General features: G+C 35.1%; 10 protein-coding genes, 3 long non-coding RNA genes and 2 pseudogenes across 31 annotated transcripts; 6 read left to right on the forward strand and 9 right to left on the reverse strand.

Moving 5' to 3' along the window:
• Nucleotides 1–13,000: 13,000 nt before the first annotated feature.
• Nucleotides 13,001–14,866, reverse strand: LOC147500106 (phospholipase A1-Igamma1, chloroplastic pseudogene; annotated as a pseudogene). The gene has a single exon (XR_015196194.1). The product of XR_015196194.1 is annotated as a phospholipase A1-Igamma1, chloroplastic pseudogene (transcript).
• A 2,414-nt stretch (nucleotides 14,867–17,280) lies between these two features.
• On the reverse strand, nucleotides 17,281–44,101 carry LOC147500107 (elongation factor 1-alpha). 2 transcript variants are annotated; one of them, XM_086561816.1, is made up of 3 exons: nucleotides 43,960–44,101; nucleotides 18,520–18,994; nucleotides 17,281–18,424 (listed from the first exon to the last, which is right to left on the reverse strand). In XM_086561816.1, exons 2-3 carry the CDS (start codon nucleotides 18,979–18,981, stop codon nucleotides 17,543–17,545), a joined length of 1,344 nt encoding a protein of 447 aa, XP_086417942.1. In that variant the 5' UTR covers nucleotides 18,982–18,994; nucleotides 43,960–44,101; the 3' UTR covers nucleotides 17,281–17,542. The 2 variants fall into 2 exon arrangements, with proteins under 2 accessions (XP_086417942.1, XP_086417943.1); XM_086561817.1 differs by lacking the exon at nucleotides 43,960–44,101 and adding an exon at nucleotides 19,892–20,031.
• Nucleotides 21,474–23,035, reverse strand: LOC147500108 (elongation factor Tu C-terminal domain-containing protein). Of its 3 annotated transcripts, none has more exons than XM_086561813.1 (2): nucleotides 22,678–23,035; nucleotides 21,474–21,684 (listed from the first exon to the last, which is right to left on the reverse strand). In XM_086561813.1, exon 1 carries the CDS (start codon nucleotides 23,033–23,035, stop codon nucleotides 22,694–22,696), a length of 342 nt encoding a protein of 113 aa, XP_086417939.1. In that variant the 3' UTR covers nucleotides 21,474–21,684; nucleotides 22,678–22,693. The 3 variants fall into 3 exon arrangements, with proteins under 3 accessions (XP_086417939.1, XP_086417941.1, XP_086417940.1); XM_086561815.1 differs by lacking the exon at nucleotides 21,474–21,684 and adding an exon at nucleotides 21,796–22,040; XM_086561814.1 differs by lacking the exon at nucleotides 21,474–21,684 and adding an exon at nucleotides 21,796–22,105.
• LOC147500109 (elongation factor 1-alpha-like) lies at nucleotides 23,079–25,315 on the reverse strand (annotated as a pseudogene). Its single transcript, XR_015196200.1, has 3 exons — nucleotides 25,186–25,315; nucleotides 23,672–24,146; nucleotides 23,079–23,574 (listed from the first exon to the last, which is right to left on the reverse strand). The product of XR_015196200.1 is annotated as an elongation factor 1-alpha-like (transcript).
• LOC147500110 (uncharacterized) lies at nucleotides 34,051–34,560 on the forward strand. Its single transcript, XM_086563601.1, has one exon. The coding sequence runs from the start codon at nucleotides 34,051–34,053 to the stop codon at nucleotides 34,558–34,560; it is 510 nt and encodes a 169-aa protein (XP_086419727.1).
• Nucleotides 44,102–46,364: 2,263 nt separating the features above from the next.
• LOC147500111 (elongation factor 1-alpha) lies at nucleotides 46,365–49,384 on the reverse strand. The gene is made up of 3 exons (XM_086561818.1): nucleotides 49,249–49,384; nucleotides 47,734–48,208; nucleotides 46,365–47,636 (listed from the first exon to the last, which is right to left on the reverse strand). The coding sequence occupies exons 2-3, from the start codon at nucleotides 48,193–48,195 to the stop codon at nucleotides 46,755–46,757; spliced, it is 1,344 nt and encodes a 447-aa protein (XP_086417944.1). The 5' UTR covers nucleotides 48,196–48,208; nucleotides 49,249–49,384; the 3' UTR covers nucleotides 46,365–46,754.
• Nucleotides 49,385–57,264: 7,880 nt separating this feature from the next.
• Nucleotides 57,265–59,743, forward strand: LOC147500112 (uncharacterized). The gene is made up of 4 exons (XM_086563602.1): nucleotides 57,265–57,874; nucleotides 58,129–58,304; nucleotides 58,778–59,575; nucleotides 59,669–59,743. Exons 1-4 carry the CDS (start codon nucleotides 57,265–57,267, stop codon nucleotides 59,741–59,743), a joined length of 1,659 nt encoding a protein of 552 aa, XP_086419728.1.
• Nucleotides 59,744–61,954: 2,211 nt separating this feature from the next.
• LOC147500113 (outer envelope protein 80, chloroplastic-like) lies at nucleotides 61,955–63,923 on the forward strand. The gene is made up of 5 exons (XM_086559269.1): nucleotides 61,955–62,085; nucleotides 63,074–63,144; nucleotides 63,275–63,353; nucleotides 63,466–63,581; nucleotides 63,687–63,923. The coding sequence occupies exons 1-5, from the start codon at nucleotides 61,999–62,001 to the stop codon at nucleotides 63,799–63,801; spliced, it is 468 nt and encodes a 155-aa protein (XP_086415395.1). The 5' UTR covers nucleotides 61,955–61,998; the 3' UTR covers nucleotides 63,802–63,923.
• A 2,260-nt stretch (nucleotides 63,924–66,183) lies between these two features.
• On the forward strand, nucleotides 66,184–71,602 carry LOC147500114 (uncharacterized). The gene is made up of 4 exons (XM_086563603.1): nucleotides 66,184–66,634; nucleotides 69,585–70,275; nucleotides 70,549–70,627; nucleotides 71,096–71,602. Exons 1-4 carry the CDS (start codon nucleotides 66,184–66,186, stop codon nucleotides 71,600–71,602), a joined length of 1,728 nt encoding a protein of 575 aa, XP_086419729.1.
• A 6,433-nt stretch (nucleotides 71,603–78,035) lies between these two features.
• On the reverse strand, nucleotides 78,036–84,948 carry LOC147500115 (uncharacterized). Of its 2 annotated transcripts, none has more exons than XR_015194606.1 (4): nucleotides 83,261–84,948; nucleotides 83,135–83,186; nucleotides 82,915–82,999; nucleotides 78,036–78,342 (listed from the first exon to the last, which is right to left on the reverse strand). It is a non-coding gene; the product is annotated as an uncharacterized LOC147500115 (long non-coding RNA). The 2 variants fall into 2 exon arrangements; XR_015194607.1 differs by having other exon boundaries at nucleotides 83,093–83,186.
• Nucleotides 84,949–84,993: 45 nt separating this feature from the next.
• Nucleotides 84,994–86,097, reverse strand: LOC147500116 (ribonuclease TUDOR 1-like). Of its 2 annotated transcripts, XM_086559271.1 has the most exons (4): nucleotides 85,986–86,097; nucleotides 85,498–85,875; nucleotides 85,158–85,237; nucleotides 84,994–85,070 (listed from the first exon to the last, which is right to left on the reverse strand). In XM_086559271.1, the coding sequence occupies exons 1-2, from the start codon at nucleotides 86,070–86,072 to the stop codon at nucleotides 85,561–85,563; spliced, it is 402 nt and encodes a 133-aa protein (XP_086415397.1). In that variant the 5' UTR covers nucleotides 86,073–86,097; the 3' UTR covers nucleotides 84,994–85,070; nucleotides 85,158–85,237; nucleotides 85,498–85,560. The 2 variants fall into 2 exon arrangements, with proteins under 2 accessions (XP_086415397.1, XP_086415396.1); XM_086559270.1 differs by having other exon boundaries at nucleotides 85,158–85,875.
• Nucleotides 86,098–92,673: 6,576 nt separating this feature from the next.
• On the forward strand, nucleotides 92,674–93,127 carry LOC147500117 (uncharacterized). The gene is made up of 3 exons (XR_015196536.1): nucleotides 92,674–92,796; nucleotides 92,888–92,947; nucleotides 93,031–93,127. It is a non-coding gene; the product is annotated as an uncharacterized LOC147500117 (long non-coding RNA).
• Nucleotides 93,128–99,843: 6,716 nt separating this feature from the next.
• Nucleotides 99,844–101,950, reverse strand: LOC147500118 (uncharacterized). The gene is made up of 3 exons (XR_015194608.1): nucleotides 101,836–101,950; nucleotides 101,626–101,733; nucleotides 99,844–100,003 (listed from the first exon to the last, which is right to left on the reverse strand). It is a non-coding gene; the product is annotated as an uncharacterized LOC147500118 (long non-coding RNA).
• Nucleotides 101,951–107,347: 5,397 nt separating this feature from the next.
• Nucleotides 107,348–113,508, forward strand: LOC147500119 (uncharacterized). 12 transcript variants are annotated; one of them, XM_086561821.1, is made up of 8 exons: nucleotides 107,375–109,585; nucleotides 109,666–109,740; nucleotides 110,032–110,136; nucleotides 110,381–110,527; nucleotides 111,184–111,227; nucleotides 111,359–111,554; nucleotides 111,718–111,915; nucleotides 112,714–113,508. In XM_086561821.1, exons 6-8 carry the CDS (start codon nucleotides 111,444–111,446, stop codon nucleotides 112,807–112,809), a joined length of 405 nt encoding a protein of 134 aa, XP_086417947.1. In that variant the 5' UTR covers nucleotides 107,375–109,585; nucleotides 109,666–109,740; nucleotides 110,032–110,136; nucleotides 110,381–110,527; nucleotides 111,184–111,227; nucleotides 111,359–111,443; the 3' UTR covers nucleotides 112,810–113,508. The 12 variants fall into 12 exon arrangements, with proteins under 12 accessions (XP_086417956.1, XP_086417955.1, XP_086417947.1 ...); XM_086561820.1 differs by having other exon boundaries at nucleotides 109,676–109,740; XM_086561830.1 differs by having other exon boundaries at nucleotides 107,348–109,740; nucleotides 111,184–111,217; nucleotides 112,691–113,508.
• Nucleotides 113,509–122,355: 8,847 nt separating this feature from the next.
• Nucleotides 122,356–123,588, reverse strand: LOC147500120 (cucumber peeling cupredoxin-like). Its single transcript, XM_086561831.1, has 2 exons — nucleotides 123,194–123,588; nucleotides 122,356–123,055 (listed from the first exon to the last, which is right to left on the reverse strand). The coding sequence occupies exons 1-2, from the start codon at nucleotides 123,378–123,380 to the stop codon at nucleotides 122,616–122,618; spliced, it is 627 nt and encodes a 208-aa protein (XP_086417957.1). The 5' UTR covers nucleotides 123,381–123,588; the 3' UTR covers nucleotides 122,356–122,615.
• Nucleotides 123,589–128,217: the final 4,629 nt, after the last annotated feature.

Raw genomic sequence — 128,217 nt, forward strand, 5'->3', positions numbered from 1 at the left:
CTCATAAGGAACGAACAATGACTGGAGGTTTTAGATTTTAGGAAGGAGTGAGTTGAAACACGTCTTCCTGAGCTGTTGCTAACTCGAGCAGGGAAGCTAGGATAACGTGTGAATATTCCAGCAGCCAGGTCACCTGAGAGAATTGAGAGAGGTTGTTCGTGCTAACACGTTCCTTAATTAGGCAACCTCAATTTTTTTTTTTCAAGTTTCCTAGGCACTGATGGAATAGGATGATGATTTATGATGGTGTATTATGCGGGGTGTTATTAAGATGATTTAGATGAAATTTTTAATTACTATGATTTTTTATTTTTTTATTTATTTTTTATATTTTTTATTTTTTAATTTACGTAATTAGTGTATTATGGAGACATGATTAGGAAATATGCAATTAAAAACGATAGATGCCAAAATAGAAACTAACTAACATATACTAGTTTACGCAGAAAGTCTACTCATGCAAATCTATATGACCTATACGTGCAACTATATGTAAGTTATACGTGAGCTAGGGAAATGTCGAGAATGAACTCATGCAATTGAATACCGCGTACGTGAATTGATGTAACATACACATACAAAAAATATTGTAAGCAGGTGGTTTGACGCTACGCATATATCAAAATATATTCGAATCATATTAATTGTGTTACGTGAATATGTAATGACGAACCACCTTTTACATGCACGAGTTCTCATGCCAACATACAAATATACGAGGTAAAACAGGTTATAGCGAATAATATCCTCGACAAAGTTTGACGAAGTTTAAGAGTTTGAAACCCGGGGCGTCCCGCCGATTCCTTTGTATAGCGATCGACTACTCCCCGAAGCTTATGCTTACTAGAAAAAACAGGACCAAAGAGCCCAAAAGAGTAATCGAAAAGGAAAGTGGCATGTACCGAAAACCGGAGTGTTGATACTACACAGGTTAGTCTCAAGATGCTACTAATTCAGTCTCGTCCCGAGACTCTTTTGTCCAATTCAATACTTCAAATTCCTACGAGTACTTAGACTGTGCTAATGAAAATAAACAAACTTGGTTCACGATATTTGTTAGTAGAAAAAAGTTAAGGTAAACCGTTAAAGTAACTTCGTTAGTATTGTAAATGTAAATGAAAATTAAAAAGATGAGGAGGTAGGGGAGGGTTTTATGGATGTATTCCGGTTATTACGTTAAGTCCGAGTCCTTCGTCTGTGCGCCATTTGATAAAACGCTCTTTATACGAGTTTATTGGTTTTCGCCATTACTTATTTTCTTAAGTCCGGTCTCTACACCAAAGTCCGAAGTCCAAAGACCCAAGTCCAAAGTCCAAATTCCAATGTCTCAGATAGTTATACGTTTTAGTCAAGTTACCTTACTCACGTGGGTTTGGTAGGATAGGTCGAGTAAGGGATCGCCCAAACCTTAGGGGCTCGGATAGGTTCACAACCGAATTTACAACTTTTGGTGAGTAGGATTTTTAGGTTTCTTTTTAGTTGGTTTTAATTAAATTAACGGTAATGCAAATAATATAAATTACTACGGCGATTATATGTAGGTAAACAAAAATAGAGAAACAGGGAGAGAGTTAATCATGTTCATGCAAGAATCATTTTTTAACAGTTTATATTACCAAGTCACTACATCTCTACTTCGTCTCGTTTTCGGAGACGACGTCGAGTATTGATCCCAAGTGCATGCCCACATCTCTAGGTCGCATTTCACTAGCATAAGGAGTTTCAATAATACCTTATCTCTGGTATATTATTTCAGCTCCTGGCTCGATTTCACATCAGCTGGACGAATTGGAGAGCTGTTTGACACCGTGAGTGCCAGCGAGACTATCCTGGAGCATCATCAGTCCAACTTTGTACAGTCTCAGTCATTTTGGGACCGGATGTCAATTCTATGCCTAATTCCTAAGTAGTGATTCTAGAATATTAACGAGTCAATCCGGATTTTCACACGAGCAGCATAACCCTCCCCCTGAGGGGGGGATTAGCTCTTGGTCATAGAAGGAATAATAAAACTTGTTGTATACATTAAGTAAATAAATGCAGGACAGAAATTAAACTAGAAAAGAAATGACTGTTATTAAGGGTAAAATAACTTACAGTATTTAAGCTGCTGGAATGGAAATGGCAGAATGTAAGTACTGAAGGAAAAATCTAACTAAGCGGAAGCTAAAGCATTAATATCTTTGGCGGGTAATAATAAAGGCCCCTCATATATATATAGGCTGGAGACTGAAGACCCATTTAATTGAGTTTTGTTCGGTAGCTAATTGATTTCTTCAAAACTTTGATCTGTTTTAATATTTTGTCTTTTTGCTGATTTAAGGTTTTGTTTGTTAGCTCATTTCAATTCAAACCACCTGGTTTGAATTGGTACGTGTCTTCTCTCTTGCCAGGTGGTATCAAATTGAAACCATCATTTGCCACCGCCTATCTTCTGACTCATCATGCCTTCCGGGCCCAGAAAGTGGATCCACCTAGTGTGTCCAATGGGTGCCGCTGCCGATTTTGGCGTTTTACGACTTTTGTCCTTGCGAGACTGAAGTTCGCCGCCTCTCGCGCTATGGCAGTTTCACTAGCCAACGTCGGCATCTAGATTTATCCAATTTGAGCTTCGAAAGTTTGCTGCTTCTTTATATGTAGACCCGCTCTGCCCTGGTTTTGTTCTTTTGGAAACTTCGGCTCTAGTCAGGCTTTGTTGGGCTTCACGGGGATTGAGTGGGAAACTCTAAATATTCCCCAGATTCTCAGACTTGGCAGCTTCACTAGCCAACGTCGGCATCTAGATTTATCCGATTTGAGCTTGGAAGTTTGTCGCTTTTTATATGTGGACCCGCTCGCACTAGTTTTGTTCTTTTGGAAACTTCGGCTTTAGTCGGGCTTTGTTGGGCTTCACGGGGTCGAGTGGGAAACTTCAATTATTCCCCGTATTCCGCATTTTCCGATGCATGTTTTATCACTATATTTATTTTAATTTCGAATCCCGCGCAAAAGTAACGAAAATATAATTATTACATGATTATTAAACACATAATCACCAAAATGCTATGTCTCGGGGTTTAATATTACAGTTTTGGGTGCTTATTAACTATGTTATTTCTGGTAAATTTTCAAATTATCTAGCTAATGAAGACAGGTTTATTTCCTTAGTCTATGGTCATCCTCTTGCACATAAACGTAGAACTGTCTGGAATCATATTAAAATTGTTTCAGCTTATTGTAATGGTCCATGGCTTATCTGGGGGGGGGATTTCAATGCTATTTTAAGCTCTGATGAAAAGTTAGGAGGAGCTTCAGTCAACATTAGAGCTCTAAAGGATTTCTAGGACTTATCTTCTGACTTAAACCTTATTGATCTTGGCTAATGTACAATCGTAACAATCGTAAAGGGGAAGCCAACATTAAAGAGAGATTGGATAGGGCTCTAGCTAATGTACAATGGTTTAATCTCTTCCCTAATGCATCCCTTAATCACCTCCCAAATGCTGCTTCTGACCATCTTATTCTTCAATTACAACTCCTTAAAAAATCCCAAAACAAGAGAAAACCCTTCAGATTCCAAGAAATGTGGTTAAGATAATCAGATTGTAAAAACGTGGTTGAAGATGCTTGGAATTTAGATTGCTTTGGTTCCCCATCTTTCATTCTTAACACCAAACTTCAAAACACCCAAAAAGATTTAGCTACCTGGAACAAAAAATCTTTTGGCAACATCTTCCATAATATCAGAATATGTGAATCAAAACTTGCATCTCTAAATGATCTTCTCCCAACCAGAGCCAATACAATGTCCATTATGAGCTTGAGAGCTACTTTGGAAGAATTACTTTTGAGGGAAGAGAAATATTGGAGACAGAATTCTAGAAATACCATAATCAAATGTGGGGATAAGATCAAATTCGAAGTTTTTTTCATACTTATGCATCTTACAGAAGGCGAAAGAACAATATAGATAGGCTTCTCCTCCCTAATGGCTCATGGACTGCTGATGCAAAGGTCATAGAGGAACATATAAATTTTTACTATTCTGATCTCTTTACTTCTATGGATACTGAGTACAATCATGATGTTTTATCCCTTTTTGAACCATGTATTTCTGATTCTGACAATGCATCCCTTATTGCTATCCCATCCCCATCTGAAGTCTTTAAGGTTATGAAGAAAATGAGCAGTTTAAAGTCACCTGGTCCAGATGGTTTCCAGCCTCTCTTCTATAAAAGATTATGGAATGTTATAGGGAAAGAAATCATTGAAGTAGTGCAAGATTTTTTCAGAACAGGCCACTTTGGCTCAACCCTCAATAAAACTTTCATTTCTCTAATCCCAAAAATCTCAAACCCTTCGAAGATCCAACAATATCGACCTATAAGCCTTTGCAATGTAACTTATAAGATCATCTCAAAAATCTTGGCTAACAGGCTCAAAACTTTACTTCTCAAGTTCATCTCACCTCATTAAGGTGCATTTGCTCCTAATAGAGCAATTGGGGATAATGTCGGAGTAATCCATGAAGTGATGCATAAGCTGAAATCTATAAAAAGCGAAGAAGAATTTTGTGCTTTAAAATTAGACATGGCTAAGGCCTATGACAGAGTGGAGTGGCTTTTCATTGCACAAATCTTCAAAAGTCTAGGCTTCTCTAAGAAATGGACAACCTTAATCATCTTCTGCATTTCCAATATTCTTCTTAATGGCATTCCCTTAAAAACCATCAAACCTACCAGAGGTATAAGGCAAGGTGACCCACTGTCACCATACCTCTTCATTCTCATTGTTGAAGCCCTATCAAGAATGTTTCTTAAGGCTGAAATCTCTAAATCTATTTCCAGTTTGAAAGTGGCTAGAGGCACACCAAGGATTTCACATATGATGTATGCAGATGACTTAATTGTCTTCTGTAGGGCTACTATAGCATATGTAAGGAAGATTGATGAGATTCTCGAGCTTTTACTATCGCATCGACCAACTTATAAATTATGACAAATCCACAATCACTTTCAGCCCAAATATTCATTTAACCCGCCAGAAACAAAAATGTAGACATCCCGAAAGTTAAACCTATGAAATCTAAAGATTTTTATCTTGGCTCCCCTCTTGAGTTTTCTAGAGCCAAAACCCAAGATTTTTCATTCTTGATAGAGAATGTTACCAAAAGCCATTAAAGGTTGGCAAGCCCGAGATCCTATCTCAAGTTGGCGAGAACCACTTTAGTGAAATCAATACTCCAAGCAATCCCTATATATACCATGTCATCCTTTGCAGTTCCTATTGGAGTGTTAGATAAAATGGATGGTATTTGTAGAGACTTATGGTGGAAAGACTCTCCCAACAAGAAAGGCTATCCATACATGCAAGTGGAAAAAGATGTGCAGAAAAAAGATTGAAGGTGGTCTAGGCTTAAGATCTTTCAGGCACATGAATCTAGCCATGCTAACCAAACTGCTTTGGAAGATTATAAGTGAAGAAGAGAGCATATGGACTAAAGTCATGAGGGCAAAGTATGGTAGATATCTAAAAGGAAATCTGAAGGAAACTGCTATCCCACAAGAAGCATCTTTCATGTTTAGAAGCATCATGAAGGCAGGAGAAGTGGTGGATAGAGGAAAAATGTGGAATATTGGGAAGGGAGATAAGGTTGATTTCTAGAAGGATCATTGGGTGCCTTTTATGGGGAATTGCAAACCTTTGGAACAATGGATTGATAATCCTAATCTGAACATACAGAGAGTGGCTGAGGCCATTATACCAAATGAGGGCTGGAACTTAGAAATTCTGAATACCCTACCTCCACCCATTAAAGAAGCAATCCTAGCAATCCATATCAGACCAAATTGTCCAGACAAACTTGTATGGAGATATACACAAAAAGGAAACTTCACATCCAAATCTGCTTATCACCTAGCCCATTCATTACAAGAAAAGGGGGGAGAAAACTCAGACTCTTCACTCAGACAAATTTACAAAAAGATTTGGAGACTTCCTGTCCCCCATAGAGTTCAGCTTTTCTTATGGAAAATGATCCACAACATACTTCCCACAGGCCGGGGAAGTATTGACTAGACATCACCTGAATATAAACCCCATGTGTTGTTTTTGTGATAGCACCTCAGAGGAGTTAATTCACACTTTCTTTACATGTGAGTGGACCAGAAGTCTTTGGTTTTACGATCCCAAATGAATCTCGAGCACGTGATGACCCCAATCTTAACATAGAGATGTGGCACCTCCTCCTTATGAAATTGGAAACAGTTGGATCCAAAGCGGTGATCAATCTTGCTTAGTTATTTCATTGCCATGCTTGATGTGATATGGCAAGTTAGAAATAAATGGAGGTTTGAAAATACTACTAGTACCCATGAGTCTATACTTGCTCAAGTTGCAGCTCTTTCTAAAACTTGGCAGACAGCTTTTTCAGAGGAGGATCCAATTTCCACTATGCCTTTGCATGTTAATGTTATCAAGGATGTTGCCTGGATCAACCCTCCACCTGGATGGGTTAAAATTAATTTTGATGCAGCTTTTGTCAACACTGGAACATATGCTACACTAGCTGTGGTTGGCAGGGATCATGAAAGAAGGATCTTAGGAGGATGCTCAAAGAAAATGAAGGCCACAACCTCTGCAGAAGCTGAGCTCCTGGCTGCAGAACTTGCAGTGGATTTTGCTCTTTTGCAGCAATGGAAAGATATTATTTTTGAAGGAGATGCAATGGAAGTGGTTGAAGCCTGCAAACATGGAGCTAACAGTGCACCTTTGAGATGGAGGACAATGCTGTTAAATATGTTTTGTAATCTTAACTCTCTACACTCTTTTTCTTTCAGACATACTCCTAGAGCGTGCAATTTGTTAGCTCATAAGCTTGTGGCATGGGCTACAAAAAGAGGTCCTGTCGAACTCCTCATGTATTGTAATGACTTCTTATATTTTATTATGAATGAATGAATTAGAAGCCTGTGTCTCTCTAACACAGGTCTTTCCTATAAAAAAAAAGACATTCGGTGAATAAGTTAACCCAGATAACCCGTTAGTATACCCAATTAGTTCTATGGTCTAATGGGCCGGGTCATCAACCAGTGACTTGTACGACCTGTTTTAAGATACTAGAAATTGCCCGTTGTAGTGCCAGGTTTTATTCTGTTCGAACCATTTACCAATTTGGATAAAGATTAGATAAGAAAAGTTTGATTAAAGGGCACTAAAATGCATCATAGTTTACTGCATTCATAAATCATAGACTAAGACAACAATTTGTAAAAAAAAAAGCCTTCCTTTTCAATCAAATAATAAGAAAGAAATACAAAGATGAAAATTAGTGAAACTCGATCAAATAATAATAAAGAAATTATTTAGTGGATCAATCTAGAACTTTTTTTTTTTTATCGAAAGAATGTTACTCTACATCTATAATTTTACTTCTCGGATCTAAAATTAGTCATATGGTGGTTCGTTACTTTATACAATAATAGAGGTCTACTAATAGAAGTCATATCCGCAGTAAAATTAATAGGTTTCAAAAACATCCAATTTTAAAGTATGTGGTTACAACGTATTAAGATCAAAATAAACACGAATTGAATGGGACAATCTACTTGGCAATTACAATGAGTACTAATCACAAATCAATTACTACAATGAATAGTTTATATGCAACTTAAAGAATAATTGGCAACTCACAGGTGAATCTTTCTATAGTACTATGTACAGAGATGAATATGTTTACAACCCAATTCAGTCTTCATAAATTCATGAACAGAAAAGCAAAAGAAAAATTCCTGATTTTGCAAGAACTTAGTCCAAAACTTGTCTTTATGCATTTTTGAGAACTGGCTTTGAAGTACACTTAGTAGAGCTTCTTCAAGAGTCATATGTGCAGTTTAAAGTTCTCATTTTATGAGTTGAACTCCTATGAAATTAAATCGAGAGACAGAGAAAAAATGTCGATTAAGAGTTAGGAAGAAATGTGTATGCCTAGACTATAGAGCATACTGTTCTAAGGGATTATATATATTATAGTAAGCTATTCCAATGGCAATCCACTTGTCTAATCTAAAACCATTATTGCACAATGGGCGAAAATGCTCATCTACGATTTCAAGAGGGCTACATCAGACATTTTTTTAAGTAGGTTCCCAAAATTAATTAAAAGTAAGGACAGTATTTTAATTATTTACAATTCAGTCCTTACTAAAAATTATACCAAACGTTGGATTTTCTCCAGATTGGTTATATGTTTTCGAGATCCATAAAATTACGAGAAAACAATTACACGCCCATCAAAATTATGATTCGTGATATATCTACGGAACATTAAAACACACAAAATGATTCAAAACCCCCGTCAGCCTCAAACTAAGAATCCTCAAAAGCGAAAAACCTTCGGCAGAAAATAGAAAACCCTTCCCATCGCCTCAAACTCTGAATCCTTAAAAACAAAAACCTTCAACCGGAAAATAGAAAACCAACCCAAAACTTTTTCTTCTAATTCTTAAGTTTATGATCCGAGCTATCAACATTCATATCTTTTGGAGTTGGTGCAGGACAATCATGCACTTCTTCATTTTGAGCTTTGTTCAAATTTCCCTTGGTATTCTCTATTGGAGTGTCAAGAAAATCATCATGTGGATCAATACCCCTGCTTCTTGACGTGAACCGATTTCTCGCCAGCATGGGGTTGATCGTTTAGTGCCAATAAGTGGCTCAACTTTTATAGTAATAGCAGATTTGAGAGGATGAGAATTGTAGCAGAAGGGGATTTGATACTTGAGTTTCCACTTAACCTGGATTCTGGGCCGTCGTTGGTTTTATCCAGTAAACTGCTGCCATCTGTTTCATTCGATCATCTTAAACGCAATGCCAGAGGTTTGAGGATCTTCATGTTTAGGATCTGTAAGGTTAAAAAGAAAGATTATTGTGATGTTATTGATACAAATCATAACATATTTATAAATGCTACATGGTTTGATAATTTTTCTGCTCTTATCATATGGTGATCATGTGGTATATATAGGCTAAGGTGGAGATTGTTGTCAGAGAAGGTGATCAAGATGGTTGAACTATTAAGCTACAATTAGCTTAGGTTAGCGATCTGATTTGGTTCTAGGTCTCCATGATCAAAGTTTTTTACATAGGTAAGTCAATTTGGATTTTGTCAATCGATATACAAATGTTTTCTCGAAGTTCATTTTTGAGTTTGTTAAATGAATCATCACTAATTAGGACATTTTAATGTTTGATTTAGTATGTTCCCTTTTTTTTTCCACGATTACAATTTCTATTGATTCGTGACCAAAGCCTTTTAATGCTTCGAGCTGAGCATTATTGGTTCTTATTGAATGTGATGTGAAACCTATATATAGGAAGGAGAAGGGTATCGAAGTCAAGTCAATCGATATTACTAAGAGGATGTGCACAACTGCACATGCATGTCACTAATGGTTAGACCCATTAATTTAGGATCTTCACAGAAAAAATATGCATTTGTTAATTCTAATTTATGAGAGAATTACCAATAACATTAGTGAAAATCGTTTATGAAACTAGGCTTTTATTTTTATTCTTCAATTTATTCTTTGCAAAAGCAAACACCATTTCTATTTTGTTCCCAAATTAAGTTGATCAGAGTATGTGCATTTTAATAGAATGTTACATCTGTCAACTGTTATAGCCTATAGCAGAATATATGATATCTGAGAGCAGTATTTTTAGTTTTGTCCAGGATGGCCATGGCCCACGGCAGCATTAGAGACAGCCTAAATTGCAGAGTTCTTGCTATTAAGCAGCCCCCGAAGCATGTGAAATAATAACAAGTACTTATATTTATAGATTTTTTGTATTTAAGAACTAAACAAGTATACTTTTTTTTTCTTTTTACTTTACTTATTCATGATTTATCTGTTATTAGGCTTCATTGTTTTTGCATTTATGGGTATCAATTAATGGCCCCCCTTTGATATGAACAAAAAGGGATTAACGATTATGAGACATTTAAAGTAAGGTTTGTGCTCAATCAGTTACGTGCAATTAGTTGGGTCACCTTGAATTACTCTTAAAAAAATGGATTGTGTATTTAAGTCTAACTTTTCCTATGATGTAAATGTGTATTGTTACAAATCATCTGTATATAGTTATGCCTATTCCCTTTGCCTTTTGTTGTTGGAGGAAGGGGACAGGGAAGCAGATTAGTAGGTGAATGCTAATAACTTAATAAGCAAAAAATGTGGAGAAACACAGATACATCAAAATGCATAGTTCGTTGATTAACAAAGTCAATTAAGTTAAGATTGTTGTCCTAAAATTTATATGATGTAGTGACTTTTGGTGTATCTGAATGCAGATTTCGGTGTCTGTACTTCAAGCTATGCCACTATGAGAGGCTTCTCTCCAATCACTACGCCTATGAAACAAGTCGTCTACAACTGTGGGCATGTTGGAAGGAAAATGTCTAGCCATACCTATGATGTTGTGTCGCGGTTACCATCTAAATCTCACAGATTCTCTATTCGTACAAGGGAGTTTCAACTTAGAAATGTTGCCTTGACCATCTCTAGGAGATCTTTCAATATATCTGCCACTGGATACCAAGTATTCCAGCAATGTTTCTCCAAACAAAGAAGTAACTCTTCATATATGATGAAAAACATAGTATGTCCAATAAGACACCGAGCGAGACATCTTGGAAGTTCTTTGCCATGCCAAAGTACGAGGTTGAGGCTTTCATCGCCAAATAAAGATATGGTTAGTAGAGTTAGGTGGAATACAGCATCTTGGCTACAAGGAAGTGCTTCTTTAGGCTTATTTTTGGGGTTGTCAATTTGTTTTTCAAGTTCTAAGCCAGCATTTTGTGAGGCAAACAGTGGGAAGACCAGTGATAACTGTGATCATGATTCATCATCAGTTGGTTCTGTCCATGGGAAGAAAGTTCACACTAATTATTCCATAACTAGTGAGCAGTAACTTATGTTTTGATGGGTGAATCTGTGTTGTCTATACCCCATTCTACAGTCATGCAACTTTCTTTAGTTGAAACTGACTGTTTGAGGTGGTTCATTTCCGTCAAATGTTCTCTTAATTCATTGCTTCTATCTTGCAAGAATACCAGGAGATGGGAGATGCAACCATTTGGGCTAAAATTAGTAACCTTCTTTTGATGGAGCAATAACTCTTGGTTTTTATATACTATTGTAATTTGAAAATCAACCGTAGTTAGTTTGATTTTTCGGTATTAGTACCAGGGTTAAGACTGTTAATAAAATGACACAACAGGTGATAAATAAGTCCAGGTTTTTTTTCTTTTGAATCAGGAGCTAACTACTAAGTTGTACAATGAGAGACAATGGTTTCAAATGTAATGTATGAAGATATAGGGCAGGTTCATATAGGCAAGATTTTGAAAGTTATTGAGGTACGTACATAAAGTCTTAATATTTTGGATGGATATGAGATTAATCTTCCTTTTTTTTTTCTTTTTTTAATGTATATGATGTTGACTGTGTGAGTTATTTTGATTTTAGGGGGTATTACATGTGCATAAGTGTGTAGAATTGTCAAGCCCGTAAACAAATTGAAAGAGCTTGAGATAAAGCTACAACGTTGATCATCACATACAAAGGAGAGCACCATCATCCTAACGCATTCAAAGAAACAGTAAGTCTCTAACATATTTGAATTGTCTTAATATGCTTATTAATTTTATATGATAGTTAAAAAATTTCATCTTCATTTGATCATGTTGAAATTTTAACCTAGCTTGATAAAATTTAGAATATGCTTCATATATTCAATTTCTTATCTATCAATGTATAAAGGTTGATTTCTTAGCTTGCTTTGGAGTGATGATTCAATTCATGCCTTGAAGCCAACAGTTGGTACTCAACCTCCTACTCTTTTGTTATGGTTGGTGCATGAATGTAGCAAGCTATTGAACTTGGAGTCAGATTAGCAAAATAGTCGTGGGAAGCTATAGATTTATGTTACAGTACGTGCTTAGCTCAGTGAATTTGAGTTGTTGGTTAAGGAAGCTATTTGAATATTCGATTGAGAAACAAAATGGATGATAAAGATGCATATATATTTTTTTCATCTTATTTTTTTGGTTTTTTTTTTAAAGTTTAGTGTATTGAATGGATTTTTTCAAATACTTTTTATCCTGTGGTTTAGTAGACATATAGGTTTGGTTACAAAAAGAAAAGAGAAAAGAAGACAGGAGCTATACTGAAGAACAAAGATGAGTATAAATTGCGCTTCTTAAACGGTACGATCAAGTGCTAGAAAGGGACATTTCCTAAGCCTAATTTCTAAGTTATAATTACTGTAGGGTTGTTTACTAAGAGATGACGATAGCATTGCAGGTCCTAATGGATTGAATGTCAAGTATTGAGATGGTGCATACAATGATACCACTCTAAAGAAAAATCTGAAGGCAAAAAATGAAACATAACCATGAATATGTAATGATGCAGACATGATTTATCATTGCTGATTGCTGATGCATTTTATTATTGTTACCATACAATACTTTTAATAAATTATGTTGTTATTATATTTAACCTGTATGCTTACATTTGAATGGGTACAATACATTACTATAATATCGAGCTACACTAAACTGCACAGACGGGTCTTTAGATTTTCAGTATTAATAGCAAGTCATGGTAATACAATAGGCTTATTAAATATTCTCAAGGTCAGATTAACATAGAATGAGATATGCATAACATGTGCCACTTCATTCAGCCTGCAATCAGCCTAATTATGTTACTATTACAGGAGTCCAAGCATTGCAGGACTTCAAGGTATATATATTTGTATCCATTGACATGTATATTTATTTGTATTTTGTATCCATTGACATGCATATTTATTTGTATCAATGAGATTTCTGACTAAAGATGCGAAGGTATTTACTGTAAATGCTAGTATTTATAATGAATACCTAAATTAGTTTAGATATGATCTCAAGTGGTTAGAAGATTATAATCAACACCAACGTACAGCTCACAACTCAGAGTCTAAACAATATGAATAAAACTTTAACATAGCTAGTTACAATAATTATGTACAAAATACTCCTACATTAATGAGATTAATCTATTAATTAGCTCCTTAATTGTACTGACTTCAATTCATACAGTACTTCACCCAAAGCATGGCATTGCTTCTTCACTATGATATCAATGATACTACTAGCCTAGTCTGGCCTGTAATTCAATCTTTCTAACCTTTTCATTTTATTTATTAATCAATTATCCTTTAGCAAAAAAAATTCTTCACTATGATATGCAGGTATATCTTCAAGATTTCTACTGGGCTTCACCCATCTACCATGAGAGTTTCGCACAAGTCCTTTATGTTCTAATTGGTACCAGCGTTCTGGTATTCTCAACTCATCTCTTAACATACCACAGGCCTTGTTCACTAGCGCAACGTCCCTTCTTGCATTAGTTCTAAATTTCGACTTCGTACTTGTGTGACCATCAGTAAGATGAAGGTAAGTTTCTAGCAAATGGAATCCTAACGGATTGAATCCACGTTTAAGATAGGGAGATGAATTAATATCAAGTTTCAATTCAGCTCCCACATGTGTGTAGACCCAATCGAGTTCCCCAGTGATCTCTTCAAATTTCTCAAGACCTTCATTAAACATAACGCCAGGCATCCTGGGGACTACATCTTGTTTCACCACAACGCGCAAAGTTTTCACTCCCATTTGATCCAGCTCGTCTCTGAAGGCAGCATTCCCAACCCGGGGTGCACCAAATGAGATAACATTGATGGGAAGATCTGGTATGGAAGTTGCTGCTTCATAGGCATTTAGAAGAGCTAAAGCACCCCCAAGGCTATGTCCTGTGATCGTGAGACTCACTTCCTCACCCCTGTTTCTATATAGGTTAACCAGCCTTATCACTTCTTGCATCACTTGCTCTGATGCACTTGACTTGTTATACCTAGTGAACTCACTTTTACAGGTGTAAAGGTGATGGAAGCCATGTTCAACCTTCACCTCTCCATCCCCAAGTGGCTCCAAGTTTCTTTCTAGATCCTTAAACCACTCTGATGGCGCTACAGTGCCACGCCATGACACAACAATATCCCTTCGACCGATCCTATGAGACTCCTCGTCATCACTAACTGCGACAAATCCCATCCAGTTGGAGTCTTTGCTCCATGTATCGACTAGATGTGACCTTTCAAGCCAATTAGGAACATCAACATGAGACATAGCATAGATGTACTTGCTCACATTGTAACCAGTATTACCAAGGCCTACTTTATCAAAGAAGCTGTGACGGTTGAACCTACAGCTCCCACAATACTCAGAGAAGGAATCGAAATCGAATGCGTCATAGGTTGCTTGAGCAAATTCACCATATTTAATGATCTCTCGCCGAAGCCATGGATGAAGAGGGTCTAAAAGGGTATCAAAATCCGTTACACCATGGATTTCACGCCATTTTGTTGATATTTTCTCCTTGGGGGATGAAATAGGAGTTGCCTCATTGGCCTTGTGAAGCATATTCCAAGTTGTATATTCCAGTGGCTTAGCTTGAGGGGTTTCAATATGGAGCTGAACAAAGTTAGTGAGTGACTGGGCTAGACGAACCGCACGGTTTTGCATTTCATGTTGATGTTGCTGGACGGAAAAATTGTGTTGGGCATGGATCAAACTTCTCTTCTTGCAGTGACTGGATGATAAGGAAATTTTTTGCTGAATGTTTGATGTCATTGACTTCATTTTAAACTTTTTGTATCAGGAAAATTATTATGTTTTGATGATCAAGCTCCAATTAGAGTTGCAGATTAGCTTGGGACTAAACTTAAGGCTTTCTAATCTAGGAGACTGGATGAGATGAGAGAAACAGGTTGAGAGAAAGGATATGAGGAAACATTTAGTATATATAGGAGCTCGTGAGAAACAAGTTGAAATAGTTTATGTTGCAAAAGATAGTTTGGAAGTCTTTATACACGTTTTGTTCGTGAAATGCGATACATAGAAAACATAAAGATTTGAAACTACTGTGTTAACCCATAATCATGATTAAACTACGGAAATATCATAGTCAATATATAAGCAGCTTCCTGGTTGCAAGTTTTTCATAACACGTGTTTGGACATTTGCTGAATTTTTTTATTTCAACAGAGATACGACTTTTGACTTCTGTTTTTAAGCTTAAAATGCTCCGTCTTACCAATCTTCACTCGCGTGACGAAACCATCTACAATTGAAATTTGGATTGGATAACTCTTTACAATGTTTTATAGGCACTCGGCAATTTTGAGAAATCAAACATTCTTGATTTCCACAGTAGAATCAAATTTAGGCCGAGCTACACTTATTTTCAAATGTTACTTTTTGTTGCTCAAAGAGTCGAATGTGGATTTTGGAAGAGCGCACTGTCCACAAAGATAACGAGCGAAATTATGTCTGTACTTTCTTCTATGTTGCGTGAGCAAGTTACAGACGTTTCAGTAACACTGGGGGAGGATGGTTTATATTGCATACTGTTTTTCGATGAGGCTACTCTTTGAATAACTGCACCAAAAACAGTGGATTGCAGGTCAATCACTCTGTTGGAAACCGTACAGGAAAAATGATCTACGTGCTAATCCAATTATGAAATCTAGCAATTGTCAAACTTGAATAATTAAACGTGTTCGCTTCAATACAGCCAACCTGTAAACCTTTGTAGCCAGAACATAGCAACTTCGAGGTAATGTGAAAGGCAGAACCTGTCAATGTCTGAAGTCGGAATCAGCTGGTTTTAAAATAAAGTTGAATTTCTGAACTAATATTTGTTATACACTTATAACACCTAACCGGAGCCCTAATCCTATGTCTTCAAGAAAATTGCCTACTGGTATTATATTATAAATTTATAATATATTGCATACATAATAGTATGATACGCAAAAACTGTGTAGCGATTTGCTACTTCCTTTCAAGGGTCAACCTCTTTCTGGCGAGAATGGAGAACCATGGTGTATTGGTGACACAGCAATACGGCTATATATAACTATATATTAGGTAAACTAATAATAAATGTGGACATGTGGAAGTGAGTCAGTGACATACTGCCATACTGGCATGAACATGAACAAGTGCTCGTCTTTCTGCGTATTATGTTATGTCATGCACTCGATCAACATTCAAGTTGTATTATGTACTGATAATATCATGCACTCATGCTGCAGCAGCATAACGCTAGGGAAGTAAACAAGTAAATTGTTTTGGCAGTCGATCAAATGTCCAAAACATCAACGGTAATAGTTTCTAATTTCTAATTTCTAATTTCTAATTAGAGACTATCATATTTTAAGGGGTTAGGGTAAACGATTAACGAAATTAAAAAAAGGTTAGTGAAAAACGTGATAAGTGATAACTAATTTCCACTTTCAATCATGTTGGCGGACAGCCAACTCTCCATAAAATTGTGCCTACACGATGCTTATTTTCCTGAAACTTCAGCCCAGATGGATCATTGTGAAGAATTACCATTCCCATATTCCATTTTCTAACATCTCTCGCATTCTGACATCAAACCAGTTGATGCTAAGTCACAAAAACAATATAAATAAACAAATAAAACTTATAGATGGTTGGGTGCTTTACACCAACACAACCACACAACCATATGAAAGTAATGAAACCAGGTCATCATCATGATACTCTACAGTTGCACATACTGCTAGTAATAGAAATATTAATTTTTGGATCACAGCACAGACCTAAAAAAAGAGTTCGAACCACAATAACAATTTCTTACAGTACAGGAATGCATGTAACTTTTTTGACACTAAGATGCGATCACAAGAACACCCTGCCAATTTGAAAAGCAAATGTAAGATTGCCAAAATTAACCAAGGGGGTTTCAAAAGGAGAAAAAAATATCTACTATGTTCGCCAGTGAAAAACATGCAAACACGTACACTAGGCCAAAAACTGTGTCGACTAAGATCAAACAGGCTACAGACTTGGTAGCTTAAGCAGTGAAATTAGGTACTAGCCATCTCACTTTCTGATCCGCCAATAAAGAGCTCCAAAAAATACTTTTATATTCTAAAACAAAAATATACTGTCAGAAGCATAATAATTTAGTTTACAATGAAGTGTTCTGAAAAGTTTAATAAAATATAAAACATGCAAGCGCATCCAGATGGGAAAGGAGAGATGAAAATCGACACTAAAGAAAGCATGAAGTAGATTATAATCTCGTAAACAAACTAAACCATCAGACATACTGGACAGTAACACAAAATCTAGAAACTACTGGGGCAGAATAATAGATGTTTTATCAACTACTGAAATTCCACCATTAAACAGATTTAAATGAGGGAACCAAAATTCTTAAAGCACAAACGATACTACATAATAGTACCACCGCCTATCAAGCACCCAATTCTGGGAATAGTTGCTTGAGATAGGAAAAGGTAAATGGCCAAAGCCACTGCAAACAACTAAACAATCAACAACTCTAGTAGCAAGTACAACATCTTCAAAATACTGACAAGAATAGCTAACAAAAACAACCTCACCACAGAAGAGATTGGATCATTTCTTCTTGGCTGCAGACTTTGTGACCTTGGCTCCAGATGGATCTTTCTTCTCAACACTCTTGATGACTCCCACAGCAACAGTCTGGCGCATGTCCCTCACAGCAAAACGACCAAGTGGTGGGTATTCAGAGAAAGTCTCCACAACCATGGGCTTTGACGGAATCATCTTCACATATCCTGCATCACCATTCTTCAGAAACTTTGGCTCCTTCTCAATCTCCTTTCCAGATCGCCTGTCAATCTTTGTGAGAATCTCGCCAAACTTGACGGCAATGTGAGAAGTGTGACAGTCCAGCACTGGAGCATAACCATTGCCAATCTGACCAGGATGATTCATGATGATGACCTGGGAAGTGAAGTTCGCAGCTTCCTTGGCAGGGTCATCCTTGGAGTTGGAGGCAACAAACCCACGCTTGAGATCCTTGACAGCAACATTCTTCACATTAAAACCAACATTGTCACCGGGTAGCGCTTCCTGAAGAGCCTCATGGTGCATTTCCACTGACTTAACTTCAGTGGTCAATCCAGTAGGGCCAAAGGTGATAACCATACCAGGTTTGATCAAACCAGTCTCAACACGACCGACTGGCACAGTTCCAATACCACCAATCTTGTAGACATCCTGAAGTGGGAGACGTAGAGGCTTGTCTGTAGGTCTCTTGGGTTCTGAGATCAAGTCCAGTGCCTCGAGGAGGGTTGGGCCCTTGTACCAATCAAGGTTGGTAGACCTTTCAATCATGTTGTCACCCTCAAAACCAGAGATGGGAACGAAGGGTATTTTATCAGGGTTGTACCCAACCTTCTTCAGGTAGGAAGAGACTTCCTTGATAATTTCCTCATACCTAGCCTTAGAATACTTTGGAGTAGTGGCATCCATCTACACACAAAAAATTCGTTTAGAAATCTGTTAAATATACCAAGCTTCATAAAGATATTTACATAAACATAAACACTTTAATAAATCTGTTATACCTTGTTACAACAGCAAATCATCTGCTTCACTCCCAGAGTGAAGGCAAGTAGAGCGTGCTCACGTGTCTGACCATCCTTGGATATACCAGCTTCAAAACCTCCAGTGGTTGAGTCAATAATGAGGACAGCACAATCAGCCTGTGAAGTACCAGTAATCATGTTCTTGATGAAATCACGATGGCCTGGAGCATCAATAACAGTGCAGTAGTACTTGGTGGTCTCAAACTTCCATAGTGCGATATCAATGGTGATGCCACGTTCCCTCTCGGCCTTGAGCTTGTCCAGAACCCAGGCATACTTGAATGACCTTTTGTTCATCTCAGCCGCTTCTTTCTCGAACCTCTCGATCACACGCTTGTCAATACCTCCAAGCTTATAGATCAAATGTCCGGTAGTGGTCGACTTTCCAGAGTCGACATGACCAATGACCACAATATTGATATGAAACTTCTCTTTACCCATGACGATAGAAGTCCTAAACCAAAAATACAAACAAATTTCAAATTAGACAGGGCCAACAGAATTTTGAGATGATGCACGAAAATTTATATCCACAAATGTAAGAAATGTACTAAATAAACCAAATAAACAGTGAACACAGAGGAAAATGAAGACGGTACAAGTTATGACATCGTAATTAGTTATAAGTACATAAAATCAATACAATACTGATGGATAATAGTGTTTGTATCAAGAACTGAGGGTGCTTGCAAACATGTTGACAAAACAGACACAGTTTCATATTTAGCAGAAATATAATAAGTGTGATTCAAATAAAGAACTACAATTGAATCACTTTTTCATCATCCAGAATAAGCCTGCCTAACTATATACAGTCTAAATTACAAAACAATCATCATTTTGAGCTACATAACCATACAAATTCAACATCACAAAGGCACAAATCCATTAAAATTTCTATCATAACCTAGTAAAACTTGCAACATTTGGAAAACTGAATTTTTCATTAAATCTTTTAAAACCTTACCATGTTTACAAATATCCAAACCCCAGTGAAGCCAAATATATCAAAATAACATTTGACACCATACAACAAAGAGACCACCCACACTACTAATAATCAAATTGTTGATAAAAATTGAATCCCTCTTTCATAATTGAACTGATTTATTCATATAATTACAATTATTATAATAACTAACAATTACAACCACAACATCAATCCATACATACGATACTTATAACATATACACAGTAATTTAAATTCAGCTAAAGAACTAAACATAACATCATATAGAACTTAAACAAATAGATCTAAGCTTAATAAGCAAAAAAACATATACAAACTAAACATCTGAAAACAAACAACATAGCTAGTTAAGATGAATTGAACAAGTAAAGATGATTTCACCTTGGAAAAAAAAAAAATCACTCGAACCCGCCGAGCGAAGAAGAAGAAATGGATGAGAGCTGAAAATGAAAAGAGGTTTTAGGACAGTGTTTGAAGCTTTCCTTTTATAGCTGAGTAAGTATGTAGACCTAATGGATTTTTACGTAAATGTCCCTACGTTGACGACCTAAAAGAATATTCCACGGCTTAGATTTATTTTTTGTGGTCCTTCTTTCGGTTTGTGCTACGTGTACTTTTTCACTAATGTGACGGGTGGGGAAGGATAATCATATACGTGGAAGTTTGTGGAGATGGAGTACAGATAAATTATATGCACCGTGAAAGTATATTATCTTTCATCCTTCAACTAAAACAACTTCTTACCACCGTTTTTAAGTTAGGTGCCGGCGGGTAATGAGTGGCTAATTAGGAAATTTGATTTTTTAGATGCGTGGAAATCAAGCTACAGCTAATTGTTGTCTGAATAGGTGTGCTTATATGGGCTGGGCTAGGCGACTGTATCCGTTCATATAATAAGTTAGACTAGAGCATCTACAACTACGATGCAGCCCAAAATTGATACCTATCTTCAACACTGATGGATGAGCACCAAATGTGTAAGGCTCATTATGAAGACTTTGGAGTTTGGAGCTGCAAGCTTTGGCTTGAGATTGGCATGATGTAGAACTTTTTTATTAAGATTCAAATTCTCAAACACCACCATGAGCTCTCAGATTGTTAAATGAACTCTCAACAGGCCCGCTCACAAACAAGAAATCTACTTTTCATCAGACCATTGCTCATCCTACTAATACTTGCTAAAAGTAGACCGGTGTCCACCAAGATTTGCTTTAAGATGGGTTGATATGCTTGCTTGGGCGCTAAAACGGATTAATGGCAATCTCATACTTGTGGTACGTCATTATTGATAGGAAGAGTTGCTGCTGTCATGATTTTAAACTCTAGCAGTAAACAAATGAGCAAGAGCAGAGCATTTCAGTGTCCCAATAATGCATATTAATAGATTTGCTATGAATACCCATCTTATCTTAGAAGGTGTTTTTACAGGTAAATAGGTAATCCAACTTCAATCCGAGTGGAACTACCTTCGAATGGATGAATTTGCAACTTCAGCTTTCAATTATTTAATTATCATGCTGTGGCATCGGGGTTCTAAGTGTTTTTATCACCTCAAGCACTGAGATATTCCCAATCACACGATAACACACATTCTTGGATTCCATCAGTTCCACACCAATGTGATTATCATCCTAGATTTTTTTTTTTTTTTGTTTTTTCGTGAAGTTAAACTAGTTGGGGATTATAGCCTCCCCTGCTTCCATTAATATAAAGATTCATAGTACACTTTTCCTTCCCTCTCCTCAATTATCATCCTAGTTGGTCCATGATATACATGCAAAAAATCCGTCCTGAAAAACTAGGCGACAATGACATTTGGAAATGCCTATATTTCTAACGGTCCAACCAGGCAGTTGCCTCACCATGCAGTGGTCTCACCAGAACTTGACAGTCAAATCTTTATGACCACAGTACCATAAGCAGTAAAATATGAATTCCAACCATGCCAACAAATGAAAAAGACTTCTAAAAAGCTATATTTCAAGATATGCCCATATCAAGTAGCTAAAATGCCTTCCGAAATGTTTATGACGGTAACATCTACCACAAGCAGGCAGGCGATTGGGCTCTATCCAAACTCAAATTTACAATGAAAACATCACGCAGAATCAGCCACAGAAAACAACAGCAGATTTAGCATTTAATACAGGCAATCCTCCCAAAAGTTAAATTCCCTGCAAGAACCAGTACATAGCTGTTTAGTTATGCACTCTTAATTGAAAATCATTTTCTGACGTCAGCCTTGTATCCCAACAGAGTTCCATAATTTTCGAAACTCTTAAAAGTTATATTAGCAAGAACAAGTATATAGCTGTTTAGTTGCAATACTTACATAGCTGTTTAGTTATGTACACTGTTAATTGAAAATTAGTCAGAGGGGGCATTAATCAACTAGGAAGGCTACCAAAAGGATGGCAACGAAAAGTCTACCAGCTAAAAACCATGCAAAGACTACTACATCTGTCCTAAATCAGCCTTCAAACAATCTCGACCAACAAAAGCCTACAGCTTCAGCGGTTTAAGCTGTTCACTGTCTCATCAGCCAAGATAGAGAGATAGTTTAAATAATTTTTTCAAAACTCGAAACTGAAATACCTGGCCAGAAGCACAAATATTTTTAATAGAAATAGAAATAAAATTATACTAGCTAGTTATGTAAAGTTTCATGGATTTTAAATAAAAAATGTTCCAAAAAAAAAATTAATATCAGAAATTTCAGTAGTGAAGAACATGAAAGCACCCAAATAGTGAACATGAAACCCTTAAGTGAAGAAGGAGAACACAGGCATGACAGACAATAACATCAATACTATATATAGCATGAAAATGTATTATAAACTTGAAACCAAAACTAAACCATCCAGCATGCTGCTCAGTAGCCAGAAACAAGACAACTACTGAGGCAGGATAATAGATGCTTCATTAAAATCCTCAATTCCACAATAAAACAGGTTTAAACGGGAAAAAAAACTCTTAAAACAACAACACAAAAGATTCCATGTAATGGCTGTACCACCGCCTATCAAGCACCCAACTCTGTAAATGGATGCTGAAGAAAGGCAAATGACCATAGCCACTACAAACTTCACCAAAACATTTAACAACTCTACTAGCGAGTTCAAATTCTTTAACATAACAACAATAACAGCTAATGGAAATAACCTCACCACAGAAAACATTGGTTCATTTCTTCTTGGCTGCAGACTTTGTGACCTTGGCTCCAGAAGGATCTTTCTTCTCAACACTCTTGATGACTCCCACAGCAACAGTCTGGCGCATGTCCCTCACAGCAAAACGACCAAGTGGTGGGTATTCAGAGAAAGTTTCCACAACCATGGGCTTTGACGGAATCATCTTCACATATCCTGCATCACCATTCTTCAGAAACTTTGGCTCCTTCTCAATCTCCTTTCCAGATCGCCTGTCAATCTTTGTGAGAATCTCACCAAACTTGACAGCAATGTGAGAAGTGTGACAGTCCAGCACTGGAGCATATCCATTGCCAATCTGACCAGGATGATTCATGATGATGACCTGGGAAGTGAAGTTTGCAGCTTCCTTGGCAGGGTCATCCTTGGAGTTGGAGGCAACAAACCCACGCTTTGAGATCCTTGACAGCAACATTCTTCACATTAAAACCAACATTGTCACCGGTAGCGCTCCTGAAGAGCCTCATGGTGCATTTCCACTGACTTAACTTCAGTGGTCAATCCAGTAGGGCCAAAGGTGATAACCATACCAGGTTTGATCAAACCAGTCTCGACACGACCGACTGGCACAGTTCCAATACCACCAATCTTGTAAACATCCTGAAGTGGGAGACGTAGAGGCTTGTCTGTAGGTCTCTTGGGTTCTGAGATCAAGTCCAGTGCCTCAAGGAGGGTTGGGCCCTTGTACCAATCAAGGTTGGTAGACCTTTCAATCATGTTGTCACCCTCAAAACCAGAGATGGGAACAAAGGGTATTTTATCAGGATTGTACCCAACCTTCTTCAGGTAGGAAGAGACTTCCTTGATAATTTCCTCATACCTAGCCTTAGAATACTTTGGAGTAGTGGCATCCATCTACACACAAAAAATTCGTTTAGAAATCTGTTATAAATATACCAAGCTTAATAAAGATATTTACATAAACATAAACACTTTAATAAAACTGTTATACCTTGTTACAACAGCAAATCATCTGCTTCACTCCCAGAGTGAAGGCAAGTAGAGCATGCTCACGAGTCTGACCATCCTTGGAAATACCAGCTTCAAAACCTCCAGTGGTTGAGTCAATAATGAGGACAGCACAATCAGCCTGTGAAGTACCAGTAATCATGTTCTTGATGAAATCACGATGGCCTGGAGCATCAATAACAGTGCAGTAGTACTTGGTGGTCTCAAACTTCCATAGCGCGATATCAATGGTGATACCACGTTCCCTCTCGGCCTTGAGCTTGTCCAGAACCCAGGCATACTTGAATGACCTTTTGTTCATCTCAGCAGCTTCTTTCTCGAACCTCTCGATCACACGCTTGTCAATACCTCCAAGCTTATAGATCAAATGTCCAGTAGTTGTCGACTTTCCAGAGTCGACATGACCAATGACCACAATGTTGATATGAAACTTCTCTTTACCCATGATGATAAGAGTCCTAAAAGACGCATAGAGAAAAGTTAAAATAAGACAAGAACAACACAATTTTAATAGAATGCATCTAAATTTTGCCTCCATAGCAAAAAACAATAAGGGAGAAAGGAAGAATCCACAGATAAGACATACTCATCAATAAATGTAGTTTTGTATCAAAAAGATGTGCATAACCTAATCGGCAGAAAACCTAAAAACAGTAAGTATCGAAAGCAGATTTATAATAACCTAGATTTAACAGAGAATCAGTTGACCTGAAGACTAAAGTTTAAATTACAGTCAAACAATCATCGTTTGATCAACGCATACAATACAACATCGCCATCAGGAAAGCACCACTCAATGGAATAAACTATAATTAACTACAATCATAACCATAGCAAAATATACAAGTAATTTCTTTCCATTAAAAAGGTGTAACTCTAATTGAAAAACAAGTTTTTAAAATTTTAGAGTATGTGTTAATTAGTCAAAATAATGTGTCCCACATATTTTAATACTAGTAATAACCAAAATCAGTATAAAATTCATGATGACAAATGGACTGTTTTAATGATTTAACTGTTTTTCTTTCCTGTTTTGGATAATCAAAATAATATTCCATTTGCAGCAATTATTCAACTGCAATTAATTGCTCATCAGAGGACAAACTACGTTCATTAATCATGCAAAATATTTCCTAAACTGATAACTAAATCCAACACAGATCAGATACTAACCTAAATCAATTTTTAGAACTAATGAATTTACTATTAACAACCACAACCAACAAATCAAAGAAAACTGCAAACAAATTAATAACCATGAAAAAGTTAAAGCAGATCTACCATGAATCATCATCACATAACTAGCTAAAAGCTTCACTGTTAACATAGATTTACTTCATCAATAAGACGTCACTTAAACAAATAGATCTAAGCTCAATTAAACAAAAACATGGTGTAATAACTACAAACTAAACATCTGAAAACACAGTGATTCATTTTTCAAACAAACAGACAAGATGAATTGAAATAAGATTGAAGAAGTAAAGATGATTTCACCTTGGAAAAAAGAATCAAGAAAGAATCGCTCGAACACGCCGAGCAAAAGATGAGAAATGAGAGGAGAGCTGAAAATGAAGAGAGGTTTTAAGACAGAGTTTGATGTTTTCATTTTATAGCGGAGGATAACATGTAGACCTAATGGATTTTTACGTAAATGTCCTTCCATAACGACCTAATTGTTTAGAATTCAATACTCCGGGTATTCAAATATTTCTTATGGTCCTGCTTTCGGTTTATCGATACGTGTATTTTTGCGTGGAGTGGAAACTGTTGGGTGTATACGTGGTGCGGGATTGGGAGAAGGAGCTTTGCAAAATATTTATGCACCATAAAGTTATTTTGGTCATGCTCCCGCGGGTAATTATATATGGGAATTGGGAAATCAACTAAGGAGTTGCAGTCAAAAATAGTTAAAAATGATGGTGCGTAAATTTTGGAACTATTATAGACATTTTTAGGCTCTGTTTGGCATCGTGAAATTCTGTAGTATCTGACCATGTTTAGGTTATGTATAATTTGTGGTGGATACCCCAAAAGTAATCAGTCTGGAGACTGTTTGGTCTCTCAGATTTGCCTGGTACTATTCTTTATTTCTTTTTTTTTTTATCAATATTCTAAATTAAATGAAAATAACATCAAATTTTCTAGAAAAAAAATAACCACAAATCAACCAAAAGATAACCTGGATTAGTAATTTCAAAATGACAACCAAACTTCAATTCAACATAATTTCAACATAATCTCCCTATTACTTGAAGTCCAACAAAAAAAATTGATAATTCAAAAGCACTCCACTAGATTGTGAAGATAGAGAGAAGATTGAAAGTATAAAAAGGAGTAAATTGTGAAGATGACTTTTCTTTGAATACCCAAATTCTATTTGTAGGTAAGATTTGGTTTTTTGTTTTTTCAAATACACAAAAGAGAATATGGTGGGAGTTAGAACTTAAAATGGAGGAAGTGACAAATATTTGCGGTGGTCGGTCGAGATCGGAATGGAGACAGTGGAGAAGAAGAAGTCATAGAGTGAGTGAAGAAGAAGGCTTTCTTCTGCAAGTTCTCAGTTTTTTTTTTTTTTTTTTTTTTTTTCACGTGATTAAGTTGAATGAATAGAGTTATCTTACCTTTCCCAAGAGATAACGTAATCCTTGTTATCAGGCCATTTCTGTTCTCCTTATTCATAAGTTGTGCCCCATATTTTGAAAATGGATTAGACCAAACAACTAAAGACCTTATAAGGGGTCTTATACATTATACAGGCTACCCAAACCATACTGCCAAACAGGCCCTTATGGTTTGGTAACTAAACAAAATAGGCATGAAAAAACTAATTGTGTGTTGTACAAGAAATAGACGAAATGATTCTGTAGTTGTGAGATCCCGAAAAGGAAGGGATCAGATTTAAGAGTAGTTCTACTCAGACTCCCTCTATGACTCTTTTGGGCATCAAATCATATTATCTATTTCCAAAATTCAAAATATAAATATAGAAACAAATTAATTATAAATAACTTATCTATATAATAAAACAGTTTGGTTTTTTTATGCTGTTATATCGAGCGGTTGGGGTGAAAGTAGTTTTGGGACGATCCTAAATCTAATCCAGACTACTACTACATAATAAATCTATAGACTCGATCTTAGCTTCAACTACTTATTTTGCATTTGTCGATATTGTTTTAGGTTTATTCAGAGGTGTTATCTCTTATTGAGTCCTGTAGAGTCACGTAGAGTTCAGTTGAAAGTTTTATCTTTTATCTTTTAGTATTAAATTATATCTAATCTAAGTTGATTCCAATTAGAAATTACTACTACTCAAAGATTTTTATCTTTGTTATATCGAGTGGTCGGAGAGAAAGCATTTTTGGGAGTCCTATTTACTTTAAAGATTTTATCTTTTATCTTTTAGTATTAAATTATATCTAATCTAAGTTGATTCCAATTAGGAAACTACTACTACTCAAAGATACTGATTGATCCAACACTATATAAATAGTAAGCCATAATTTTTAACGTATGAATTATTCAACCAGATATTCCTGTAATTTAGGCTAAGTAATTCCGCTATATTGCATCTGGTAATCTTTAGCCATCACATGGCTTCAATATTGTCACACTCCTTTTTTCAATCTTTAGGTGTTTTTGAGTTGTTTCGTATATTCTATGTGCATGCTGCTACTAATTAAGATGGACTTTATTTTATAGCACTTGACGCATAGAATTGCTGAGTAGACTCTCCTGGCTTCAATATTGCAGTTGACTGAATTGATAAAGAAATGATTCGTTAAAGTAGGAGAAGTAAGCAAGGTTGTAAGCAAGGTTCTATGCCAAGATCTCAGCAGGCAATGCATTGGAACTAGGTACTACTCAAACAGACCCTTAAGTCAACCTACTTACTGAGTGTAGAGTGTTTACAAATTGCCACTTTACTAGCAGTAAAAGTTTAAATATAATTATAAATAAATTTTTTTTAGTATAGGTTATTGGGTTCTTCCCTTGCAAAAGGTTCCTTTGTTGTCTTTTAACTTGTATCACTAGATGCGTCAAAACCATGTCATCCCCAAGATAATTAGTTAGCATGATAGTTTTTAAGGTAAATATAAACCAAATATTTTAGAAACACACCAAGGAGTTTCAACATCACCACTTCATAGTAAATATATAGTCGATAGAAACACTCAAATACCTAGAATAAATTTAAGCTCACTAGTCATAGACAAACAAGGGCCAAACTGCAGAAAGGAAGAAGTGTGTGACAAAACTTAGTCAAATGGTATTACGCGTTTTTTTTAACTGTATAGATATATATTAATTAGTGATTGACATGTTCATTGTATAAAACAACAATCATTTCATTTGAGCCTAACAAGTGATTATGGGAAAGCCGAGTAAAAGAAAGGTTAGATGGAGCTAACTATTCTCATTTTCATGCTTAAGACCAGGTACAATTCCTTCAACACAACTAGGTGGACCTGGGTTCACTAGAGTGGTTTTCTGTAATGAGTCTCTTTTACATAAACAACACCCATACAGATATCAAAAACTCTATATCCACCACTAGGTACAACTTTGTAACCTTTCTTCCAAAGGCACTTTTTTGAACGGGTTCGGAAAGAGTTGCCAATCTTTATTTTCTTTTGGCTACAATATTGTCCATCTCGCTTCTTTGGCTCCTTTCTCTCCACTTAAAAAAACGACTCGATGGGGACTCTCGCATTGTTCACCAAGAGAAACTGCGGGGAATCAAACCCGTGAGAGAAGAGTAGCTTGCTCATGTTTGATTAACGTGTATTAGCAAATACCCCAGTTGAAAGAGTTAGACTTTAACCATACATAGTCAGATGGATTACCAGCATTATGTCGCGAGCCTTTCTTTGCCTCTTTTATGTGTAGTTTTGGTAGAAGTTCCAGTGGATCGAAACTCTTTATATTTTAATTATACAAAAGTCGATAACTCGAATTGGAGGTACTGGTGACATGGTTGCATTTTACACGACTCCGAACCTCCCTTAATAGTTGTTCCTGATCATAGGTGTATTTGTCAACTACTTATTTTGCATTTGTCGATATTGTTTTAGGTTTATTCAGAGGTGTTATCTCTTATTGAGTCCTGTAGAGTTCAGTTGAAAGTTGTTCAGTTGACTGGTGGCATGCCTGCTTCTGATTTGGTAGGTTCATCTGTTAAGTTTCTTGTCGATAATAAGAGATGGATTGTTTGGCTGACAATCAAATTTTGTTTTCAGCAAGCAACATTAGCAGGACGGCCTGATATTTTAGTTTCGACACCAGCTTGGCATGCCTGCTTCTGATTTGGTAGGTTTATCTGTTAAGTTTGTTGCTGATAAGAGAGATGGATTGTTTGGTTGACAATCAAATTTTGTTTTTAGCGAGCAACATTAGCGGGACGGCTTGATATTTTAGTTTCGACACCAGCTTGCATTTCAACGTGCATGTCAACAAATGCCCTTTCTACAAAGTCCATTCAGGATTCACTGTCAATCTTAGTTCTAGACGAGGTGTGTCCCTATTTCAATCTATTCATCCTTTTCTTTGTTGTTCTTTTATACTTTATTCACAAAGTTATTGTAGGTCCCAAAAGCAGAATAGGTTCATATAGTATAATCCGTTGGTTGCAACTCCTAAAAGAAGTATAATCATCCAAATTGCGTTTAAGATGTATGATAACTCCTAGGAGACTTTTGTTTCAAACAATGCTCTTTCTTTACCCTTTTAACACACTCCGCTTGACGGCTATACCCTTTTAAGAGTCCTGCTTGATATAAATCTTATCTAAGTTGATTCCAATTAGAACTTGATATTAATCCACATAGATATATATATTATGATATTATCCAAGGCTATATAAATCTTATCTACATAAATCTAATCCAGACTACTACTACATAATAAATCTATAGACGTTGCATCGATCTTAGCTTCAACTACTTGATGAATCAATTTCTTTTAAGAGTCCTGTTTGATATAAATCTTATCTAAGTTGATTCCAATTAGAACTTGATATTAATCCACATAGATATATATATATTATAATATTATCCAAGGTTATATAAATCTTATCTACATAAATCTAATCCATACTACTACTATATAATAAATCTATAGACTTTGCATCGATCTTAGCTTCAACTACTTATTTTGCATTTGTTGATATTGTTTTAGGTTTATTCAGAGGTGTTATCTCTTATTGAGTCCCTCAGAGTTCAGTTGAAAGTTGTTCACTGACCGGTGGCATGCCCGCTTCCGATTTGGTAGGTTCATCCGTTAAGTTTGTTCTTGATAAGAGAGATGGATTGTTTGGTTGCCAATCAAATTTTGTTTTCAGCGAGCAACATTAGCGGGACGGCTTGATATTTTAGTTTCGACACCAGCTTGGCATGCCTGCTTCTGATTTGGTAGGTTCATCTGTTAAGTTTGTTGCTGATAAAAGAGATGGATTGCTTGGTTGACAATCAAATTTTGTTTTCAGCGAGCAACATTAGCGGGACGGCCTAATATTTTAGTTTCGACACCAGCTTGCATTTCAACGTGCATGTCAACAAATGCCCTTTCTACAAAGTCCATTCAGATTCATTTGTCAATCTTAGTTCTAGATGAGGTGTGTCCCTATTTCAATCTATTCATCCTTTTCTCTGTTGTTCTTTTATACTTTATTCACAAAGTTATTGTAGGTCCCAAAAGCCGAATAGGTTCATATAGTATAATCCGTTGGTTGCAACTCCTAAAAGAAGTATAATCATCCAAATTGCGTTTAAGATGTATGATAACTCCTAGGAGACTTTTGTTTCAAACAATGCTCTTTCTTTACCCTTTTAACACACTCCGCTTGACGGCTATACATACTGACCTCTTTCCCCGTGTAAACTTCCAAGTACACCCCTCGGATCATGAGTTGGAACCAAACAAGCAAATAAATGTCAAGAAAAACATACTCGTGGAAGTTCTCTAGAGACGAAGCAATCACATATCCGATTGCAAGAAATACCACAATGAGAACAGGGCCGCCGGTGATCGGAAACACGCTACCTGTACATGGTGGTTAATATAATTTTTAAACCTAACGGTATACAACATAACGATCTACATTTTGTTGTACATCATGTGTAGGGACTTATTGAAAAGTTTAAGGAAAAGAATCTCGGTTATCTTTGGATCGAAGAACATTCACTTATGAGTCCTTCATGCCGACGGTCTTGCCCTTCCTTATAGCTTAAGAAGGTATAAAAAGTGTCGAAACTTTGTTAAGCGTTAACTCCAAAGATGGTTGATAACTTCTACTGTTCTTTGTGTTAGAAACTTAGAATTATGTTTTCAGTCATCAATGAGAAATCAATTTGGGTGCCTAAATTTAATTACTTACATCGACCTCACCATTATCACTTTTGTCCCAGCATATATCATACTCTGTTGTCCCAACATAATAATAACTGCATGAACCAAAAAGTTATGACCTGTCAGATTAGAAAGCCAATGTTGGAGATAATTGTACTGATCTAATACTAGAAAACTCGATTTCCCACGAAGAAAGGAAGCAATCTTTTTAGACTATGCTGTTTTTGTTTCTTTTGTGAGACGAACTTTTTCTATTATTTATCACTTGGATTCCAATGTTGAAGTGTTCTATTGTGTATCTTTTGCGATATATTTCTTTAATTTAGAAAATATTTATTCACATTCTTCATTCCAACAAAATTTAATATTCTTTTTAAGCAACTTAAAAAGTGGCTTACATCGATCTGAATTGAGCGCAACTATTCTTCCAATACGTCTATGCACACTAAAGTATAGTACATGCATATAGCTTTGGTAGAAGTTCTAGTGGGTCGGAACTCTTTATATTTTAATTATACAAAGTCGATAACTCTAATTGGAGGTACTGGTGACATGGTTGCATTTTACACGACTCCGAACCTCCCTTAATAGTTGTTCCTGATCATAGTTGTATTAGGGGTGGGAATTTGGCCCTAACGACCCTAACCCGGCCCTGACCGACCCGACCCTAAGCCCTATAAAGCCCTCACAACTAAAGCCCTCACAGAGTTTAGGGCGGCCGGCGAACGGTCCCTAATGCCTTCTAGGGCGGGCTAGGGCTAAGATTCTAAAACATAGGCCCGACCCTAACCAAGCCCTAACCAAGCCTAACCTACCCCTGTTTCATACTTTCACTATAAATACATACCATAATTGTCCAACTCTTTGTTAAATATTTTCAATTAAAATAACATTGTCCTTTGTAATTTATCACTTACACCCAAGGGTACTTCCAATAACTTGTTTTATATAACAAAAACTTGTCAACTTAGCGACCATGAAGAACAATGAGCACTAGCCTAATAAAAAATAAGACTTTATTCCTTTGATCATCAAGTCAAAGTCCATAACTTATTATTCTCAATTTCTTTTATCACTTATTTCTTATAAATTATATTTTTATTCATATCCAAGCCAAGTCTAAAACTAAAGGTTTCCTTCCACACCATTAAAACAAAATACTGAGCGGACATTTGTAACATAGAAACCAAAAAACACCCTTTGTCAGAAAAATGACATTTGTAATCTCAAACCTTTCTCCATCACTTGTTCAAAAGCCAATATTTTCATTTCCATATACAAAGCTTGAATCACTTTTAAATTAGAAGAAATGTAATATTATATTTGTTTGAATCTATTATAGAAATAATTTATGATATTACAAATAGTTTAACAACTTCCATGACCCTTTAACCAAAACTATTATGTTTCTTCTTTATATCTATTATTTCTTCCTTTAAAATGATAATATAATTATTTGTCTATGTATTTCAATGTTAAATGTAATTTTAGTGAGGTTTGAGTACAAGGAAGAACAAATTCGAACTCTCGATGTACTTGATTCATTAGATTGTGGATGTGTATTTTAAATTTTGGACTTATACGTGAGATTATTACTAGATTGGTTGGACTTTGAGTTTGTAGATTATTGTACATTTTGTAATATAAATGAGTTTTAAAAACTGATGTAGTAAAAAAAAAATATATAGGCCCAGACCCTAAAGCCCGAATCCTAAAGCCCTTAAAGGGCTAGGGGTCGTCGTCGGGCTTGAGGTTTAGACTTGTGACCCGGCCCTATGCTGACTTTAGGGCCGGGCCGACCCGGCCCTAATATCTGAAGGGCTTTATATGTTTAGGGCCGGGCTAGCCGACCCGGCCCATTGCCCACCCCTAAGTTGTATACCACTTTCATTTATTTGCTGCACTTTTCTTATCAATGTTTGATTATCAGCCATGGATAAGGCACCACCTGCAAGTGCATTTGATGTTTTTGTTGTCGACGCACCACCTAAATCTACCAATGAACCTACTGCATCTGCTCAGGTATTTGAAGTTCCTTTTTCATAGTTTGGTTATGTTTGATTCTTACATGATTTCAAACTTTCAAATTTTGTAACAAAGAAAACTCTTTTGTTAATTTGACAACGTTCTCATTTAATTTTTTATGCCGCTTTTCATGTACCTTGCATCATGCAAAGAAAGAGAATTGGATTATATAAATCGAAAGTAATGGAGCATAAACAACGGATTATTGACCATGTGCTTGCTACCCTTGCTAAGGTATGTAACATATATACGTTCATTATATGTGGTGGTTGTTTACTGCCTTCTGATGGTTATGTTTTATCAAATATAAAATGCAGGTTTTGGAAAAACAAGGAAATGAAGGCCATCAAGTCCAATCACCTCCCTCGGCAAAATGAGGTTGTAGTTACTCCTCCACAATCCACTCTTAATGTTAGTCCGACCAATGCTTTTACACCCTCTCAAATTCTCGTATGCCAAGTTGGCCCAACGCAAAAAAAAAAAAAGAGCTCATAAGTGGTAGAAGCAGCAAGCGAACAAGAAGGAACTTAAAAGTAGGCCTTCAAAATATACCTGTGTCCATGTCTTCCCATATGTAAGTTTCATTTCTTTGTGTGTTTTCTATAGCATTGTTTTCAATTAAAAATATTTCCGTTCCTAGCCCATTATGATTTTTTTTCCTACATGTTAGTGATACCCAAAACGAAATGGAAGTGGATGATCTTAGTGTTAGTCCGACCAATGCTTATACACTTTCTCATACTTCTCGACGCAAGTTGGCCCAACGCAATAGAAGAGAAAAAGAGCGCATAAGTGGTAGAATGAACAAGCGAACTAGAAGGAACTTAGAAGCAGACCTTCATAATATTCCAGTATCAATGTCTTCATATATGTAAGTTGAATTTCATTGTGTTTTCTATAACATTGTTTTCAGTAAAAAAAAAAAATTCCATTCCTAACTCATTAGGATTTTTTTTCCTACATGTTAGTGACACCCAAAAAGCGAAAATGGATGTGGATGATTATTTTCAGCCTCTTACAAATGGTGTGTCAATATGGCGTAACCTCGCTAATATGCACAACAATGTCCGCCATTATCTGGGAAAGATGGATGTGGAATGCTCCTTTTGTAAAGCTCTACACTGGAAAGATGAAAGGCTAGCAAATACATCAGTCAAAAGACTTTTTTTTGGGATGTGTTGCAAACAAGGAAAAGTCAGTCTTTCTCTACTTAGTCCATTGCCTCCTGCGATTCAAGATCTATATGATGGTAGTGACGCCAAAGCCAGGTCATTTAGACAACATCTTCGTCAGTATAACTTGGCTAATGCATTTACGAGTCTCGGTTGTCAATCGGATGACCGAATATTTAGCGGTAGCGGTCCTATTCCATTCTCCGTTCATGGTGAATTACGCCATCAAATTGGATCATTACTACCAGAACCTGAGAAAAATCCGATTTATGCTCAACTATATGTTTATGACCCAGCCAGTGCCCTTGATGTGCGTCATCGCTGAAATCCAAAATTGAGACGTGATGTTTTAGATATCATTCAGAGTACACTGTCAGATTGTAATAGATTTGCTGAAAAATTTCGTCAAGCATATGATATATTGAGTGCTTTCATACGGTGAGGAAAATAACGTGGCAGCTTATCTCCATTATAATACATCTACTGACCGACGGCGATACAATCTTCCTTCAGCAAATGAAATTGCAGTTGTTATACCTGGGGATGGAACTAAAATTAGAAGCACAAGGGATATCATTCTTCATTATAGATCAGGCAATGCCCTGAAGCGGATTGATGAATGTAATCCCGCTTTATCTACCCCGCATTATCCTTTGTTTTTCCCTCGAGGTGAGCTTGGATGGTTAACCCGAAATGAAACTTTATGATGTCAATGACGACAATTCGGTATGCGATTAACTTTCGGATGGTGTTCTATGCATATCGTTTGTTCGAACGCGTCATCAATATTCAAAGAATACTCCGTGGTGGAAAATTATTTCGGAGTTTTTGTGTGATGCTTGGGTTTCTACCGAAAGCAAAATCGGCTATACTATCATTATACCCACCAAAAGGATCTTCGTGCTGAAGTGTACATGAGTTTGATATATTTAGCTGAAGGGTACGAATCCCCGAGGTTGGTCAGCGGTTTATTTTGCCATCATCATTCATTGGAAGTCCAAGGTACATGTATGAGATCTTTCAAGACTCGATGGCTATAACACGTTACAATAAGCATCCAGATATATTCCTTACGATGACGGCTAATCCTCACTGGCGAGAAGTGCAAGAAGCCCTTTTGGAGAACCAAAATGTGTTTGATCGACCTGATGTTCTTGCCCGTGTTTTTGAACCGAAGAGAAGAGCTTTAATGAAATTTATCAAGAAGAAAAATGTGTTTGGCCGTGAAGTAGCTCATGTGTACACCATTGAATTTCAGAAGTGTGGCCTCCAGCACGTGCATGCACTCTTTTCCTCAAGCATGAAGATAAAATTAATCACCCGCGACCCAAATTGATCGAATTATATCTGCAGAATTCCCCGACCCGGATAAGGATCCCTTGCTTTTGATACAATAAAGAGTTGTATGATCCATGGACCGTGTGGTGTTAAAAATATGAACTCACCGTGTATGGAAAATGGCAAGTGCACAAAGCATTTTCCACATGAGTTTACGATCGATAACCATACAAAAAAGACGGTTATCCACTTTATATCGCCCTTGACACGAGACATGTCTATATGGTGAAAGACAAAGAGGTTGACAATAGGAACGTTGTCCCATATAATCGACAATTGGTGAGGATGTTTAATTGTCACATTAATGTCGAAGTGTGTGCGGATTGCAATGTGTTAAGTACATCCACAAGTACATCTACAAGGGCATGATGAGAACAACAATGGTATTGGACAAATGAAATGAGATTAAACGATTACATTGATGCGGATATATTGGACCACTAGAAGCAACTTGGCGGCTTGGGTTTTCCTTTCCTTACATGAAGAGTTTCCAACTGTTGTAAGGTTATCTCTTCACTTGCCAGGTATTTAACACTTGATTAAACAATTTTCATCAATATACTATTAAGTAATACTGGAATGCCATACTGTTAAGTTATGATTTGTTGCCAGGTATGCATCATGTTGTGTTCAACCCTAAGGAACCGATGGAGAATATTCTTGAGAGGGCGAAACGACAAAAGTCGAGTCTCACTTCATTCTTCGACTGTTGTGGTTCAAATCTAGATGCTCGGGCCTATACTTACCAAGAATTCCCCGAGCACTTTGTTTGGTACAAAACAGAAAAGGTATGGACTAAAAGAAGCAGTGGTTATGCTATTGGCAGGATGTATTTTGCCAAGCCCAACGAGGGAGAGAGGTTTTACTTGCGTCTACTATTGACCATCGTAAAGGGCCCAACATCATTTGATGATCTTCGCAAATTTGAAGGTATTCCTCATCCAACATTCAAGGCTGCGTGTGTTGCACGTGGACTTCTTGAAGATGATGGAGAGTGGATACATTGTTTAGAAGAAGCGGCGATAATGAATACTGGATATCAGATAAGGAAATTGTTCGGCATTATTACATTTGGAATGCAATCCAAAGGCAACCACATCCGTTGTGGGATAGATTCTCAATAAGTATATGTGACGACCTAGCGCACAAATTACGAACTATCTTCAACATTCCTAATCCATCAAAAGAGCAGGTGACATATATTATATTAATGCCTCCTTCATGTAGCCTATATTATATTATTAATACACAATTTTCCCCGCAGTGACGATTACGGGTTGCATCTATTGGAGCAGCGGTTCCTCATGGAATCTAAAAACAAAACTCTAGAAGACTTTCCCGATGCCCCACCACTCAAAAAATGGAATAAATGGATTGGAAATAGACTAATTTGGGAGCAACGCCAACTCCAGCTTTGATTTACAAGATGAACAAATCAACCGTAACATTGATCGTCTTAACAATGAACAACGCGCCACGTTTGATACCGTGGTTGATTCAATCATGCAAAATGCGAGGGGGAATTTTCTTCTTAAATGGAGCTCGCAGTGCACGGAAAGACATTTGTGTATAATACAATTGCGGCTAAATGTCATCATCTAGGACATATTGTGATTGCGGTTGCCTCTCATCCGTATTAAGGTCGCTTTTATTAGATGGTGGTAGAAACGTACTCATTCAACTTTTTCTATTCATTTTGATGTGTTGGAGAACTCTATGTGCGGCTTCAAAAAGGATTAAGCTCCAAGCGGTTTGTTTAAAGAAACAAAACCGATAATTTGGGATGAAGTCTCGATCAAGATAGGTTTTGTATTGAAGCGAATAACCGTTCACTCCGGGATGTTTGTAACAATGAAAGACCATTTGGTGGAATCACTTTGTTGTTCTAGGCGGTGACTTCCGACAAATTATGCCAGATTAATACCACAAGGTGAACGCGTGAGGATATTGTAGGTGCATCACCGAAAGGTCTTTGCTCTCGAAACACGCCAATGTTTTATCTTTGGTGCAAAATATGAGATTAGATATGGTGACTTGCCGGAGAATGTGTTGTTCTCAATTTCTTGATGGAGGTATTACTTAATTTCTTGAAAAAAATAATATTTTTTGCTGACCATTTTAAATTATACACAATCACTCATCTCATATGCTCTTGAAATTTTCAGGTTGGAATGAAACCAGAAAAAAGTGTTCAATTGCCGCCAGAGATTCAAAATTGTAGCAATCTTCATGACTTGCTAAATAATGTATATCCCGATCTAAGTGAGCAGTATGAAGTTGACCCAAATTATTTGACCGAGCGGACTATCCTTTCAGCACGCAACGATGACGTTAGCACTATAAATGCTACGGCACTAGATATGTTTCCTGGGGAAGAAATTGTTTGCTTAGGTGCTGCAAGTTAGGCGCTGCCAGTGTTGTTGATAGTGGAAACACAAATAGCTATCCGACAGAGTACTTGAACTCACTCGATCCTTCTGGGTTGCCTCCATTCAAGCTTACTCTCAAGAAGGGATGCCCAGTAATGTTGCTGAGAAATATAACGCCAACAGATGGACTTTGTAACGTCACGCGCCTGATGATTGTGTGCACAAAGCCACACGTGGTGCAAGTTCTAATCTTAACTGGAAAAAAAGCAAGGAATGTACGCTTTATCCCGAGAATATCATTAACGCCTTCAACCAATGAAATACCATTTCAAATGACCAGACGACAGTTTCCGATTCGATTGTCGTTTGCAATGACGATAAACAAATCACAAGGGCAAATTAAGAATGCGTTGGTATTGATTTGCGAAACCAGGTATTTAGCCATGGTCAATTATATGTGGCGTTATCAAGATGCACTTCTTCAAAACGAATCAGTGTCATCCTCCTTCCTGATTCTTCAAACCACACAACTAATATCGTGTATCCTGAAGTCCTACTTTAGTTTGAGAGAAGGTGTATTTCGTAACTTTTGAGCTTTGATGTTTATTTCTCAATTTCTTTTTATACATATGGTTAGGAAATAAGGAACCCTTCATTGTATGTGAGGATTTGAATCTATATCAGCTAACAAGGAGTGTGAAGTATTGACTGGTTGTTATGTCATAACATTTTGCTAGATAGAGGAATTTGTTTTTTGGTTTCTAGACAACAATATTTTTAGATAAAAAAAATACAATATTTGATAGGATAATGACTTCTTAAATTTTCTGATAAATGAATGAATTTGATGCATATGTTTATATAACAAAGGTCATCATAATCCAAAACAATCTAAGTAGCATACACCCTCCATAAGCACTCAATATTAATTTTGTAAATAATAGTTATTAGATTTTTGTGTTTTTTTTGCAGCTTTTAATTTAATTACTAAAAAAATGAGTAACGTTGTGACTTGAGTGGCATAGCCACGGGTTAATTTATAGTCTAATTATATAGCTAATAGAAATAGTAGCACATAAATAAAAAAAAACTTATCTATATTTCCACAAACAAATAAATAAAAAATAAATTTTAACACCCAAAAAAAATTGAATTGGGCGCCCAACTAGGAACAAATCATCATATTTTTTGACATTTATATACATCATATATGTGAACCATTTGTTCGAGTCAGTAGATAGAAAATCATTTTAAATAGTAAGTGTCTTCTAGCTTAGTTGATAAAATCTTTGGGTGATGCCCGCCAGCATCAAAGAGTTACTGATCTCATTTAAAACAGGCTTGCCAACCAATTTTTTTTTAAAAAAATTAATATAAACTTAAGTAAATTGATAAAAAGTGAAATTTTGTGGAAAAAAAAAATAGAGGATTGAAAATGGAAGGTGATTTTTTTTTGGGCGCCTAATTTTTTTTATTGTGGGCCTTGTTTTTTTATTTATTTATTTGTGGAAATATAATTTAGTTTTTTGTTAGTTATTTGTTACTATTTTGGGTTTTAGTTATTTAATTTGATACATTATTAGTTGTTTATTTGTTTATATTCTTATTTTTTAGAAAGATAAAAAAATAATTTGGATACCATGTGAGATATGGAGTCCATAGGGAGTTATTAAAAGGAGTCTAAATAGATTTTTTGAATATTTAAAGACGGATAAGATTTTAAGAATTAAGAGCAATAAAATTGAGGGAGCATAGTAGTGTTTTAGATAATTAACTAGATTTTGGACCCGGGCATACGCCCGGGATCTATTAAATATTTTGTGTGCTGAAAAGGCTTTATAAAATGTCTCACACAAATTTTCGAATCAGAATATATTTTTATTGAAAATAAATCGAAATATGTTAATGAGCAGCGATTATGGTGCATAAGTACTTAGAAATTAAGAGATCAAATTGAGATAGTATCTTCACTTTATGGTTTAGGATATTAATCAATAATTTTCAAATAAAATTATCTTAAACTCGATCTAGCTTGTATAATAGTTTTTTTAGATTTATGGTGATTTAGCAGCAAATTTTCGAATCAAAAATATTTTTATTGAAAATAAACCGAAATATGTTAATGAGCAGCGATTATGGTGCATAAGTACTTGGAAACTAAGGGATCAAATTGAGATAGCCGAGCAACGATTATGGTGTATAAGTACTTGGAAACTAAGGGATCAAATTGAGATAGCCTCTTCACTTTGTGGTTTAGGATATTAATCCGTAATTTTCAAATAGAATTATCTTAAACTCGATCTAGCTTGTATAATAGTTTTATTAGATTTATGGTGATTTAACGGTAAATCATCACCGCCACCATTTACTACTAATGTGTACAAATCACTAAAATAGATTGATTGTTTCCATATCCTCAAAGAATATACTACTCCCACTTGAAAAGATTTATCACATGAACGTGTCCTACGAACGGGTACCGTTATATTAAATTATTCTAAAAAATATTAGCAACTATGCATAACTATGAGATATGAAAATTATATTAATTACTCGATTAAATTTCTTGCACCACTCTCTATAAAAAGGAAGCATCAAATTTTGATAAAACTCATCGACTTCTTTTCATTGTTAGTTTTAACAATAGAAGTTTGATTGAAGTTTTTTGAGAATGTCCAATTTGGTGAAGATAATATTGAAGCTACTTGAATAGCAAGGCATTCCCAATCACAATAAAAGAAGTATGATAAACATTACTTAAAATGCAAAACTATATTTGTCGAGACATTTATTCTCCCTACATATAATACAAATATATTTTAGGGTTATTAGTTGAATACATTTGCATCAAGTTTATGATTTTTCATTAATTATTCTTTGAGGTTAGTTTAATGTAATACGTTGCATCCAGTTTCCAAATTCTCATTAATTATTCTTTGAGGTTAGTTCAATGCAGTTGCATCAAGTTTCGATTTCCCATCAATTATTATTTAAGGTTAGTTCAAATTCAATTGCATCCATTTTATGATATCCCGCTACTTATTCATTAAGGTTAATTCAAGATCTGATTGCATCCAGTTTTTATGTTTAGTTAATTAGTATTTGAGATTAGTTTATTGAATTTGCATCCGTGTTCTAATCTCTCGTTAATTACTCTTTGAGGTTAGTTCAATACATCGCATCCAATTTCTGATTTCACATTAATTGTTTTTCTAGGTTAGTTCGATAGTTTACAATTTCTATACAGGTTTGCATATATGTAAGAGTCTGTTTTTAAACTCACTTTCATTTTGGGTTCCTAATTACTCGTAATTACTCATGTGAGAAGGCTAAAAAACCGACATTTATGCTTTGAGTCGGTCAAGATCTTGCATTACATTCGACTTTTCGATTTTCGATTAACTATTTTTTTGAGGATATTTCAATGCATTTGTATCCATTTTCTGATTTCTGTTAGTTAATATCTTATTTTAGTTTAATGCAAATTGCATCTAGTTTTGGATTTTTGTTAATTATTTTTTGAGGTTAGTTCAATGCAGCCAGATCCATTTTCGAATTTATGTTAATTGTTCTTTGAGGTTAGTTCAATGTATTTGCATCAAGTTTTTCGATTTCCCGTTAATTATTTTTTGAGGTTAGTTCAATGCAGTTACATCACATTTATAATTTCCCGATAATTATTCATTTAGGTTAGTTCAGTGTAGTTTCATCCATTTTTCAATATTTCATTAATTAGTCTTTGAGATTAGTTCATTGCATTTCGATCTAGTTTTCAATTTCCCGTTAATAACTCTTTAAGGTTAGTTCAATACATCTGCATCTAGTCTCTGATTATTTATGCTTTAAGGTTAGTTCGATGCAATTATATCTGGTTTCTGATTTCCCGTTAATTATTTTTTGAGATTATTTCAATGCATTTGCATTTAGTTTCCGATTTCCCACCAATTATTCTATGAGGTTAGTTTAATGCAGTTGTATTCGGTTTTTTATTTTATGTTAATTATTTTTTGAGTTTAGTTCAATGTATTTGCATCCGGTTTCGATTTCTCGCCTATTAATTATTATCGAGGTTTGTTTGATGTATTTGCATACCGTTTCCGATTTCCCATTAAATATTTTTCAAGGATTTGTATACAATTTCTAATTTCCCTTTAGTTATTATCTGACATTAGTTTAATGCAATTGCACCCAGTTTTCAATTTCTAGTTAATTACTTTTTTAGTTTAGTTTATTGCATTTGCATAAAGTTTCCAATTTTCCGTTAATTATTCTTTGAGCTCAGTTATGCATTTGAATCCAATTTCCAATTTCCTTTTAATTATCCAATGTGGTGTATAATACCAACTTCTACTGATCCATCTGTAGTGTTCTTGCAAACATGACATAAAAAGTAAATTATGTTTGATTTATTATGTGGGATCATTGAAGATTATCAGTTCCCGATTTCCCATTAATTATTCTTTAAATTATGCATGACTTACTATGTAGAATCTTCAAAGATTATCTACGAACGGGTGTTGTTATATTAATTATTTTGAAAAATATTTGTAAATATGCAAAACTTTTATATATTAATATTATATTAATCACTCAACCAAATTTCTTATAACGTGAAAACCTTATTCTCCATTAAAAAAAAAAAAACTCATGTACCTTTAATAAAATCCTTCAACTTCATTTTGTTGTTTAATAATAGAAGTTTGATTGAAGTTTTGTGAGATTGCCTAATAAGGTGAAGTTCATATATATTGTAGCTACTTGAATAGCAAAAGAGTTCCCAATCATAATGTGTAAAGAGATAAGATAAACATCATTTTAAATGCAAAACTATACTTACCGAGACATTCCCACAACATATAACCCAACTATGTTTTGAGGTTAGTTTAATGTATTTGCATCCGGTTTCGATTTTCCGTTATTTATAGTTTGAGGTTAGTTCAATCTGATTTGCATCAATTTTCAATTCACATTTATTTATTTTTTGAGATCAATTCAATGCACAGCATCCAGTTTTGATTTCTCGTTAATTATTCTTTTAATTAGTTCATACATTTGCATCTAATTTCCAATTCCTGATTAATTATTCTTTGAAATTCGGTTCAATACATTTGCATCCGGTTTGATTTCCCATTAATTATTACGTGAGATTAGTTTAATGCATTTGCATCCGGTTCGATTTCTCGTTTATTATTTGATAAAGTTACATTTGCATCTAGTTTCCGATTTCTCATTAATTATTATTTGAGATTAGTTCAATGAATTTGCATCACGTTTCCTATTTACCATTAATTATTTCTTAGGTTAGTTCAATGCATTTTGCATCGAGTTTATTTTTGAGATTAGTTCGGTGCAGTTCCATCCGGTTTCGATTTCCATTAATTATTTTTTAATATTAATAATAAGTGTGATTCAAATGAAGAACTACAATTGAATCACTTTTTCATCATCCAGAATAAGCCTGCCTAACTATATACAGTCTAAATTACAAAACAATCATCATTTTTGAGCTACATAACCATACAAATTCAACATCACAAAGGCACAAATCCATTAAAATTTCTATCATAACCCTAGTAAAACTTGCAACATTTTGGAAAACTGAATTTTTTCATTAAATCTTTTTAAAACCTTACCATGTTTACAAATATCCAAACTCCAGTGAAGCCAAATATATCAAAATAACATTTGACACCATACAACAAAGAGACCACCCACACTACTAATAATCAAATTGTTGATAAAAATTGAATCTCTCTTTCATAATTGAACTGATTTATTCATATAATTACAATTATTATAATAACTAACAATTACAACCACAACACCAATCCATACATACGATACTTATAACATATACACAGTAATTTAAATTCAGCTAAAGAACTAAACATAACATCATATAGAACTTAAACAAATAGATCTAAGCTTAATAAGCAAAAAAACATATACAAACTAAACATCTGAAAACAAACAACATAGCTAGTTAAGATGAATTGAACAAGTAAAGATGATTTCACCTTGGAAAAAAAAAAGAATCACTCGAACCCGCCGAGCGAAGAAGAAGAAATGGATGAGAGCTGAAAATGAAAAGAGGTTTTAAGACAGTGTTTGAAGCTTTCCTTTATAGCTGAGTAAGTATGTAGACCTAATGGATTTTTTACGTAAATGTCCCTACGTTGACGACCTAAAAAGAATATTCCACGGCTTAGATTTATTTTTTGTGGTCCTTCTTTCGGTTTGTGCTACGTGTACTTTTTCACTAATGTGACGGATGGGGAAGGATAATCATATACGTGGAAGTTTGTGGAGATGGAGTACAGATAAATTATATGCACCGTGAAAGTATATTATCTTTCATCCTTCAACTAAAACAACTTCTTACCACCGTTTTTAAGTTAGGTGCCGGCGGGTAATGAGTGGCTAATTAGGAAATTTGATTTTTTAGATGCGTGGAAATCAAGCTACAGCTAATTGTTGTTTGAATAGGTGTGCTTACATGGGCTGGGCTAGGCGACTGTATCCGTTCATATAATAAGTTAGACTAGAGCATCTACAACTACGATGCAACCCAAAATTGATACCTATCTTCAACACTGATGGATGAGCACCAAATGTGTAAGGCTCATTATGAAGACTTTGGAGTTTGGAGCTGCAAGCTTTGGCTTGAGATTGGCATGATGTAGAACTTTTTTATTAAGATTCAAATTCTCAAACACCACCATGAGCTCTCAGATTGTTAAATGAACTCTCAACAGGCCCGCTCACAAACAAGAAATCTACTTTTCATCAGACCATTGCTCATCCTACTAATACTTGCTAAAAGTAGACCGGTGTCCACCAAGATTCGCTTTAAGATGGGTTGATATGCTTGCTTGGGCGCTAAAATGGATTAATGGCAATCTCATACTTGTGGTACGTCATTATTGATAGGAAGAGTTGCTGCTGTCATGATTTTAAACTCTAGCAGTAAACAAATGAGCAAGAGCAGAGCATTTCAGTGTCCCAATAATGCATATTAATAGATTTGCTATGAATACCCATCTTATCTTAGAAGGTGTTTTTACAGGTAAATAGGTAATCCAACTTCAATCCGAGTGGAACTACCTTCGAATGGATGAATTTGCAACTTCAGCTTTCAATTATTTAATTATCATGCTGTGGCATCGGGGTTCTAAGTGTTTTTATCACCTCAAGCACTGAGATATTCCCAATCACACGATAACACACATTCTTGGATTCCATCAGTTCCACACCAATGTGATTATCATCCTAGATTTTTTTTTTTGTTTTTCGTGAAGTTAAACTAGTTGGGGATTATAGCCTCCCCTGCTTCCATTAATATAAAGATTCATAGTACACTTTTCCTTCCCTCTCCTCAATTATCATCCTAGTTGGTCCATGATATACATGCAAAAAATCCGTCCTGAAAAACTAGGCGACAATGACATTTGGAAATGCCTATATTTCTAACGGTCCAACCAGGCAGTTGCCTCACCATGCAGTGGTCTCACCAGAACTTGACACTCAAATCTTTATGACCACAGTATCATAAGCAGTAAAATATGAATTCCAACCATGCCAACAAATGAAAAAGACTTCTAAAAAGCTATATTTCAAGATATGCCCATATCAAGTAGCTAAAATGCCTTCCGAAATGTTTATGACGGTAACATCTACCACAAGCAGGCAGGCGATTGGGCTCTATCCAAACTCAAATTTACAATGAAAACATCACGCAGAATCAGCCACAGAAAACAACAGCAGATTTAGCATTTAATACAGGCAATCCTCCCAAAAGTTAAATTCCCTGCAAGAACCAGTACATAGCTGTTTAGTTATGCACTCTTAATTGAAAATCATTTTCTGACGTCAGCCTTGTATCCCAACAGAGTTCCATAATTTTCGAAACTCTTAAAAGTTATATTAGCAAGAACAAGTATATAGCTGTTTAGTTGCAATACTTACATAGCTGTTTAGTTATGTACACTGTTAATTGAAAATTAGTCAGGGGGCATTAATCAACTAGGAAGGCTACCAAAAGGATGGCAACGAAAAGTCTACCAGCTAAAAACCATGCAAAGACTACTACATCTGTCCTAAATCAGCCTTCAAACAATCTCGACCAACAAAAGCCTACAGCTTCAGCGGTTTAAGCTGTTCACTGTCTCATCAGCCAAGATGGAGAGATAGTTTAAATAATTTTTTCAAAACTCGAAACTGAAATACCTGGCCAGAAGCACAAATATTTTTAATAGAAATAGAAATAAAATTATACTAGCTAGTTATGTAAAGTTTCATGGATTTTAAATAAAAAAATGTTCCAAAAAAAATTAATATCAGAAATTTCGTAGTGAAGAACATGAAAGCACCCAAATAGTGAACATGAAACCCTTAAGTGAAGAAGGAGAACACAGGCATGACAGACAATAACATCAATACTATATATAGCATGAAAATGTATTATAAACTTGAAACCAAAACTAAACCATCCAGCATGCTGCTCAGTAGCCAGAAACAAGACAACTACTGAGGCAGGATAATAGATGCTTCATTAAAATCCTCAATTCCACAATGAAACAGGTTTAAACGGGAAAAAAAACTCTTAAAACAACAACACAAAAGATTCCATGTAATGGCTGTACCACCGCCTATCAAGCACCCAACTCTGTAAATGGATGCTGAAGAAAGGCAAATGACCATAGCCACTACAAACTTCACCAAAACATTTAACAACTCTACTAGCGAGTTCGAATTCTTTAACATAACAACAATAACAGCTAATGGAAATAACCTCACCACAGAAAACATTGGTTCATTTCTTCTTGGCTGCAGACTTTGTGACCTTGGCTCCAGAAGGATCTTTCTTCTCAACACTCTTGATGACTCCCACAGCAACAGTCTGGCGCATGTCCCTCACAGCAAAACGACCAAGTGGTGGGTATTCAGAGAAAGTCTCCACAACCATGGGCTTTGACGGAATCATCTTCACATATCCTGCATCACCATTCTTCAGAAACTTTGGCTCCTTCTCAATCTCCTTTCCAGATCGCCTGTCAATCTTTGTGAGAATCTCACCAAACTTGACAGCAATGTGAGAAGTGTGACAGTCCAGCACTGGAGCATATCCATTGCCAATCTGACCAGGATGATTCATGATGATGACCTGGGAAGTGAAGTTTGCAGCTTCCTTGGCAGGGTCATCCTTGGAGTTGGAGGCAACAAACCCACGCTTGAGATCCTTGACAGCAACATTCTTCACATTAAAACCAACATTGTCACCGGGTAGCGCTTCCTGAAGAGCCTCATGGTGCATTTCCACTGACTTAACTTCAGTGGTCAATCCAGTAGGGCCAAAGGTGATAACCATACCAGGTTTGATCAAACCAGTCTCGACACGACCGACTGGCACAGTTCCAATACCACCAATCTTGTAAACATCCTGAAGTGGGAGACGTAGAGGCTTGTCTGTAGGTCTCTTGGGTTCTGAGATCAAGTCCAGTGCCTCAAGGAGGGTTGGGCCCTTGTACCAATCAAGGTTGGTAGACCTTTCAATCATGTTGTCACCCTCAAAACCAGAGATGGGAACAAAGGGTATTTTATCAGGATTGTACCCAACCTTCTTCAGGTAGGAAGAGACTTCCTTGATAATTTCCTCATACCTAGCCTTAGAATACTTTGGAGTAGTGGCATCCATCTACACACAAAAAATTCGTTTAGAAATCTGTTATAAATATACCAAACTTAATAAAGATATTTACATAAACATAAACACTTTAATAAAGCTGTTATACCTTGTTACAACAGCAAATCATCTGCTTCACTCCCAGAGTGAAGGCAAGTAGAGCATGCTCACGAGTCTGACCATCCTTGGAAATACCAGCTTCAAAACCTCCAGTGGTTGAGTCAATAATGAGGACAGCACAATCAGCCTGTGAAGTACCAGTAATCATGTTCTTGATGAAATCACGATGGCCTGGAGCATCAATAACAGTGCAGTAGTACTTGGTGGTCTCAAACTTCCATAGCGCGATATCAATGGTGATACCACGTTCCCTCTCGGCCTTGAGCTTGTCCAGAACCCAGGCATACTTGAATGACCTTTTGTTCATCTCAGCAGCTTCTTTCTCGAACCTCTCGATCACACGCTTGTCAATACCTCCAAGCTTATAGATCAAATGTCCAGTAGTTGTCGACTTTCCAGAGTCGACATGACCAATGACCACAATGTTGATATGAAACTTCTCTTTACCCATGATGATAAGAGTCCTAAAAGACGCATAGAGAAAAGTTAAAATAAGACAAGAACAACACAATTTTAATAGAATGCATCTAAATTTTGCCTCCATAGCAAAAAACAATAAGGGAGAAAGGAAAAATCCACAGATAAGACATATTCATCAATAAATGTAGTTTTGTATCAAAAAGATGTGCATAACCTAATCGGCAGAAAACCTAAAAAAAACAGTAAGTATCGAGCAGATTTATAATAACCTAGATTTAACAGAGAATCAGTTGACCTGAAGACTAAAGTTTAAATTACAGTCAAACAATCATCGTTTGATCAACGCATACAATACAACATCGCCATCAGGAAAGCACCACTCAATGGAATAAACTATAATTAACTACAATCATAACCATAGCAAAATATACAAGTAATTTCTTTCCATTAAAAAGGTGTAACTCTAATTGAAAAACAAGTTTTTAAAATTTTAGAGTATGTGTTAATTAGTCAAAATAATGTGTCCCACATATTTTAATACTAGTAATAACCAAAATCAGTATAAAATTCATGATGACAACTGGACTGTTTTAATGAGTTAACTGTTTTTCTTTCCTGTTTTGGATAATCAAAATAATATTCCATTTGCAGCAATTATTCAACTGCAATCAATTGCTCATCAGAGGACAAACTACGTTCATTAATCATGCAAAATATTTCCTAAACTGATAACTAAATCCAACACAGATCAGATACTAACCTAAATCAATTTTTAGAACTAATGAATTTACTATTAACAACCACAACCAACAAATCAAAGAAAACTGCAAACAAATTAACAACCATGAAAAAGTTAAAGCAGATCTACCATGAATCATCATCACATAACTAGCTAAAAGCTTCACTGTTAACATAGATTTACTTCATCAATAAGACGTCACTTAAACAAATAGATCTAAGCTCAATTAAACAAAAAAGTGGTGTAATAACTACAAACTAAACATCTGAAAACACAGTGATTCAATTTTCAAACAAACAAACAAGATGAATTGAAATAAGATTGAAGAAGTAAAGATGATTCCACCTTGGAAAAAAGAATCAAGAAAGAATCGCTCGAACACGCCGAGCAAAAGATGAGAAATGAGAGGAGAGCTGAAAATAAAGAGAGGTTTTAAGACAGAGTTTGATGTTTTCATTTTATAGCGGAGGATAGACTGTAGACCTAATGGATTTTTACGTAAATGTCCTTCCATAACGACCTAATTGTTTAGAATTCAATACTCCGGGTATTCAAATATTTCTTATGGTCCTGCTTTCGGTTTATCGATACGTGTATTTTTGCGTGGAGTGGAAACTGTTGGGTGTATACGTGGTGCGGGATTGGGAGAAGGAGCTTTGCAAAATATTTATGCACCATAAAGTTATTTTGGTCATGCTCCCGCGGGTAATTAACTAATTATATATGGGAATTGGGAAATCAACTAAGGAGTTGCAGTCAAAAATAGTTAAAAATGATGGTGCGTAAATTTTGGAACTATAGACATTTTTTTGGTTTGGTAACTAAACAAAATAGGCATGAAAAAACTAATTGTGTGTTGTACAAGAAATAGACGAAATGATTATGTCATTGTGAGATCCCGAAAAGGAAGGGATCAGATTTAAGAGTAGTTCTACTCAGACTCCCTCTATGACTCTTTTAGACATCAAATCATATTATCTATTTCCAAAATTCAAAATATAAATATATAAACAAATTAATTATAAATAACTTATCTATATAATAAAGCAGTTTAGTTTTTTTATGCTGTTATATCGAGCGGTTGGGGTGAAAGTAGTTTTGGGACGATCCTAAATCTAATCCAGACTACTACTACATAATAAATCTATAGACTCGATCTTAGCTTCAACTACTTATTTTGCATTTGTCGATATTGTTTTAGGTTTATTCAGAGGTGTTATCTCTTATTGAGTCCTGTAGAGTCACGTAGAGTTCAGTTGAAAGTTTTATCTTTTATCTTTTAGTATTAAATTATATCTAATCTAAGTTGATTCCAATTAGAAATTACTACTACTCAAAGATTTTTTATGCTGTTATATCGAGTGGTCGGAGAGAAAGCATTTTTGGGAGTCCTATTTACTTTAAAGATTTTATCTTTTATCTTTTAGTATTAAATTATATCTAATCTAAGTTGATTCCAATTAGGAAACTACTACTACTCAAAGATACTGATTGATCCAACGCTATATAAATAGTAAGCCATAATTTTTAACGTATGAATTATTCAACCAGATATTCCTGTAATTTAGGCTGAGTAATTCCGCTATATTGCATCTGGTAATCTTTAGCCATCACATGGCTTCAATATTGTCACACTCCTTTTTTCAATCTTTAGGTGTTTTTGAGTTGTTTCGTATATTCTATGTGCATGCTGCTACTAATTAAGATGGACTTTATTTTATAGCACTTGACGATAGAATTGCCGAAGTAGACTCTCCCTGGCTTCAATATTGCAGTTGACTGAATTGATAAAGAAAGGATTAAGTTAAAGTAGGAGAAGTAAGCAAGGTTCTATGCCAAGATCTCAGCAGAGGCAATGCATTGGAACTAGGTACTACTCAAACAGACCCTTAAGTCAACCTACTTCTTGAGTGTAGAGAGTGTTTACAAATTGCCACTTTACTAGCAATTAAAAGTTTAAATATAATTATAAATAAATTTTTTTTAGTATAGATTATTGGGTTCTTCCCTTGCAAAAGGTTCCTTTGTTGTGCTTCTTTTAACTTGTATCACTAGATGCGTCAAAACCATGTCATCCCCAAGATAATTAGTTAGCATGATAGTTTTAAAGGTAAATATAAACCAAATATTTTAGAAACACACCAAGGAGTTTCAACATCACCACTTCATAGTAAATATATAGCCGATAGAAACACTCAAATACCTAGAATAAATTTAAGCTCACTAGTCATAGACAAACAAGGGCCAAACTGCAGAAAGGAAGAAGTGTGTGACAGAACTTAGTCAAATGGTATTACGCGTTTTTTTTAACTGTATAGATATATATTAATTAGTGATTGACATGTTCATTGTATAAAACAACAATCATTTCATTTGAGCCTAACAAGTGATTATGGGAAAGCCGAGTAAAAGAAAGGTTAGATGGAGCTAACTATTCTCATTTTCATGCTTAAGACCAGGTACAATTCCTTCAACACAACTAGGTGGACCTGGGTTCACTAGAGTGGTTTTCTGTAATGAGTCTCTTTTACATAAACAACACCCATACAGATATCAAAAAACTCTATATCCACCACTAGGTACAACTTTGTAACCTTTCTTCCAAAGGCACTTTTTGAACAGTTCAGAAGAGTTGCCAATCTTTATTTTCTTTTGGCTACAATATTGTGCATCTCTGCTTCTTTGGCTCCTTTCTCTCCACTTTAAAAACCTGACTCAGTGGGGACTCTGCATTGTTCACCAAGAGAAACTGCAGGAATCAAACCGTGAGAGAAGAGTAGCTTGCTCATGTTTGATTCACGTGCATGTATTAGCAAATACCCCAGTTGAAAGAGTTAGACTTTAACCATACATAGTCAGATGGATTACCAGCATTATGTCGCGAGCCTTTCTTTGCCTCTTTTACGTGTAGTTTTGGTAGAAGTTCCAGTGGATCGAAACTCTTTATATTTTAATTATACAAAAGTCGATAACTCGAATTGGAGGTACTGGTGACATGGTTGCATTTTACACGACTCCGAACCTCCCTTAATAGTTGTTCCTGATCATAGGTGTATTTGTCAACTACTTATTTTGCATTTGTCGATATTGTTTTAGGTTTATTCAGAGGTGTTATCTCTTATTGAGTCCCCGCAGAGTCTGTAGAGTTCGGTTGAAAGTTGTTCATTTTGACCGTGGCATGCCCGCTTCGATTTGGTAGGTTCATCCGTTAAGTTTGTCACGATAAGAGAGATGGATTGTTTGGTGACAATCAAATTTTGTTTTCAAATGAGCAACATTAGCGGACGGCCTCGATATTTTAGTTTCGACACCGACTTGGCATGCCCGCTTTATTTGGTAGGTTTATCTGTTAAGTTTGTTGTCGATAAGAGAGATGGATTGTTTGGTTGACAATCAAATTTTGTTTTCAGCAAGCAACATTAGCAGGACGACCTGATATTTTAGTTTCGACACCAGCTTGCATTTCAACGTGCATGTTAACAAATGCCCTTTCTACAAAGTCCATTCAGGATTCACTGTCAATCTTAGTTCTAGACGAGGTGTGTCCCTATTTCAATCTATTCATCCTTTTCTTTGTTGTTCTTTTATACTTTATTCACAAAGTTATTGTAGGTCCCAAATGCAGAATAGGTTCATATAGTATAATCCGTTGGTTGCAACTCCTAAAAGAAGTATAATCATCCAAATTGCGTTTAAGATGTATATATGATAACTCCTAGGAGACTTTTGTTTCAAACAATGCTCTTTCTTTACCCTTTTAACACACTCCGCTTGACGGCTATACCCTTTTAAGAGTCCTGCTTGATATAAATCTTATCTAAGTTGATTCCAATTAGAACTTGATATTAATCCACATAGATATATATATTATGATATTATCCAAGGCTATATAAATCTTATCTACATAAATCTAATCCAGACTACTACTACATAATAAATCTATAGACTTTGCATCGATCTTAGCTTCAACTACTTGATGAATCAATTTCTTTTAAGAGTCCTGTTTGATATAAATCTTATCTAAGTTGATTCCAATTAGAACTTGATATTAATCCACATAGATATATATATTATGATATTATCCAAGGTTATATAAATCTTATCTACATAAATCTAATCCATACTACTACTACATAATAAATCTATAGACTTTGCATCGATCTTAGCTTCAACTACTTATTTTGCATTTGTCGATATTGTTTTAGGTTTATTCAGAGGTGTTATCTCTTATTGAGTCCCAGAGTTCGGTTGAAAGTTGTTCATTTGACCGGTGGCATGCCCGCTTCTGATTTGGTAGGTTCATCCGTTAACTTTGTTGATGATAAGAGAGATGGATTGTTTGGTTGACAATCAAATTTTGTTTTCAGCCGAGCAACATTAGCGGGCGGCCTTTGATATTTTAGTTTCGACACCGGCTTGGCATGCCCGCCGATTTGGTAGGTTCATCCGTTAAGTTTGTTGCTTGATAAAAGAGATGGATTGCTTGGTTGACAATCAAATTTTGTTTTCAAAGCAACATTAAGCGGACGGCCGATATTTTAGTTTCGACACCAGCTTGCATTTCAACGTGCATGTCAACAAATGCCCTTTCTACAAAGTCCATTCAGATTCACTGTCAATCTTAGTTCTAGACGAGGGTGTGTCCCTATTTCAATCTATTCATCCTTTTCTCTGTTGTTCTTTTATACTTTATTCACAAAGTTATTGTAGGTCCCAAAAGCGAATAGGTTCATATAGTATAATCCGTTGGTTGCAACTCCTAAAAGAAGTATAATCATCCAAATTAAGCGTTTAAGATGTATGATAACCCTAGGAGACTTTTGTTTCAAACAATGCTCTTTCTTTACCCTTTTAACACACTCCCTTTGGTATACATACGGCCTCTTTCCCGTAAACTTCCAAGTACACCCTCGGATCATGAGTTGGAACCAAACAAGCAAATAAATGTCAAGAAAAACATACTGCGTGGAAGTTCTTCGAGACGAAGCAATCACATATCCGATTGCAAGAAATACCACAATGAGAACAGGGCCGGTGATCGGAAACACGCTTCTTGTACATGGTGGTTAATATAATTTTTAAACCTAACGGTATACAACATACCGATCTACATTTTGTTGTACATCATGTGCGGGACTTATTGAAAAGGTTAAGGAAAAGAATACTAGTTATAATTTGGATCGGCAACATTCACTTATGAGTCCTTCATGTTGACGGTCTTGCCCTTCCTTATAGCTTAGAAGGTATAAAAAGTGTCGAAAACTTTGTTAAGCAGCTTAACTCCAAAGATGGTTGATAACTTCTACTTGTTCTTTGTGTTAGAAACTTAGAATTATGTTTTCACCATCAATGAGAAATCAATTTCGGTGCCTAAATATAATTACTTACATCGACCTCACCATTATCACTTTTGTCCCAGCATATATCATACTCTGTTGTCCCAACATAATAATAACTGCATGAACCAAAAAGTTATGACCCGTCAGATTAGAAAGCCAATGTTGGAGATAATTGTACCGATCTAATACTAGAAAACTCGATTTCCCTAAGAAAGGAAGCAATGTTTTTAGACTATGTTGTTTTTTGTTTCTTTTGTGAGATCTAACTTTTCTATTATTTATCACTTGGATTCCAATGTTGAAGTGTTCTATTGTGTATCTTTTGCGATATATTTCTTTAATTTAGAAAATATTTATTCACATTCTTCATTCCAACAAAATTTAATATTCTTTTTAAGCAACTTAAAAAGTGGCTTACATCGATCCGGGGTTCTTGTTGAGAGACCATTCTTCCAATACGTCTATGCACACTAAAGTATAGTACATGCATGTAGCTTTGGTAGAAGTTCCAGTGGATCGGAACTCTTTATATTTTAATTATACAAAGTCGATAACTCTAATTGGAGGTACTGGTGACATGGTTGCATTTTACACGACTCCGAACCTCCCTTAATAGTTGTTCCTGATCATATGTTGTATACCACTTTCATTTATTTGCTGCACTTTTCTTGTCAATGTTTGATTATCAGCCATGGATAAGGCACCACCTGCAAGTGCATTTGATGTTTCTGTTGTCGACACACCACCTAAATCTACCAATGAACCTACTGCATCTGCTCAGGTATTTGAAGTTCCTTTTTCATAGTTTGCTTATGTTTGATTCTTACATGATTTCAAACTTTTAAATTTTGTAACAAAGAAAACTCTTTTGTTAATTTGACAACGTTCTCATTTAATTTTTTATGCCTTTTCATGTACCTTGCATCATGCAAAGAAAGAGAATTGGATTATATAAATCGAGTACGTGAGCATAAACAACGGATTATTGACCATGTGCTTGCTACCCTTGCTAAGGTATGTAACATATATACGTTCATTATATGCGGTCGTTGTTTACTGCCTTCTGATGGTTATGTTTTATCAAATATAAAATGCGTGTTTTGGAAAAACAAGGAAATGAAGGCCATCAAGTCCAATCACCTCCCTCATGCAAAATGAGGTTGTAGTTACTCCTCCACAATCCACTCTTAATGTTAGTCCGACCAATGCTTTTACACCCTCTCAGCCTTCTCGGCGCAAGTTGGCCCAACGCAATAAAAGAGAAAAAGAGCTCATAAGTGGTAGAAGCAGCAAGCGAACAAGAATGAACTTAAAAGTAGGCCTTCAAAATATACATGTGTCCATGTCTTCCCATATGTAAGTTTCATTTCTTTGTGTGTTTTCTATAGCATTGTTTTCAATTAAAAATATTTCCGTTCCTAGCCCATTATGATTTTTTTTCCTACATGTTAGTGATACCCAAAACGAAATGGAAGTGGATGATCTTAGTGTTAGTCCGACCAATGCTTATACACTTTCTCATACTTCTCGACGCAAGTTGGCCCAACGCAATAGAAGAGAAAAAGAGCGCATAAGTGGTAGAATGAACAAGCGAACTAGAAGGAACTTAGAAGCAGACCTTCATAATATTCCAGTATCAATGTCTTCATATATGTAAGTTGAATTTCATTGTGTTTTCTATAACATTGTTTTCAGTAAAAAAAAATTCCATTCCTAACTCATTAGGATTTTTTTTCCTACATGTTAGTGACACCCAAAGCGAAATGGATGTGGATGATTATTTTTAGCCTCTTACAGCTGGTGTCAATATGGCAGAACCTGCTAATATGCACAACAATGTCCGCCATTATCTGGGAAAGATGGATGTGGAATGCTCCTTTTGTAAAGCTCTACACTGGAAAGATGAAAGGCTAGCAAATACATCAGTCAAAAGACCTTTTTTTGGGATGTGTTGCAAACAAGGAAAAGTCAGTCTTTCTCTACTTAGTCCATTGCCTCCTGCGATTCAAGATCTATATGATGGCAAGTGGCGCCAAAGCCAGTCATTTAGACAACATCTTCGTCAAGATAACTTGGCTAATGCATTTACCGGTCTTGGTTGTCAACCGGATAACCGAATATTCAGCGGCCAGCGGTCCTATTCCATTCACCGCTCATGGTGAATTACGCCATCAAATTGGATCATTACTACGTAACATGAGAAAAGATCCGATTTATGCTCAACTATATGTTTATGACCCAAACCCGGTTCCCTTGATGTGCGTCATCGCCGAAATCCAAAATTGAGACGTGATGTTTTAGATATCATTCAGAGTACACTGTCAGATTGTAATAGATTTGCTGAAAAATTTCGTCAAGCATATGATATATTGAGTGCTCGCACAGCTGAGGAAAATAACGTGGCAGCTTATCTCCATTATAATACATCTACTGACCGACGGCGATACAATCTTCCTTCAGCAAATGAAATTGCAGTTGTTATACCTGGGGATGGAACTAAAATTAGAAGCACAAGGGATATCATTCTTCATTATAGATCAGGCAATGCACTGAAGCGGATTGATGAATGTAATCCCGCTTATCTACCCCTGCATTATCCTTTGTTTTTCCCTCGAGGTGAGCTTGGATGGTTAACCGAAATGAAACTTTATGATGTCAATGATGATTGATTTATTCGAGGCGATTAACTCGGATGGTGTTCTATGCATATCGCTTGTTCGAACGTCATAATCAATATTCAAAGAATACTCCGTGGTGGAAAATTATTTCGTGAGTTTTGTGTGATGCTTGGGTTTCTAATCGAGCAAAAATCGGCTATACTATCATTATACCCACCAAAAGGATCTTCGTCTTTGAAGTGTACATGAGTTTGATATTTTAGTGAGGGTACGGATCCCCGAAAGTTGGTCACGGGTTTATTTTGCCATCATCATTCATTGGAAGTCCAAGGTACATGTATGAGATCTTTCAAGACTCGATGGCTATAACACGTTACAATAAGCATCCAGATATATTCCTTACGATGACGGCTAATCCTCACTGGCCAGAAGTGCAAGAAGCCCTTTTGGAGAACCAAAATGTGTTTGATCGACCTGATGTTCTTGCCCGTGTTTTTGAACCGAAGAGAAGAGCTTTAATGAAATTTATCAAGAAGAAAAATGTGTTTGGCCGTGAAGTAGCTCATGTGTACACCATTGAATTTCAGAAGTGTGGCCTCCCACACATGCATGCACTCTTTTTCCTCAAGCATGAAGATAAAATTCGTACCGCAGCCCAAATTGATCGAATTATATCTGCAGAATTTCCCGACCCAGATAAGGATCCCTTGCTCTTTGATACAATAAAGAGTTGTATGATCCATGGACCGTGTGGTGTTAAAAATATGAACTCACCGTGTATGGAAAATGGCAAGTGCACAAAGCATTTTCCACATGAGTTTACAGATGCGACAACCATACAAAAAGACGGTTATCCACTTTATATGCGCCGCAACACGAGACATGTCTATATGGTGAAAGACAAAGAGGTTGACAATAGGAACGTTGTCCCATATAATCCACAATTGGTGAGGATGTTTAATTGTCACATTAATGTCGGCGTGTGGGATTGCAATGTGTTAAGTACATCCACAAGTACATCTACAAGGGCAATGACGAACAACAATGGTGTTGGACGGCGGAAATGAGATTAAACAGCATTGATGCGGATATATTGGACCACCGTATGCTTGGCGGCTATTTGGGTTTTCCTTACATGAAGAGTTTCCAACTGTTGTAAGGTTATCTCTTCACTTGTCAGGTATTTAACACTTGATTAAACAATTTTCATCAATATACTATTAAGTTATACTGGAATGCCATACTGTTAAGTTATGATTTGTTGCCAGGTATGCATCATGTTGTGTTCAACCCTAAGGAACTGATGGAGAATATTCTTGAGAGGGCGAAACGACAAAAGTCGAGTCTCACTTCATTCTTCGACTGTTGTGCTTCAAATCCAGATGCTCGGGCCTATACTTACCAAGAATTCCCCGAGCACTTTGTTTGGTACAAAACAGAAAAGGTATGGACTAAAAGAAGCAGTGGTTATGCTATTGGCAGGATGTATTTTGCCAAGCCCAACGAGGGAGAGAGATTTTTACTTTAAGGTCTACTATTGACCATCGTAAAAGGGCCCAACATCATTTGAGGATCTTCGCGAAATTTGAAGGTATTCCTCATCCAACATTCAAGGTGCGTGTGTTGCACGTGGACTTCTTGAAGATGATGGAGAGTGGATACATTGTTTAGAAGAAGCGCGATAATGAATCTTGGATATCAGCTAAGGAAATTGTTTGGCATTATTCGTTGGAATGCAATCCAAAGACCACATCCGTTGTGGGATAGATTCTCAATAAGTATATGTGACGACCTAGCGCACAAATTACGAACTATCTTCAACATTCCTAATCCATCAAAAGAGCAGGTGACATATATTATATTAATGCCTCCTTCATGTAGCCTATATTATATTATTAATACACAATTTTCCTGCAGGTGACAGATTACGGGTTGCATCTATTGGAGCAGTTCCTCATGGAATCTAAAAACAAAACTCTAGAAGACTTTCCCCCGATGCCCCGACCACTCAAAAAATGGAATAAAGGGATTGGAAATAGACTAATTTGGGAGCAACGCCAACTCCAGTTTGATTTACAAGATGAACAAATCAACCGTAACATTGATCGTCTTAACAATGAACAACGCCATACGTTTGATACCATGGTTGATTCAATCATGCAAAATGCAGGGGGAATTTTCTTCTTAAATGGAGCTGCAGGTACAGGAAAGACATTTATGTATAATACAATTGCAGCTAAATGTCGTCATCTAGGACATATTGTGATTGCAGTTGCCTCATCTGGTATTGCGTCGCTTTTATTAGATGGTGGTAGAACAGCTCATTCAACTTTTTCTATTCATTTTGATGTGTTGGAGAACTCTATGTGCGGCTTCAAAAAGGATTCGCTCCAAGCAGGTTTGTTTAAAGAAACAAAACTGATAATTTGGGATGAAGTCTCGATGCAGCATAGGTTTTGTATTGAAGCAGTCGACCGTTCACTCCGGGATGTTTGTAACAATGAAAGACCATTTGGTGGAATCACTGTTGTTCTAGGCGGTGACTTCCGACAAATTATGCTAGTTGTACCACAAGGTGAACGTGAGGATATTGTAGGTGCATCACTGAGAAGGTCTTTGCTCTGGAAACACGTCAATGTTTTATCTTTGATGCAAAATATGAGATTAGACAGTGACTTGCCAGAGAATGTGTTATTCTCCAATTTCTTGATGGAGGTATTACTTAATTTCTTGAAAAAAATAATATTTTTTGCTGACCATTTTAAATTATACACAATCACTCATCTCATATGCTCTTGAAATTTTCAGGTTGGAATGAAACCAGAAAAAAGTGTTCAATTGCCGCCAGAGTTCAAAATTGTAGCAATCTTCATGACTTGCTAAATAATGTATATCCCGATCTAAGTGAGCAGTATGAAGCTGACCCAAATTATTTGACCGAGCGGACTATCCTTTCAGCACGCAACGATGACGTTAGCACTATAAATGCTACGGCACTAGATATGTTTCCTGGGGAAGAAATTGTTTACTTAGGTGCTGCAAGTTAGGCGCTGCCAATGTTGTTGATAGTGGAAACGCAAATAGCTATCCGACAGAGTACTTGAACTCACTCGATCCTTCTGGGTTGCCTCCATTCAAGCTTACTCTCAAGAAGGGATGCCCAGTAATGTTGCTGAGAAATATAACGCCAACAGATGGACTTTGTAACGGCACACGCCTGATGATTGTGTGCACAAAGCCACACGTGGTGCAAGTTCTAATCTTAATTGGAGAAAAAGCAGGGAATGTACGCTTTATCCCGAGAATATCATTAACGCCTTCAACCAATGAAATACCATTTCAAATGACCGGGGCGACGTTTAGATTCGATTGTCGCTTGCAATGACGATAAACAAATCACAAGGGCAAATCATTTAAAATGCGTTGGTATTGATTTGGGAAACCAGGTATTTAGCCATGGTCAATTATATGTGGCGTTATCAAGATGCACTTCTTCAAAACGAATTAGTGTCATCCTCCTTCCTGATTCTTCAAACCACACAACTAATATCGTGTATCTTGAAGTCCTACTTTAGTTTGAGAGAAGGTGTATTTCGTAACTTTTGAGCTTTGATGTTTATTTCTCAATTTCTTTTTATACATATGGTTAGGAAATAAGGAACCTTTCATTGTATGTGAGGATTTGAATCTAGATCAGCTAACAAGGAGTGTGAAGTATTGACTGGTTGTTATGTCATAACATTTTGCTAGATAGAGGAATTTGTTTTTTGGTTTCTAGACAACAATATTTTTAGATAAAAAAAAATACAATATTTGATAGGATAATGACTTCTTAAATTTTCTGATAAATGAATGAATTTGATGCATATGTTTATATAACAAAGGTCATCATAATCCAAAACAATCTAAGTAGCATACACCCTCCATAAGCACTCAATATTAATTTTGTAAATAATAGTTATTAGATTTTTGTGTTTCTTTTGCAGCTTTTAATTTAATTACTAAAAAAATGAGTAACGTTGTGACTTGAGTGGCATAGCCACGGGTTAATTTATAGTCTAATTATATAGCTAATAGAAATAATAGCACGTAAATAAAAAAAAACTTATCTATATTTCCACAAACAAATAAATAAAAAATAAATTTTAACACCCAAAAAAAATTGAATTGGGCGCCCAACTAGGAACAAATCATCATATTTTTTGACATTTATATACATCATATATGTGAACCATTTGTTCGAGTCAGTAGATAGAAAATCATTTTAAATAGTAAGTGTCTTCTAGCTTAATTGATAAAATCTTTGGGTGATGCCCGCCAGCATCAAAGAGTTACTGATCTCATTTAAAACAGGCTTGCCAACCATTTTAAAAAAAAAAAAAATTAATATAAACTTAAGTAAAGTGATAAAAAGTGAAATTTTGTGGAAAAAAAAAATAGAGGATTGAAAATAGAAGGTGAATTTTTTTTGGGCGCCTAATTTTTTTTATTGTGGGCCTTGTTTTTTTATTTATTTATTTGTGGAAATATAATTTAGTTTTTTGTTAGTTATTTGTTACTATTTTGGGTTTTAGTTATTTAATTTGATACATTATTAGTTGTTTATTTGTTTATATTCTTATTTTTTAGAAAGATAAAAAATAATTTGGATACCATGTGAGATATGGAGTCCATAGGGAGTTATTAAAAGGAGTCTAAATAGATTTTTTGAATATTTAAAGACGGATAAGATTTTAAGAATTAAGAGCAATAAAATTGAGGGAGCATAATAGTGTTTTAGATAATTAATATGTTCATAATTGAATGTTCTATATTTGTTACAACTCTATTTATACCCATTAAAACCCTAAAAATAACATAAAAAATAACTACAAGTCTTATAGATATAAACTAGCTCAGTCTTGAGTCTAGTGCAGCAGTCTTACCATAAGCGGAAGTAATTATGGCACAAGCATAACAAGTAAGAGGCACAAGTAGAAGGTGCACATCGGATCACTTAGTATGAGTTGGTTGTATCGTGTTGGGTTTTGTTTTAGTGTGTTAAAGAACACCATTGCTGTTTGTAATAGGGAGATTGTTTATAGAATTCAAGAACCCCGGGAACTCTTGTTCATGGTAATCAACCCGATGGTAGTAACATGACCATTGGTAGGATAACAGCTGGTATTGAATTCAGTCGACCGATAAGACCAAAGTGGAGTGGAACGGCTGGGATTATTTATCAGGTATGTCATTGATTCTTTAGTATTAAGTATTAATTGTGGTACCTGTTTTAGGCTTTTAGCATCTAAATAATAGGGGTATCTGGAAGATGTGTCTGACATGGTTTGTCATATATCACAATATTCATGTATAGCAAGGATTATAAAAGTTGCCCTGCCATGGCTTGGCACTGGTTCCTGGATCCATGACCAACCTTTGGGTTTCAGTCCCACTTTGTATCCTATTACCTTCACGCAGCATACATTGATATTTAGACTGTCGTTGTTTGAAATAACTTGACAATTGAAAAAAAAAAAAAAAGGGACAATGAATAACTCTTATTCTGTTATCTGCATCCTTGTAATGGTAATGTATTACTATATGTTTTTGGTTTTTCTGATATATTATTTAACTCTTCTAGCATGAATATATCTTTTTGTATTGTAGGTGTAAGTGGGAAGATAGTCATATTCATGTACAATACTAAACACCTTTTAGATGTCTTAGTTTATTTGGATATATGTTTGAATTGATGTATGCATGTTGTTAATGTGATTTTCGTGTTGTGTATCAATTTGTCGTTACATTTCTTGTATGCTTTGCAATTTGCATGAACTTTTAAAATTTTAATGACATTAGATAGTAAGTTTTGTTCGAAAGTCTGGACGAATAGTGGGATACCTGTTCGGGAATTTTGTCTTTAGATGGGAGTCGTTGATGAGCACGGGCTAGTATGCTCTTTTGTTATGTACTGTATTTTTTCTATATTTGCTATTTTCCACTGTTGTAGGGTAGGATATCTCATCCTACACAACTCTAATGTTCTCTCTTGGTAATTTGTAAAATATCTCTACTTTACCGATTGAAAAAGAAAAGAATACATAATAGTATCAGAATTTGACGGACGTGTCAGTGTGCTAATCACTTAGCAGGAGTTTATATATTATCACAATATTGTGGCAGTGTTGCTTGTACACTTTTCGATATATGTTTTAAATTGAAACTTCTCAGCGTGCTGGTGCTCGTGATGAAAGAGGGAATCCTCTTAGAAAGGATTATTACAGCAGCCCACTTACTGCTAGGTATGCGTGCCAAACCTTGCTTGGTTCTACCTCTAGTCTAAAATTCATCTGAATGATTTATTATGCTGGATAGCTTGTTATAGTTTTCATTATAATATCTAATCTCCTTTTAAATTTGTTCCTGATCCAGTGGTAATACACATGATGACATGCTACTCGCCAAACTTGAAAGCATCTACACTGATTCTGGTGACCATGGGTCTTCAATGGTAACTTATTTTTCTTAAACTTCAATTCAAGTTGCTGACATTTGTTTGAATATATAACATATAGCATCAGTGGGATTCTACCATCATCTCATTGGACACTTTGTTATTGCAGTTAGTGTTCAACATGGAACAGGGTCTTCCTGTTATGGCCGAGTGGTTAAGTTTCAACCGAGTTAATGCTCGTGTTAGGAAGGGTGTGGAAGTTGGTCCTGCTCGCTTTCTTTTGAGGTATGATTTCCTTCTGTTTGGGTTAACACGACAGCTTTCAAAGAAAGTAAGCATTTTGTAGATAGGGCCGTAAATGTTACTTATATTGTTTTTCTTGTCGCGTAGTTTATCTGGTGGTCATGTTGTGGGAAGTTTCTCTCCCCATGAAGCATTTGCTATTAGTGGAACTAACAGTGTCAGAGGTTATGAGGAAGGTGCTGTTGGCTCTGGTCGATCGTAGAAGACAGTGGCCGGGCCTGCTACATTGATAGTTCATGATTAACTGTTTTTATTTTTATCAAACTATTAACAACTACAATACAGCATTACCTAGCGTTACCTGCCATTAGCTGCATTACCTACCATTGGTGGCAGAGTATTGACTGACTTTCCTCCACTGAAATATAATTACATCCAAGATCTTAACAAACATGGTGAGGCAAATGAAAAGAAATTGTATATATATATAGAGTTCTAGACTTGTAAAAGAAGTTGTTCATAACGTAGTGATTATAAAAATATAAATCACCTAGCTAAGCAACTTTAAAGGGGAAGAAAGCTTATATCACCAATGTTATTAACCCATAAAATATCTATACCATAGTGGTTATTGGTGGTGTTTGCCCGAGAGATGTCATTTCTAATCTATATAGCAATGTCCTTATTAACCGCACCAAGGCCAAGCGCAGTATGAAATATGAACACCCAAGTTGATGTCCCTGGGATACTCGAAGAGAACTCAAGTACACTATCCCACAGTCCGTCCACGATAGCCATTCTCCATGGTGAGCAATACCAACCCCAGCCATGTATCTAAACTCTGCCTCTCCCTCAACCCATTTCTGCCGCATGAAGTCATTGATCTAAATATTGGAAAAACCAACTCTAAGTAAAGAGAAGAAGAAAAAGTTCATCCAAGAAGCATAGTTGTGAAACATATTTCCGTAGCCTTTTTTGGTCCATCGGCTCATGAGCCATGACTTCTATATATTATTTAAATGTATGTAGAATAATTTTTACAATAAATAAAAATATATGTGAAAATAGATAGGAAAAGGGGGGAGATGGTGGAAGAGGGGACAAAAGGTAAGCGTTTCTTGTTGGCAATACGATGAGTACAATAATGCATTGAGATTTAAAAATCAATCATATTAAGCAATGTGGTATGGTATAAGTGTGACATTGATGATTGAAAATGTAATAAATGTCCTCGAACATGCTCCATTCAAATTACACTTTCGAATTCGTCATAGTAGGTGGCATTCTATCCATCTTGGACACACCACGAAGGTGTGTCCTTCCCCGCATGGGCAAAGAACATCTCACGTGGGAGATCCAAACTCATACCCGTCTTTGACCCTTGCTTGCCAGAGATGAAGTAGAAGTCGAAGGCGGGTCCTGTTGAGTCTTGAAAAACCATTTCCAACTGGTTGTGTTAAGAGATCCATGTTGACTTTGAGAACAATCGGATTTTGGACCCGCCTGTTCCTAGTGTCTTGGAAAATGTACATATCCGAAGCAATTACTATACTCACTTCTCCCCACCCACGCTGAAGTGGCAGTGTACAGATGTGGTAGTGGGCTAGGGTTTCCGCATCCAAGATACTACAAATCTCAAGTATATGGCCATTTGTTATCCAGAGCATTTTCTTTGGCCATTTGAAACCTGGAACACGCTGAAGTGGCTAGTTTCAGTGTTCCAGGAACACGCTGAAGTGGCAGTTCAATCATCTTTTAACACTATGTACATGCATTTTCTTCTGGCAAGCAAGACCCAACCGTCCTCGTTAGACCAGAGGATAAAGCACTCACGCCACAATTCGTGTTCAAAGGAGGAGAGTCTCCTATCATCTAAATTATATATGGTAGCCCTCGCTTCATTCTAGTGTTTGCTGAGCAATACCCTTCTCGCGGAAAGTTCAACAATGCCTCTAGAGTTTTGGGGTGGTGGCATCAAGAAGAAAGGATCAGGTATATGTAGCACACACAATTGGGAAACCATATCAACTCCACCAACTGAAGAGTGTATGTACTGTGGAGCAATTCTTTGGGAAGAAGAAAGAAATAACAAAGGAAAATCATATGTTCCAACATTCTCTATATGTTGTGGAGAAGGAAAAGTTCAACTTCCACTATTTGAGACTGCTCCTGAGTTTCTTAATAAACTCTTAGACTTGCAAGGAGGAATAAGATCTACTAAATTTAGAAGATATATACGGACATACAACTCCATGTTTCAATTTACTTCTGCAGGAGGGAAGATAGATAAGACTATCAATGATGGAGGAGGTCCTTTCGTTTTCAGAATAAGTGGGCAAAATCATCATAAAATTGGGTCTCTTCTTCCATTCGAAAATAAGCCTCCTCAATTTGCCCAGTTATATGTATACGATACTCAAAATGAATTGAAGAATAGGATGCAAATATTCAATGAATATAATGAACTTCCTGATCCTGCAATTGTTGATGGATTGATCAAAATGTTTGATCAACACAATAAAGTTGTACAGTCTTTTAGGATGGCTAGAGACAGATTTAAAGAAGATGAAATGATTGATGTCCGCCTAAGGCTTATTAATTCTCTAAGCAGAGCGATGGAAGACAATACAATCGCTAACCGGCAATGAAGTTCGCGACTTTAATTGAAGGGGATGGATTTAATGTTAATGATTTTAGGGACATAATTGTTGAAACTAGAGGAGGTTTGGAGAGAATAAATGAATTGCATCCTAAATTCATGGCTTTGCAATATCCTTTAATGTTTCCCCGTGGTGAAGATGGCTATAGACCTGGGATTCCTTATAGAAGATTTCCTAATAGTGAGGAAAATGAAAGAGTTTTTAATATAGATGATCATAAAAGAGATACGGTTAGTATGAGACAATATTGGGCTTTTAGACTGCAAAGAAGGACACTAGAAAGTCGCCTACTCTGGATAGGTGGACGTTTACGTCAAACAGTCATTGTTGATGGTTATATATGTATAGAAGATCAAAGAATGTGTTGGTATCGGACACACCAAGAAGAAATTAGGGCTAATTTATACATCAATGTGATAGATGCAGTGGTCGCAGGTATATAAGTAATATTATTTAATTTTCAAATTTTATTTCCATTAGCTTATAATTTGTTTTAATCTATCAATAACCCGCTTTAAAAATAAACACAGTGATACTACAAAAAGATCAATTGGTAAACGCTTGATCCTTCCATCAACATTTACAGAGGCCCTAGATACATAATACGACCTACCAAGATGCTATTGCCATATGTAGATGGGCGGACCACCGATCTTTTTATTATTGTGACTTGCAATCCAAATTGGAATGAAATTCTTAGTTATCTACAAAAAGACCACGGACTATTGCCTAATGATGTTCCCGACGTTGGTGTCGAAAGTATTCAAAATGAAGTTGGAGTGCATTATGAAAAGATTGCATTATGGAAATCATTTCGGCAGAGTCATTACAGGTTATAATCACATACATTTTTTTTTTTTTTTGGTGAACTAGTATTACCCCATTAGATGGGAAATTAGGGTCTCCCCTAAATACACACAAAAAAAATTTGGTCAACCTACTTTGACTTTTTTTTTTGTGTATTTAGGGGAGACCCTAATTTCCCATCTAGTTGGGAATCCTAATTGGCTCATCTAGTGGGGGGGTAATACTAGTTAACCCTTTTTTTTTTTATAGAATAGATAATGTCCAGTAAGACTATAAATTGACGTAGAGGAAAAACCTACAAAATGTGAAACAATAGTTAATAATTTATTCATAAATGTGGAATTCATGTTTGCTATTAACTGTAAAATGTAAATTTATGTGTTTTAACATCCTATATTTAGACAGGGGAGAACACACATACTAACTGTTATTATTTTGAAGTCCGAGCACCAATTGAGCTATGTGTTTTTTTATGGAAAACAGTGCATTGTGGCTAAGATAATATATAGTCAAAGTTGTTAGAAACCGATACGTGAATGAAGAGGAGATGGGAGGAAAAAAGAAGGAAGCTACCTTCACCAAAGTGAAAAAACACACTAATCAAGCTATTATTTTGAAGTCCGAGCACCAAATTTTAGAAGTAAGAAGTCCGAGCACCCACTCGGGGCATAGTTGGTAAATGCTACAAGATTTACGCTAGACCTTCGAGAGATACTCAAGAATAACTCCCCAATGAAATGAAAACTGCCCTCATAGAACTCAAACCACAAAAAAGCGTAACTAGCATCCATCTAACGAAAACTACCCATTTTTTTGTTGTGTCCGTGTCTCATTTACTTAGTTAATGTACTTTAGTACCCTTTTAAATTCAATCTGTTAAGATTGATGCTTACGGTTTGTCTCATTTTCTGAGTGATCCATGATATTAGCTTTTTACGACCACTTAGAGTTTAGAACTCTCTAAATTGAAGCAAAAGAAATCAAGGTTCCTTACTCACGATCTTCGTTGAGTAGAGTTAGAATAAGGATTCGAACTACCTAAAGTATAGAACAACTACAAATTGGATGTTACAAAAAGGGAACTAAGGAGTAAGGGTCTAATATAAATGCTAGATTTTTTTCATTCCTACTTAAACATTAAGAAAACATTAAGTTGAAAACATGCACTTGATACTAAAAATTCAAATTACTAAAAAGAAAGGTGGAGAGTTAATCCTCCTCATGTGAAACTATCATTAGTTGTTTATTTGAAAAAGGTTTTGATTCTTCCTAGACTCATAGACAAGTCCCTAATGGAAAAATAGAGTTGATCCCTAGCATGCATGGCTCACTTAAGAGCTCATACATGCTAGCAAAGTGAAACCAAACAATGACTTATCTCTAAGCTCATTGTTTGATTTCTAACTAGACACTACACCAACTATCATTTTGGGATAGGATGTAGTGTTAGTTGTTCATCCTAAAACCTACCAAACTCACAACCAATGTTTTTCCTCACATGAGTTGGATTAACTCCCCAAAGGGAAGTTAGCTCATGATCCTTGGGACAAGGACTTATGAACTAATGAAAACTCAAAAGAGAAAGAGAGAGAGAGAGAGAAGAAAATCCACAACCAACTCACTTCTATTATTTCTTAGAAGAACAAGTGTTCCTCCATTAAAACTATTACAAGCTTTTTTCAATAAAATCAAAAACTAACTTCTCATTTTCACTAAGGAACTAAAATAATGCCATGTGAGGAAAATAAGTCAAGGGAGTAAATGGAGTATCCCCCACCTTTGTCTAATTTCTTCTCCATTTGAGAGAAATCTCATTTCCTCCCACGTGAATTATCAAACCACATTGATTCATTTTTATCTACCACATTAAAACAAAGTGACACCTTGCCTTTTTCTCACTATTAACACCTAATCTAATTTATTACATGCAAGGTGTCAACTTTGCACCAATAATTTGTTATCTTTGTCTTGACATGCTCCATGATTGGTGACTCATCCAATCTTGTGGCCCCGCATAGTGGGTCCATGTGCAGTCCAGCTGGCATTTTTGGCGGTTTACAACTTCCCCTATCGCCAAGTAGAGTTCATCGCCCTGATTGTCTGAGCAGCTCTCTTGTCGCATTCGGAGTCCTGGTTCAAGAGGTAGGAGCTTTGGAAGTATGATGCTTCTACGTGGATTTGAGAAAATTCATATATACGCCGTTCCTCGTGCTTTATTGCAGGTTTAACCAATATTTCCATGTTTACTGCAAATACCTGCAAAAGTATGAAAACATATTTATTTCATGATTATTAAACACATAATGAACCAAATTTATATGTCTCAATGGGGTTTCATAATACACTTTTGGGTGCTTATCAATCCATCTATTTCACTTCTTAATAGGAAGATATATTTCTTACTTATTGATAAGATCATATACCTTTATAATTATTTAAAGACTGCTACTAAATAAATTTTTCTTTGTTGTGTACAATATTGTATGTTATTGAATTTCAAAAACGAGGACTGCCACATGCTAACATTTTATTGTTTTTACATCCGGAAGATAAATAAATTTTTCTTTTTTGTGTGCAGTATTGTATGTTATTGAATTTCAAAAACGAGGATTGCCACATGCTCACATTTTATTGTTTTTACATCCGGAAGATAAAGCTAAAAGTGCTTCGGATATAGACAAGATGATATCAGCTGAATTGCCAGACAAAGCCAGTGAACCTCTACTGTATGATATTGTAGTCCAAACAATGATTCATGGTCCGTGTGGTGAGAAGAAAAAGGGTTCTCCATGTATGGACACTAAGAAGAAGAAATGTACAAGGAAATTTCCAAAGGATTTTTGCAGTGAAACGACATTTGATGAGAAAGGTTTTGCAGTTTATCGAAGACGAGATAATAAAAGAACTGCAGTGGTGGGCCGTCAAAATCCGGTTGAAATTGACAATCAGTGGGTTGTTCCTTACAACCTTGAACTTACCAAAGAATTTCAGTGTCACATCAATGTTGAACATTGTAACCGTTCACGGATGATTAAGTACTTATTCAAGTGCATTTCAAAAGGGCAAGATCGAGCTACAGGTATTGTTGAAGAAAATAATGTTTATGACCAAGATAACCAGAAGCGGGTCGTACATCAAATTGATGAGATTAAGCACTATCTAGACTTCAGATATGTATCTGCATCAGAAGCAAGTTGGAGGATTTATGAATTTGACATCCAGTACAGAGATCCTTTTGTTGAAAGAATGAGTTTCCATCTTGAAAATCAGTAGAATATTGTTTTTCGTGCAAATGGGGATCCAAATTGAAATTGTTGCAAGTGAAAAAGACAAAAACTATGTTCACCGAGTGGATGTGTATTAATGAAAAAAAGACCCGAAAGTGGAAGACATCTTACATATGTTGACTTCCCTTTACAATTTGTGTGGGACGTAAATGCAAAGGTTTCAATACATTACAATTTCCAAAGAAAAATTTATATTTGAAATTACATATAAAATTTATATTTATTCATAACATACATATTTGTTAATTTTTTCAGAATGGAAAAGAAGAAGCCAAGGATTGAAGATTGGAAGAATATTCTATGCTCACCAACACAAGGGGAAAGATACTATATCGTATGCTTCTAAACATTGTAAAGGGAGCTAGAAATTTTGAAGAAATCGAATCAATAATGGTACTCTCTATGATGATTACAAGTCGACTTTGCCGCGGCGCTTGGTCTTTTACAAGATGACAATGAATGGCATCTTGCCATTAAAGAAGCAGCTGAATGGTCTTCCAGTCCGTCATTACGCCAGTTATTTGTAACACTCTTAGTGTTTTGTGAGTTATCCAATGCTATTGATATGTGGAACTGCCATTGGGAGTTACTATCTGCTGATATCTTAAGGGCTAATCCAAATTTATCTGAATCGGAACTGGAAAGGAAAACACTTCTTGAAGTTGAAATTCTAATGAACGAGAATGGGTGGAGTCTAAAAGATTATAAGTTTGATATCCCAGAAGCAGATGAAGCTGAGAATAGAATGATACAAGAGGAACTAAATTATAATTGCAATTTACTTTCCTCATAGTACTTACAGCTTCATGGTGGATTGAATGTCGAACAAAAAACTGTTTTTGATGCTGTCATTAGCGCTGTTGAAAGTAATGCTGGAAGTCTCTTCTTTGTATATGGAAGTGGAGGAAAAGGAAAAACTTATCTATGGAATACAATAATTGCAAAGTTGCGCTCTGAAAGAAAAATAGTTCTACCTGTAGCATCATCAAGCATAGCATCTCTTTTATTACCAGGTGGTCGAACTGCCCACTCGAGGTTCAAAATTCCCATTCGATCAGATGAATCTACAACTTGCAATGTTACACTAAAGATGCACTTGGCAAAACTCATTCAGAAAACAGATTTGGTCATATGGGACGAAGCACCAATGAGTAAGAAAAATGACTTTGAGTCTGTTGACAAGACATTTAGAGACATAATGTCTGTGATTGATAAAAGCTTGAAAGATAAACCATTTGGCGGGAAAACAGTTGTTTTGGTAGGTGACTTCAGGCAGACGCTTCCAGTTATAGAAAAAGGCTCAAGATAAGCTATTGTATCAGCTTCGATAAACAGATCCTACTTATGGCGTCACTTCAAGGCTTTTCGTCTTTCCATAAACATGCGTTTGAGTAGAATAGATTCTACATCACCAAGTACCCAATCCGATGTAGAATTTAACAATTGGATATTAGCTATTGGTGAAGGAAAACTGCCCGATCAATCATTATGCGAAGGGAAGAACCATCATGGATTGAAATACACAAGATCTAATTATTCGCTTCGATGAGAGATGGGATAGAAGAGATTGTAAATAATGTTTATACTGAGAACTTTCAAGGAACTACAAAGATGTAGAATACTTGAGAAGTCGATGCATTCGACACCTCACGAATGCTTCGCAGATGAGTTAAACAAATACGTTCTCTCATTAATTCCAGGTGAAATACATGAATACTTGAGTGTAGACACATTAAGTGCGGCATCTGATAAAATCGCAGATCAAGACATTTTGTATCCTACAGAGTTCCTTAACACTCTTCAAATATCAGGGATTGCAAATCATCAAATTCAACTAAAAGAGGGAGCTCCTATCATGTTTATTAGAAACATAAACCAGAGTAAGGGACTTTGCAATGGTACTCGGATGAAAGTGACAAAAATAACAGATTATGTCCTAAAAGCAGAAATCATTACTGGAGTACAAAGTGGAGATGAACACACCATTCCTCGGATTGTGATGAAGTCAGAAAATAAAAATTGGCCTTTTGTCTTACGCCGAACGCAGTATCCAATAAAGCTTTGTTATTGTATGACAATAAACAAAAGCCAAGGCCAAACTCTAAGCAGTGTTGGAGTATATCTCAAAAATTCAACATTCTCGCATGGGCAGTTATATGTTGCAGTGTCATGTGTGACTTCACGCTCTGGCTTGAAGATTTTATTAAACGACAGAGAAGACAAATTGCATCAGCATACCAAAAATATTGTCTTCCAAGAAGTTTTCAACAATCTTCCTTGACATTCTCTACTCATCACTGTCATTGTAAGTTTTTTTTTATTTACCTTTCTCTATTATGTTGTTAGCAGGGAGGTGCAGGTGCTTAAGCACTTTGTCCACTTCACCCCTCGGCGCTTAAAAACAAACTTGGTTAGAGTGAACATATCTCATATATCCTTAAATTCTGGATCATGGTTAGTTATAATAGTGCCCTTTTTATTATTCCCTCATCTCATTTTCAATTATCTGCTTTATTTAAATTTTTGTATCGAGTCATTTTGAATGTTCCTATGACACATTTCTTTAACATACTTTTACACCTCTGTTGGTAAACTAATATTATTTCATCTTTATCGAACAATATTCTTTCTTCTAATATATATATTCACTTCCAAGTAAAAATTAGGCCACCTCATTTGAGGCAATCAGGTGTTTGTTTTGTCTTTATTTCCTATCTCTCTACAGTAAAACAAGAAGGTGGAAGCATTAAATCAACTACAATAACTACCACAGCTGAAACTCAAGTAGCAACTCCAAAAGAAGAAACCACTACTTACAATGCAGGAGATGGAGAAGGAATTGCTGATGTTGTTAGTTGCGGTGGTGGAGAAAGTAGGAGAAGATATAGCGGAGTAAGACAAATCCCCTGGGAAAAATTGGTAGCAGAAATAACAACACCTACAGAGTTCTGATATAACTAGAGACTATATTCAGTATTCCCAGTTTCAGCAACCGATTCGAAATATCATATGAATGAGATAAGAAAGCGTCATGATTATACCTCTTTCGGTGGGAGGAGTGTTTTCATAGGAGTGGCACTTTCTGTGTTGCTATCTGTTCTTCTGTTTTGGTTTTGTTGCCTTCGTAGACTATTAGCTTCTAGCTAATTGATGTATCTGTTTGCATCATATCAATAGATTAGAAAAAATTGGATATTATCAATTTATTAAGTTTTATTGGTCGAAAAGATATATATCATTTATGTTTTATTTTCTCCTCATTATGTTGACAATTGCTAAACTCCATATCCTACTTACAACAACTACCCAAAAGTCCAGAACATACAAAAAGCATACCACATTCAACTTACAGACCACACTCACCCCAAAAAATACGATAGCCCTTCTACTTACAGTTCATATAACAAGTACTTGTCATGCTGTCACACCAGAAATACGCTTTTTCAGTTTGACCACATTGTACTTACGATTAAGCCATATAACAAGTACAAGATGCTTGCAACATTTTCCCCGACGCTTGCACCAAAAATAGGATCAACGCAAGAATGAGGAACCCATTAACGTGTCAACAAAAGGCTAGAGTCGCCCGATTGTATCTTACATCTTCCTCCCCGTCACCACCGTGGTGAGTCCAAATATATTCCGCTAAACCATAAGTGGAACACTATATACGCCCATTTGTCAAACCAGATGTAATTAATCACGCTGCCAGGCAAAATTACTATAATTTTTTGTGGCATTTCTTAACGCCCAGGAACTGTTCTTTGCCAACCATGTTCCTTCAGGAACACCCGTACCTCTTCCGAGGACTTGATTTGGTGCGTGTACTATCATATTAGACTCAGGAGTTACTCAGGAGTTTGATATCTCCATAACACTATATGCTCCTTGCCTCTCACTGGGACATTCTTTGTACTGGCAACAGCTGAACTAGAAAAGGCCTGCATCTGCCCAGAATCATAAATCCTGTTCCATTGATGAGCCAATATCTTTTGCATGTGCCAAAGGCAGGTTAACTCGCCTACAAGAATCAGAATTTTGATTCCATGATGATTGGATATCATCCATCTCTCCACCTCTGCCCCACTTTCCTATTTCAAATGAGGAGCTATATGATGTTGTAGGTCTCATATTGTTTGCTGCTCCATTTCCTCTGCCATATCCACTTGCCGCAGGAGAACCATGTAAAGACTGAATCCTCCTACGCAAGTCGGGAGTTCTGTTCCATTGTGATTCCAGAGTCTTTCCTATACCTCTCCCCCACTTACCAATTTCCAATACATTATTCGCTGCTCCAATTCCTCTATGAGAGCGGTTGTGAGTAGAGTGAATTGCTTCTATATTTCCTCTTCCCCTGCCTCTCCAAGCAACACCTGTATCTTTCTTGATTTTGCAAACTGCTGATAGCAGCTGAAGAAGTCCCGAAACCCTATACTGCCTTGGTGTCAGGCTGACGGTGGAATGTTACAAAAACTCAAATATTCAGAGGAAACTTACTGAATACAATCGTATTAAAAATCTTTAACTATGCTCCAATGACTTACAATCCCACATGACTTGATGCATAAGCAGGACATATACCTTCACATAAGCACTTCCAAAGTTTATGGAAAAGTGATTAAGTTATCCATTTTGCTTCTTTATGGTAGTCCCTTTTTAATGTCCACATTTTTTTTTAGTTCCCACTTTTGATTTTCGTTTAAATTATTCTAATATATTGTATGACTTTTCAGTCTTTAATCACAACATGACCAATTTCATTTATAAAATCTTCTCTATTCACATACTCTACTCTAAAGAAAATTTCATTTTTTTGGGATTTAGTAATATGTAATTTATTTTAATCAATTTCTTTAAGTTGGCCCACTTTAAATTCATTCTTAAAGATATATGTCTGCATAAATATTAAGCATCAATATGACTATCACAAGTACAAATGCTATAGAAATATAAAGTTGATCTCAACTCACATAACTTTCTATGAATACATACCTTTGTGTACGCTATATCCTGCTTTTTCACATTAGTGTTAAGAAACAACCTTATCTTGCTTCATTGGTGGTTAAAATTCTTATGTTGAGTAGTTATTACCCTACATAAAAAGATAGTTACAAATATGATACAAATGACACATCAAACAATGGAATTTAGAAACACTGAACAGGACCGACTTTAAGCTTATAAAGAAGACCAGCCTGTCCTTATACAGACAAAAATCTAGACAAAAAGAAGGCCGAAGTAAAGCGAGAAAGTAAACATAAAAAAATTCGAGTTTACCACCACACTAGCTAAAATAGGCCGAGAGAACCCAACACCAAGCCTCTCCGGTTATATGATGCTCGGTAGCTCTTTTATCAAGAAAAATCACCGCACCAGATCGCAATTCCAACCCCGCACTCAACCATGAACCGAGAAAAGAAGTCACCGCTCAATTTTAGCTACAATACAAGCCTCAAGAAGTTATAGGAAAGTAAAGCATCAAACCTATGTTACTCACCCAAAGAAGACTAAATGCCAATAGAGACACAAATGTGATGTAATTTTTCCTCCCAACGCAATTATTCAACCACTGCACAAAACACAGGGATTTTGCATTTTTCATCAAATTCCAACAAGAAAATGATATACATCGGATAGGTGGTAGAGAAAGGCAAGCATAAGAGGTTTTGCCAAATAATAGTCTGATAATTGTATACCATCTCTTAAACACTGAATACCAGAGCATGGACCAAATAAAGAGAGTGAAACTCCACCTCCACCGCCTCAGTTAACTTAACTGCTTGAGCACCTTCATAATTTCCACCAAGTTAATTTTTATTTTTTTGTGGTAAATATCCAAGTGCATTATCTCAACATTTTAACATTGTTCACTTTAGAGATTACTTCCTGTATCTTATTAACCACTCAGAGTCAACTTAATGCCATACATAATATGTGTCTATTTGAGTGTGTGTGTAACAATCTTATTCATTGATTTTGACAAAGGAGATCTTAATTTGACCTGTAGCATTGGTTTTCACCCTACAGGCAGCAAGTTCCAGTAATTAAGGTGATTACATACCCGACAATGATGATCAAATCCATCAACACATTTGTCACAACTTCTGCAATGTTTGCTGAACTTGTGCACCTGCAAAAATAACAAAGTTACTACCATGTATAAATTATATCAATATGGTGTCTACAACCCATCACCGGCAATCTCCAAAATTGACCAACTCTTACGATAAGTTTATAAAGATCAAACACACTGATCAATGGTAAGTATCCTGACCAAATTAGCTTTTGACTCATTTTCAGAGGTCCCCAACTAAGGCAATGAAAGGATTCAAGAAAATGAGTCACGTGACCCCCTCAACTTATAGTCGTGAAGGTAAATTAGTTTTTCTCATATCCCTATGCCCCTTCCCCATGTATAAGCTCAAACTTGAAGACCTTCAAGAACAACTCCCTAAACTCTTGCCAGTGGAGCATTGGCCATGGCCAAAACATTTACTCTGAAGTTGTTTTAATCATGAAGAAACGTGGTTAAAATGTTATGAGCCACAGATTGTTTTGTTAACCGTATTTAGTAAATAATCTCCACGAAAAATAAAAGTACAAAAAGATAGCAAACAAGGTTATCATGGGAAACGGATCTCAAGATCACCTATCCCCTAGCTTTTGAACCCGTTATCCCTCACAGGCTAACATTATTAGAAACTTAGATATATAAGGAAGCGATCACGGAGCACCACATTGTGTGTGTTTCGGTATTGAGGAGGTTGAACTGTAATAAACTTAAGGCAAAAAAACTGAAAGATGCTTTGCACAATTATTTTTTCTCTTATTTTTTTATCCATAAAAAGAATTGAATTGATATATGTCTAAAAACAGTGCAGCAACACCTAAAGAATTAGTAACTAGGACCAGACCCAGACACAAACACTCTTATATGGAAGAACGACCCCCCACCCACAAACCATGCATAAAGCAGCAAAGGAACAACAAGCAAAAAGATAGATAGCTTCAAACATTTTCGTATTTTTTAGGAATTGATACATAGTAATAATAACAAAAAGCACTGTTACATTGGAGCAAAGCGGCAGCGGTACTGTGAAACCAACCACAATTCTCACCGTCCACTGCACAACAGTATCCAAGTGCATTATCTCAACATTTTAACATTGTTCACTTTAGAGATTACTTCATGATTCTTATTATGACTACATTAGGTCTCCCTATCAATTCCAACATACACTACACCATAAAAGGTGTTTACTAACGGTTATATTCGTTATTTATATTTTTATTAACGGTTATATCCGTTAGCTCTGGGGCGTCACTGTCACTTAGGCCAATTTTAGTAACGGATATAACCGTTACTGATTAATAATTTTAGTAACGGTTATATCCGTTACTAAAATTCTTTGTAACAAATAGCCAACTGTTGATGGCCCAATTAAATGTTATTTCTAATGGATATATCCATTAGTAATGGATGTGCTATTTACTAACTATTGTTTGTAATGGAAATAACCGTTAGTAAACTACAGCCACTAAAAAAAAATCCTGGGTCAAATAATGTAACAAATATATCCATTACTAACTTTTAGTCCAAGAAAAAAAAAAATTCTTCCCTGCAAACTTTTAGTCAAATTTTTTCCACCCTGCAAATCTAATTCTTCCACATCTGACTATTCCATCTCATATAAATATCTACACAACAACTCAAACAACAAATGAATAACAAGAAAAACCAATAACCAATTAGACTTTATTGAAATAAAACCACCAATCCAAATCTCAATTTACATAGAAAGAAACAAAGCCTCCAATCCAAATAACAATTTATATTGAAACAAAAACAAAGTCTCACAATGAGTTTTCCTACTTCCTTCCTTGATTCATTTCTACCATATACAGATAGACATATATTGACAAACCTAACAAGCACATGGTTCTCATTGTCTACTTGAACAAAAATGTTTCCTAGCCATAGCACAGAAGCCAGCATAGCAATGTACTCTCTTGATCATCTTTACAAAGTCAAACAGTATCTAACGCCTCCTGATCAAATGAAGGAAACAAAAACCATAAGCTATGTTGCCATTATCTTTAGATATATATTATAGTTGTACCCTCTTGGCTCTATTTTTTGAGCATTCACAGAGTCTCCAATATTTGTTAAATTCTTTGGCTAATTACGAAAAAGTAAGAGACTAATATGGAAAAATTAGATAATTTGAGCACTCACATCGACACCAGTTTTTTCTAAACTCTATTACTAATTACAAAAAAATATAATATATAGAAGGAAACAATCTCATCTAGAATTTCACAAACGAAAAAAAATAGGACACAAAAAAACTAAATTGCTAAAAACAATAGCTTCCACCCTAAAACTCTTACCCAACAAAGAATAGTTTTCACACTAATCTTAGGTGAAATTTAACATAACAAAGTTTCTTTCTAGAAAAAGATAATGAAATATCAAAGGAAAAAATGAATTGAGTTGCTTGAACATTTATTTTCTACATTTGTTAACCTCACATGTGACTGACAAAAATGAAAAAATAAAAGTCAACTAATCATAAAATAAGTAACTGTGTACACTAAAAGCTAAGTGTACACCTAAAACTAAGCGGACAACATGAAACTAAGTGTACACCCAATACTATATGAAACTAAACTCAACGAACAATTAATGGGAAACCGAAAACTGGATGCAAATGCATCGAACTAATCTCAAATAATATTTAATGGAAAATCGAAAACTTGATACAAATGAAAACACTAACTAATCTTAAAAAGTAATTAATGGGAAAATAGACTATGGATACAACTGCATTAAACTAACCTTAAAGAATAATTAACGGGAAATCAAAACTTGGATGCAAATACATCGAATTAACATAAAAAAATAATTGTCGGAAAATCGAAAACTGGTTGGAAATGCATTGAAGTAACCCTCAATGATTAAATTAATGGGAATCGGAAACTAGATGCAACTGCATTGAACTAACATCAAAGAAAAAGTAACTATAAATTGGGAACATGATGCAAATGCGTAGAACTAATCTTAAATAATAATTAATGGAAATCGAAAACCGGATGCAACTGCATTGAACTAATCTCAAAAAATAAACTAGATGCAAATGCATTGAACTAACCTTAAGAAATAATTAACGGAAAATCGAAAACTGGATGCAAATTCATTGAACTAACCTCAAACAATAATTAACGGGAAATCGGAAACTATATGCAAATGCAACCTTATCGAATAATAAACAAAAAATAAAAAACTGGATGCAAATGCATTAAAAAAATCTCAAAGAATAATTAACGGGAAATCAAATATTGGATGCAAATGCATTGAACTGACCTCCAAGAACAATTAATAGGAAATTAGATGTAAATGCATTGAACTAACCTCAAAAAATAAATAAAGGGAAATCGAAAACTAAATGCAACTCCATTGAACTAACATAAAAAAATAAATAACAGAATTGAAAATCAGAAACTGGATGCAAATGCATTGAACTAACCTCAAAACATAGTTGTGTTATATGTTGTGGGAATGTCTCAATAAATATAGTTTTGCATTTAAAATAGTGTTTATCTTATCTATTTTTGTATGATTGGGAACGCCTTGCTATTCAAGTAGCTTCAATGAACTTCGCATTATTAGGCAATCTCACAAAACTTCAATCAAACTTCTATTATTAAACAACAAAATGAAGTTGAAGGGTTTTATCAAGGGCGAGTTCTGTTTTTTTAAATGGATAGCGGGGTTTTCACGTTATAAGAAATTTGGATGAGTGATCAATATAATAGTTATGTATATATAGTTGTATATATTTTTCAGAATAATTAATATAACATCACACATTCGTAGATAATCTTTGAAGATCCTATATAGTGAGTCATGTATAAATTAAAGAATAATTAACGGGAAATCGGGAACTGGATAATTTTTTATGACGATCCCACATAGTAAATGAAACATAATTTATTTTTATGTCCTGTTTGAAGTTGGTATTATACACCACATTGGATAATTAAAAGAAAATCGGAAACTGGATTCAAATACATTGAACTGAGCTTAAAGAGTAATTAATAGGAAATCAGAAACTTTATGCAAATACAATAAACCAAACTCAAAAAGTAATTAACTCAAAATCGAAAACGGATGTACCTCATTAAACTAACGTCGAGAATAACTAGAGAAAATTATAAATTGGATGCAAATCCTTTAAAAATATTTAACGGGAAATTGGAAACGGTATGCAAATACATCAAACAAACTTCAAATAATAATTAATGGAAAATCGGAAACTGGATGCAAATGCATTGAACTAATCTCAACAAATAATTAATAGAAAATCAAAAACTGAATGCAACTACGTTGAACTAACCTCATAGAATAATTGGCGGGAAATCGGAAATTAGATGCAAATGCATTAATCATTGAAATAACCTTAAAGAATAGTTAACAAAAAATCAGAAACCGGATGTAATTGCATCGAACTAACCTCAAAGCATAAATAATCAAAAACTAGATGCAGATATATTGAACTAACCTCAAAGAGTTATTAACGGGAAGTCATAAACTGTATGCAAATATAATAAACTAATCTCAAAGACTAATTAACGAAACATCGAAAAATAGATGCAACTGTACTGAACTAATCTCAATAAATAATTAATGGAAAATCATAAATTTGATGCAACTACATTGAACCTAAAAAAATAATTAACGGGAAATAAAAACTTGATGCAAATGCATTGAACTAACCTCAAAGAACAATTAACTAGAAATCGAAAATTGGATGCAACTACATTGAGCTAACCTCAAAAAATAATTAACGAAAAATCAGAAACTGGATGCAACTACATTAAACTAAAATAAGAGATTAACTAATGGTAAATCATAAATTGGATGCAATATCTTGAAGAATATTTAACGGAAAATCAGAAATTTGATACAAATGTATTGAAATAACTTCAAAGAATAATTAACAAGAAATCAGAAATCAGATGGGTCAAACTAACTTCAAAGCATAAATAACCATAAATTTGAAGCTAGATGCAAATGCATTGAACATCGAAACTAACCTCTAAAAATAATTAACTGGAAATCAGAAATTGGATGTAGATGTATTGAACTAATCTGAAAGAGTAATTAACGAGAAATTAGAACCTGGATGGAAATGCAATGAACTAATCTAAAAAACTAATTAACGAAATATCAAAAATTGGATGCAACTGCACTAAATTAACCTTAATGAATAACTAACGAGAATTCATAAACTTGATGCAACTGCACTAAATTAACCTCAAAGAATAATTAACGAAAAATCAGAAACTTGATGCAATTGCATTGAACTAACCTCAAAGAATAATTAATCGAAACCGGAAACTAGATGTAATAACTACATTGAACTAACCTCAATGAATAATTAATAGAAAATTGAAAACTTGATGTAAATGCATTGAACTAACCTCAAAACATAGTTCTATTATTTGTAGGGGGAATATAATGTCTCGACAAGTATAGTTTTGCATTTTAAATTGTGTTTATCATAATTCTTTTATTATGATTGAGAGTGTCTTGCTATTCAAGTAGTTTCAATATCATCTTCGCCACATTGAACATTCTCATCAAACTTCAATTATTAAACCTAACAACTAAAAGAAGTTGATAGGTTTTATCAAGGTTTGGTGTTTCTTTTTATTGAGAGTGGTACAAGAAATTTGAATGAGTGATTAATATAATTTTCATATACATCTCATAGCTCTGCATAATTGCTAATATTTTTTAAAATAATTTAATATAACGACACCTCGTTCGTAGGACGGGTTCGAAAACTAGTTAATAACTAATAGCAAAAGAGCTATAAACCTAATAATAGATATAAGTAGTATTAGTATACTTTACAAGTATAATGTTTAACTTTGAGTTACCACATAAGCAGATGGAATCATTCAGTCAAGTGGCCTATGTTTCTGTAAGAATATTTTTGTCTTCCTTTAGTTGGAGCTTTTGCCAAATGGACCCATTGACTTGATCCTATAATCTTCACTTTGAAATTGAAGAAAAAACAACCAAAAATAGTAGTTGTAAACCAACCAAAAATAGTGCATACCCTTCAAAAATAATATTGTTGCCTTGGTCAAGTATGTTGGGGTTCAAGATTTAAAAGGTGGGCAGACCTGAATAACATAGAACACGAGGAATAAACTACCTTTTTAAGATAAAGCCTACAACAATGGCCAAATGCGAGATGATGCCATTAACGATATTGACACGTCAAGCTTGCTGGCCAAAAGGTACATGTTTAATACATGCATGAGCTGATTATTCTTACTGAAGTGCAAGTGATGCAATTAAAACGAACGTAAGCCCAGTGTATTGTCCACATTGTTGTAATGTTGGTCTAAGACACAAGACAAATAAATAAGATACACTACTGCCACTACTTAAAAAATGGAAAACAATTCAAAGTCATTTGTATGTAAATCTGGATTTAAAACCAAAGAATGGTTGCAAGCATTTGTTAACAAACTTAAGTACTCAATAACATAAAGTTATATCCACTTCACAAGTAGCATAGTTAAAAGACAAATTTTGGAACCTACCTTAGTTTTGCATTGCATATTACAATTGCAAGGATCAAAAACAGAATTGAGGCAGCATAATGGAATAAGGCTACTCGTTGTGAGCCTAAAAAATATGGGGAAAAAATGAAACAAAATACACTTGATTAGTACAAAAGTCAAGGCAAACAAGCAATGAAACTTAGAAGTAGTTACTCGCCTCATATCGTAATCTCAGGAAAAAGGGACAATTGCTTCTTGCCTATTCTTTGTGGGGCTCACTTGGATAAATTCCTGAATTCCATCAGCATCATCTTAAGGAAACAAAATTCTCACTACAATGACTTGTAAAATAATTGAAAAAAACTATCAAAGTATTTACTCATACCGTAAGAAACAGGAGAAGTGGGAGAGTTTTCTGAGATTTTGTGGAAAACTTTCCACTATTTCAAATAGATAATCCTTGAATTAAAATTCTTCCCTTTCGCCCAAATAATCTCCAATCATGGTTTGATTAAGCCCATTAGTGTCTTTCATAAACAAAGCAACTTCTTCTGGAGAACCGCTGATTTTCCTCAAACTTATGAGAAAGTTAATGCCCTTGGAAGGTTTTCGATTGAATAGTGAAATGCCCTTTTGCATTTAAACCATGACACTGTCACCGCTGCTCATCACCAAAAGTAAGAAAGAGCCGAACCCCAAATAAAAAACATTACAGCAATACGAAAAGAATGCAGAAACAATCAAGTAATGAGACAGATGGCGTAAGGAAGATCAACAAGGACGAACTGAGATCATTCATAAAAATCATATGCAATTCAGCTCCCAGCACCTCACATAAGCTAGATAAGAATAAAGAGACCTAGTAAAATATAGATGAATAAAAAGAAGAATGCCAAAAGGGTACTCATGTTTCTTTTAGGTAAGAATTTTACATGATTAGTCAACTATTACATAACAATGTTTCCATATATTGTTTTGTCTTCCCATTCCACACTATTATATTTAAAACATGGAATCCTGAACTTTTTCAGTAAACATATAGGAAAATGACAATAAAGCATGGAAGCCCATACTCTTAATGACATTAAGACCACCAAATCTAAAAAAATTGTGAAATCTGTTCTAGACAAATCAACTATTACTAGGAGAATAGTTGCATGAGCTAGATAAGAGACTTAGTTTAACCTTTGAGCAATCGAGAAACAATAATCATTTTTAGGGCCTGAAAACAATCATTTCTAAAGAAAGAGAAAGGGCTCATAATATTATCAAAATGTGTACATGTTTCAGTGGCACAAAATTTATCTCTGTGGGTGGAAGGGCCTGTAAATAAATAAACACAACATTTAAGTAGAATGTAGAAGAATTATAGCCATGAAGACATGTGCTAAGCAATATGATACTCTTACAAACACATACCACCAATCAAAAAATATAGTTAGAGAAGTATAAGGGCATTTATACTGCAAAAGGAAATTCCCTTTATGCGTGTATGACTAAGCAGCTATCTGGCATCCTTGGAACTTAAAACCACCAATAAGCTAATTATCAGTTCAAGTGTTACTATTAGTATATGGATTCAGTGATCTTTCACCCCCATTTCCAACCCAGGAACCCCCCATGTAAGAGCTTGAAATCAAGATCACTTGGAAGAACCGCTAGAAGCATCCAATGATTTCAGCTTATATTCACTCATCAGTCTGGACCAAAACACGAAATTCCAATTGAAATGGCAGGAAAGCCATGATAACAAATTAAATATTTTGCCGTGGACGCATTTTATTAAGAAAGGGATTCTTTTTATCCAAAGTAACTAAGAAGTCCATTTTCATTAACATATGGCGCCACAGTAGTAGATAATGTGAAACATTCTCAACCAAATGCAAATAAAAAAAAACTACATTTCCCTTGTCGTCTTTGTTGTTTAAGCTGTCAAAAAGAATAAAAAAAAGAACTATAATTCTGTAGTTGATGTGGGAACTGAAATGTGCTTTCTTATCATTGCTCGGTTCCAGGAATTATCTGCACTAGATTGGGCAAGGACAATATCACCCTTCTTGGGATTAAAAACATCAATGATGAATGCCTTGCGGGTTAAGTGAAGCGAAGTTCTTTCTTTGGATGGAAGCCACTTTCTGGTCCTCAACTGTTTGGACATAGAACTTACCGCTTCCAAGAACTTCTGTAACTACAACCTGGATGAGAAATTTTAGACATGTTAATTACTCTAATAGAAAAAACGCAAAAAAAAATATAAATAATGTACTATTTTTACTAGGCACCTTGAGAACTTCCTTCTGCCTGCTTTCAACAGCTTTGGACCATTGACTACTTCCTGCCCTTCAACATAGTTCTCCCATATCTGAAAAAAATAAAGATTACTCATAGGAGATGGAAAGTTCAATGCAAAATCAAAGAAAGCTACCAAATGCATTTACTGCGTGATCTAAGTCACTTTAGAACCAAATTTCTAGTTAACAATGCCTATTAACTATACAGTTAATATGAAGTCATTAACATACAATTACATATTAGACAAAGTTGGGCTATGTTTTTCTTGCTTGCATAGGTAACTGTATTTTCTGTTTTAGAACTTAAAAAACAAATAAATAAACAAATCACCCAAATAAAATTTCTTCTTCTTTTTAGAGAATATCAAGAATCCCCAACAGATTTGAATCTGGATCAATTAGACAATTCTATTGAAGCTTCAAAGGTTTTGCATATAGCTAGGAGGGCATCATAATAGTTTGAATGTTCATCAAAATCCCGGTGCCTGATGACAGCCCCAAAGCCACGAGAAACCACCAGCTCAGCAATGTTTCCACTTGGTGTTTGGCTGCTTGATGCAGATGGAGTAGGAGTTGATTCATCAGCCTCAACTTTGGATGGAGAGACCAAGAAGACGGATCCAAAGTCCATAACTCTAGAATCAGCTAATCCAGGTACAGGTACATCACCCATGCTGACTTTTCTAGAATATTCCATTGAAACGTTTACCTTAAATATGCAAATCAATATGAAAGAAAGTAAAAAAAAAAAAAAAAAACATGTACACCGAAACTAAACAGTTAATAGTGGAATTTTAGATGGAGAAAATAGTAGCATACCTGGCGGCCTATAAGGCGTGTCCGTAGGAACTCCCTTGCTTCACAAGCATAAGGAGCAGGCTTTTCATCTCTACGAGGATTACCCATCTTGGGAGACCTTATACTTGAGAGATTCACTTTCGCCCGTTACGCTAATGGACTACCATATGGGGCGAAGATCATCGAAACAATGATGCGGTCTCCACTTACAACTTCCACCACCTGTAAACCAAAAGATATAAACAGGGACAAGAAGTATAAGCAGTAATATAGGATGCACATACGTCTTGTTAAAGGCAATACTTGAAAAATTCACTTGCCTTTCCAATAAAGTTTTAGTCGTGAATTGCTTTAGAATTTGTGGTGGGTGGAACATAGTTTGTCCAATATTTTAGCCGGTCCTTCTTTGCTTGAAGTTCAGCAGTCTTTAGCTTCCGTCTTGCCTCCTCTTCCATCATATTTGCACTCCAATACAAGTATTTAGCCAGCCCCTACATGTTGAGGATGCTATGAATAGATCAGCACACAATCAATTAGTATTTTCCAGTAAATTCTCAATCAAATCATGCATACATGCTACTAATTTGAGCAACAATCAACAGTCAACTGAACGGTATTCTCTAAACATGAAGTCTGTTGAGTATTTCAGTATTAATTTCTATTTAATACTGAAATTAGCTCGAAACAGTAACAAGGATCTCTATTAGAAAAAGAAAAACAAGGATTTCATTATATTTTCTCATTAGTGCAAAAACATGTTTACAAACAACCAAGAGGAATGAGATAGAGAGAGAGAGAGATAACCAGCAAAAAAACAACCTTTTTAAATCGAGAATCTATTAAGAGATTGACCTGGTTCGTCGAGAACCTAGTGAAGAGAAATTGGAGAAGTTAGGGTTCTTCAGAGAGAGGTTTTTTTTTTGGTTTTCTGTCGTACGAAAAAAGAGGCGAAATTAGAATTCCCTTTTTTCTAAGTGTTAGCCGAAAAAAAGAAGAAAAAAGAAGGGGGAAATGTGACCGCCTTAACAAATTTGCCAGTTTGCATATTTGTTTCCTTTCTAACGGATATAAATATTAGCATATCCCAACATAACCGTGAAAACATTATTAAATATTAATTTAAGATTTTAAGCAACACTTGTAGTAGTAAGTAACGGATAATAACTCAGTAACAGTTATATCCGTTACTTATTGAAAATTTGCATTGTTACAAAATAGCTATTCTGGTGTAGTGATACCTCCTGCATTAGACTCCCTCAAGAAGGTCCTGTTTAAGCTCCATCAAGCCACAAAAGTACCACACTCCCTCAGAAACAGGTAAAGGTGTTTTCTACAATTAACTGTAACAAGCTTTCTAAAGATTCCCTAACCCAACAAAATTCCATGCCAAAATTTCCAGTTGACTGTAAATTAACTTAACGATATTCCCTATTACATTCGACCAGCTATAGTGCCATATAATTTCCAATTTATATCAGCAATAGACTGGTAATAAGCCTTCATAAGTCCTTTAAATAAAAACCCTGGGACAAGTAGTACAGGTGATCATTCTCCAACACCAATGGCGATTAAGTATGGTCTCTCCAAAAAGCTGGAGCTTACTTGAACAATCATGCTTTCCTTACAGACAACGTTATCATATCCATCATACAAACAACATTACCATATACATTGGGATTGTTTTCAAAAAGTTGAAGCAGGCATGTCAAACTAGGAAGAGATTTATAGAATGTATTCATGTAACGAATCATAAACCTTAGAGAAAATCACGCACGAAAAAATCGCGTGTTCTGTGCTCTCAAAATCAACCGGTGGCAAAAGAAGACTTCCTCTAAACCAAACCTAATCTGCTAAAAAGAACAACTGGCCAAAGACTGAAACAAACTAACAGATATCCACTTTTCTGTTCAAAGGGACTCAGAATTTAAGAGGTCTTGAGTCATCTCCACACATTCTTGGTGAATCGGCAAGTCCAAAACAAGCCATTTTTCTTCAGTCTACTCCACACGTCATTTCTTTAACCAGATAAGTCCTCACCAATCTCAACACAAAATACATTATTACTATTTCTTCCTGCATTCCTATCTGACTACCTAAACTCTTGCCAGTGGAGCACTGGCCATGGCCAAAACATTTACTCTGCAGTTGTTTTAATCATGAAGAAACGTGGTTAAAATGTTATGAGCCACAGATTGTTTTGTTAACCGTATTTAGTAAATAATCTCCACAGAAATAAGAAGTACAAAAGATGGCAAACAAGGTTATCATGGGAAACGGATCTCAAGATCACCTATCCCCTAGCTTTTGAACCCGTTATCCCTCACAGGCTAACATTATTAGAAACTTAGATATCTGATGCCATTAACAATGGGTATGGCTCATGGGGTCCCTTATTCGGTAAGTTGTTCTTCGCTTTCTGGGTGATTGTTCACTTGTATCCTTTCCTCAAAGGATTGATGGGGAGGCAGAACAGGACTCCCACTATTGTAGTCCTTTGGTCTATTCTACTTTCCTCAATTTTCTCCTTGCTTTGGGTCCGTATTGATCCATTCTTGCCTAAGCAGACATGACCGATCCTTAAACAATTTGGAGCGGAATGCTAATCATTTTGTTCTTTACTTTTATTTTCGCTCAATTGCGCTTCTTCATCTTACTTATTTGTTTCTACACGTGCTTGGAATTGGAAGTGTGTATTTTGTAGATAGAATGTTACAAGCATGGGATCGCATGTATAAGATAAATTTTGTTCCTGTTTGAAACGAGTCATTGGGTATGTAGTAGTATTGTTGGTAAAGAAGAAATGACATTAATATGTGTTCTGTTGTATTCAGTATTGATGAACATTCTCTCGGTGGGGGCCATCCGTCCTATAATGAAATTTCTTAGGAGCTGCTAAAAATCATCAAAAACAGCTGAAAAATTCTTCTAATATGCCCAAAACACGGTTTTTACACCGTAACTAGAACCTAATCCAATATCCAGAGTGAGATTAGTACAAAATGAAATATGAATTCTTCTTTTCGTTCTACGAAGATCACGATGACAGGTATAGACTCAAGGCAGCAGCCATTTCCATAGCAGCAGATACAGCTAAATGGGGAAAAGGAACAGCGGAGGCTGTTGACACATAGAGAGGACGAAGCTCTTCAGTTGTGAGCGCAAAGAAACACACTCTTCGTATGCAACCCATACCATCCTTGCAGAAGCATGTCCTATACTCTGCATGGTGAAGGCAACACTCAAAAACTCCATTAGTATATTCACATAAATCACCCCTCCTACATGCTCCCTTCCGGAACTCTGACAAGGAACACAACTGTAGTGAAACTTCCTTGGGTATCTTCTTCTAGCATTTGGTCATGAGAATATGCCCTTGAACAAGATCTTCAAGAAAAACTTAATGACTAAACCATGTGATGGCTCTGCCTTGGGTTTATTTATCATTCTTTACAAAAGAATTACGCCTATCAGTTTTCAAAGGTCACACAAAAGTATGCTGTAGAGTTTTATCCGAAGTCATCTGATTTTGATCAGGGTTATCCAATTGGGTACAAGTCTGATGGATGTCAAGCAAAAGAATGTTAAAGAATGTGGCTTCTGCGGTAAGTCCTTCACTACTTTCCAAGCCGTGGGTGGTCATGTATCTAGCCATAATAACAAGAGAAAGAAGGATTGCTCAGAGACATTCAGTACCAAATTTTTTGCAATAGGTAATGGATCACCAGCAGAAGAGACACGAGTGGGCAAATCAAAGGGTGAGGGCGCGCAGTCACCAGTGCACGATGTGCAACAAGTCATTCGATACAGTTCAAGCTCTAGGTGGACACAAAACATGTCACAGGGTTTCCCCAATACCGGTCAAAAGTCCCACCACTACTAACTCAGTGGTGAGGTCGCAAGTAGTTGAACATAGTCAGACAGCAGTGTTTGACCTCAACGAGCTTCCTGATATTAATGAAGACGGAGGAGTTCATATTAAGTCAGGTCCTCTGCTACCTCTTTTTGCATAAGCATTCCAAAGACCGGTTCACCGCACGACAATCTGAAACTTTGGCAAAAGGCAGTACGACCAGAAGACTTTTTATTGGATTCTTTAGGTATGTTTACTAATTTATTAAATCTGAAATTGTTTTGCATAAGCATTCCAGCACCAGTTCAGCTGCACGGCACTGAAACTATGGCAAAAGGCAGTACGACATAACATACATGCCTGGGGTCGCTACTGTTATGTTGAACTCCAAAGGCGTTAGCAACTTAGCATGACACTATTATGAGGTGCTTTCTTCATTCACAAGTAATGCATATTATACTCTTTCACCTTTTGTACATCGACCCATGTCCTAATTACAATTCAAATCTATCATTAAAAAGAGACCTAACATAAATACAATTCCAAATTCAAGACTTACTTAAACAAACAAACTACTATTACCAAAAAAGATACCTTACTAAGTTGGATTCCTAAGATTACATTGACATGTCCTAATTACAACTCAAATCTAACGAAGTTATCATTAACAAAAGACCTAACATAAATACAATTCCAAATTCAATAGAAGTTTACCAGTAATAGAGTTTCTTAAACAAACAAACTACTATTAGGACGATATATAACACATCAAGAAAACCTGAAAATTTTCCATCGACCTTTTCTCTTTTCCAAAATCAATTTTAAAGGTATTTCATTAGTTTTTAAAAATTAAATTATTTTCTTATTTTATGTTCTTTACTCTAACTTTTATGAAATTGGTTACAGGTTAAGATTATGACAACTGAATATCATTCATTGAAAATGATCACCAAAGCAGATACTCCATGGAAAATTCAAGTTAGAGTTACCAGAAAGTGGAATGACCTATTCTTCAATGATCTTGCACTTAAAAGCAACGACATTTTACTAATGGACGAACAGGTTTTATTTAAATATTTATTTAACACATATATATTATTATAAATTGTTCATCATATATTATTATAAATTGTTCACTTATATATTATTCATTGTACAGGGTCATGAAATTCAAGCTACATATTCATTAAAATTAACAAAGAAGTTTGAAAAATTCATTCAAGATGACAATGTCCTAATCGTTTAAAAACTTCAAAGTGAAAGAGCCGTCGAAAAAATTCGTCTTTACAGACACATGAGTTCAAGATTGAATTTGATGATAAAGCAATACTGAAATTAGCAAGCAATCAGGACATTGAAATTCCAAAGGACCTTTTCTTCTTCACATCCTTCACAAATATTCATTCAAAAAAAAATAACATTGTTCTGATAGGTAATACATTCATTGAAAATTTTTATGCTTACTAACATATGGTGTACATGTATACTTAATAATCTTTTACATGCAACAGATGTGATAGGTGTGCTTATAAAAGTCAAGGAAATTGAAACGTCAGTTACTAGATCTGGCAGTGAAAGACAAAGACGAGACATTATACTTGCAGATACAAGGTATGTAAGAAACATGTTACAAAATTTATATATTTAAATAAGTCAATAATAGTATCCTACTTTTTAACTACAGCAAATCTACCATGAGAATAACTTTATGGGGTAACACCATGGACCAAATTCCAGCTGATTTCATTAGATCACCCCATAAAAATTATGTCTTAATTGTTACATCAACTTCATTCCAAAATTTTAGAGGTACATATCTCTTACTCACCCAAATTCAAATAATTATATAAATATTGTAAATAAATAAAAATACTACTGTATGATTACAGTGATTATCTCCAAATAACATTTGCTACAAATGTGTATATAAATAAGAATATTCCCCCTAAGTCGTCTTTATTTGGAAAGGTAATATAAAACTACTTTTTAGTCAATTATTAATTTAAGTATGTTCTTCCATTTCAACATATATTTTTTATTTAAAAAATATACAGAGCACAATGAGATCAAAGCGGATGCACTTCAAAACGAACAAGACACCAAAGAAACAACAAGTAAGCAACACAAATGAGAAGAATACGAAGTTTAGCTGACATATTATTTCAAGAAAATGAGGTAACAACTAATGTTTATTAGTCTAATTTGCTATTAAATTTCAAAATATACATTTTATTATCTAAGTTTATCTTAAATTTATTGTTCTATAACAGGTAAATCATACATGTGCAATTCAAAGGTTTCAAAGTTTTCAATAATGAAAGAATGCCATGTTACTATAAAAGTTGCCCAAGTTGTAAAAATAAGCTTGAAAAAATCAATTCAAGATATTGGTGCAAAAAGTGCAAAACCATTCGAATCTAAGCTCGTATCAATAATGACAATTTTACAAATATATCATATAACGGATATGCAATCTTACATGGTTTTCTTTAATATGGAATGTCTGAGATACAAGTTAAACTTTGAAATCTCCGATGGCGAAATTATGCAAGCACAATATCATTTGGGAAGACTGCAAAATAATGATCAAGCATCTTGAAAAAAAGAAATTGCTGCCATCGAAGATAAGGTAAAATGGCAAATGAGAAATCTACTATTTTACAATTATATATTGTTGACTTTCAAATTTGCAAAGACAATGGAAACGAATTGGTTAATCAGATTTTACAGAGTATAGTTGGAAAAGAATATTGCTTTCGCATTAAAGAATCTGCAAATAACAGTAACTATAGTAGAAAAACGTACAATATTTTGTACGTTTCTACCATGAACACCAATGAAGAAGTACGTATACTTAAAGTTAAAGTGATATTTCAATTTTATAAATTTACATACTACTACTTCCAAACAAATTTTCAGGCATTGCAGCAGACTATACAATCAACAGCAAAGGAATCACAAATGGAAGAGTTTATACAAAATGTACATTTAAAAATACATATATATGTAATTCTATACATTTAAAATTCAATTCATAATATCAAATTCTAATAATTTTGTTTCTTAATACCAGGAAGCAAGTACAGAGAAATGTGTTACAGCTATATCAACACCAAGTGATATAACAGAAAAGGTATATTTCTTACTTCACAATAATAAATATACATTAAAAAAAAATTTGTAATACTAAGGAACTGCTACTATTCATCTATACAGGAAGATACATCCAAAATCAAAAAGAATCGCAGCAACACCAATCTTTCAAATGAATCTCCAAAAGCCAAAAAAGCTTGCAAAAGTTTACATTTCAAGGTAACTTTTCAATTTCCCATCATTAAAAAAAAACCATTATTGGTGATGTACATTGTTTATAGATGATACTAGATACTAATATTAATTCCTTTTTCAATACAGGACAATGACTCTGAAACATGATGCATTGGTTCTGGCTTAGCGGAAATTACCCAGTTCTTAATAAATGGAAACTGTCATTTTTAATATTAAAATTTCAAAGTCTACTTTCATTGTTTTCAATAGTTGGTTGGTTAACATTTTATCTATATAATTAAAAATTCAATGGTCTTTCATCTTAGCATAAAAATGAAACCACTAGGTATTAGCAGTTACGTGTATTGATTTTACATTATATTGTCCACGTCATAGACTAGGCGATGTAATAAAATATTGATTGTGGATTTAGCTAAATAAGGATTTGTGAGTTTGACACATAGAATGAGTGTCTAGAATTGCTGTGGCAGGAGTTATATGAGCTGGTGTTACTTGATGGGATGAGATTGATTTTGTAGGACAGGAATTGTATGTTCATTTTGAGAAGTACTTATTGCCTGAGTACTAGGAAATTGTGCAGATTAGATATGTTGTTGGAATGTGTGTCATGGAATCTGTCAGAATAATAAGGTTGACAAGGTGTCAGAAAAGTATTCTGAGTTTCAGTGATAGGAGTTTGTGAAGTATTTGAAGTATGAGGAATGTTGTTTTAATGTGAAAAAGTATGAGAAAAAGTGTTAGAGTTGAATGATGGTGGAAACAGAGGTATCAGATTTATTCTTCTTTCCTAAACATTCCTCCCAAGCCATCAACTACCCATCAGAAAACAGAGATGTAGATTCCCTTTTGGCTTTTGTGAATGCCCTTAGATGAGGGCATTTGCTAGCATTGTCATATAATACTGATTAGCGACGCAGCTTGGACAGAAAAATTGCAAAGGAAAATGAAGGGGTGTTGTAATGAATTGGTCAGGTAAGATGCCAAAGAATGTATCTTAGTTCGTTTATACATTTTTTGTTTCGGTAGATGAGTCACAAGTGTTAATAGTGAAGTAGAGAAAGTCCCTCTGAAAATCTTCAACTGTTTTAGTATGAACTTAACTTCGGCAATTGAGGTGCCATCATTAGTTAGCTCGCGAATCCCTGATTTGTTTGTACCGCCCTTCAGGGCACGAAAGAAAAATAGAAAAAAGATACACCCGACTGCTACTAAGAACCTAACAAAACAATTTTTAAAAATGTGGGCTCAGACGTTAATACGCGTGCCTACTTCACCGCAGCTACCATGATCAAAGTTGCTGGATTGGTTCAAATCCAATTTTGTGGGATTTCATGGAAACATGTAAAACATCTTTTCACAGTTGTGTTGCTAGAGGATGATGGGTCCTACAGTGTTATGCTGAGTTAGAAATGGAAGTGTGTAGTACGGCAAGAAGGGACAAGATGGTGGAGGTGGAAGACAGACAGAAGAATAAACTAAAGGAGAAGATGGTGGAGGTGGAAGACAGACAGAAGAATAAACTAAAGGAGGTGGAAGTAACGACACAGTCACACTGCTTTGTGGAAAAAGGCAGTGATTACACACGTTTCCACAAAAATACAAGGATGGGGTTGGGTTGTTGATTGGATAGCTAAGACAATTATCTTTGGCATTGCACCTTAACTGAAACCTTACGCTATAACTAAGGTTTAAGGCCATTTTTTCTCATAAATGACCAGAGTTAGAGAAAAACAATATGGACAAACAATACAGTTCATACCCAGATGGCCGCGATAGTGTTCATAAAAAAGAACCAAGGGACAACCTCACTCAGACTCGGCAAATATTTGATCGAGATACAACTCCCCACTAATCTTCAAAATTCTATTACACTATTACGAGAAGAATCTCATAAACCTTATGAGTATCCATATTCGGATAAAATTTAGCGAAAATATTGATCGGTCTTAACCAAATTTCTGCCTCCTCCAAAACACCAACAACCAAAGCTACATTATCAAACTTCAAGCTATAAGACCGAACTTACCTGGACAGGAAGAGTAATCAAGCCACCCAAACAAACAAACAAATGACAAAGCAGTCGGCGATATATCCACTGCATAGATAAACTCATCCGTTTAAGCAGAAATGATGGATAGGACAAACATATATGCCACAAGTCCACAACTCCAATAAAAATAGAACTAAAATAATCCAGAAGTGTATTAAAGGGAAAATGAATCTGTTTACGTAAAAGTTTGCTATGTGCTCTGATGAAGTAATTTCCTCATTTTAGTGAAATGCAGATCATGTAACTTTACTGCAGTATGTGAACTCAGCATTCGGTAACAAAAGTTCTTATCCCACGTGAGCATAACTTACCAATGAGCCTGCCAAGAACGCCGTTGGATTTCTCACTCAAATAGAAAACCGTTCCACTGCATGAGACGGTGAAATAAAAATCATCAACAAGCAATATCATAATGACGTCAACAAGTCAGATGTACAAATCACAAATAGTAACAAAAATTACTACCTTATTCACAAATAGCACAAACAAAAGGTAAAAACTGTACAACTTGATAAAGAGAGTATGCCACAGGAAGCAAAACGTTAAGAACTTAACCATTAATATAAGAACTTAACCAGATGAAGACTGATATAAGAACTTCTGTTACCGAATGCTAAGTTCACATATTGCAGTACATTGGAGTAAAATAACAAAATTAGTTTATGAGAGCACATAGCAAACTTTTATGTATTTTTCCAAAAAAATAACTTCATTGCTTGATAGTCTGCTAAAGTGGACAGCCTATAAGGAAGTTATAGGCTGTAAACTGTTCCCCTTTAATGATATAAGAAGCTCACTTAAGATGTGCTTAGTTTATCACTATCTTTTTAGCACTTCAATACATTCTATTGTAGTCCTTAGACTTAGCATTTTCTACGAAAATTGAACCTTACACCTCGAACTACCCCAGTATCCCTCACAAAGCCAAACTGCCTTAGATACGAGTACAACTTATGGGTCGAAACACCCTTTGCCTGGAAGTTATTTAAAAGAAATGTTGAGGGTGAAGTTTAAAAAGAAACATTTACATTGCAACAACTGTGTTCTCTTGATTTTAGTCTTGATCTCTAACAACTACAAAGGCTTGATCCCCACTCCGTCGAATGGTTTATAGGACTGAAACCAAACCTCTCTCTTGCTGCGCGTGCCACGAAATAATGGTTGACAAAACATTGTTAATAGGATACCTGAAACACTGCTCCAGAGCATCCAACATCATTACTGCTGTCCCAAGATATTTCCCCTATCTAATCTTCCACCATGCCTTATCCAAACTCAACAACTTAGTGCGACACCCTAACCTTGCACAAATGAAAGGTAAAAACTGTACAAGACCTCCCTTATTCACAAAGTGATCATAGCAACTCCAAAAAAAAATCCTCAACCTCCGACTTCAACCCATACTTTAAATTGACCCCAAAAGCTCTGTACAAGGGACTAGCAGTCGCAGAATGGTTATAATTCTTCATCTTTACACTACCAGGCCCATTAGGAACAACCAACCTAGATAGCAGACCAAGTGAGGCATGACCAGACTCTAGCGTGAAGCACCCCATAAGTAGTCTTCATGGAGTCATCACGCCAGCTCCTAATTCCTAACCTCGCCTCCCTCCATTACCTTGCGAGTGACCTCCTCGAATTGGCTGCAACCAACTGGGATGCTGCCCCCCGCATGCCCCTTCAAAAAGAAGTTTTTTAGTTTGGGCAAATGCCATCCCGACTTCAATTTAGATTAAACCATTTATTTGAACTTCCTAAGAAACGGAGAACAATGTAGTACAAAACATTATTTATAAAGCTAGGTTACATTGACACGGGTAGGTGTGTCCGTATCGGACACAGATATGAATTGTCAGACACCGCAAAATATCAAAATTAGCCATCATTCGTAATTCTTCTCAGATTTACTGACAAGGCCAGTTGTCATTCGTAAGACTTGATCATGGATTTTTTAGGCCAGCAGAGGGTTGCTTCCAAGTTCCAAAGAAACAGTTACATAACAACAATTTGAAAAAACTGCAGAGCTCCTATAAGATCTTGAATATAATAATATTATGCATTGCGATGGTTTATATAAAATGTCAATGTTTGAACATGGGGTATCCTTTGCGGCAAGTTTCTAATTTATCAAATGGATGTATGTTGATCTCATTATAGTAGTTACACTAACACTTAGAATCTGCTTTCAGAGTATTTCCAAGGATCGGTATCTAATAGATTCAAAGGCTACTCCACATTGTAGTCTTAAATGTAAAACGAATGCTCATGAAGCTTGGGATCACTATTGGTGTTTCACTTAGTGTTGTCTTCTCATATTGGCTAATTAACATTCCTATGTTAAATCTTTTATTAGATTAGCATATTTATCTAATTAATTTATCCCCACATGACTAATGATAATCATATGTGAATATTATGAGCTATTCAATTAATGTGGGGACTTATACTGTAATTGAAATTTTTATTTTCTTTTGAGACTACTCTCAATGGACGTGAGACCATTACTAGAATGGTATACATGTAGATGCACTAGGAATCCCAATGAGTAGATTTAGAAGACCTTTCATTCACATTATGAATACGTGTTAGCAATTCACCCTGATTTTATTTATTTATTTATTATTATTATTTTTTTGCAATTTGGTGGTAGTTCTCCGATCTCAGTTACAATCACTATATACCTACCACCAAGCAAGTGTCACCATTCTAAACTGTAAGGTTATATAATTGCAATGCATACACCATTTAGAAACACCATGTTTAGACTACAAGTTACCTAATAACATATGTCCCATGTTAGCCCATGCACAAATAACCGGTGAACTTTGAAGGTTTGACTAAACTTTCTACATAACAGATCAAGTAGTGGCAACATAATTGGAACCATCTTACAAATGTTGGTATTTTTCTTTTCAATTAGTATTTGCTTTCATGTAGATTTCATATCTCATAATTGAATGAGTTTTAATATTGTTTTATCGCTTCTCATGTAGCAGGGATCGGAGGTGTTGAGGTTTCTTTGCAATTCATCCTATTGTTCCATGTCTCCTGCAACAATGTGAAAAATGTTGACGTACTGTAACCTTTCTTTGTCATCGGCCATCAAACTTGATGGACAAACAATCTATGAACAACTCCACGTTTTCCCAAACACCGATTGTTTCTCAGGTAAGGTTCCTTCTTCTGTTTTTTGCTGCACATCTCAAAAAAAAAAAATTGTAAGCATGCTCCAAGGTGTCACTTTGCATTTTAATTTGATGTATGTGTAATAAGATTCATAAGCTCGGATGATATGACTCTGTTAAGTAGGTACATGTGATTGTTCATTCAATTCACTATATAGTTGAGACCAATCATTTGAGATCGTGATTTATGGAAACTAACCTAGATTCAATTCCTAAGTAGATGACGTTACACAAGAAAGAACCATAGGTGTCAGGTACACTTGAGTTTTTTTATTTGTCGTGTGGTTATAGTCTTATTGACATTGCTCAGGAATGGATTTATGTAGTCATGTTATTGCAATTTTGTAGTTGGCCAGTTTCTGAGTTGCTTAATCTTTGTACATTGTTTGTTAAATATGTTGGTTTAGGTTTGGAAAGAATTCATCCTGAAAACTATAAAGGCAACAAACATACCCTTAAGCAAAAGCTATTTGTGTCGGTATTTCGGTTATTTGGTATCCTTCAAAAAGTATATTGTATCAGTTGATGATGATTGTGTTCCCGCAAGAGATGATAAGGGCCAAATAGTGGATGTAGTGGCCCAGCACATCTGGAACCTAAAGACTCCTGCCACGTCATTCTTCTTCAATACACTCTATGACCCTTACTGCGCAGGTGCATACTTTGTTCGGGGATGCCCATTCAGCTCCTTATCTAATGCATTTTGAATTTTACCATCTCTAGCCTTTGAAAGCTATCCTAATTCTCTTATCTTCAGTTCTTAGACAATTAAAAGTCTTATACAATTAAAAGTCTAAAACTAACACAAGACTGAGAGACTTAGAAATCTTAAAACTCTATTACTATCTCAATACCTACGAATCTTTATCCAAAAAAAAACTATAAATCACAAACAAACACCGTACTCCACTAATCTCCAAACCTTCTCTCCTCCAAACAAAGGTATTATTAGAAAACACAACTACTATACATATAATAAATTCTACAATTTATCAAAATATTTTGATAGTTTCTGAATTCTTCTTTTGTATATTGCAGGCTATTCTATTATTCCAGTAAAGCAATCGTACAGGTACAACATTTTCCTCTTATTTACAAAATTTATAAAGTAACAGATCATATTAAATTAAGAAAATTAGCTGATTGATTCTTTCATGTTTGTCAATTGGGAATGTCATTTTTTTATAGACACAGCTAAAGTTCAAGAAGAGAGCAATCTGTTATGTCTCTCTCACATTAATGTCATGGCTTTTCTATACATGATATGTCAAATACTCCTACTCCCTATCAAACTATATATAACTTATGGTACTACTTTCGCTTGATACATTTTATCACACATTAATGTAAATTATCATTAGCTAACATTAAAAGTTTGTGTCTTATCGTAAGGGTGTAACCATAATTAGTAAAGTGCATAAATTTAAAGAACCATATATTAAATATCATAACTTTACCCTTGATATATATTTTTTTGACATTTATTATTATTAAATATTGCAGGATATGGATTACGAATATAAATACTCTACGTCACAAAAAAAAATGCTTGAGGAAATACTTGATTCACTTCACATAGAAGAAGCAACTTACACCTCAAAATTTGAAGACAATCTACATATATCTCAGGTTACCATATTTGATGACTCCAAAACAGAAACCATATCTAGAATTCCATCAACAACAAAAGAAAAGTCTGAAAACTCAGCAGCATGGAGTGCAATCAATTACCTAAAAGACAAAAACCTTTTTGACATTGAAGACTTCAACTACAAGGAGCTGAATGAAAAACGCCAAGAGATTGAAGAACAACAAAATGAAATCTCAGAACTACGTAAACTAATACTATCATTATGGGCGAAAGAAAAACTACAAGAAGAAGAAATGATAAAGCTCCGTCAAGGGATAAAAGACTCGAGGAAGAGGAAGCAATATGTTATAGATTTATGCATTGACGAAAATAATTGATAATTCATACAACATTTATGATTAATTTATTATTGCAAATAAAATTTGTTTCTTATTTATAGATTTATTTTTAATCCGTTTGTACTTATTATTAAATTCGGACTCCTTTTTAGGCTGAAAAATAATTGCAAAGAAAATGGATTATCAAAGTGACAATGAAATTGATGGATATTCGTATGTTCACTTTCCAACGCAATATGTTTGGAACAACAATAATAAGGTTTGTGATATTTAATTTTACATATTACATGTTTATTTGTAAAAAAAATATTCATTAATAACTTCTCAAACATGTTAATATTTTCAATACCTCTTCAATTGTGACTCAAACAATTATTATATTTTCAAATGTTCAGATATGGAAAAACAAAAATATCATTCCGTCTGGTAGAAACATATACTATATTGAGGAAATTCAAGGTAATAAAATTTATTTTTTAAATTTACAATATGGATTCAAATTTATACATTCAATTTTATAGGTACAACAGGTCAGTACAACAACACAAGGACTATCAAGTATCTGTTTGAATACATTAAACAAGGGACAAACAAAGCAACTCTGAAAATCAATGAGCTATTTGAAAACAAAGAAACAAATGATAAAGGAACATAGTAAGGAAGAAGGAAGAAAAAAAGGGAGCGACAAAAGAGCAGTACTTCAAAATAATGCCATCATTTTTTATTTTTTTATTTTTTTAATTGTGATCAATCACATTTTCTACATAGAATTTTCCTTCTCAAAGTTGTTTTGTTTATTTTTCATATTTTATTTTATTGGTTTACACCTACTCTTCGGATTCATTTTATGTTTGAGAAAATTAAATAAAAAATTATTACAGGTCAACTACATGGATAGTCTAGATGACGATGGAAATTGTAACGAAAGCACAATCATCAAAAGTGAATCTCCACTACAACATTATGCAATTACACTTGCACAGAAAAAAAATTGATATATCTATCAAATTAGAGCATAATCGATTGCAATACTACACAATGAAAAAAAATACAATTCTCAAAGAAGACTATATGGGATTATCAAATGTGCAGGAAGATATATTCTGAAAAGAAGAGATTGATTATGTCGGCAATTATGAATAGGGAATGGGAATAGTTTTTAGAATTAGTTTAGTTATTTTAATATTGTTAGTCAATATTTATGTGAACTTGCTTCAAGTATCAACAAATTTATTATATCTCATGATTGTTTAGAAGGACTTTCATCCGCCTAAGCCTCACCTCTGCAACCAGCGATGGCACCTACGTCAAATTTTCAGTATTTTATACAAATATGAGTTCATGTGAAAATAATATTACCTCAAGATCCTCGAAAGTTAAGCGCCTGTTTTGGAATTGTGCCTCCTGCCTCTTTAACACATACTCAGCCCAGACACGCTGAAAATCTACAAATTCACTTTCCAATGGCTGTCGAGAAATATGACAGGATATTAGTATATATGAATATTAATATACAGGTTTCAACTTTAGATACGCATAAAATTGTGAATTAGGGGCTCCAAGAAATACCAGTATGTAACGATAGATATTCAGGATGAACTGGTCCTCTTCATGACTCATACCACTTCGGAAATGGTTACTCCAACATCTGTTTGTTGGTTGTATCTGAGGTCCCTTTGTGGAATTAATATGTGACCCATTCACAGCATACCCAGTCCTCCAATTTCTTTTGGTGTATAGAAGATGACAGGAGGGAACCTACATAACAAATTATTAATTAGGACCTACCTAAAAATGAAAGAAATTCAATTGGTAAGAAGGTAACCATATTTCCTACCTGCTAGGCATCTTTGAATTCAATACAATTTTAATACGTGTTTGGATTTTATTTCCACATTTGACCACCAAATCTAATAGTTCTTTTGCACGCATTAAATTGCCTCATGAAAGTATGTCATAAGACCTAAAAGGCAATCAAAAGTACTTGAGTCTCTGTGATATCTCAAATTCTACATCTACAAATAAAATAAGAAAGAAAATACAAGAAAAGAAAACTGAAAATTAAATGAAAACCAAAGGTAACAATGTTACCTATGAGAGTTGTATTCCATTTATTGACGATCTTTGTAAATGTTGTTGACCCTGACAACATAAGAATCTGCCTGACATGATTTTCAAATACTTTCATGTGTTCATCATCAATTATTAAATGGGCCACTGGAGTACGCTCTTTTGTCTGCTCATTCTGCAAGTTCCAAACCCCATCTTTTGTGTTGCTGAAAATGTGTTTGTGGTTGGGGATAAATCTCATAGTGGGTCTAAGTTAATTTATTCGTTGCTCCATGATCTGCATTACAAGATGAGGGAGGCCGGTTGGGTATGTACCAAACCAACACTTTTGAAAAAGACAACCAGAGTGGAAGAATAATCAACACTTCGTAACATGGGAATATGAGTGACAACTACTTCATGTTCCGATAATGTATGATGGGACCATCTACCTAAATACAATCAAACAATCGAGGCATGTGTTCACCGGGGTTCCATGGTACATTCTCAACAAGAAAACAGGTCAAATTCAAAAAGGATAACTGGATAACCATATGACAATTGGAGATTTTTGAGGGGCAGAAGAGAGGACACCACAAGTTCCGAACTAAGTGAGTGTGTAATAAAAACTCAAAATGCTTGGAGAAGGGACATAGCTATCTAAACTTGTAACAAGTGAGGCACGACAAAGAAAGGCATTGTCCACATGCAAAAGATGTAAGATATTATCGATTTATGACATTTATGTCGTTTGTCAACGATGGGTTCGAATCAAAATCGAAATTGAACAAAAACAGAGAACATATCGCATTTCAAAAATGGTACGAAGCAAAACAGAACAATGAACAAACTAAAAACATTTTCTTTCATAGATAAAACCCTACGCTGAACAACCTTACATCAAGCTACCATTGAATGAGAAAGAACTACATATTCAATTTCAAACAATTGGAGTTCAAACACAATTTTTACAAATTTATTGTACCTTGATGTTTTAATGACTTCCACCCTACTTAAGAGTATGTACTAGGCGGACTCTTTGCAACTCATTTGCCAAAAAAAAAAAAACTCCACCAATCTCCTTACTTAAGTTAAAGTCTCCGATCTTGGGGTGTGGGAGTTCTTAGGAATCGCGGGCAATCCACATGAAAAGATGAAGGATTTCTTTGTGTCGTTCCAAAATCAAAAACAGGAGATGCCAAAGACGACAATAAAATTACTCTTTAGTGAGGTTTTTTATTTTCCTACAGCTATAGCTGGGTGACTCTGGAGCTTCTGGTCGAGCTTCTTCTTTATAGTCCACAGACAGGAAGAAAATCCCACCCTTTTCTGTAACTTAATTTGAATATAAGTTGACGTGACGATACAAATACCCGCTTAAAATTTGAATATAAAATATGTTGGGCCTAGGCCCAATAGTACACGTAGAACTAAAACTAATGTGAGACATTTCCCTTCTTACTAAAAATGACAGAGTTTACTGACTAAGGGCCTATTTGTTTTTTTGGTTTAAGTTATAAGAGGGTATTATAAGACATGGTCTTATAAGAGGGTCTTATAAGTGGGTCTTATCAACTGGTTTGTTTTTTATTTTAAGTTCCTCTTATAAGTACTTGCAGAAAAAGAAAAAACAAACATACAACATATTATAGATGGTTATTTGACAAATATAACCCTGCTTTACATACCATTACATAGCACCAATTCACGTCTAATTTCATAACCACTTAAATGATAATGCATTGTCATATGCATAACTAATTAAATATCACATTACAACATAATAAAAAAAATAGACCGAGTATGTTTTAAGACATCCCCACCAAGTTAAACTCCCATGCTAACCAATCCCGTGAGAAAAATATTCTTATCCTCCATATCCTCCAATTCAACTAAGGCTTTCCTAAACTCCTTATTTGCAGCAAGTTTCACCATTGCACCCATATACACATCCATAGTCATCTGCTCATTTTCTTTTGGATAATTCAGAATACCCATACTTATAAACATAGAATAGGACTCCATGTTCTTCTTCACTTCAATCCTTTCAAGCTCCATATGTGTCACTAGATTCTTCACCACACCAATTAACTCTTGCACACTATCAGATTCCTCTTCATCAACTACCTTCTTCCTCTTCTTTTTTGAACCATCACTAGCAACACTGCTAGTTCCACCTTGTTCAAAGTGGGGGGTGCTAGGTTGTGCGCTAACAGGAGGAGTATTGATGTGTACATTATCCCAATAGGAATCGGAGTTACCTCCACATCCGACCTGAATTGGAATGGTATCATCATTCACCATATTTGAATCATCGTCATCAATCACCATGTGATCATCCGGCAACCCAACCTCCCCAAGAGCATAAGCAAAGATCCCCCCCGCCAAAAAGTGCCCTCAAACAACTTGTACAACTCTTCTCATTACTCGGAGGCTTCTTCTTATAGATTATTGCGGTTCGGGTTCCTCTATATTAATTTGGACCAAACAAAATAATTCAATAACATAATTAACACAAAAATAAAACAAATTTGAATTACTACAAAACAAATTATGCAATATAATAGCACTTGCCTCAAGAACATCACCCAAACTTCTTCCTCGCCAATTAATACTCCCAAGTGCAAAATTGATTCCTCCACCACTCTTGCCAACACAATTCCTCCAAGCCACATACTTCTTTTTTCTCACAAGATCCCACCTATTTTTTAAAGCCTTTTGCTCTTGTCATTCAAGGTAAACTTTTCATTCAAGGTATCATTTACATTAATAGGTTTTAGGGATGAACCTTGGTAACCCTCTTTTCAGAACTTCTTCCAAACACAAGTCTAGGAAAGCTTGAGCTAATCCGGGGACATTGGTAAATACATGGTGAACCTTGGCTGCGCTTACTCTCAAGATTACCCTCAAGATTGCCCTCGATTATGCATTGTCGACATTATTAGCCATGATATATATGTTCTAATGTAAACAAGCAAGTACCTTAAAAAAAAAGAAAAAAGAAAAACAGTTCATTATAAATTATTTAAGCACTTAGAAAATAATATGCTTTATTGAAATTCCCCATCGCGATATTTTTTGTAACTGGATATGAGAGTCCTATGTGTTTCTCAGAATGGTTGGGACTTGGGGAATACCAGTGTAACACAATGTCGAAAGATGTTGGCCAACTCAAATTTCAAATGGGTTAAGGTGTCTCTCAGAGTCAAAACTTGCGAATCAACATGGGAGAATATCGTAGAGCACTATGTTAAGTTGTTAACATAGATAGTTGAGTACTACACAAAAGTATTCTCACAGAACGAAAGATAATGACACAAAAGTTCTCTATGGTCCTAAGAAAATGGATTAGTATATCAGATAATCCGAAACCCCATCATTCATTCAAGTCACGAAAATGATTTTTGAGTAGACTCATCTAATTTTCACAGTATGGTGTGAACCGTGTGACCACTGTAAGCACGCCAATTATTATTTACTAAAGATGATCATAATGGATTTTAACACATCTTAGTACATATGTATAAAAGGTTCCTATGTAATAAGAGTGTTCCCAAAACTAGTCACAACCAATAAGAGTGTTCGACTCAAATTATTAGAAGAAAAAAAAACCTCGATTCACAACTACATGAAAACACAAGCAAAACTGCTGAAGCACATTGTCCAGTGACTCCCTAATACCAGTATAAATCAATAGAACCAACAAGTGTACTTCTTTTGGACATGCTATTTTACAAGTCACTACTCACAATTCCTCACTAAGATGAAAGAAAGAAAGGTAGTAGCAGTTGGATCGACATACCAACACAAGAATCGGTTGGATCGAGCAACAAAGAAAGAGCAAAAGTCAAAGTCGAAAGTCGAGTGGAGCGGAGCGGCGGAAAGATGCCAAAAGCAGAGTTGAAGAAAATGGAGGCAAAGAAGAAATGAAAAAGAGAAGGCAGAAGAGAGAACGAGGGTTTAGGGGTAGTGTGCTTGGGGCGTTTATGTCTTTTTCCAGCTTACAAGACTTACATAATTGTAGTAGATCCAATTTTGGTACTTATAGAAATCATGCATCTTATAAGACATTTATAGTAGAATGCCTCTTATAAGAGGCAAAAAACAAACCAAAAAAATGTCCAAAATCACTGGTCCACATCTTATAAGAGGTTATAAGACATCAATGTCTTATAAGAGGCAAAAACAAATGGCCCCTAAGCTCTCGGAGTGAGACTCTGATTGTGAGATGGGGGTTTGAGGTTGCTGCTACTGCTCCTTTGTTTGAGAATAGTTTAAAAAAGAAGAGAGCATTGGGGCATTGGATGTTTTTAGTCTTTTGTGGAGTTTGTTTGTTTATGGGTGTTTTGAAGTTTTGTGCTAATGGTTGGTTTAGATCTGCTGTTGAAAGAGCTGGAGGATCTTCTCAGATAAATTTATATATTTTAACGTAAAAGGATTTATGGTTGGTTTTTATTTGTGTTCTCTCTTTTTCTTATTATTGATATGATAATGTTCATATAGGCGTTTATGAAATATTGACATGTTCGTGGATAGCTAATGGGGTTTTGTTTAGGTGTAAGAATCAAATCCTTTTCTTTGTTGAGTATTTTCTGGATTGTGTGGGTTATTGGTTTAATGAAGATATCAAATAGGCTTATGTTGATCTTTGAAGCTTCAGAGCATGTCATAGATTTGATTAATCAGATATTATCCATTTTTATAACCAGTGTTTCTCTTCTGATTGTTTGCATTTCGGTACCAATTTCATTTGAAAACCTGGATGAATTTGAAATTATTTGAAAATTTAGACAACTCAGTTTGCTTCCTTTAAAATCAATGTATGATGATTAGGTTCAAATGCTTATGCATCAAGGTATAATAACTCTCTTTCTTTCTCTTGGTGTTTAAATATTTGAATATTTGGATAAAAATGATTGCTTTTTGTTGTGGGTTTGAGTTGTTAGCTACATTTGGATAGAAATGAGGAGACCCGTATTAAATCTAGATGTATTATGAGCTTTGGAACTATTTTTAGATTTTAAAGTTGATTGGGCATGTGATATTGTTACTTTGATTTTGAAGTTGTTATTATAGGAAAACTTAAATTGGACTTTTAGTAACACAACTTAAAGTTAAAAGGACTATAAGTTACTCTCTATAACAACGCCTGATGTTGCACTAGCCCAGCATGTATCTCTTCTGTTTGACATTGCAATTAGGTCTGTAGTAAACTTCATTAGCTGTTTGTCTATGTTCAAGGACTCCTGCCACACCTAGGAGCATTACTTGGCTATGTTTGATTTTCATTTATATTGCATTGGGTCCGTACCGAATTTTACCACTGTGTACTTTCCTTTGAAAACAAAACCACAGTAAACTGCCTTTCTTCCATATTTTGAGATTCATCTTTGTAAGTCCATACTTGATCCTATGCTATATGGCTCAAAGCAACACAAGAATTCTCAGGTATGGCCTGTACTTTAAACAATTGTTCTTATCTGGGGGATATGAAGATTGATGGGTCTTGGAAACTCATTATCTTGGCCGATGAGCTTTGAAAGTACTGTATTGTGGTTGCAAAATTTCCTAAACCTTGCTATGAGTGGATGCAGTAGGGGTTTAGAAGCCGATTGGTTTAAACTTGCTTCTTTTGTTTGGGGACTGTTTTCTTGGTAGTTTCGATTGGAGGAGTTATAGTGCAATTTGATGATTTGAGCTGCTTTGGCATTTCGGATTTGTTGTTTAAGTATGGGTAGTAAGTTAATTCTTCAAGGCTAGAGTTCGAGATCGGATCCTTGAATTGATCGAAGCAACAAAGGGTATTTGATTGAACCTGTAATTTCCAATAACTTCTCTGATTGGAAAGATGGAAGCTTGAGATGTAGCAGAAACGAAATTGAAAGAGCTAGATGCTTGCAAGGATCACTGCAGGCGTAGATGGCGGCAATTGTGAACTTGGTCCTCCAGTTGTGGGATTAGTGGCCCACAACCTACTACAATAAGCACGTCTCACTTTTTTGGCAAGACAATCTGACGTGATTTAACCAACTAGGACTCTAAAAGTCTAAAAGGCTTTAATATAAAATTGCTCAGTTTGTTGGTTGTTGTGCCATCTGCTAAACCTTAGATTGGGGTGATAGAACTCTCACCTCATTTTATCTGAACAAGGTAACATGCCTAAGGCTAAAGACCCCATGTGGAATCATGTTGCAGAAGTTGGATCAAAGTTGAAGTGTAATTTCTGCAAAGAGGAGTACAATTGTTCAATTACAAGAATAGGGAGAGTTGTAAGCAAGGATTTACATCCATGTAAATCTGCACCTGAATCTGTAATGCAATTTGCAAGAGCATCAGTGGAAGCACTTTCTAGAAAAAAAGCTAAGTTCCATTGACACGCCTACGAAGAGTCTGACATGGCGAATTTTCAAAAATTGAAGTATATCACATACAATACATGTCCAATTGTGTCCCACACGGATTATTTTCAAAATATGGTGTCCATATTGCATAGGAAAAAAGGGAAGGAAAAGCATTGATGAATATATGAGGTCATCAGTCGAAAGCCACTCTTCACTTGCTGGTGGTTCAAGTTCACATTCTCAAGTTCCTAGGGCCGGTGGTCAACAACAAACATTAAATTGTGTGTTTAGGAAAAAAGAAAAAGATAAGGCAGACCTTGAAATATCGAATGATTATTGTTAATGGTATAGCATTCAATGTTTTAAGGTCTCCAGAATTTGTAATTGCAATGCAAGCTGTTGCAGATTTTGGGCGTGGGTGTGTGCCTCCAAGTAGTGAAGCTGTTAAAACTAAGCAGGTGGGTGGGTGCACTGAAGGAAGAAGCATCCGATTGTAGGCAAGACACCAGAAATAGATCTCATATAAGTCCTGTTGGTAGCTTCTTCAGTGGGAACGGTGTTCTTATGTTCGGAATCTACCGAAGGAGAAGTGAAGGATGCAAAATTTATTTTTAAATTTTAAAAAGAAAAGAATAAATAAACACGTGGGTAGGGAAAATGTCGTGCAAATAATTGCCAACAACACTTCAAATTATACAGCTGCGGGAAATACTGTGGAAAGATATTAAAAGTGGCATGGTGTCCACAGATTTTGGTTTGTCTTTATCTTTATACCCATAGAAATTCCACTTTCACTTGATGAGTTAATTTTGATTTGTAATGCTATTATGTTTATATTTATTTATTTCCATGATCCATCTCTCTGTCTCAAACACGCACATGTGAGGGTGCCGTTCGGATAGGGACCCGAGGGATGAGCTCCTTAAAAGGTTAAAACATTTGTTTTGTTTCAGTTCTAGGCTAGCATATTGAAATTAATATAGCATTGAGCATAAATAACTCGATTTAGGTCATTGCAGCCTGGGCTTATCATCCGGTGTGTATGTTCTTGCCTGGAATTGGGATCTTTAATATTGTAGCCAAGGCAGTTGAGCCTAGAGTTCTTCTTTAGGTTTGCTGTTGTTTTTCCAGAATTTTGAAGTTTTGCATTAGATATTTGGTTGGTTAGTTGCATTTTCCCCCATGTTGAATTCTCACAAGTTTCTCCTCACAGATGATTTTTAGTATATCGGTATATCCAAATAGAACAAGCTAAGCTATATTGGATTATATTCCAAATTTTAATATTTGCATTCTTTTTGTGTAACGTATTAGTGTTTGGCCCTGTCATTTTTTCGTTGGACTGATACTTTTACTGCATATAAACCTGGTGTAGCTTCTAATTGGTACCTGCCAAATGCACATGATGGCTGTGTGAGGCAAAGTGACTGGAGGGATGAATAAGATGAGCTTGATTCCACAAACAATGGATGTAAACAATGTAAATATCCATCAACACATTTTCATTCACATTTGAATTCAATGGATGTAAACAATGTATTAGATTTTGGCGATGAATACAATCTCATCACAGAAATATTTTTGCTCTTTGATAACATAGATTTTGACTTCTCCTTCATCATGCTAGAAAGAGATTTATATATCTACTCATTTCAGCACTACTTTTGCTTTACTTGATTATAAAGATTGATTTACTAACTGATATTTGTGGATACTGTTAACAGGTATTATTGATCTGAATGTAACTGAAGGTTCAAGTATACGAACTTAGCTACACGAAAGAAACTCAATTTCATGTATAGACCATGAATCTGAGTCCAAGGTAATTTAACACTGCGGAAGCAATTCTGATAAAGTTGACATGATCGAAGGTATGATTTCCATCTCTGGCGAACAGTTACTTTTTTTTATTCGAAAGAAGGATGGATTTGATCCATATAGTGAAACCACGTGCCCGTTTAAAACTGTTATAGTTATTAATAAAATATTTCAGCTTGATATATATGTAGTGTTTGTAGTTTCTAAAATGGATGTAAGATCATCCATCAATAAACTTCAATCCTTATCTAATTTGAATATATATACTTCTGTATATGCTTTAATGTGAATGCAAACACTATGATTGATAGTAATAACCTATTGGAACTGAGGCAGTATTCACCTACTTCAGGTTACAGCTTAAGAAAACAATATAATTTCTCTATAACTTTTGACCACGATATAAAATTGCAATATTATTAAATCAAGTAGATTATGGAATCAATCCTTTCAATGTTGGGTCGTATACTCTGTAATACATATGTGCTTACATTGGTTGTCCTTACAAATATACACTGTTGTAGCATTACAAAATAAGTTCACATACAGTACAGAAGAGCATGTATATATGTGGACATTGTGGAACATAAAAAATGCTTCAGCATCAAAACAATTATACCTGACAGGCTTTCTGTTTTCTCAGTCAATTTATCCACTTTCATCTGCCGGATCCTAATCATAACCTTCTTCTTCTTCTTCTTCTTTGTAGGATCAAAGGAAGCAAGCTCCAACAAAGTGAATTGGTAAAAATATGTTAGTAAGATCGATAACATACCGAAGAGCAATGATCCTGAATGTTATTGTGATCATTGCTCTATCAATTCACTTCAGTATGTTCCTTTAATAATATCAAAATATTAGTTGTGATCATTGTTTTGTATCAGATTTATAGAAGTCGGGTGGGGAATTGATTGGCAAAGGTCTATTGAGTTTGACAATTTTCCGTTTGAAGATCTCATACGTGAGGAAATGATGTTCAGAGTTATGTTTAACACTTTTTTTAGACGATCAAATATTCGTGAGGAGATTGATGCACTGTGGGATGCTAAGGACCAGTTACCAAAGGACTTCAAAGCAGAGGTACATGACAATCATTTAATGGGAGTATCTATTGTTGAAATTGGGAATTGGGTGCCCCCCCACCACATATTTTCATTTATAGCTTATTTGTATTGTGGATGGCATAGTTCAACAATGGGAATATTCTGCGTAGATTGCTTTTGATCTTTGCTTTACTCCATAGAATTGGATGACTGCTCTTGGTTTGACACCTAAGAAGACAGAGTTAGAGCGACGTGAACCGCCACAAAGGAGACCGTATGATGGACCCAATGGAACCAGTGATGAGGCCAAGAGGATAGCTGCAGCTGCTCTATCAGCAGTTAAAGATGCCGCTGCTGCTTCTGCTGCCGTTGCTACCATGGGAAGAGGAAAGATAGAAGTAAGCAATATTTGTCAATTTCTTATTTGTTATAAATTTCTGATGTATATATGAATTTCTAAGGATTCATCGTGATTTTGTTAAGTGTGAGGTTTTGGGGCAGAGTTTTATGCTTCATCAGATTAGGGACGTGCATAAGCTGTTTTGTTTAATTATATTATGAATCAAGATTTAGGGAAGAAGCTAAAGGTGGTGATGGGATTGTTTGATAAGCTGCTGGAAGGGATCATGAGGGAACATGAAGAGAAGAGATGTGATGATAAAAGAGGAGGGGATCTGATGAATGTTTTACTAGAAATTTACAGAGATGAGAATTAAACGACATCAAGTCTTTCATCCTTGCGAGTGATCTTTTGTGTTTCCATTTCACCAAGTAGTGGGTTTTTGCAGAAAAGACACTACTGCTGCAGTGCTGCTGTATGTAGTGCTGTCGTATACATACGCCCGAGTCCCTGACCAATGGCTAGAAGCAAATCTGCTTAATTTTTTTTTTTAAGATGAGACCATTACATGGCTATAGTGAGTTTTTCTATATTATGCAGACCAATACTAGAAAAATAAATCTGACCCGAGATAGCCTGTTAAACCTTGAAGTTTATTGGCACCTTCACGAAAACAGAATCAAATGGATGAGAGATGAGACATGAAAGACAAACACTAGGACAAGCATCATTCATAACTTAGCAGTTTTTTGTTGAATTGCCACCCTATTTTGTTCTGTTTTTCACTATTACGACTTGAACATCCTTACATTCGGAATCTAATTGGCTATTAGTCGATTACTATATCCTTTTTCAGGAGCTTTTCGTAGCAGGTACAGACTCGACTTCTACTTCAATCCAATGGGCATTGGCAGAACTTATAAATCATCCAAACAAATTCAAGAAACTTTGAGAGGAAATTGATGTAGTCGTCGGGAAAAGTAGGCTTCTTCAAGAATCTGATGTAACTGCTCTCCCTTACTTGCAAGCAGTTGTAAAAGAAACGCTAAGGTTACACCCTCCAGCACCCTTTATAATCCGACAGTGTGATGAGGACTGCAACATTAAAGGCTTCAACATAATGAAGGGTACTAGGACAATTATTAATGTGTTTGCTGTTATAACCGTGCCTATGAGCCAATTTCTTGAGAACAAAATGTCCAAATCCTTCAGACCCAGCAACTACAGTGGAAATGGATCCTAGAAGCTCTCTCTCCTTCGACAGCCACTATTATCAAGCTCTTACACAAAAACAGGGCCTCTTTCAGTCTGACGCAGCACTTCTTACCAGCATTGGTTTGGCCAGGCTAGCTAGACAACTACAGAATGGCAATGCATTCATGGTACAGTTTGCCAAATCCATGTTGAAGATGGGAGCAATAGAAGTACTCACTGGAAATGCAGGGGAAATAAGGAAGAAATGTTGCGTAGAAAACCCTTAAGTTATTGAAAAAAAATATCAGATAAACCTGGATGTCTGTATTTCTTTGTGCAACCAAAAAGTGTAGAATGTAATATGTCGTGCTTGACCTACACATTTATACCAGAAAGGTTCTCAAATGAAAGTTTCGGGCATAAACAGAAGGAGATAAAAGGACAAGGTTTTCATTAACTAGGGTGATTAATATCTCAGTAATTTCTATTATGATGTTAGTTGGTTAGGTTCACTCTTAAATAGAAAGTGAAACTGATGATGAATTTCAAGATGAGATGAAGCTTAGGAACTCTAAAACTTCTGAAATTGGAGCAAAAGATATTCACAACTGATTTGCCGAACTCAATACTTAACACCCCAAAACTATCTAAACGTTATATACCTCAATTCAAATCGATTTCACTAAAGATCTCCGTTTCGTAACTTATTGGTCATGAATCCAGCTTCGCATCAATTTCAAATTCCTCACAAACTATCAGTATGTTTGTAGTAGCTTCCCCTAAGGCTAGATTCCATTCGATGAGGATATATTTGGTGCAGTCATCTGGAGATTTGTTGCAAGTCAGAAGGATATTGGATAGTAAGGGCTCAACTTACTTCACTGCTGAGTTTGAAATATTCAAACTAGACTCGATGGCCTTTAAGTAGGATGAAGTGAAGAGTCTTTGCAACCATTGTTTTTGGGCGATAATTCTTCAATATGTCTATCTCCATCAGTCTTCCCTGGGTGCAAGACAATTGCATATACTTCACAGATGATTATTTTGAAGTTGTGTGTATGTTTTGGTATACATGCATTTTGGTATTTTAGTTCAGCTCCACCTGCTGTTGCTAATAAAACCAAATATCTTCAGACCTCAAATCACAAGGCCTGCAGCAGTTTTGCCCTCAGTTGCTAAGAAGCAAACATCTTTCGTATTAGGGGTGGTCTGACAGATTTTAGTTCTAAACTTCTGTAATTTTAGTTTTGAAAATTCTTTTGTGTAATTTATCACATGTTAAGACCGTTCAGATTGAATGTGAAATGGAACTTCTGATCAAGTATGATATTGGTAGAAGACATTAGTAGACACTCCATATTTTAGTTCTGACATATATCAGAACAATAGAGTAGTCTGACAAATATTTTAGTTCTGACATATGTTAGTTCTGAAGCTAAAGGAATTACCAATGGAAGTAACAAGCACAACTTCTTGAATTGATGCATGAATAAAAACTACATAATCACTAACTAATTAGGATGGTAAACATGGTTTGAAAGTCATCCAGCAAGATAGAGCATTCCTAATGGCTGCAGTCTGCACTAATAGCATTTTCTAATAAGAGAAATCTGATTCGATTGGAACAAATTCGATCAGCAACAATTTTATCTCCAAACTAATAAAATTGGTAAATCAAACTGGTAGTCAAACTTAAAAATGAGTAGAAGTGATCTCATTTGAGACAATACTACTACTACAAGTGATCTCATTTGAGTCTATAGTAGATCCTTAAATGACTTTCTAAATTACAATTCAAAACGAAAAAAAAAACAGTCATCCAAACACTAAAAAACTAACTTCAGCCTTCAACTTTCCTATCCATTTCCATTTCAATTTTCCTATACATAAATAAAACCCATCAAATCAAACATAAAACATTCAATTCAACAAAAATAAAAATTATGAGAAAAACAAAAAACGACGAGTAGATGATATAAAGGGAACAACCTCTTCATCAGATTCATCCAAATCAATATACTTCGTAAGAACTTCAACCAAATATTCCATACAGTTCAAGAAAACAACAATCTGCATCAATTACCTGACAGTGTACTCTGAATAACATCTAAAACATAACCATCAGAAGGCACTAAACAACCACCGCATATAATGAACGTATATATGTTACATACCTTAGCAAGGGTAGCAAGCACATGGTCAATGATCCGTTGTTTATGCTCACGTACTCGAGTTATATAATCCAATTCTCTTTCTTTGCATGGTGCAAATACATGAAAAGCCGATAAAACCATCGAAGGCGATATAATGAACGATATATGTTACATACCTTAGCAAGGGTAGCAAGCACATGGTCAATGATCCGTTGTTTATGCTCACGTACTCGAAGTTATATAATCTAATTCTCTTTGCTGCATGGTGCAAGTACATGAAAAGCCGCATAAAAAATTAAATGAGAACATTGTCAAATTAACAAAGAGTTTTTCTTTGTTACAAAATTTAAAAGTTTGAAATCATGTAAGAATCAAACATAACCAAACTGTGAAAAAGGAACTTCATTGGTAGATTTAGGTGGTGCGTCGACAACAGAAATATCAAATGCACTTGCAGGTGGTGCCTTATCCATGGCTGATAATCAAACATTGATAAGGAAATTGCAGCAAATAAATGAAAGTGGTATACAACTATGATCAGGAATAACTATTAAGGGAGGTTCGGAGTCATGCAAAATGCAACCATGTCACCAGTACCTCCCATTAGAGTTATCGACTTTTGTATAATTAAAATATAAAGAGTTCCGATCCACTGGAACTTCTACCAAAGCTACACGCATGTACTATAGTTTAGTGTGCATAGCAAAAGAGTCTAAAAACATAAAAGAGGCAAAGAAAGAAAGTGCAAGAATTGAATAATGGCAATGTTCGTCTCGCAAAAGAAACAAAAACAGCATATATAGTCTAAAAAGATTGTTTTCCTTTTGCCCAACTACAGCCTAGCATTTTTTAGAACACGGATCGCAAGAGATACACAATGGAACACTTCAACATTGCAATCCAAATGATAAATTATAATTTAATATATATATCTATGAGGATTAATATCAATGGAATCAAGATAAAATTGTTATAATTTAATATATATATTTGATTGTAATTAACTTCCAATAAAGCATTGTGCCTTACCAATCAAATGTCCATACTTTCATAGACAATATTGTTAAATTATCCGTAAAGAAAAGTGTGCCTCATGTGGAAATTAAATAGATCCCTCTTGATTCATATCCTTCCATCAATTCCGTTTTGAGCCAATAAATTTCTGAGTGATTGAATTCTGTTTTGGATAATTCTGTTGAATATGACATATAAGAATTGTGGAAGATATGGTATATGATCGTAGGATGAGCCTAAGCCCTTATCGAAATGCCCATGGAATGTCCAGACGTGACAATGCCCATGTAGTCACTCATATAGTGATATACTAGATTTTGGACCCGGACATACGCCCGGGATCTATTAAATATTTTGTGGGCTGAAAATGCTTTACAAAATGTCTCACACACATTTTCGAATCAGAATATATTTTTATTGAAAATAAACCGAAATACATTAATGACCAACGATTATGGTGCATAAGTATTTGGAAACTAATTAAGAGATCAAATTGAGATAGCCTCATCACTTTGTGGTTTAGGATATTAATCCGTAATTTTCAGATAGAATTATCTTAAACTCGATCTATCTTGTATAATAGTTTTATTATATTTATGGTCATTTAGCGGCAAATTTTCGAATCAGAATATATTTTTATTGAAAATAAACCGAAATACGTTAATGAGCAGCGATTATGATGCATAAGTACTTGGAAACCAAGGGATCAAATTGAGATAGCCTATTCACTTTGTGGTTTAGGATATTAATCTATAATTTTCAAATAGAATTATATTAAACTCGATCTAACTTGTATAATAGTTTTCTTAGATTTATGGTGATTTAGCTGCAAATTTTTTAATCATAATATATTTTTATTGAAAATAAACCGAAATACGTTAATGAACAGCAATTATATATGGTGCATAAGTACTTGGAAACTAAGGGATCAAATTGAGATATTCTATTCACTTTGTGGTTTAGAATATTAATCTGTAATTTTCAAATAAAATTATTTTAAACTCGATCTAGCTTGTATAATAGTTTTATTAGATTTATGGTGATTTAGCGGTAAATCATCACCGCTTAAACTACGTACTAATGTGTACAAATCACTAAAACAGATTGATTGTTTCCATATCCTCAAATAATACACTACTCCCACTTGAAAAGATTTATCATATGAACGTCCTACTTAACGGGTGCCGTTATATTAAATTATTCTAAAAAATATTAGCAACTATGCATAGTTATGAGATATGAAAATTATATTAATTACTCATTTAAATTTCTTGCACCACTCTCTATAAAAATGAAGCACCAAATCTTGATAAAACTAATCGACTTTTTTTTTATTGTTAGGTTTAATAATTGAAGTTTTGTGAGAATGCCCAATCTTGGCGAAGATAATATTGAAGATACTTGAATAGCAAGGTATTCCCAATCACAATAAAAAGAATTATAATAAACAATACTTAAAATGCAAAACTATATTTGTCGAGACATTTATCCCCTCTACATAAAATACAAATATGTTTTAGGGTTATTAGTTCAATACATTTGCACCAAGTTTATGATTTTCCATTAATTATTCTTTGAGGTTAGTTTAATATAGTATGTTGCATCCCGTTTCTAATTTCTCATTAATTATTCTTTGAAGTTAGTACAATGCAGTTGCATCAAGTTTTTAGATTTTCCGTTAATTATTATTTGAGGTTAGTATGCAAATCAATTACATCCACTTTATGATTTCCGTTAGTTATTAATTAAAGTTAATTCAAGACGCATCTGATTGCATCCAGTTTTTGATGTTTCGTTAATTAGTCTTTGAGATTAGTTCATTGTATTTGCATCCAGATTCCAATCTCCCGTTAATTACTCTTTGAGGTTAGTTAAATATATTTGCATCCAGTTTCTGATTTCCCATTAATTATTTTTCTAGGTTAGTTCGATAGTTTACAATTTCTATACAGTTTGCATACATGTAAGAGTCTATTTTTATAAACTCACTTTCGTTTTGGGTTCATAATTACTTGTAATTACTCATATGAGAAGGCTAAAAAAGTGGATATTTATGCCTTGAGGTCAGTGCGATGCAGTTACATCTGACTTCCGATTTCTAGTTAACCATTTTTTTATGTTATTTCAATGCATTTGCATCCAATTTTTGATTTCCTGTTAGTTAATCTCTGATTTTAGTTTAATGCAGTTGCATCCAGTTTTTAGTTTTCCATTAATTATTCTTTGAGGTTAGTTCAATGCAGTTGCATATAATTTTAGATTTTATGTTAATTGTTATTTGAGGTTAGTTCAATGCATTTGCATCAAGTTTCTGATTCCGGTTAATTATTTTTTTGAGGTTAGTTCAATGCCTTACATCAAATTTATAATTTTCCGTTAATTATTCATTTAGGTCGGCCTCGGTGTAGTTTCATCCATTTTTAATGTTTCATTAATTAGTCTTTGAGATTAGTTCATTGCATTTGGATCCAGTTTCGATTTCCTCGTTAATAACTCTTTAAGGTTAGTTCAATACATCCGCATCTAGTTTCGATTATTTATGCTTTGAGGTTAGTTGATATAATTATATCCAGTTTTTTATTTTCCGTTAACTATTCTTTGAGGTTATTTCAATGCATTTGTATTTAGTTTTCAATTTCCCACCAATTATTTTATGAGGTTAGTTCAATGCAGTTGCATTCGTTTTTTGATTTTATGTTAATTATTTTTTGAGTTAAGTTCAATGCATTCGCATTCAGTTTCCGGTTTCCCATTAATTATTATTTGAGGTTTGTTTGATGTATTTGCATACTATTTCCGATTTTCCAATAAATATTTTTCAAGGATTTGCATTCAATTTCTAATTATCCGTTAGTTACTCTCTGTCATTAGTTTAATGCAATTTGCATAAAGGTTATGATTTCCCATTAATTACTCCTTGAGCTCAGTTATGTATTTGAATCTAGTTTCCAATTTCCTTATAATTATCCAATGTGGTGTGTAATACCAACTTCTACTGATCCATCTGTAGTGTCATTAAAAACATGACATAAAAAGTAAATTATACTTAATTTACTATGTGGGATCATCGAAGATTATCTAGTTTTCGATTTCTCGTTAATTATTCTTTAAATTATGCATGACTCACTATGTGGAATCTTCAAAGATTATCTACAAATGGGTGTTGTTATATTAATTATTCTAAAAAATATTTGCAAATATGCATAACTATTATATATTAATATTATATTGATCACTCAACCAAATTTCTTATAACGTGAAAACCTCACTCTCCATTAAAAAAAATAACTCACCTTTGATAAAATTCTTCAACTTCATTTTTTTGTTTAATAATAGAAGTTTGATTGAATTTTTGTGAGATTGCCTAATAAGGGGAAGTTCATATATATTGAAGCTACTTGAATAATGGAGTTCCCAATCATCTGGAAAGAGATAAGATAAACATCATTTTAAATGCAAAACTATACTTATCGAGACATTCCCACAACATATAACCCAACTATGTTTTGAGGTTAGTTTAATGCATTTGTATTTAGTTTCTGATTTTTCGATATTTATATTTTGAGGTTAATTCAATGCAGTTGCATCCAATTTCCAATTCCCATTATTTATTTTTTGAGATCAGTTTAATGCAGTTGCATCCAGTTTCTGATTGATCGTTAATTATTCTTTTCGGTTAGTTCAATACATTTGCATCAAATTCCCAATTTTCTATTAATTGTTTTTTGAGGTCAGTTCAATGCATTTGCATCCAGTTTCTGATTTCCCGTTAATTATTCTGTGAGATTAGTTTGATGTATTTGCATCAAGTTTTCGATTTCTCATGTTTATTATCTGATAAAGTTGCATTTGCATCTAGTTTCCGATTTTCCGTTAATTATTGTTTGAGGTTAGTTCAATGAGTTTGCATCTAGTTTCCGATTTCCCGTTAATTATTTCTTGAGGTTTTGCATCCAATATATTTTTTGAGATTAGTTCAATGCAGTTGCATCCGGTTTTCGATTTTCCGTTAATTATTTTTTAAGATTAGTTCCACGCATTTGCATTATGTTCTCAATTTATAATTAATTTTTCTTTGAGGTTAGCTCAATACAGTTGCATCCAGTTTTCGATTTCCCATTAATTTAATCTTTGAGGGTTAGCTCAATGCATTTGCATCCAGTTTCATTTTTTCGACAATTATTTTTTTTTATGTTAGTTTGATGTATTTGTATCTAAGTTTTGATTTTCTCTTTATTCTTTGAGATTAGTTTAATGCAGTTGTATCCATATTCTTTTATATTAATTACTTTTTAAGATTAGTTTAATGCTTGCATTTTGCATCCGTTTCGATTTCCGTTAAATATTATTTGAGGTTAGTTGAGCATTTGCATCCAGTTTTCCGCTCTCCATTAATTGTTTTTGTCGTTAATTTCATTAAATATTATATATATTTTAAAATATTTGTCATTATTGCTTTGCCGTTATTATTATTTTTTTTTTTTCATTTTTATATATTTTGTATAATTATTTTTAACTATATTTTGAAGTCATGTTAAGGATATATTCAAATAAGTCTGTTTTATTATAGATACTAAAATTGTATGATTTGTAATAGGAAATTAGTTTATACAAATCACCTATTTTTTAGCAATTTTTTTTTATTTGATCAAATATATAAGAATTGGAACACTAAAACTCTCCAAATATAAGAATTAAAATACACTCAAATTCTCCAAATCACCTATTTTTTTTAGTAATTTTTTTTTAGATTTCTACAAATCACCTATTTTTTAGTAATATTTTTTATTTGATCAAATATATAAGAATTGGAAATACACTCAAACTCTCCAAATATAAGAATTAGAAATACACTCAAACTCTTCAAAGATCTTTTTCATATTGTGAGAGATCACATAAGATAGAAAAAAAAAAGCCTAACTCTCATATTAGAGTCCACATAGGAGAGAGAAAATCCTTCTTTAAAGGTCTCTCCTTTAGTATATAGATAGTAGATGAATTTGAACCATATTTTGTATCTTCGACAGACTCTAAAAATCGAGGTCTAAATCGCAAACTATCCAATCGGATTTTATGAATTCGGATCTAGCCCAGACCTTTGTTTGCCGACCCTATCGCAAAAAGATGTATAGCCGCCATAGGACACCTTAACGCAACATGGACGTGTCATATTGCTATTTCGATGCGGTCATTCATCTAAGTAGAATGCCAGAGGATTAGATCAAGAAATAAAGCCCATATTTAACCAGATTTCTGTTACTAACGCCAAGAGGAATTCTTAATTAAAAATTTAAAACCAAAAACTTAATTTTGTGGTTATTTGTATTTAATAGTTTTGAATTTATGAATGTTGATACATTTAATTTAGTTTTTAATGTTCAATTTATATAAAATAAAATTATAAATATTAATTAATTTTTGCGTCCTTTGCTACGTCCGCATCCTATTTTTTGAGAGATATAATCGAAGCCCATGGAATGTCAGATATGCCCGCGCAACATAGACTTCAGGTTATAGATGCTGACCGATATCCTAATTGTAACAAATTATACTGTAGTATGAGGCCGGTGGATCTAAATTAATCCAGAGGTCGCATGGAAATGAGCATATGCATTATGATATCATGTGTTACTAGTTTATTGGTCGTATCACTTCTACAAGTAAACTACCTTCGGGGTTTGATTCCATCACTGGATACTCAAGTAGAAAATCTTTGGTTTAGTTTAATCAAATTAATTTTTATTTTCTACTCCTTGTCTTTCACTTTCTTATTTTTCATGTCCCTATTGAGGCACAACATAATTTTTTACATAGAGAATAAGCAAATCACCACCTGCGCTTCTGGAAGAGCTTCCTACTTTGTTCATCTGTCCCTATCTAGTTCTTTTAGGTTTTAAAATGTTCGTGATTATAATTTGTCATACTTGTGCCAAAATCCCGAAAACCTTTTAGAGGGGTACGGTAAAGGACTGGTTGGGCTCATCTTGCATAAACACTAGAAACGTACAAATATAAACTATAAAACAATGAACACTTCAAAGTTCCAGTTGAAATCATATTTGCATATGATGAAATGAAACAAATCGAGTGGAAAAGAAATTACCGAACAAATATTCAATTATTGCTGAGAAAGAAAAAAGAAAAAACAGAGACTGATGTTATAAATATTGAATTAAATGGACATTATTCAAATACAAAGTTCAATTATTTCGACAACATAAAAGAATTATAAATGCTCTCTTCAAATACAAAGTTCAATTATTTACGACAACATCAAAGTTAAATCCTCTACAAAATGTATGATGAAAGAATCTCAAAAAAGTAACAGAAAATACAGAAGAACCAAAATAAGTAGACGGAAACTGTAAACCACACAAAACTCTGCTCTCTCAAGTCTCTACAACAATAGAGCTAAGGCAACAGAAAATATTGTGACTGAGAAACCCCTAACCACAACTCCTGGTGCAGAGTTAGAAGGGGGTCCACCTGCTGCCGGGGGCGGGGACATGGAAGTAATGGGTGGAGTGGCAGAGCTTGATGGTGGCATGGCGATGCTTGGTGGAGGAGACAAAGTTGGAGTTCTAGTAGGAGGTGGTAAAGTTGGAGTTCTAGTAGGTGGTGATACTGTTGCACCCACTACGTTGATGGATAACTTTTGGCCTGCTGCGCAGTGACCTTGGACGCTGCAGAAGTAGTATTGAAGACCTTGAGTTGTAAGAGTGACTGTTACTGGGCCTGTAGTTGGAACTGGTCCAATGGGGCTGCTTGCATCGCAAGCATCATAAGCTGTCCGTGTTACTGTTGCGACATCATGCATCATGCTTGCAAAGTTGAAAACTGAAGAGAAACACCATTCAAATTAGATAGAAAAAGAAATAAAACAACAACAAAACAAAAAACAAGAATGTACATCAATAAAACTGCTGTCTGCGGTGAGAACGAAGTGTTTGTGTTTATGCGAAGATGTGTTCTTACCTAGAGTGTCGTTAACTCTAAAAGTTTGTCGAGAAGCCCAGGAAGAGTAGAAAGTAGGACCAGCAGGAGGGACGGCCCAGCCTGAGGCGTCTCCGACAATATGTGTTGTTTGGGCTGATGTGCAGTGTAACAAAGAAATTGCCACAAACAAGAAACCAACAAGCCTATTCATGCTGCAAGCTGCCATCTCTTTCAATCTATAGGTTTAATGAGTTTCTTGCTCTTGTGTTCACAGGTCGTCCCTAGCTCTTTCTGTTTCTTGATGATAGATTTAGAATAGAGGATGGGTAGTGTGGAGATGAATACTTTGGGATTCTCACTTATATAGAAAATAGACAAAGACTCAGTACTTAAATCAAGTTTATGGTTGTTGGAGTTGAGATGGCAGGCGAGGCATTTTGATTTCTGAATGACCACATTATTATAGAGGAATTGTTCCATACTTTGACTTCCAACTCCCAGACATACGCGTGGGTCCATTCAAAACCAAAACACCCAAAAGTCATCTAATTTGTGCTGAAAGGGCTTCTCAAGTAGTCATATAATGAATTAGCTAATACAATTACTATCTTGAGGACTGGCAAAAGGCATTGATTGAATGTTTATGGCTTCACTCTAGCACATCGTAGAATGAGGCTCCTTTTAGACATTTAGCCATTTAGGTTTACAAGTAAAGAACAAAAGAAATTCGGGCACAAAAGTTCTACGAGAGTAGAGAGCGATCCTACTAACCAAAACATATGTTGCTTTCTTCGTTGAAATTGAGGACTCTGAGCGTGGAAAATTCAAGATGACCATGTCAAGCAGGTTATTTCTACACCTAGTTTATAACTAATCATTGGTAAAACTGGAGAAGATTCCACTTTGCACTCCCAAATGTCTGTTATTGCTTGGAAGCTACGTCATTTCAATGGCGCTACTCTGGGCAAATAATGTAAAAAGGGGCTTTTACTGCATCAATATGTTGTGTTTGATATTCTCTAAAAATGCATAAATGATATTAATGATGTAGGCCAATGTTAGTTGTTTTAGGAATCCAATTATTCAATCAAACAAATTATCAATTATCTCAAAACCTAATATTATCATTCTCCAATTATTCTTCATCTTTTTCAATCTTAATTTTTTATTCTTCTAAACTCGTCAATCTCCTTCGTTCTTTTCTTCTATCAAGGATATTTGTATCTTTTTTTCCAAATCTAAACCCTTGATCCCCATCAATAATTGCCCTACTTTGGGTCTGCCCCAAGCAGAATGTTGTATATTGGAAGGTATTGAAGTCGCAATCTAAGGATGATTACATCTTTGTGTGGAATCAGATTTCAGGGTAGGAGTCTTGTCTTTTGGATCAGGTGCAATCCCATGTCGCAAAAACACATGGTCTGTTGGATTATCTTGTCTGTCTTCTTTTCTGAAAAATGTTTTCTCATAAATAAATATACTAGTTTCGCCCATATATCCAAAGAGTTAGGTTTCTGATTAGACAACCAAATGGACGCTTTTCCTCCAAGCATGAACGAGAATAACCTGAACTTTAACTTGCTCATCTGAAGTGCCTGGGTGGTTAAACGTTGTGCTTATTTGTGTTAACTGCTATAGATGATCACAAGGATGCTCACTAGCTATCTAAACCGTGATACATCGTTAACATGTTGAAAACGTTAGGTGGAATGCGAAAATCGCATGTAACTCTGTTAAGAACAATGCATGATGGAGGACCATCTTGCAACGTGGTGTAGTAATCCGAGAGAGCTGAGGCTTCTCTCCTTGGATTACTTCTTTAGCCATTGCTAGAAATGGCTCAGGAACTATCGTAGAAACATTTTGTTTACTTCAAAGAACGTACTTCCTATTTCGATATGTAGCTTATGGTGGTTTGTTTTTCACAACTAACCTGAGCGTAGGTGCATACGCGTCAAGCTATATAGGAGACTACTCTAGATGCGAGCAATTCAAATGGTGCGCAAAGAACATAAATTCGTTTGTGTGCTTTTGGAATTTGCAAAGTTTAGTTGGTATGTAGATTTGACAATGATGATAAGCACCCAAAACTATAATATAAAGCCCTGTAAAGATATACCATTTTGGTTAATTATGTGTTTAATAATCATGAAATAATTGTATTTTCGTGCTTTTACAAATTGGAGCAATCAACGTACAAATGAGGATAAAAGCCAGTATTAATTTAAGCACGGAATAGTGTGTCTACATGAAGCATTCTGATTTATCCCACGTGAAGCCAAATGAAGCCAAATAAAGCCCAAGGATTCAAACAGGACCGTTCCAAGTCAGAACATGATCAAAGTACCGAAAAAACATTAAATTTCCGAAGCCTGTATCTGCTAGACCTGGACTCCAATAGCAACAATTGAACCATCAGAATGATCAATGCGATGAGCTCTACACATAGGTGGGACTTTGTAAAAAGTCAACTTTTGGACCCGCCACTAGTCGAAGCATGAGGGTCCCACTATGCGGACCCACAGAAATTGGTGACTAAGCTAACACGTCAAGCTTCCGCACACGTCAAGTTGCATTGAAATGAATCAAAGACTTTTATGCATAACTTGGCACAAAAGTCATCAAATTTGATGAGGTGGCATGAAAGTTTGATTTTGGAGACACTCTTGATTAGGTGGATGCAAATTAAGCTTTGGGCTTGATTAGGTGTAAAATGATTAAGCTTTGGCAACAAAGTCTTAATTGGTTGGCAAATGATGTGGTGGCATGGAAAAAAATCAAATGGACATTAAAGGATGCAGTTGAGAGTTGAAAATTTACGTAGAATGAAAGAAAATGAGCACTCTCATTTTCTATAAAAAGAAGGCTTCATGAGCAAGACACAACTTTTGCTCCTTAGTTAAGTTGTGTTATGGAGTTAAAAGTTTTCATATTTGTATTTTTTGTGGTTTTGTTTAAGTTAATCTTGTAATGTATTTTCAAATTGTAGTTGTTAATAAAAATCACTTCTAACATAAAGTAGAATATGTTTTTCACTTAATATATTTCACATTCTTATATCATGATAAGTTGATTTAGGGAGATAAGCTAAAAACTCTCCACTTATAGTTCTCTCTATTTCTCTTAATATATTTCACATTCTTATATCATGATAAGTTGATTTAGGGAGATAAGCTAAAAACTCTCCACTTATAGTTCTCTCTATTTCTCTTGTTAATATTAGTACTTGCATGTCAAGTAACTTAGTAAGTAGGTTAAAATCAAAAGTAAAATTTTGCTCCCATAAGTTCCTCCTATAGAAATTTCCGTTTGGTTTTCAATTTGAGTTCTAGCCTTTAGGTTTGGAATGAAACCCTCACTCCAAGTATATTGAAACGTGCACGTGAGCGAGGTATTTGAACGGTCGTATTCGAGTGTGTGTGAAAACTTATATTTTTACATATGCAAAAGTGTGATTATCAATTGGCGCCGCTGCAGGGGAGTCCATAACAAAACTTTCACAACTCAACACCTTACAAAGCAACACTCCACAAAGCTCAGTATTTCACACACTTCATTCATGCACAGAGCAGCTACACAACACCATACACACATACATCTACTTCAACACACTCACTGCATTCACCTTATGCACCACACACTCACAAACAAATTTTTCAGAAAGCTAGTAGGTATCATAGAATCACCTAGCAGTAGCAGCAAGCATAAGGACAAGGAATCTATTAGATGCCACAAGCAGTAGTGCATTGACATCAATAGTACCTCACGAGTCACGATGCCTCCAACACATCCCGAAAAAGGGTCTTTTGACTAATGTATTTGCTAGCCTTTCATCTTTCCAGTGCAAAGCTTTACAAAAGGAGCATTCCACATCCATCTTTCCAAGATAATGGCGGACATTGTTGTGCATATTAGTAGGTTCTGCCATATTGACACCAGCGGTAAGAGGCTGAAAATAATCATCCGCTTCCATTTCACTTTGGGTGTCACTAACATGCATGTAGGAAAAAAAATCTTAATGAGTTAGGAATGTAATTTTTTTTTTTCTGAAAACAATGCTATAGAAAACACAATGAAATTCAACTTACATATATGAAGACATTGATACTGGAATATTATGAAGGTTTGTTTCTAAGTTCCTTCTAGTTCGCTTGTTCATTCTACAACTTATGCGCTCTTTTTCTCTTCTATTGTGTTGGGCCAACTTGCATCGAAAAGTCTGAGAAGGTGTATAAGCATTGGTCGGACTAACACTAAGATCATCCACTTCCATTTCGTTTTGGGTGTCGCTAACATGTAGAAAAAAAATTTCATAATGGGGAATGGAAATATTTTTGACTGAAAACAATACTATAGAAAACACACAAAGAAATGAAACTTACATATGGGAAGACATGGACACAAGTATATTTTGAAGGCCTGCTTCTAAGTTTCTTCTTGTTCGTTTGCTGCTTCTACCTCTTATGAGTTCTGTTTCTCTTCTATTGCGTTGGGCCAATTTTGTAGAAAAGGCTGAGGGGGTAAAAAGCATTGGTCGACTAACATTAAGAGTGGATTGTGGAGGAGTAACTACAACCTCATTTTGCACAGGAGGTGATTGGACTTGATGGCCTTCATTTCCTTGTTTTTCCAAAACCTGCATTTTATATTTGATAAAACATAACCATCAGAAGGCAGTAAACAACCACTGCATATAATGAATGTATATATGTTACATACCTTCTTAGCAAGGGTAGCAAGCACATGGTCAATGATCCGTTGTTTATGCTCACATACTCAATTTATATAATCCAATTCTCTTTGCTGCATGATGCAAGTACATGATAAGGCGCATAAAAAATTAAATGATAACGTTGTCAAATTAATAAAGAAGTTTTTTTTTGTTACAAAATTTAAAAGTTTGAAATAATGTAAGAATCAAACATAACCAAACTATGAAAAAGGAACTTCAAATACCTTAACAGATGTAGTAGGTTCATTGGTAGATTTAGGTGGTGCGTCGACAACAGAAACATCAAATGCACTTGCAGGTGGTGCTTATCCATGGCTGATAATCAAACATT

The sequence above is a fragment of the Coptis chinensis genome, chromosome 5 (assembly GCF_015680905.1).
Source record: "Coptis chinensis isolate HL-2020 chromosome 5, ASM1568090v1, whole genome shotgun sequence".
Taxonomy (NCBI): Eukaryota; Viridiplantae; Streptophyta; class Magnoliopsida; order Ranunculales; family Ranunculaceae; genus Coptis; species Coptis chinensis.

Excerpts from the sequence above, each read along its gene's own strand:
- LOC147500107 (XM_086561816.1), bottom strand. The coding sequence starts at position 18,981 with ATGGGTAAAGAGAAGTTTCATATCAATATTGTGGTCATTGGTCATGTC. Across the intron at positions 18,425-18,519 it reads TGATTTGCTGTTGTAACAAG|ATGGATGCCACTACTCCAAA; the intron begins GTATAACAGATT and ends TTTTGTGTGTAG.
- LOC147500108 (XM_086561813.1), bottom strand. The coding sequence starts at position 23,035 with ATGAATCATCCTGGTCAGATTGGCAATGGATATGCTCCAGTGCTGGAC.
- LOC147500110 (XM_086563601.1), top strand. The coding sequence starts at position 34,051 with ATGGATGTGGATGATTATTTTCAGCCTCTTACAAATGGTGTGTCAATA.
- LOC147500111 (XM_086561818.1), bottom strand. The coding sequence starts at position 48,195 with ATGGGTAAAGAGAAGTTTCATATCAACATTGTGGTCATTGGTCATGTC. Across the intron at positions 47,637-47,733 it reads TGATTTGCTGTTGTAACAAG|ATGGATGCCACTACTCCAAA; the intron begins GTATAACAGCTT and ends TTTTGTGTGTAG.
- LOC147500112 (XM_086563602.1), top strand. The coding sequence starts at position 57,265 with ATGACGGCTAATCCTCACTGGCCAGAAGTGCAAGAAGCCCTTTTGGAG. Across the intron at positions 58,305-58,777 it reads TTTGGTACAAAACAGAAAAG|GTGACAGATTACGGGTTGCA; the intron begins GTATGGACTAAA and ends ATTTTCCTGCAG. Across the intron at positions 59,576-59,668 it reads TCTCCAATTTCTTGATGGAG|GTTGGAATGAAACCAGAAAA; the intron begins GTATTACTTAAT and ends TGAAATTTTCAG.
- LOC147500113 (XM_086559269.1), top strand. The coding sequence starts at position 61,999 with ATGACCATTGGTAGGATAACAGCTGGTATTGAATTCAGTCGACCGATA. Across the intron at positions 62,086-63,073 it reads CGGCTGGGATTATTTATCAG|CGTGCTGGTGCTCGTGATGA; the intron begins GTATGTCATTGA and ends GAAACTTCTCAG. Across the intron at positions 63,354-63,465 it reads GTGACCATGGGTCTTCAATG|TTAGTGTTCAACATGGAACA; the intron begins GTAACTTATTTT and ends TTGTTATTGCAG.
- LOC147500114 (XM_086563603.1), top strand. The coding sequence starts at position 66,184 with ATGAAGTTCGCGACTTTAATTGAAGGGGATGGATTTAATGTTAATGAT. Across the intron at positions 70,276-70,548 it reads AGTTTCCATCTTGAAAATCA|AATGGAAAAGAAGAAGCCAA; the intron begins GTAGAATATTGT and ends TAATTTTTTCAG. Across the intron at positions 70,628-71,095 it reads AAGGGGAAAGATACTATATC|CTTCATGGTGGATTGAATGT; the intron begins GTATGCTTCTAA and ends TAGTACTTACAG.
- LOC147500116 (XM_086559271.1), bottom strand. The coding sequence starts at position 86,072 with ATGGGTAATCCTCGTAGAGATGAAAAGCCTGCTCCTTATGCTTGTGAA. Across the intron at positions 85,876-85,985 it reads CACGCCTTATAGGCCGCCAG|GTAAACGTTTCAATGGAATA; the intron begins GTATGCTACTAT and ends TGCATATTTAAG.
- LOC147500119 (XM_086561825.1), top strand. The coding sequence starts at position 111,444 with ATGATGTTCAGAGTTATGTTTAACACTTTTTTTAGACGATCAAATATT. Across the intron at positions 111,555-111,717 it reads CAAAGGACTTCAAAGCAGAG|AATTGGATGACTGCTCTTGG; the intron begins GTACATGACAAT and ends TTTACTCCATAG. Across the intron at positions 111,916-112,713 it reads TGGGAAGAGGAAAGATAGAA|GAGCTTTTCGTAGCAGGTAC; the intron begins GTAAGCAATATT and ends ATCCTTTTTCAG.
- LOC147500120 (XM_086561831.1), bottom strand. The coding sequence starts at position 123,380 with ATGGCAGCTTGCAGCATGAATAGGCTTGTTGGTTTCTTGTTTGTGGCA. Across the intron at positions 123,056-123,193 it reads TAGAGTTAACGACACTCTAG|TTTTCAACTTTGCAAGCATG; the intron begins GTAAGAACACAT and ends GTTTCTCTTCAG.